The following is a 144,179-nucleotide window of genomic DNA, read 5'->3' as shown; positions in this document are numbered from 1 at the left end:
AAATAAATCATGCTCCGACTTCATCACATAACGTTTCACCATATGTACATGCTACGGGAATCACAAACTTCAACACAAGTATTTCTCAAATTCACAACTACTCAACTAGCATGACTCTAATATCACCATCTCCATATCTCAAAACAATTATCAAGTATCAAACTTCTCATGGTATTCAATGCACTTATATGAAAGTTTTTATTATTCCTAAAAGCAAATTACCACGCTATTCTAAAGGACTCTCAAAATAATATAAGTGAAGCATGAGAGATCAATTATTTCTATAAAATAAAACCACCACCATGCTCTAAAAGATACAAGTGAAGCACTAGAGCAAGAACTATATAGCTCAAAAGATATAAGAGAAGGACATAAAGTATTCTAATAAATTCCGATTCATGTGTGTGAAAGTGCAACTATCCCTAGGTGGTTTTGGTAATTCCTAACAACATATAGTTCATTGAGCTAATGTTATTTCAAGACTAATATTTCAGGAAAGCTCAATGATTGGCATGGTATGGATGAGAAATGGGACCCCTCAAAACACTAAGGACAAAAGGATTGGCTCAAGCACAAAAGTTCAAGACTCTACATTTTATATTTTAGTGATCCAAGGTCACATTGAGTCTATAGGGAAAGCCAATACTATCAAGGAGGGATGAGGTGTTGCTTAATGAGGATCTTGCTCAAAGTGCTTAGTGATATGCTCCAAAGCCCTCAACTACTTTCTCACATCCACATATGACCTAAACCAAAAGTCAAACTCTCCCCCACCGATTCTTTCTATCCGGCGCCACCGAGTTCAGATGTCATAGCCACTGCCACAAACCCTAGGAAAATAGGTCTCACCGATAGGGATCTCGGTCTCACCGAGATGGGGTTGCAATCTCTCTGTTTCCCTTCGTAACTTTTTGGTCCCACCGAGATGAGCGATCGGTCCCACCGAGATTGCAATGGAAACTCGTTGTTTCCCTTTTGTAACATTTCAGTCTCACCAAAATGAGCGAATCGGTCCCACCGAGTTTACCTGACCAACTCTCTAGTTAGCTTATTACCAAAATCGGCCCCACCAAATTTGTGTAATCGGTCTCACCGAGATTACATTATGCCCTAACCCAAACCATATCGGTCCTACCGAGTTGCATGTCGGTCCCACCAAAAACACTAGCGGTCACTATCTTTGCTCAGTCGGTCCGACCGAGTTTAACTATTCAGTCCCACCGATATTGGCAAGTTGTGTGTAATGGTTAGATTTTGTGTGGAGGCTATAAATACCCCTCCCCCTCCTATTCATTCATGGAGAGAGCCATCAGAACGAAACTACACTTCCAACCTATATTTTCTGAGAGAGAACCACCTACACTTGTGTTGAGACCAAGATATCCCATTCCTACCATATGAATCTTGATCTCTAGCCTCCCCAAGTTTCTTTCCACTCAAATCTTCTTTCCACCAAATCCAAATCCTGTGAGAGAGAATTGAGTGTTGGGGAGACTATCATTTGAAGCACAAGAGCAAGGAGTTCATCATCAACACACCATTTGTTACTTCTTGGAGAGTGGTGTCTCCTAGATTGGCTAGGTGTCACTTGGGAGCCTCCGACAAGATTGTGGAGTTGAACCAAGGAGTTTGTAAGGGCAAGGAGATCGCCTACTTCATGAAGATTTACCGCTAGTGAGGCAAGTCCTTCGTGGGCGATGGCCATGGTGGGATAGACAAGGTTGCTTCTTCGTGGACCCTTCGTGGGTGGAGCCCTCCGTGGACTCGCGCAACCGTTACTCTTCATGGGTTGAAGTCTCCATCAACGTGGATGTACGATAGCACCACCTATCGGAACCACGACAAAAACATTCGTGTCTCCAATTGCGTCTGAATCCTCCAAACCCTTCCCTTTACATTCTTGCAAGTTGCATGCTTTACTTTCACTGCTCATATACTCTTTGCATGCTTGCTTGAATTGTGTTAAGATTGCTTGACTTGTCCAAAGTTGCTAAAATCTGCCAAGAACTAAAATTGGGAAAAGGCTAGATTTTTATTTGGTCAAGTAGTCTAATCACCCCCCCTCTAGACATACTTTCGATCCTACAAGTGGTATCAGAGCTTTGGTCTCCATTTGCTTTGATTTCCATACCTTTTGGTGGTCATAGCCTTGGTTTCACAAGCTAGGAGAGTATGGCGTCTAGCAAGGGAAATTACCACCATAGAGGTCCTTACTTTGATGGCACTAATTTTGCTAGTTGGAAGCATAAGATGAAAATGCATATTCTTGGACATAACCCCGCCGTTTGGGCTATTGTGTGCATTGGCTTGCAAGGTGAATTCTTTGATGGGAGAGAACCGAACCGTGAAGCTACCGTGGAAGAGTTGAAGATGCTACAATACAATGCTCAAGCTTGTGATATCCTCTTCAACGGATTGTTCCCCGAAGAATTCAACAAAATCAGCCGTCTTGAGAATGCACAGGAAATTTGGGATACTTTGATTGATATGCACAAAGGTACGGACTCCGTCAAGGAATCCAAGTTGGATGTGCTTCAAAGTCATCTTGACAAGTTCAAAATGAAGGATGGTGAAGGTGTCGCTGAAATGTACTCTAGGCTTGCTCTTATCACAAATGAGATTGCCGGCTTAGGAAGTGAAGAGATGACTAACAAATTCATCATCAAGAAGATCCTAAGAGCCTTGGATGGAAAATATGATACCGTATGCACATTGATCCAAATGATGCCAAATTACAAAGATCTCAAGCCAACGGAAGTCATTGGAAGAATTGTTGCTCATGAGATGTCACTCAAGGATAAGGAGGAGCTCCATAACAAGTCAAGTGGTGCTTACAAAGCCTCATGTGAAGCTCCCACATCATCAAGTGAGAAACAAACCTTCAATGAAGAATTGAGCCTAATGGTGAAGAACTTCAACAAGTTCTACACGAGTAGAAGCAAAGAGATAAGTTCCAAGTTAAGGTCCTACAATGACAAAAGATCTTCTAGTCGAGAGCGAAACTGCTACAATTGTGGAAGACCCGGACACTACTCCAATGAGTGTACGGCCCCCTACAAGAGAAGAGAAGATTCTCCCAAAATAAGAAGTAGAAGAGAAGAATCACCATCGAGGGAGATAATTAAGAAGTAGGGATGATCGTTATGAACGAAGACCCTCTCGGAGAAGCAAGGATTCGGAAAGGAAGGACAAGTCATCAAGGAGCTACACAAAACGAAGACATCAAGATCATGTTGGTGAATGGGTATCCAGCTCCGACTCCGACAATCACTCCGAGTGAAGCTATCACTCCGACTCCGAATATACTCAAGATGAAGGTGTTGCCGGTCTAGCACTTGTGTCAACCAACTCCTACGACATATTTGATTCACCAAATGAAGGAATTGGAAGATGCTTCATCGCCAAAGGTCCAAAGGTATCACACCCCGAGTATGTTGATTTCAATAGTGATGAAGATGACTTGTTAGGTGATGATGATTTACTTGTTGACAACTCTAGTGATGAATACTATGATGAAACATCAATTAATCATGCTAATCAAGATGAAACGAATGACAATGATAAGGAGAATATTGAGTCTCTAACTAAAGAACTAAACACTCTTAAGTTAGCTCATGAAACTATCTTAGGAGATCATCGAGAACCTTTAAGGACTCATGAGAAATTACGTTTTGAGAAGCTCAATCTTGAGCAAGAGCATGAGTTCTTAAAGTCAATCAATGATGATCTTCGCAAGAAAAGTTCTTCTTACATTGCCAAGCGTTTACTCGTATCCACTTACATGCCTCTAGTCAAGTCTAGTAACAAGAACAAGAAGGATTCTTCCTCTAGTAGTAACAATAATCATGCTAAATCCAATATTGTTGCTTCTAGTAGTTCTCTTGATTCCACTAATGATTCTCTTAGCCAAGTTACACTTGAGCAAGAAAATAGCTTATTGAAGGGAATCATAGAGAAAGGTGTTTACAAGAGCCTTGCCGGGAGTAAGCAATTCGAGGAAATTGTAAGCAAGCAAGGAAAGCACCGGAAGAACCAAGGTATTGGTTTTGAATGAAAGTTCAATGCCAATGGAGTTGAGTGGGAAGAAGATCAATACCCCAAGACGAAGTTTGTTCCTCAACAAGAGAAGTATGATCCTACTTCGTTCAAAGGGACACAAGCTCAAGATGATCTTCCACCACAAGACCACAAAGAAAAAGGTACAACTACAACTCCGAGGATTCCCATCAAGATGGTGTGGATCCCGAATAAAAAGAACTAGAGAGTTCTTAAGGGTGACTCCGCCAACATACTTCACTCTTATCATTTTGGCAAGAACGAGTGCAATCAACTTCCACATCTTGCACTAGTTCAAGGAGTCACAAACCCTCTTGTTGGTAAGACAAGGGACAAGGTAACCTAATGCTCTCATAGACATCATCTTGTGTGTTCATCACTCTATGTCTATGGATATCCTTGTTTGTTCCTTGTGGGACTAACCCGTGTAGGTATTGAAAGTGCAACTCACTCCAAAGGATAGCTCCGAATGATCTACATCAACTTAGAGCATCCACATCTTCAACACCTACATGAAGTCATCATCGACAAAACCCAAGGTTAGTTCATCCCTCTTAGGGGGATCTCACATCTAGGGAGAGCTTTACTCTAAGAATTGAGCTAAAGCAACTCTAATGGTGTGAACACAACAACGCTTTATGTAAAAGTGGTAACCCCACTTGTGCTTAAACGATGAGTATGACCTATGATCAAATGTTCTCATTTGACTTCTAAGTCAATATACTCATATATAGATAACCTAGTCATTGTTAATTGCTTGATAGATGCTAGAATTGTTTGTGCATGCTTTGCCACATATTTCATTTGTTATTTTATTGTGTGAGCATGTTGGTTGCATAATTTACTCATTCGAGGACATCCACTTGTTGTTTTGATTGATTGGTTCCTTTTCTATTACCAAGTGGATGGACAAGAATGCCTAAGAACCTTCTCTAGCTATCTATGCTCTTCTCGTCTCAAACTCTATTCATGCTGCATCACAAAGTTTGATCAAGTCAGATTCGAACCACTCTGTGTGAGGAGCACTCAGAGTCCTCGATTCCTCATAGACTTAAACTTCCAAAACTTCTTTGTGCGTTTTGGTGTGACCGATTCATCCATTTTGGTCATACCGAGATCACTAAGTCGATCTAGGTCTTTAATCTCGGTGCAACCGATTTGAACTTTTCGGTCACACCGAGTTGTTCCACTCGGTCACACCGACAGGGTCAGGCTATATATACCCACGGGCCAAAATTAGGAAAACTTTCCAAACCTCTTCGCCCGCGCTCAGCCTGCTCTGCCTCCTTGGGTCTCCGAATCGTCCTCCTCGTCGCCAGCCGCCTCCAGTCGCTGGTCTCCACCGCCGTCAACGGGATCGTCTCTGCTGTTGCCGCCGTAGCAAGTCCATCGCCGAACTAGGGTATGGACTTGATCTTTGTGCTATTCTCACTCCGATTCCCCAGCACATTGTTTTGCCATGTATCTTGCCACGATTGAGATCACTCTATCCAATGAAAACACTCCGTAGTTTAGTTGTGGATTGAAAATTTAGGGTTAGGTTTTCGCCAAAACCATCTCGGACCGACCGAGTTGTTGAAATCGGTTCCACCGATTTGGCTTAGGCCATTGCACATGTGATTCTTGGTCTGACCGAGAATTGCAAATCGGTGTGACCGAGTTCAAGTCTTTGTGAAACCCTAGCAGTCTCGGTGCCACCGAACTGTGACTCGGTCTGACCGAGTTCACTAGTTTAGGTTCCAACAGCTGCTTCGGTATCACCGAGATTTTAAATTGGTAGATCCGAAATGCTTTCCGTGGAAAACTAAAACTAAGTCTTTGATTCATTCTTTTGCAAAAACCTCTGCACTTTGTGATGCTCATCCACTCTACCTCATCTATAATCTATTCACAGGGTATGTTGTCAGTGTTTGCATCATGTCAGGTCAGAGTGACAGTCAAAACAAATCTGAGGAGCAGGTTCACATGAGTGAGGGCACTAGTCCCTCCAGTAGCTCAGATGATGGAAGCAGGAGCACACCCAGCAACTTGCCTAAGGCAGCCACCAGGACCAGAAAGAATAAAACCTCAGATTCTGAGGATGAGGACTATGTGGCTATTGAGTAAGAGGCCACCTCAAAGAGGAAAGTCCTAAAAAAGGAAAATGGCACAGCTGCTGCCACTAAGCCAGGGATGAAGCAAAAGGTTCCTGCCAAGAGAGCTCCCATGTCAAAAGCCAGAACATCCACTCAAGAGACTTTGGGATCTGCACCCAAAGAGCAAGTTGTGGCAGAAAAGAAAAGAAAGGAAAGGGTCAAGAAGACCACTGCCAGAGTGCTTGGAAGATCTTCAATAATTAAAGACTCTGAAGAATAGGAAGAGGAAGAGGATGCAGCACCAGCACCCAAAGCTCAAAAGCTTATGGGAGATGCTATAAGGGCAGGGGCTGTTCCATCTAAGCCTAATACTGCTCCTAAGACTTCTGCTCCAGCTCCAAAGCCAAAACCAAAGAGGAGCACCAGGAACATCCCTACTGAGGAGAAGAACAAGGCCCCAGTGCCTCAAGATGCTGAAGGAGAAGATGATTCTGTTGTGTTAAGGATGTTGAAGCCCAAAATTCCAGATCACAATGATGCTCATCCAGTTGCAGAGAACATGAAAATCAGGAAGGATTTTGGTTTAAGGCTATGGAGAGAGACTGATCCATATGCCACCGGGAGAAGGACTGATGTGGACTACAGGTTCCATACAAAGGAACAACATGACTTCTATGAGACTATCTTACTTGACAAGAAGCCCATAGTGTGTGACATGAGATGGGTTGATTGGAAATTCATTGAGGAAAATGAGGATCACTTCCCTGGTGTATATGACAGTTTCAAGGCGTGTGGAGTCGGTGAGTTTGTGTCTCAAAAGCTCACAAAGTGGAATGATGAGCTCATTATGCAGTTCTACTCCACGGCTCATTTCTACCCAGATGGAAGGATTGTCTGGATGTCTGAAGGTAGTAGGTACTAGTCAACGGTTGCTGAATGGGCAAAATTGATCAATGCTCCTGAGGAGAGTGAAGATGACTTGGATGTCTATGCCAAGAATAAGAAGGTCACAACACCATGGCACATATGTACAAAGAGATCCCAGATGCTGCCCTTGAGACACACAAGTTTGGATCAGTACATTACCTTTTGTCAGGCTTGCCAACAATCAACTGGATCCTTAGGCACACTCTCTTGCCAAAGTTAGGTGATCACAAGATATCAGAGGCCATGCAATTAACTTGCTTCACATATTTGATGTTCCACAGAAGTTCAAGGTCATGATCCTAATTGTGGAAATCATAAAGAGGACAGCTGCAGATCAGAAAAGGAGTTGTGGGTATGCCCAATAGATCCAGGAGCCGATCAACTCCAGGATGGGCACTGGTACATATCTGCTGGACAAGGAGAACCTGCCCATCTACCCAGACTTTGAGGACAACACTGTGGTGATGGATGAAAATGAACCATCTTCTATGCACGCACAAGCCAAAAAGGAGAAGGCCAGGGCTGAAAAGGCTGCAAAGATGCCAACCATGGATGAGGCATCTCAGTATCTTCTGAAGAGCAAGCAAGATCAGCTTGGCTACTTGATTGCCTCCACTCTGAGGATTGAGAAGGGACTGGCCACCCTGAATCAAAACCAGGAGAGCTTGGAGAGGATCATGGAGCAGAAGTTCTATGACTTAGATGTGAAGATCACTGAGATACAGTCTGTTGTTGAGCAACTTCAGGAGGAAGTGCAGGAGAAGAAGGGCAAGACAACCACTGATGCTTTTGCTAGAGTGCCCAGGGGTCAGAGGTCTTCTGCTATGCCTGTCACAGACACCAGAGCAACTTCATCTGCACCAGCTACAGCTTCAGTGCCACCAGCTCCAGCACCTACTCCACCAGCTCCATCTACATCGACTGACGCCTTCGTCCTTGGAGTTCTGTCTACACCACCACCTGAAGACCAAGCCTGAGTGATGATTTAGCACTACGCATTTTTATGAACTTTTTGGTAACTTGTTGCCAAAGGGGGAGAAAATGTATAGATCATAGGCTTCGAGAGAGAGTGTTGCTTTTGTTCTCTCTTGTGTTTCTCCTTGGTGGTTGAACTTTTTTATCTGCTCGTTTGAGATACTTTATGCTTGTGTGTGACTTGGATGATCATGTGTTTGATCATATACTATGTTTATGCTTGTTGGATGACATTATCCTTTTATATTCCATATGATCACTCACTTTGCATGGTGAGGAGTGCATGTATTTTAATTATTATCATTTTGAGCGCTCCACCAAGATGTATGTGACATGGAAGAGTAAACCATGATCCTAACTATTTGTGCATTTGCAGTCCAATAAAGCAAATCTTAAACTATGCACAAATTTAGGGGGACCTCTTGCTTTTCACATACTTCTCAAAGCGACAATGTTTTTCACTCTTATTATCATTTGTCAAAGCTTTGATCTATATGTTGTCATAAATTACCTAAAAGGGGGAGATTGAAAGTGCAACTATCCCTAGGTGGTTTTGGTAATTCCTAACGACATATAGTTCATTAAGCTAATGCTATTTCAAGACTAATATTTTAGGAAAGCTCAATGATTGGCATGGCATGGATGAGAAAAGTGGACCCCTCAAAACACTAAGGACAAAAGGATTGGCTCAAGCTCAAAAGTTCAAGACTCTACATTTTCTATTTTAGTGATCCAAAGTCACATTCAGTCTATAGGAAAAGCCAATACTATCAAGGAGGGATGAGGTGTTGCTTAATGAGGATCTTGCTCAAAGTGCTTAGTGATATGCTCCAAAGCCCTCAACTACTTTCTCACATCCACATATGACCTAAACCAAAAGTCAAACTAGGCCCCACCGATTTTTCCTATCTGGCGCCACCGAGTTCAGATGTCATAGCCACTGCCACAAACCCTAGGAAAATTGGTCTCATCGATAGGGATCTCGGTCTCACTGAGATGGGGTTGCAATCTCTCTGTTTCCCTTCGTAATGTTCCGGTCCCACCGAGATGAGCGATTGGTCCCACTGAGATTGCAATGGAAACTCTCTGTTTCCCTTTTGTAACATTTCGGTCTCACCGAAATGAGTGAATCGGTCCCATCGAGTTTACCTGACCAACTCTCTGGTTAGCTTATTACCAAAATCGGTCCTACCGAGTTTGTGTAATCGGTCTCACGAGATTACATTATGCCCTAACCCTAACCATATCGGTCCTACCGAGTTGCATGTCGGTCCCACCGAAAACACTAATGGTCACTAGATTTGCTGAATCGGTCCGACCAAGTTTAACTATTAGGCCCCACCGAGATTGGCAAGTTGTGTGTAACGGTTAGATTTTCTGTGGAGGCTATAAATACCCCTCCACCTCCTCTTCATTCGTGGAGAGAGCCATCAGAATGAAACTACACTTCCAACCTATATTTTCTAAGAGAGAACCACCTACACTTGTGTTGAGACCAAGATATCCCATTCCTACCATATGAATCTTGATCTCTAGCCTTGCCAAGTTGCTTTCCACTCAAATCTTCTTTCCACCAAATCCAAATCCTGTGAGAGAGAGTTGAGTGTTGGGGAGACTATCATTTGAAGCACAAGTGCAAGGAGTTCATCATCAACACACCATTTGTTACTTATTGGAGTGTGGTGTCTCCTAGATTGGCTAGGTGTCACTTGGGAGCCTCCGACAAGATTGTGGAGTTGAACCAAGGAGTTTGTAAGGGCAAGGAGATCGCCTACTTCATGAAGATCTACCGCTAGTGATGCAAGTCCTTCGTGGGCGATGGCCATGGTGGGATAGACAAGGTTGCTTCTTTGTGGACCCTTCGTGGAATCGCGCAACCGTTACCCTTCGTGGGTTGAAGTCTCCATCAATGTGGATGTACGATAGCACCACCTATCAGAACCACGACAAAAACATCTGTGTCTCCAATTGCGTTTGAATCCTCCAAACCCTTCCCTTTACATTCTTACAAGTTGCATGCTTTACTTTCCACTGCTCATATACTCTTTGCATGCTTTCTTGAATTGTGTTAAGATTGCTTGACTTGTCCAAAGTTGCTAAAATCTGCCAAGAACTAAAATTGGGAAAATGCTAGATTTTTATTTGGTCAAGTAGTGTAATCACCCCCCCCTCTAGACATACTTTCGATCCTACAGTGTGTCTCTCTCAAATGGTGTGTACAGCAAGGATGATTGTGGTAAACTAAAAATCAAAGGCTCAAATCATACAAGACGCTCCAAGCAAAACACATATCATGTGGTGAATAAAAATATAGCTCCAAGTAAAGTTACCGATGAACGAAGACAAAAGAAGGGATGCCTTCTAGGGCCTCCCCAAGCTTAGGCTTTTTGGTGTCCTTGGATTTTACCTTGGGGTGCCCTGGGCATCCCCAAGATTAGGCTCTTGCCACTCCTTGTTCCATAATCCATCAAATCTTTACCCAAAACTTGAAAACTTCACAACACAAAACTTAACAGAAAATCTCGTGAGCTCCGTTAGCGAAAGAAAACAAAACACCACTTCAAGGTACTGTAATGAAGTCATTCTTTATTTATATTGGTGTTAAACATACTGTATACCAACTTTTCTATGGTTTATAAACTCCATTACTAGCCATAGATTCTTCAAAATAAGCAAAAAACACGAAAAACAGAATCTGTCAAAAACAGAACAGTCTGTGGTAATCTGTGTCAAACGCATACTTCTGGAACCAACCAAATTCTAAAATAAATTTATGGCCGTAAGGAATTTATGTATTAATCATCTGTAAAAATAATTAAATAAATAGCTCTCTCCAATAAAAAATGGCAGCAATTCTCGTGAGCGGTAAAGTTTCTGTTTTTTACAGCGAGATTGAAAAGACTTTCCCCAAGTCTTCCCAACGGTTCTACTTGGCACAAACACTAATTAAAAGCATAAACCACATATAAACAGAGGCTAGATGAATTATTTATTAATAAACAGGAACAAAAAGCAAGGAATAAAAATAAAATTGGGTTGCCTCCCAACAAGCGCTATCGTTTAACGCCCCTAGCTAGGCATAAAATCGAGGATAGATCTAGGTATTACCATCTTTGGTATTGGGAAAGAAAAGAGAAAATTTCTTTTCTATAGCATTTATATTTCTATTTTGAGAGAGCACATGGACATTAATGGTGGAAGAAAGATTAAGCACGTTACGGAAATTTGCATCTAAACTAGCCTTCATTTCTTTGATAATTTCATTTTGGTAAAAGCACAAAAGAGAGGTGGAATCCACCTTCTCACTCATGGGGTGCCCAAATATAGTTTTCATCTTTTCATAAGTATCTATGGGACCCCCCTCAAGAAAACCTTCTTCAAAAATAGAATCTAGAACTTGTTTGAACGAAGAGGGTAAACCAATATAAAAGCTTTTCAGGTATATCTCAAATTGATATTGGGGCACATAGCTAGCTCGGATCCTTAATAGCCTATCCCAAGCATCTTTCAAAGGTTCATCAAGTAAATAACGAAAACTTCGGGGATCATCTTCATTAAAATTATTCAAACCCTCATTGATAACCCCGGTAGGTATTTCCATAGCATCATTATTTATGAGCTTAGAGAGGACATAGGGACTATCCAGAGTAAAACCCGGGAGAGGACCCTTAGCGCTTTTTGAATCAGCCATGGCACAAGAAAAATAAGCGGAAAGGCGAATAAAATGGCAAGGGTGAAGTGGGGGAGAGGAAAACGAGAGGAAAATGGCAAATAATGTAATGCGAAGGGTAAGAGTTGTGATGGGTACTTGGTATAACTTGACTTGGCGTAGATCTCCCCGGCAACGGCGCAAGAAATCCTTCTTGCTACCTCTTGAGCATGCGTTGGTTTTTCCTTGAAGAGGAAAGGGGTGATGCAGGAAAGCAGCGTAAGTATTTCCCTCAGTTTTTGAGAACCAAGGTATCAATCCAGTAGGAGACCACGCGCGAGTCACCTCGTACCTACACAAACAAATAAGAACCTCGCGACCAACGCGATAAAGGGGTTGTAAATCCCTTCATGACCACTTGTAAGAGTGAGATCTGATAGAGATAATAATAATAAGATAAATATTTTGGGAGGCCAGTTCTAATGTAAGAGCAAATATCGAGGATTTAGTTTGGGAGGCCAGTTAATAGCCCTCGGTAGTGTTCGACGACAGTTGAGGTCAAGCCGTAAACACTTCGGCCATTGTTATAAATGGCCCGTCATTTAACACAGTCATCGGATCGCTGACCAGTTTACGCTTATTGTGACCGTCAGTTTTTGGCTTTCTCCACTGAGGTGCTTAACCATGTGAGCTGGAAGCACAATCGTAGTGGTTATCCCTTTGCACGCCTAACCGAACAAAGCGGAACGTAGGAAGCAAGTGCAGGAGCCGGGCAACCCAACTATTGACCGTAGACACAATTCAAAACCGATGCATATATAGCAATATCCGAGAATGTTTTTGCCGAATCTCTAAAGGTGTCCGGCATTGCACTGCGAGACTTGTGCTGAAAACACACAAATAGTTTGAAAGTGCCATACGCTTGGTGCCGGGGTTTCTGATCCACGGGCACCTATGGGACCGGCGGACCAGGTCCCTTTTGGTTTGGCGGGGGGCGGAGGTTGCGCAAAGAGCAGATCGAGGCGAAGCAAGCGGGCGGTTGGTCGTGCGAGGAGTAAATCGAGGCGAAGCACGCGGGCGATTTACCCAGGTTCGGGCCGCACGGATGCGTAAAACCCTACTCCTGCTTTGTGGATTGGTATTGATCTCTAGCTCGGGAGCGAGCGTGAGTGCGTGGGATTGCTGGACCTCGCGAGAGCTCTCCAGATGGCCGACCCCCTCTACGTTGCACACGGGCCTCCTTTTATACTCAAGGGGTTACCGACATAGAGCAACGGGGGCCAAGGGCAAAAATGGAAAGGGTGCCGTGGGTAGGCACAGCTAGGTGCAGTAGTAGGCACAGCTAGCTGCTACAGTGTTATCATACCTAACCCTGACGGCAGGGGACAAGGGCATTAAATGCCCGTCTGTGTCGCCTAGACAGCACCGAAAGGGACCGCTAGGGACGCCACCGTCTTGCCACGATGGTTGTCTTGTCAGCGCCTGCGCGCCACCGCACGCCCCTAGCTGCGCAGCCTCCTGCCACGTGCGCTCGGGAGGGGCCCTGGAGCGACACGTGGGTGGATGTGCTGGAGCGCGGGCGTGGAGTGGGGGCTTGCCGCGGCAAGCGCCTTGCCGCGGTCGTCGACTTGTCGCTTCCGGGAGCTTGTCGCTCACCGGGCCTTGTCGGGGCGCGTAGCGCGCCGCGGCAAGTTCCTTGGAATGCCTCGGACGGCCTTTCCGGCAAGCGCCTCTTGCCGGGGCCTTGGAACGCTTCTGATGGCCTTCCCGGCAAGCTCCTCTTGCCGGGGTCTTGCCTCCTTCCCGGCAAGCTCCTCTTGCCGGGGTCTTGTCTTGAGTTCTTTGTTCTTGGATGGTCTTCAGAGGGACCACGGGGAATCTTGGCGGTGACCTGGCAGGCCTTGCCGCGGGACGCTGCGACTGCCCGTGCACAAGTTCGGGGTACAAGGGTACCCCTACTCTAGTACACCGATAGGAGCCCCCGGGCCTGGGCCAGACACGGTGCCGAGCGCTGTTGGGCCAGGCCCAAAACAGTGCACGGGCACGCGCGGCCTAGGTCACGCCGCACATCCCTCCGCTTCCATCGCGCACGCCCGAAACGGCACGCGTCAAACGCGGCGTCGTGGGTGACGCGGGCGGCGCGCGTGGGGCTAAGCCCGCGAGCATGCGTCAAGCCATGATGAAGGGGAACGGCCCACGCCCTCTTCTCCAAACGGAGGTAGGCGTGGGGGCGTGGCGCATTTACTGGACGGGGCCGGTGCGCGGTTTTCGAAGCGCCCGCTCCCCGGGATTGTGGGGTAGGGTGAGGTCGCCCCATCCGTCGCCTCAGTTCTGCATCCCCGCCACGCGGCTCCCATGCACTTGGGATCGCGGACTGTGGAAGCGGGGATCCGGGCCGTTGCGAGCGGAGGTGACGGGTCGGCCCGCCTCCCTGTCCTTCCTGTGCCTTGATTCGTTGAGCGGGGCGGCTGGGCTCCCACTTCGCTCCTTTATAAGGAGCGGGAAGGGAGCACCGAAGCCTGCACGAGCTCATCTCCTCCTTTCTTCAGCTTCTGCTCCCCTTTCTCTCATTCGCCATGGAGAAAGGGAATCCTGGGCCTTCATCGGTGGCGGCGAGGGTCGCCGCCAGGAAGCGCATACTCCCCTCTTCCTCGCTCGTGGTGGAAGGGCCAGCCATAAGGGGAAGAGGGAGGGGGCGAGGTCGTGGACGAGGTCGAGGACGAGGTCGAGGCGCTCGGGGAAGAGGCGGACGGGGCGACGCGCCAGCTTCGCCCCCGCCGGCGGCTCCTCTCCCCGTGGCGGTCCATATAGGGGACGACCCTTGCGAGTTCTTCGTCAAGCTGCACCGGGCGCCTCGTCGTCGCCTCCGGCTTCCTGCTCCGTTCGCGAGCGCGATGGAGTCGGACCCGCCCGAAACTATGAGATTACACATGAGGGGCTGTGGGATCAGCGGCACACGAGTCCGCGTGGTGTTCCCAGCCCCTAGTGTGATGTATCTCGATCGAGGGTGGAAGACGTTCGCCCGTATCCACAGCTTGACGGGGGGACTCACCCTCCATTTTAAGCTGGTGGAGGGCGATCTCCTCTCCGTTAAGGTCTTCGGGTGCTTCGGCACCCGGGCGAAGTGCTGCGTGGACAGCTCCTCCGATAGAGAAGGCTCCTCCTCGAGCGAGAGTGACGAGGAGGAGAGCGGCAGTGATGGTGAGGGTGGCGGGCGGCAGGATGGCGGCTCCGACTAGGTGTCGGGCGCCGTCTTGTGCGGCACCGGCGACCCCACCATCCGTGCTGCCGGCTTCTTGAACTCCCCGGGGGCGTCTCCTTGGGCGGCTGGCATAGGGAGGCCGCGGAAGGGGAAGAGGGCTGGCGACAAGGCCGTCAGGTCGGAGTACGAGGGCGTGGTGCCCTCGACAGCGCGCTGACGTCCTGCCGCCCCTCCTTCGCACCCTTCTCCCGGCGTCGCCATCACCGTCCGGCCCCCGAGATGTTCTCTTGGTGTCTTCTGGCACCTGTAGCTCGCCTTGGCGCCCTTTTCCCCTTTTCGCCTCCTTGATCTACCTCCTGAAGAGAGGGACAGGAAAGGGATTACGGGCACCTTATGTTTTTAATTGTAAGCCCTCGGGTCTTAGTTGTATCTAGAACTTGTAATCCTCTCCTCATGTTTTTCATCCTCTATGGACTGTACCTGTATGGGATGTTTTTTAATGAAAAGGGGATGTTTGCCGGGTTATTTGCCTCGCGGGTTGAACCCACGCCAAGGAACAAATCCTTGGTATCTCTCAGACAGGCATTCCATTCCCCGACAACAGGCCCTGCCGCCTTCCCACGTCGCTCGACCTTCCTCACGTCTTTGACGGAGGCGGGAACGAGGTGGGTGCGGCCTCCTTGTCCCATCCCTTAGCTGTCGCGGCTACGACCAAACTGGGCCCCGGGAACGCGCTCCAGGGCCTAGAGTTGGGGGAGCACGGCAGTTTCCAGGAAGGAACGCGGTTTCACATTCCCCAGTCCATAGGAAGATGCATGAAGAGGGATAAAAGACTTATCTGATATTGCAGCCCCCGGCAACTATGGCTTGCCGGGGGTGGCACCTTGGCATTCGCAGCCCCCGGCGTTCTTGCCGGGGCCCAGGTGCCGGCGCGCCCTTCTTCTCCTTTTCGTCTCCAGGTGGCCTGGCCAGGACGCGCGAGCCCTGCGAACGAAGGAAAAGCAAGGGGACGGACTCTCGACCTCTAAGCTAGGGGTTAGCCGCTGTTAGGGACTATCGACCCTAACCAAGGACGAGACTCAGACTCAATCTAGCATGCATGCTATAGCCCCCGGGGTATGCAGCGCTTCATTTTCTGGTGCTCAGGGTCTGCGCCTGGCTCTGTACAGAGGATTACATGCAACAGCGGCAAGACTCGTATAGAAAGGTGGTTGCCGGGCAGGGCCCGACAACCGCGCCTTACGGGTAAAACTTACGAAGATGCTCGATGTTCCAGGAGTTGCTCACTGGGATGCCATCTTCGGTCTCAAGACGGACAGCACCAGGCCTTGTGAATCGTTTCACCCGGTAAGGGCCTTCCCACTTCGGCGTCAACTTGTTGGAATTCTTGGCCAACTGAACGCGCCGAAGAACAAGGTCGCCTTCCTCGAGACTCCTGGCATTGACTCTGCGGCTGTGGTAGTGGCGCAGAGCTTGCTGGTAGCGAGCAGCTCGCACAGCAGCCTGGAGACGATCTTCCTCAAGGAGCAGCGCGTCATCTTGCCGCAGCCGCTCTTGCTCAAGCTCATCGTAAGCGAGCACTCGAGGTGACCCGTATACGAGTTCCGTGGGGGTAACTGCCTCTGCTCCATAGACTAGAGCAAAGGGTGTCTGTCCGGTGGCTCGATTCGGCGTCGTTCTGATCGACCAAAGAACCACCGGTAGCTCCTCGATCCAGTTTCTTCCGCACTTGTGCAGCTTGTCGAAAGTTCTGGTCTTGAGCCCGCGCAGCACCTCAGCGTTTGCCCTCTCCACTTGACCGTTGCTCCTTGGGTGTGCAACAAAAGCGAAGCAGACTTTGGCGCCGAGATCTTGGATGTACTGCATGAAGGTGTGGCTCGTGAACTGTGTGCCGTTGTCGGTGATTATCCTGTTAGGGATCCCGAAGCGGCAAACAATCGACCTGAAGAACTTGACGGCTGACTGTGCGGTCACCTTCCTCACTGGTTCCACTTCCGGCCACTTTGTGAACTTGTCGATTGCGACGTACAAGTACTCAAAGCCCCCGACAGCTCGGGGGAAGGGGCCGAGGATGTCGAGCCCCCAGACCGAAAAGGGCCAGGATAAAGGGATCGTCTGGAGAGCTTGAGCTGGCTGGTGTATCTGCTTGGAATGGAACTGGCACGCTTCACACTTGGTTACTTGTGCAGTTGCATCCTGGAGGGCTGTTGGCCAGAAGAAGCCTTGCCGGAATGCTTTGCCGACGAGTGCTCTTGCGCCAATGTGGTGACCACATATGCCTCCGTGTATCTCTGCCAACAGCTTCTGTCCGTCTTCCCGGGGAATGCACCTCAATTTCACACCGTTGAGTCTTCTTCTGTACAGCGTCTTGTCGACGAACTGGTACATACTCGACTGCCGGGCTACTCTTTCGGCTTCTTCTTGCTCTTCGGGGAGTTCTCCTATCTGAAGGAAACGGACAATCTGCTGCGCCCATGTTGGAGCCTGTGGCTCGACAACAAGGACTAAAGGCAACTCTGCTGCTACGGGAACGTCCGCTTCTACGGCGAGAAGCTGTGTCTCTGCCGGAGCTTGACGTTCCGCGACAAGCTTGCCGGGAGCTTCAGCTTCGACGGAACAAACCCTAGGGTTTGCCAGAGCATCTGGCTCACCGGCGCTCTTGGCGTTGATCTTGGAGGTTGCTGCGGGAACATCTGCTTCTACGGCGAGAAGCTGTGTCTCTGCCGGAGCGTGACATTCCGCGACAAACTTGCCGGGAGCTTCTGCTTCAACGGAACAAACCCTGGGGTTTGCCGGAGCATCTTGCTCCTCAGCGCCTTCGGTGTTGATCTTGGGGACCTTCTTGGCAGCGGCTTCGGGAAGCTCTGCCGGCAGGTAGTCACCAGGAATCAACTTCCTCTTCTTGCTTTGTCCAGTTGATGGTGTTACGGACGGTTGAGTCAGCTTGAGCACAAAGGTCCCTGGTTCCACAGGTAACTTAAGTGCGGCGCACTTCGACAGGCCATCTGCAATGGTGTTCTGAGGTCTCGGAACGTGCTCCATTTGTAGGCTGTCAAAGCGCTCTTCTAGCTTTCTCACTTCGTCGACGTAAGCTTCCATCAATGGACTCTGATAATTCTTGTTTACTTGGCGGATGACAAGCTGTGAGTCACCCCTGACAATGAGCTTCTTGATCCCAAGGTTTGCCGCGATCCGGAGACCGGCGAGAAATCCCTCATACTCTGCAGTATTGTTTGTTGCTTGCTCCTTGGGAAAGTGCATCTGGACTATGTACTTGAGGTGCTCTCTGGTGGGTGCGATAAGCAGCACACCAGCGCCGGCGCCTTGCAGCGAGAAGGCACCATCAAAGTACATCAGCCACTCTTTGTTAGCTTCTTTGTCGGGGATGCTCCTCTCCAGAATTTCTTCGTCCGGAGTTGGCGTCCATTCCGCTATGAATTCTGCCAATGCTCTACTCTGGATAGTTGAAGTGCTTTCAAACTTGAGACCAAAGCTTGACAGTTCCAGTGCCCACTCAACAATCCTGCCTGTCGCTTCAGGATTCTGCAGTATCCTCTTCAGCGGAAAGCGAGTGACCACTGTGATCTCGTGTGCTTGGAAGTAATCGCGCAGCTTTCTCGAGGCCATGAGAAGGCCGAAAAGCAGTTTCTGCACACCAGAGTACATTGACCTGGCCCCCTGCAAGAGGGAACTAACAAAGTAAACTGGGTGCTGCACCGTTTTCTTCCGTATCTCCTCGTGTATCAGCGCGGGTTCATCTCTGTCGGGACCAGAGCTTGTCGGGGAAGCCCCCTGCTTGTCGCTGGATGCGCTTGCCGCGGTTGCTGGCTTATCATCCGCCTCCCTCTCTGCCACTAACGCAGCACTAACCACTTGATTGGTTGCCGCTATGTATAGCAGCAACTTCTCTTGTGGCTTAGGCACGACAAGTATTGGAGGGGAGGACAGGTATCTCTTCAGGTCTTGCAGCGCAGCCTCCGCGTCCGGAGTCCATTTCATTGGACCTGCCTTTTTCAATAGTTTGAAAAACGGCAAGGCGCGCTCAGCAGACCGAGAGATAAACCTGCTGAGAGCAGCCACGCAACCGGCAAGTTTCTGGACATCTTTGACGCGCTTCGGGGCTTCAATCTGCTCAATGGCCCTGATCTTGTCGGGGCTGGCTTCAATTCCCCGCTGAGACACGAAGAACCCGAGAAGCTTGCCGGAGGGAACTCCGAACACGCACTTCTCTGGGTTGAGCTCGAGGCTGATCTTGCGCAGATTTGCAAAAGTCTTGTCCAAGTCTTGGATCAGGGTTGCTCTGTTTTTGCTCTTGACCACTATATCATCCATGTAGGCTTCCACATTTCTGTGTATTTGTGGCTCAAGAGCGATATGGACTACTCTTGCAAATGTTGAACCGGCATTTTTAATCTGAAAGGCATCCGTACAAAGCAGTACGTGCCACATGGAGTAATAAATGCGGTCTTCTCTTCATCCTCCTCTGCCGTGAAGATCTGATGATACCCGAAGTACGCATCAAGAAACGAAAGCAAATCACATCCAGCTATGGAGTCAACAATCTGGTCAATGCGCGGCAAAGGAAATGGGTCTTTGGGACAAGCTTTGTTAACATCGGTGAAATCGATGCAAAGCCTCCATTTCCCGTTTGCCTTGCGCACGACTACAGGATTGGCCAACCACGTGGGATGGAGCACTCCTCTGACGAGGCCTGCTGCTTCCAGCTTCTTGATTTCCTCCGCAATGAATTCTTGGCGCTCCACCGCCTGCTTCCGGACTTTCTGCTTGACGGGCCGCGCATGAGGACAGACGGCAAGGTGGTGCTCAATCACTTTCCTGGGAACACCGGGGATGTCAGACGGTTGCCATGCAAACACGTCGACGTTCGCCCGCAGGAAAGCAATGAGCGCGCTTTCCTATTTAGGGTCAAGCGTGGCACTGATGGTGAAGGTACCACCAGCGCCATCCTCCTTGGCGGACACCTTCTTCGTCTCTGGCAGAGCCGCCATTGTCTTCTTGTGCTTGCCGGTCAAGCTCGATGGTGCGTCCTCGACGGCAGCGCAGCACTCCGAAGAGGCGCGCTTGCCGGAGTGGGCACCAGAGCTTTTGCCGGACTTGGTCTTCTTGCCGGTGGAGCTCGATGGTGCGTCCTCGACGGCAGCGCAGCACTCCGAAGAGGTGCGCTTGCCGGAGTGGGCACCAGAGCTCTTGCCGGACTTGGTCTTCTTGGTCCCGGGAGCTTCAGCGGCAAGTGGGTCGCGGTCTGCCGTGGCTGCTGCTTCCCGGTAGATCTTGTCGGCACAGATAAGAGCGTCCTTCTTGTCGCCAGGGACAGAAATGACGCTTATCGGGCCTGGCATCTTCAGCACATTATACACGTAGTGAGAGGCCACCATGAACTTGGCGAGTGCTGGACGGCCAAGTATCCCGTTGTAAGGCAACGGGATATCGGCAACGTCGAACGTGACCCTCTCAGTCCTGAAGTTTAACTCGCTGCCAAATGTTACCGGCAGCGTGACCTTCCCCTTCGGCTTACTCCTTCCCGGATTGATTGCTTGGAATGTGCCGGTTTCTTCGAGCTCGCCGTCAGGGATCCGGAGTTTTCGGAGCACAGTGGAGGAGATCAGGTTTAAGCCGGCCCCGCCGTCAACTAGCATCTCGGTGACCTTGAGGTTGCGGATAGTTGGTGAAACCAACATCGGCAGACACCCGACCGCGGTTGTGCGATCAGGGTGGTCCTCAATGTCAAAGATGATAGGCGTGCTGGACCACTTCAGAAGCTTGCGCGATTCGATGGGTGGTTCCGCTGCATTGACCTCCCGCACCCACTGTTTGAGTTGGCGGTGCGAGGTATGCAGGGAAGCACCCCCGTCAACGCACAAGACCTCTGTGGCTTTCTGAAACTCCCGCTCACTGGTCTCAACGTCATCCATGTCTTCATCCTCCCCGTCGCCTTCGTCGTTGTCGCGGCCGCGGGGAGGTCTGTCTCCTTGCCGCTGCTTGGCCTTGCCGCGGCGTCCTTCCTGGCCGGCGCGCTTCTGGCCAGGCTTCTCGGTACCCCCTTGGGCTCTCTCCCTGTCGCGCCGCTCGTACTCAGCCCTCTGTTGCTGGACGAGCTGCTCGACCTTCTTGCAGCTCTGGAGGTCATGGCCCTTGGTGCGGTGAATCTTACAGTATTGCTTGCCGGAGCCATCCCGCTTGTCGGCGGCCGCCACAGCCTGACAGTTGGTGCATGCGGCAACTTCCTTGCCGGAGCTACCAACTGTAGCCTTCGTGGCGTCACCTTCATTGCCGGACTGCTCAACGACCAGCACCTCGTTGTTCTACTTCTTCCTGTTGTTGCGCCGCCGGCTTCTCTTTGCCGGGGCGGCATCCTCACTGTCAGATCCTCCTGTTCTAGTGCTTTCTTCGGGGAATTTCCTCCCCTCCTCAGCGCGTGCACATCTGTCGGCCAGGGCATAAAGCTCGCTGACGTCCCGAATCTTGCACATCGCCAACTCCTCCCGCATCCTGCGGTTACGCACGTTCTGATGGAATGCGCTGATTACCGCGGCGGGGTGGATATTTGGGATGTTGTGGTGTACACGGCTGAACCTCTGGATGTACTGGCGCAGGGGCTCTCTTTCCTTCTGGACGAGCAGATGAAGATCGCTCTCTTGGCCATGAGGTTTGTGGCCGCCTGTGAAGGCGCCAACAAACTGATGGCACAGCTCAGCCCAAGAGGATATGGAGTTGTCCGGCAAGTGCATGAGCCAGGACCTGACGTTGGGCTTGAGTACCAACGGGAAGTAGTTGGCAAGGATCTTGTCGTCCCGCCCCCCAGCAGCCTGTACCGCGATGGTGTAGATGCTGAGGAACTCGGACGGATGCAACTTGCCGTCGTACTTCTCTGGTACGTCGGGCTTGAAGTTCTTCGTACTGGGCCACTGGACTTGCCGCAGCTCACGGGTGGACGCGGGGCAACCTACCGGGTACGGTAAGTTGCCTGGTTCCCCTGGCGCATGCATGTCAACGGAGGGCCCAGCGCGCTGGTCTGACTGACGTCGCGCTTCTCTCCGGCGCTCGATGCGAGTACGAGCGTCTTCCCGCTGCCGTTCTTGAAGAACTTGGCGCTGATCGCGACGAACTCGGGGATCAGATGACGTGGTGGAGTCGCTGTCGAGGTGGACCCGGCGAGTCAGTGATCTCGGCCTTCGGGGTGGGGAGTGCACAGTAGTTGCACCCCCACCAGTCTTGTCACCACCGGTTTGTGCCTGGCTGACTCGCTGCGGCTGCGACGTGGTCGGCTGCCGAGGAGTGTCGCCGTTGGCGAAACCGATGAGACTCTGGATAGTGGCCCTCCAGTCGTCGATCCTGTCCGGCGCTGGAGGGTAGTCTAGGAGCAGCTGAGCTCGTGCCAGAGCTTCGGCTGCGATGGCGGGCGGCGGTAGCGAACGGTGCGAGGAGCGGGATATGCTCGGACTTCTAACTATGTTAGAAGGAGCAGTATCTCGTCCAGGCGACCATGTCTCGCTCGCGCCGGCTTGTTGACGCGCATGGTGGTCCTGGGCGCTCCGGGATCCACCAGCTCGATCCGGGTCCAGCGAGCTCATGGTACCGTGAGTACCATGACGCTGCCGGTCCCGCGCCTCCTGAGATGGGCGCGGTGCATGCACGGACGCCGAGGTCTTGGAGTGCGCCCGGTCGTTGTGGGAGCCGGCTACGCCGCCGGCGGGCAGGGCAGCCTTGCCCTGGGACCTGGCAGCACCAAGAGTTCCCTCGTCGATGCATGCCCTTCCGCCGGCGCCTGCCCCACCATCCGTTTGCTCCGGCGGTGGGTAGCTCGGCGCGAACGGAGCAGCTGCCTCCGAAACCTTCTTCTTCGGTGGCATGTTGATGAAGAAGATGAAGATCTAGCTTGCAAGAACGCCGGATCTGATTCGCACAACGTCGACGCCCCCTACCTAGCGCGCCAGATATGCCGGGGTTTCTGATCCACGGGCACCTATGGGACCGGCGGACCGGGTCCCTTTTGGTTCGGCGGGGGGCGGAGGTTGCGCAAAGAGCAGATCAAGGCGAAGCAAGTGGGCGGTTGGTCGTGCGAGGAGTAAATCGAGGCGAAGCACGCGAGCGATTTACCCAGGTTCGGGCCGCACGGATGCGTAAAACCCTACTCCTGCTTTGTGGATTGGTATTGATCTCTAGCTCGGGAGCGAGCGTGAGTGCGTGGGATAGATGGACCTCGCGAGAGCTCTCTAGATGGCCGACCCCCTCTACGTTGCACACGGGCCTCCTTTTATACTCAAGGGGTTACCGACATAGAGCAACAGGGGCCAAGGGCAAAAATGGAAAGGGTGCCGTGGGTAGGCACAGCTAGGTGCAGTAGTAGGCACAGCTAGCTGCTACAGTGTTATCATACCTAACCCTGACGGCAGGGGACAAGGGCATTAAATGCCCGTCTGTGTCGCCTAGACAGCACCGAAAGGGACCGCTAGGGACGCCACCGTCTTGCCACGATGGTTGTCTTGTCAGCGCCTGCGCACCACCGCACGCCCCTAGCTGCGCAGCCTCCTGCCACGTGCGCTCGGGAGGGGCACCGGAGCGACACGTGGGTGGATGTGCTGGAGCGCGTGCGTGGAGTGGGGGCTTGCCGCGGCAAGCGCCTTGCCGCGGTCGTCGACTTGTCGCTTCCGGGAGCTTGTCGCTCACCAGGCCTTGTCGGGGCGCGTAGCGCGCCGCGGCAAGTTCCTTGGAATGCCTCGGATGGCCTTTCCGGCAAGCGCCTCTTGCCGGGGCCTTGGAACGCTTCTGATGGCCTTCCCGGCAAGCTCCTCTTGCCGGGGTCTTGCCTCCTTCCCGGCAAGCTCCTCTTGCCGGGGTCTTGTCTTGAGTTCTTTGTTCTTGGATGGTCTTCAGAGGGACCACGGGGAACCTTGGCGGTGACCTGGCAGGCCTTGCCGCGGGACGCTGCGACTGCCCGTGCACAAGTTCGGGGTACAAGGGTACCCCTACTCTAGTACACCGACACTTGGAAAACCAAAAAAACGTCAGTAAAAACTTGACGTCTGAACAAGATCAAGTGTTCGGTGCCAATCCGAAAATTGGCCTTAGCAAAAGAAGTGCTTCTGTCGTGCTTTAACATGATACATCCTATCTCAAGACTATAAGCGGGTCAGCCTACGGCTTCAACCTCCTATCCCGAGGGCGGAGTCCTTCTCATTAGGCCAGTTTAGCAAACTAAACTCTAGCGGCTTTGAGAGAGAAATTAGGCTCCCCTGCTAGTGACCACACGCTCGTGTCGAGTAAAGGAGTGATAGATAATAATAATAATAATAATAATAATAATAAAACTTTGCAACGACTAAGAAGAAGAACACTTATCATAAAACGACTCATATAAATTTAAGAGTCCCCAAGTGACTTGGGTAAAAGATTGATTGCATGTATCGAAGTACTTATATTATATCTATGTTCAACCGAACTTTAAACGCTTCTTAACCGACCGTCGGCTTATCCCTCTTCGGTCAAGGACCGAAAAGTGTTATGTACTCCATCTATCGAGAATATAGACGGTGTTTCCAATAACCAGGCAATCGGGCCATAAGGCTGTAACAGAAAAATCGCGCTCAGGGAACTTATGCTATATTACTGCGAAGTGTAAGAAGCATCTTTGAAGAAAATAGTACCCCCACCGATACCTTTCTTCGGTGCTCATTGTTACTATGAGACTTGTGCAATAGATTTTTTGTACTCATGAGTTCCGTTGTGTGCCGACCATCATTGAAAAGTATAAGAGTGCTAGCTTTCGGCTTCACCCAGTCTGAGGTCCGGCTCAGATGACCTGATCGTGACAATTGCAGAGGTGCTCCCTTTACTCTCTAGCCGAACAATCGGGAACGTAGGGGTAAACACAGCAGCGAGGCAACCCAGCTTGCAAATCGCTTAAGTCAATATGGTGCATATTGTGGCGTAATACACGAACAAGGAACGAAGTCATACAAGTATAATCATATGCAAGAGGAGAAGCTTCATGAAGGAAGCTCCCAAATGAATTGGGTATTTGAATTTATGCGTCACAAACAAAGTTTGGACAAGGAAAAATTTTACAAGCAACTTTTTTCCAAAAAAGTATAATGCTTGGTCGAACCGAACACAAGTTAGAAATTAAAGCTTTGAGCATGAAAGCGACTTAGTTGATTAATGTGTTCGGTATTGATGACGCGGTCCAAGCTTGATGCGGGGCAAGGTTCCATCCCCCAAGCTGGTCCCGAGGTGGCAGAGCGGAGAGCTCGACACGCCGAAGTGGTGACATAGCACGGTCAATGCAGACCGGCAGAGTGACGCCGAAGTCCCCAGATCATTTTCTTGTGCACAAAAAATAGTGCAAACCGGAGATAATAGTAATAATGATAATTAAAAAAATCGTTGCATAATAAATAATTTATGCAAAGTGAGTAATAAAAGATATATGGCCTGGCGCCGAAGTCAATGTCAATGCAGGGCGTCGGCATGATGCGGTAAAGGCGTGGCAAAGCCTGAATTCGCAGGTCGGTCTGAGCTCCGGATGCGGCGTTCGCCGGACTATGTACGGAAACTGACCGAATCACCATGCGACTGTCGTCAATGCGGCCACCATTTGATAGACCTGTATACATATGATGGACCAATGAGAGTAATAATTCTTGGGAAAAATGAACCCAAACAAGCAAAAAATACTGGGATTAAAAGCACCTGGTTTATTTGTTGTACAATCCGAAGGAAGGTGATTTCCAAAAATGGGACTCGATCCGCACACCCATTGCCTGATGGGCGATAAAACGACGGCATGGCAATGCTGGCAAAGGTTGGCTCGCCAAGGCAAAGCCCTCGGCCCAGCTAACGTGATGGAGCTGGTCAGCTAGTGACGCTGAAGTGTCCGGAGTAGGTTGATGAAGAGATGGCGAAGCCCCCGGTCCAGCCGAGATGTCGAAGCCTCGATGTCAGCCAATGAGTCGAAGTAGGTCGGCGTGATGAACACCAGCTTGAAGAAGCAATAGTGCGGCCCTGCCGATGCTGGTCATGACGTGGTCGATGCCGGCTTGATGAAGCTACCGTGCGGTGATGCCGGTATGCCTGCTCCGTGTAATCTGTGGGGCGGCGATGTTGGTGATGATTTATCCTTCGCGATGCCGGACTCTTGTTCGGTTTGCTGAGATGATGATCCGAAGAAGTTGAGCTTGGCTCAACAAAGTGACGACGTGTCTAGCGCAGGTCGACAACCGTGGAGCAATATTGCCGGACTGGTTTGACACCAACATGATGTTGAAGATCAAAACAAAATACCCCATACAAAACTTCCTTCAAAAGGAATGTCTGAAATCCCGTTCATAAAAAAGACGAACTCGGGTCGGATTCGTTTTCGCGCAGAAAACAGATCCGAAAAGTGATGCACTAATCGGAAGGTTCCCGGAGTTTGGACGGTCGGATCGATCTGAAATGTTGAGAGGTGGTAGATATAGGAATTCCGCAGCCGATCAATGGTTGGATCTTCCAAAGGACGTCCGAGCTAGAAGCTGGACACCACGCCCTAAACTCATCCAGATTCCCGTCCAGATTTGACAGGGCTCCGGTATATCGTGGATTGCCAGAGATTCCTCCATCGGAACTCAACAAAATTTTCCAGGGTTGTTGTAGACTCAATTCCGCACAATTCCACCAAAGCGATCGTCAAAGCGATACTCGAGGAGGTGGTGGCGGCAGATACGAGTTCACTGTCCAGAAAAACAGCACGGTCGCTTGAGGGTAATGTTGACGTTGAGCCCCCGAGCTCCATGGATGATTCCTCCATGATCTTGATAGAGATCGGAGTTGATGTTTAATGAAGGCCCTCGTCCGAACATGGTGATCTGAACACGGGGCGCAGTTCTTGGTCGAACCAAGGTGACCAATCGAGCTGGTGACGAAGATGCCGAAGTCACAGTTGATCTGCAGGCGAGCCATCGATCCTTTTGTCGATCACACAGCAGAACTCTCAATGAAAGCACCAATGCAGGTGTCAAAACCGGCGGATCTCGGGTAGGGGGTCCCGAACTGTGCGTCTAGGATCGATGGTAACAGGAGGCAGGGGACACGATGTTTTACCCTGGTTTGGGCCCTCTTGATGGAGGTAAAATCCTACGTCCTACTTGATTAATATTGATGATATGGGTAGTACAAGAGTAGACCTACCACGAGATCAGAGAGGCTAAACCCTAGAAGCAAGCCTATGGTATAATTGTATATTATCTACCAACTAGCCTGGCCTCGGTTTATATAATGCACCAGAGGCCTAGGATAACAAGAGTCCTAGCCGAATACGCCGGTGGGGAGGAGTCCTTGTCTTGATCGCCAAGTCTTGTGGAATCTTCCTTGTATGTGGCAACCGTCCGAGCTGGCCCATGAGTATACGGCCATGGGGGTCCTCGGCCCAATCTAACAGATCGGGAGATGACGTGGTGAGTACCCCCTAGTCTAGGACACCGTCAGTGGGTGTGCATCTAACTCGCTTGCTCACGAAGACCTAGGGCATTTTGAGGAAGCCCATCATTGGAATATACAAGCCAAGTTCTATAATGAAAGATTCCCACTAGTATATGAAAGTGACAACATAGGAGACTCTCTATCATGAAGATCATGGTGCTACTTTGAAGCACAAGTGTGGTAAAAGGATAGTAGCATTGCCCCTTCTCCCTTTTTCTCTCATTTTTTATTTTTTTATTTTTTTATTTGGGCCCTCTCTTTTTTTATGGCCTCTTTTCTCTTTTTCTTTATTTGGGATTCTTTGACCTCTTTTATTTATTTACTTTTGTCTGGAGTCTCCCCCCGACTTATGGGGGAATCATAGTCTCCATCATCCTTTCCTCACTGGGACAATGCTCTAATAATGATGATCATCACACTTTTATTTACTTACAACTCAAGAATTACAACTCGATACTTAGAACAAGCTATGACTCTATATGAATGCCTCCGGCGGTGTACCGGGATGTGCAATGATGCATGAGTTACATGTATGAAAGAATTATGAACGGTGGCTTTGCCACAAATACGATGTCAACTACATGATCATGCAAAGCAATATGACAATGATGGAGTGTGTCATAATAAACGGAACGGTGGAAAGTTGCATGGTAATATATCTCGGACTGGCTATGGAAATGCCATAATAGGTAGGTATTGTGGCTGTTTTGAGGAAGGTATGTGGTGGGTTTATGGTACCGGCGAAAGTTGTGCGATACTAGAGAGGATAGCAATGGTGGAAGGGTGAGAGTGCGTATAATCCATGGACTCAACATTAGTCATAAAGAACTCACATACTTATTGCAAAAATCTATTAGTTATCGAAACAAAGTACTACGGGCATGCTCCTAAGGGGATAGATTGGTAGGAAAAGACCATCGCTCGTCCCCGACCGCCACTCATAAGGAAGGCAATCAATAAATAAATCATGCTCCGACTTCATCACATAATGGTTCACCATACGTGCATGCTATGGGAATCACAAGCTTCAACACAAGTATTTCTCAAATTCACAACTACTCAACTAGCATGACTTTGATATTATTACCTCCATATCTCAAAACAATCATCAAGCATCAAACTTCTCTTAGTATTCAAAACACTCATAAGAAAATTTTACTAATCTTGGATACCTAGCATATTGAGATTTTTAGCAAATTACCATGCTATTTAAGAATCTCAAAATAATCTAAGTGAAGCATGAGAGTTCACCTATTTCTTCAAAATAAAACTACCACCATGCTCTAAAAGATATAAGTGAAGCACTAGAGCAAATGACAAACTACTCCGAAAGATATAAGTGAAGATCAATGAGTAGTCGAATAATTATGCAACTATGTGAAGACTCTCTAACATTTAATAATTTCATATCTTGGTATTTTATTCAAACAGCAAGCAAAACTAAATAAAATAACATGACGCTCCAAGCAAAACACATATCATGTGGCGAGTAAAAATATAGCTCCAAGTAAAGTTACCGATGAACGAAGACGAAAGAGGGGATGCCTTCCGGGGCATCCCCAAGCTTAGGCTCTTGGTTGTCCTTGAATATTTCCTTGGGGTGCCTTGGGCATCCCCAAGCTTAGTATCTTGCCACTCCTGTCGGTGTCAAAACCGGCGGATCACAGGTAGGGGGTCCCGAACTGTGCATCTAGGATCGATGGTAACAGGAGGCAAGGGACACGATGTTTTACCCAGGTTCGGGCCCTCTTGATGGAGGTAAAACCCTACGTCCTGCTTGATTAATATTGATGATATGGGTTGTACAAGAGTAGATCTACCACGAGATCAGAGAGGCTAAACCCTAGAAGCTAGCCTATGGTATGATTGTATATTATCTATCGACTAGCCTGGCCTCGGTTTATATAATGCACCAGAGGCCTAGGATAACAAGAGTCCTAGCCGAATACGCCGGTGGGGAGGAGTCCTTGTCTTGATCGCCAAGTCTTGTGGAATCTTCCTTGTATGCGGCAGCTGTCCGAACTGGCCCATGAGTATACGGCCATGGGGGTCCTCGGCCCAATCTAACTGATCGGGAGATGACGTGGTGAGTACCCCCTAGTCCAGGACACCGTCAGTAGCCCCCCTGAACCGGTCTTCAAGTTAGGTACGCTCCTCGATTCTTCCGAACCGTTCTTCATCTTCGGTCGTCGGTCTTGAAGACTGGTTCAACAAATCTTCTCATCTTCGATCTTGAGGATCGCCGAAATGCATTCGACGAGTTTACACGTCGGGTATCCGAGGAGCCCCTTTAAGTTTCCGCCCTTTATCAATGCCTTGTTATTTTTATGCCACACCTCGGGTTTGAAGTTGTTCCCGGGCGGCAGCGTCCTCTTGCGTCCGAGCTCCAACGCCGGACTGCATTCGAGGTATCTTTTGCATCCGAGCACCAACGCCGGACCGCTTCCCAGCTCTAATGCCGGAATGTATCCGAGCTCCAATGCCGGACTATGTATCCGAGCTCCAACGCCGGACTGTATCCGAGCTCCAACGCCGGATTGTATCTGAGGTGTCGTAAATCACCTTGGTTCAAAGAAGTTTGAAGGAGTTTAGCCGAGCTTAATGCCGGAAATGCCCTCTATGGAGCCAGCCGCTAGCGCCCGAGCTTTATGCCGGACTGCTTCCGAGGTGGTGCACCACCCCGAATGTGGGCCGATTTTTGTCAATATTTTTGATTGGTGCAATTTATTCTCTGCCGAGATATATAGTCAGTAACCCTCAAGGTGGGTATCGGTCTAAAACCCGAGATGCACATGAAGGATGACATAAGACCGCTGATCCCAGTAGCCGCTGAGACTCAGGTTGATTTGCAAAATCGCCTTGAGGATCAAGTCCTAGCTCGGCAGAATACTTCGGGACACTAAAAGCGGTGTGCTCAGTCCTCGAGACTCAGGTTGGGTGCGACCGACCAACCTGAGGATCAAAATCTCATCGGAAACTATATTGCACATAAAATTTTCTGCATTGAATAGGCAATGCAGTAGCCCCCCGAGACACTGGTCGGGTGGCAACACCAGATCAGGGGATCGATGTGCCCCTTTAATATTTGTAAATAATAAGCCCGAAGCCCGGTAGCCCTCGAGCCTTAATGCGTGCACGGGTGGCCGAATTAAGGATCGATATCCATAGTGAAATCACAAATTATGTGTAATGACTCTATGTATCCAAGTACTTTACATCATTAATGCTCGGATCCGCATTGTACAAAACTTTGTTGGCCGACCATCAGCTTCCACCTCCTCAGCTAGTAGCCGAGGAGTGTTTGTCCTACTTTATAAAGCCTTTATGAGGGCAAAGATTTATGACAAACATGGCAATCTGGCCATACGGTTTTATAAACAAAGGTACGCAGAGAGATATGTTATATTACTGTTTAACATAAGAAATGTCTTCCAAAGAAAATAGTCCCGCTATCGGTTCCTTTCTTTGGGTTGTCATGCTAAGCATGAACATGAAACCTAAGCTCTAATGTAAGAGCAAAATATCGAGGATTTAGTTTGGGAGGCCAGTTAATAGCCCCCGGTAGTGTTCGACGGTAGTTCAGGTCAAGCCGTAAACACTTCGGCCATTGTTATAAATGGCCCATCATTTAACACAGTCATCGGATCGCTGACCAGTTTACGCTTATTGTGATAGTCAGTTTTCGGCTTTCTCCACTGAGGTGCTTAACCATGTGAGCTGGAAGCACAATCGCAGTGGTTCTCCCTTTGCACGCCTAGCCAAACAAAGCGGAATGTAGGAAGCAAGTGCAGGAGCCGGGCAACCCAACTATTGACCGAAGACACAATTCGAAACCGATGCATATATAGCAATATCCGAGAATATTTTTGCCGAATCTCTAAAGGTGTCCGGCATTGCACTGCGAGACTTGTGCTGAAAACACACAAATAGTTTAAAAGTGCCATACGCTTGGAAAACCAAAAAAACGTCAGTAAAAACTTGACGTCTGAACAAGATAAAGTGTTCGGTGCCAATCCGAAAATTGGCCTTAGCAAAAGAAGTGCTTCTGTCGTGCTTTAACATGATACATCCTATCTCAAGACTATAAGCGGGTCAGCCTACGGCTTCAACCTCCTATCCCGAGGGCGGAGTACTTCTCATTAGGCCAGTTTAGCAAACTAAACTCTAGCGGCTTTGAGAGAGAAATTAGGCTCCCTGGCTAGTGACCACACGCTCGTGTCAAAAAAAGGAGTGATAGATAATAATAATAATAATAATAATAAAAATAATAATAATAAAACTTTGCAACGACTAAGAAGAAGAACACTTATCATAAAACGACTCATATAAATTTAAGAGCCCCCAAGTGACTTGGGTAAAAGAATGATTGCATGTACCAAACTACTTATATCATATCTATGTTCAACCGAACTTTAAACGCGTCTTAACCGACCGTCGGCTTCTCCCTCTTCGGTCAAGGACCGAAAAGTGTTATGTACTCCATCTGTCGAGAATATCGACAGTGCTTCCAATAACCAGGCCATAAGGCTGTAACAGACAAAGCGCGCTCAGGGAACTTATGCTATATTACTGCGAAGTATAAGAAGCATCTTCAAAGAAAATAGTACCCCCACCGATACCTTTCTTCGGTGCTCATTGTTACTATGAGACTTGTGCAATAGATTTTTTGTACTCATGAGTTCCGTTGTGTGCCGACCATCATTGAAAACTATAAGAGCGCTAGCTTTCGGCTTCACCCAGTCTGAGGTCCGGCTCGGATGACCCGATCGTGACAATCGCAGAGGTGCTCCCTTTACTCCCTAGCCGAACAATCGGGAACGTAGGGGTAAACACAGGAGTGAGGCAACCCAGCTTGCCAATCGCTTAAGTCAATATGGTGCATATTGTGGCGTAATACACGAACAAGGAACGAAGCCGTACAAGTATAATCATATGCAAGAGGAAAAGCTTCATGAAGGAAGCCCCCAAATGAATTGGTTATTTGAATTTATGCGTCACAAACAAAGTTTGGACAAGGAAAAATTTTACAAGAAACTTTTTTCCAAAAAAGTATAATGCTTGGTTGACCCGAACACAAGTTAGAAATTAAAGCTTTGAGCATGAAAGTGACTTAGCTGATTAATGTGTTCGGTACTGATGACGCGGTCCGAGCTTGATGCAGGGCAAGGTTCCACCCCCCAAGCCGGTCCCGAGGTGGTAGAGCGGAGAGCTCGACACGCCGAAGTGGTGACATAGAACGGTCAATGCAGACCGGTAGAGTGATGCCGAAGTGCCCAGATCATTTTCTTGTGCACAAAAAATAGTGCAAACCGGAGATAATAGTAATAATAATAATTAAAAAAATCGTTGCATAATAAATAATTTATGCAAAGTGAGTAATAAAAGAAATATGGCCTGGCGCCAAAGTCAATGTCGATGCAGGGCATCGGCGTGATGCGGTAAAGGCGTGGCAAAGCCTGAATTCGCAGGTCGGTCCGAGCTCCGAATGCGGCGTTCACCGGACTATGTACGGAAACTGACCGAACCACCATGCGACTGTCGTCAATGCGGCCACCATTTGATAGACCTGTGTACATATGATGGACAAACCAGAGTAATAATTCCTTGGGAAAAATAAACCCGAACAAGCAAAAAATACTGGGATTAATAGCACCTGGTTTATTTGTTGTACAATCCGAAGGAAGGTGATTCTCAAAATTGGGACTCGATCCGCACACCGATTTCCTGACGGGCGATAAAACGACGACATGGCAATGCTGGCAAAGGTTGGCTCGCCAAGGCAAAGCCCTCGGCCCAGCTAATGTGACGGAGCTGGTCGGCTAGTGACGCCAAAGTGTCCGGAGTAGGTTGATGAAGAGATGGCGAAGGCCCCAGTCCAGCCGAGATGTCGAAGCCTCGATGTCAGCCGATGAGTCGAAGTAGGTCGGCATGATGGACACCAGCTTGAAGAAGCAATAGTGCGGCCCTGCCGATGCAGGTCGTGACGTGGTCGATGCCGTCTTGATGAAGCTACGGTGCGGCGATGCCGGTATCCCCGCTCCGTGTAATCCGTGGGGCGGCGATGTTGGTGATGATTTATCCTTCGCGATGCCGGACTCTTGTTCGGCTTGCCTAGATGATGATTTGAAGAAGTTGAGCTCGGCTCAACAAAGTGACGACGTGTCTAGCGCAGGTCGGCAGCCGTGGAGCAATATTGCCGGACTGGTTTGACAGCAGCATGATGTTGAAGATCATGTTCAAAAGATTTTAAAGTTAGTGGGATGTGTTCGGGAACAAAACACAATACCCCATACAGAACTTCCTTCAAAAGGGATGTCCGAAATCCCGTTCATGAAAAAGACGAACTCGGGTCGGATTCGTTTTCGCGCAGAAAACAGATCCAAAAAAAGATGCACTAATCGGAAGGTTCCCGGAGTTTGGACGGTTGGATCGAGCTGAAATTCTGAGAGGTGGTAGATATAGGAATTCCGCAGCCAATCAATGGTTGGATCTTCCAAAGGACGTCCGAGCTAGAAGCTGGACACCACGCCCTAAACTCATCCAGATTCCCGTCCAGATTTGACAGGGCTCCGGTATATCGTGGATTGCCAGAGATTCCTCCATCAGAACTCGACGAAATTTTCCAGGGTTGTTGTAGACTTAATTCCGCAAAATTCCACCAAAGCGATAGTCAAAGAGATACTCGAGGAGGTGGTGGCGGCAAATACGAGTTCGCTGTCCAGAAAAACAGTACGGTCGCTTGAGGGCAATGTTGACGTTGAGCCCCCGAGCTCCATGGATGATTCCTCCATGATCTTGATAGAGATCGGAGTTGATGTTTGATGAAGGCCCTCGTCCGAACATGGTGATCCGAACATGGGGCGCAGTTCTTGGTCGAACCAAGGTGACCAGTCGAGCTGGTGACGAAGATGCCGAAGTCACAGTTGATCCGCAGGTGAGCCATCGATCCTTTTGTCGAGCACACAGCGGAACTCTCAATGAAAGCACCAATGTAGGTGTCAAAACCGGCGGATCTCGGGTAGGGGGTCCCGAACTGTGCGTCTAGAATCGATGGTAACAGGAGGTAGGGGACACGATGTTTTACCCACGTCCGGGCCCTCTTGATGGAGGTAAAACCCTACGTCCTGCTTGATTAATATTGATGATATGGGTAGTACAAGAGTAGATCTACCATGAGATCAGAGAGGCTAAACCCTAGAAGCAAGCCTATGGTATAATTGTATATTATCTACCAACTAGCCTGGCCTCGGTTTATATAATGCACCAGAGGCCCAGGATAACAAGAGTCCTAGCCGAATACGCAGGTGGGGAGGAGTCCTTGTGTTGATCGCCAAGTCTTGTGGAATCTTCCTTGTGTTGATAGCCGAATACGCAGCTATCCGAACTGGCCCATGAGTATACGGCCATGGGGTTCCTCGACCCAATCTAACAGATCGGGAGATGACGTGGTGAGTACCCCCTAGTCCAGGACACCGTCAACTCCTTATTCCATAGTCCATCGAATTTTTACCCAAAACTTGAAAACTTCACAACACAAAACTTAAAGTAGAAAACCTGTGAGCTCCGTTAGTATAAGAAAATAAATCACCACTTCAAGGTACTGTAATGAACTCATTCTTAATTCATATTGGTATAATATCTACTATATTCCAACTTATCTATGGTTCATACCCTCCGATACTACTCATAGATTCATCAAAATAAGCAAACAACACATCGAAAATAGAATCTGTCAAAAACAGAACAGTCTGTAGTAATCTGTATCAAACGTATACTTCTGGAACTCATAAAATTCTCAAATAAATTTCTGGACCTGAGGAATTTATATATTAATCATCCGCAAAAAGCGCTATCGTTTGACGCCCCTAGCTAGGCATTATGATTTCAATGATGCTCACATAAAGGATAAGAATTGAAACATAAAGAGAGCATCATGAAGAATATGACTAGCACATTTAAGTCTAACATACTTCCTATGCATAGGGATTTTGTGAGCAAACAACTAGTGGGAACAAGAATCAACTTGCATAGGAAGGTAAAACAAGCATAACTTCAAAACTTTAAGCACATAGAGAGGAAACTTAATATTATTGCAATTCCTACAAGCATAAATTCCTCCCTCATAATAATTTTCAGTAGCATCATGAATGAATTCAACAATATAACCAGTACCTAAAGCATTCTTTTCATGATCTACAAGCATAGAAATTTTATTACTCTCCACATAAGCAAAATTCTTCTCATTCGGAATAGTGGGAGTATCATAAGAAACTCGAATACTATAAATTGTTTTCACATTAAAAGAGTAATGTTCAGGAAAGGGGTAATCATAATCATGAAAAGTTTTATAAATATAAACACTACTTTTTATAGCATAAGTATCATCACAATAATCATCATAGGTAGGAGGCATGTTATCATCATTATAAATGTGCATATCAAAACTTGGGAGATTAAAAATATCATCTTCATTAAACGTAGCATCCCCAAGCTTGGGACAAACATTAATTGCAGCAAATATATTCTCAAAAACATCATCTTCATCAAACATAGCATCCCTAAGCTTGGGCCTTTTCATATCATAAGCATAATCACTCTCATAATTAATAGTATGGATAGCACCAATAGTATAGCAATTATCATATTCTTCCAAGCAAGTGTCAAAAAGATTTTCAAGATCATAAGAAGTATCGTTATCTTCCACGATTATATTTTCATGAGGCACGATAGTAACAGGAGAAGCATTATTTCGGGGAGATATATTTTTACCTCTCTTCCTTTTTCTTTTCTTCCTCTTCACCACATCATGTGTGGGTTCAATCCTCTTTTTGGAGCTCCTTATTAATGTGATTGGTTGAACAGGAGGCTCCTCCTCGTTACCTGATTCATCATAAGAAATAATAGGAGGATATTGGGAAGTCTCTTCCCTTTCATTAGTATTCTCTAAATCTTCTATTTGTTTTCTTTTCTTTATGTAGTTGGCAATATAAGGATTTTCAATACAATTCACCGCACAATACATATAAATTTCCTCTAGATCAAATCCAAGAAGTTTATAACGGGCAAATTATGGAAGATAATTAATTATACGTTTCATTTCTTCGTAACCCATAAGCAAACTAAGTTCATTATAATGTGCAAGGGAAATCAACTCATCACAATTTTTGGACACGATTAGATCATGAAACAATTTGCATCGGATGGTTAAATGACCACGTTCATTGCAAAGCTCATAAGTATGGCCTAGAAAATTTAAATTTTTAGCACAATCATCTAGCCTTTCTTGCAACAATTTAGTTTCTAAGTACTTATGCCTCTTGCAATATCTATCTTCCCTATTTGGTGTATACTTGCAAACCCAATGCACTCCACAAAAATTGACATGTTTATAGGAGACATTTTCATCATAACTAGTGCAATCATCATTAGTATCATGGATATTCCAAGAATTCGTACTAACAACATTGCAATCATGGTCATCATTCAAAGATTTAGTGCCAAACATTTTATAAACTTCTTCCTCCATCACTTGAGCACAATTTTACTTTCCATCATACTCACGAAAGATATTAAAAAGATGAAGCGTATGAGACAAACTCAATTCCATATTTTTGTAGTTTTCTTTTATAAACTAAACTGGTGCTAAAACAAAAAACTAAAAGACTCGATTGCAAGATCTAAAGATATACCTTCAAGCACTCACCTCCTCGGCAACGGCGCCAGAAAAGAGCTTGATGTCTACTACACAACCTTCTTCTTGTAGACGTTGTTGGGCCTCCAAGTGCAGAGGTTTGTAGGACAGTGGCAAATTTCCCTCAAGTGGATGACCTAAGGTTTATCAATCTGTAGGAGGCATAGGATGAAGATGGTCTCTCTCAAGCAACCCTGCAACCAAATAACAAAGAGTCTCTCGTGTCCCCAACACACCCAATACAATGGTAAATTGTATAGGTGCACTAGTTCGCCGAAGAGATGGTGATACAAGTGGTATATGGATAGTAGATAATAGTTTTTGTAATCTGAAAAATATAAAAACAGCGAGTTAACTAATGATAAAAGTGAGCGTAAATGGTTATTGCAATACGTTGAAACAAGGCCTAGGGTTCATACTTTCGCTAGTGCAAGTTCCCTCAACAATAATAACATAATTGGATCATATAACTATCCCTCAACATGCAACAAAGAGTCACTCCAAAGTCACTAATAGCGGAGAACAAACGAAGAGATTATGGTAGGGTACGAAACCACCTCAAAGTTATTCTTTCCAATCAATCCGTTGGGCTATTCCTATAAGTGTCACAAGCAGCCCTAGAGTTCGTACTAGAATAACACCTTAAGACACAAATCAACCAAAACCCTAATGTCACCTAGATACTCCAATGTCACCTCAAGTATCCATGGGTATGATTATACAATATGCATCACACAATCTCAGATTCATCTATTCAACCAACACCTAGAAACTCAAAGAGTGCCCCAAAGTTTCTAACGGAGAATCACGATGAAAACGTGTGCTAACCCCTATGCATAGGTTCATGGGCGGAACCCGCAAGTTGATCACTAAAACATACATCAAGTGAATCACGTGGTATCCCATTATCACCACAGATACGCACGGCAAGACATACATCAAGTGTTCTCAAATCTTGAAAGACTCAATCCGATAAAATAACTTCAAAGGGGAAACTCAATCCATTACAAGAGAGTAGAGGGGGAGAAAACATCATAGGATCCAAATATAATACCAAAGCTCGCGATACATCAAGATCGTATCACCTCAAGAACACGAGAGAGAGAGAGACCAAACACATAGCTACTGGTACATACCCTTAGCCCCGAGGGAGAACTACTCCCTCCTCGTCATGGAGAGCACCGGGATGATGAAGATGGCCATCGGAGAGGGATTGCCCCCTTCGGCAGGGTGCCGGAACGGGTCTAGATTGGCTTTCGGTGGCTACGGAGGCTTCTGGCGGCGGAACTCCCGATCTATTGTGCTTCTCGATAGTTTTAGGGTACGTGGGTATATATGGGTGAAAGAGATATGTCAGGGGAGCCACGAGGGGCCCACGAGGGTGGAGGGTCCGCCCAGGGGGGTGGGCGCGCCCCCTACCTCGTGGCCTCCTCGAAGCTTCCCTTACGTGCACTTCAAGTCTTCTGGGGTTCTTTCCTTCCAAAAAAGAGTTCCGTGAAGTTTCAGGTCAATTGGACTCCGTTTGATTTTCCTTTTCTTCGAAACCCTAAAACAAGGTAAAAACAAAAACTGGCACTGGGCTCTGGGTTAATAGGTTAGTCCCAAAAATGATATAAAAGTATATAATAAAGCCCATAAACATCCAAAACAGTAGATAATATAGCATGGAGCAATCAAAAATTATAGATACGTTGGAGACGTATCAAGGTTGTCTTTTCAATTCTTTCCAATCGGTGTTCGTTTCATCCGTCCCCAACTTGCTTTTGTTTTCCCGCCCACCCACCCCTTTTTCTTCAAGGACTCAGATTTCTTAATCAAGTATCCATCTTATTGATGTGAAGTCTCTTCATTCTTTTCCGTCAATGTTCTTATCTGGTGATTCTCAGGAGGATACTAACGGAGTTTCAACTGTATTATTCTTTGTTCTTTTTCTTCTCCGGTAGATTTAATTCAAGCTTTGTCGATCATATCTTTTTCCTCGGTTCAAATGCTTTCTCATGCCGGTGCACCTCTTAATCACTCACTTCTCGCTATTCATTTGTTCTGGAGTGCTGAAGATATCTCAGAAGGTTCACGTTTCCATTCTCGATCCGTTCAAGTTATTTCGAGGTTGTTATCTCATTCAAGCCATTTAATTCAACCGGCGCATTATCTATTTTAAATCGTTCAACGGTGTTTCTCTTGAGTGGGCCCTAACCCACAGGTATTTTCCCAGGATCTTACCTGACTCTTCTAATCTTCCCAGAGTTACTCTCAAATTATTTTCCAAGTTTGACGTGAGAATGAATTATCATCAGTTAAATGCCTTCTCCAAGATCTTTCACATTCTTTTCATCGTTGGTTCAACCTTTCTAATTTTCATTCCGGAGTGCCTCAACAATTCATGGTGTTGCTTCTCGTCATCATTCTCGGATTTTGAAGACCAAAGAAGAGTTTCTCTTCAATCATATATGTTCTCGTGAAGATTCATGGTTCTAGCTTCATGCCATCCTCTCATAATTGTTTTCGATTGTGAGAATTCTTTTCACCCATCCAGAGCAATTCAAGAGTTTTTTCAGTTTGATTCTTTGAAGCCCATCATCTCAGAATTATCCATTCTCAGCATTCATCTCTCTTTCCCCAATCATACCGGTGCATCATTCAAGTTTTCTCTAATCAGCTCACGGTCTCTTCGTTCTGATGTATCCAAATCCCCTCAAGTATCTTCATTAGTTTTCCAATTCTTCCCGGTGAATTGTGACTTTCCTATTTTTATTTTCAATTCTTACGGTGGTTCATTCAAGAATTCTCTTCCATTGTTATTGTATCAATTCATTTTTTTTCAATCCTACCGGTGGTTCGTTGAAGACCTTCTCAAGTTTGCGCTATATCTATCTTAATCCTTTCTACGAGAATAAGTAGTATGCCAAATTCGTTGCTTATCATCAACTTAAATTGGTGAAGGATAAGCATAATGTAATTCTTATTCTTGTTTCATCGAGTAAATTCAATTCCTTATTCCGGAGGTTCATAAAATTCTTGTCTTTCATTTGTTCATCTTTCTTTCCTAGAGTTTCAAGATCTCTCAATTATATCATTTTTAAGCTTCATCTAAATCATTGCAAGTCTTCACCTTGTGTTTTCAACTTCTCTTTCTTTTCGTTATCCTTTTATTACCGGAGTTCTTCATGGAGGCTCTACATGATGGTTCATCAAGGATTTAATTCCTTCTCAAAGTGTTCATCGAGATTCTTTTCAGAGGAGTTCAAGCATTCTTCATCTTGCATTCCGAAGTGCAATTCTTTCATATCTCATATTTTGAGGTGGTGTTATGTCAATATTGATAATTTCCCTTCGTGTTTCATGATTCACAAGTTTTCAAGAGTGAGAAATCTAAATCCATCATTTTCTCTTCGCTCAAGACATCTTTTCAATCCATCAATCTCTTCATTGGAGTTATATTGGGTTATATTTCACCTAAAGTTTTCCTTAAGGGTTGTTGCTATTTATGGTGCTTATAAACAACCCAAATTATTCATTTATCCTCCCGGTGAAATAAGTTTCTTGTGTCCTTGTTCATATCAATCCAATCTATTGTTTCGTTAGTGGCAGAATTTCACCTCAAGATTTTGAGATGTTTTCCATAAGCCCACAACAAGCTTACTCTTTTCGTTGTTGGTTTTCCAACAACTCCGTTCGACCCTTCTCCTAAAGATGCTTTTTCAAAGCTCATTTCATGTAAAAGATGTTGTTTTCTTCTCTGTTCCTTTAATTCCATTCTTTTATATCTTCCGGAGGCATTGTGATGTTGCTCTCTTCGACCAATTATCTTGTTTTCCTCAAGATCATGTTCTTTCCTTTGCTTATCCATTTAACCGGAGTGTCATGACCTCCTTTCAAGTTCTTTGCAACTTATCAAGTTTTCCTTCTCCTTTCAGTCGGATTGTTGCCCAAATTATATAAATCGTATTCCTTATGTATCTTGTTTTAACCGGAGTGGTTTCAATATCTATTTGTCACTCAACTTCTTGGTTCTCATCGTGTCCCATGTTTCTCTTATCTAACGGAGTGTTCGCAATCTTGTTCATCTCCATTGTATTGTTCTTTCAATGGTTTAACCTCTCAAGGTTCTTTGGTTTCACCATCAAAGAAGCAACTTAGTTTTACCTCTTCTCTTCCTCTTCCGTTTTTCTCCGGTGCCATCCTAGATCTCGGGACGAGATCCTCTCGTAGTGGTGGAGTGTTGTGACACCCCGAGGCTGACGCACAAGGTGTCTTCCAGTTATTCGTTGTTGTTGCCTTGTCATTTTCTTGCATGTCGCATCTTGCCATGTCATCATGTGCATTGCATCATCCTGTTTTCAAAACTTGCATCCGTCTCGGTCTCCTAGTTCTTTCCGTTGTCCGTCCTGAGCCCAGACACAGTTGCACACGCTTGCGGCACCTCTGAAATATTATTTTGTAAGTGGCCGGAAAATGTTCTTGGAATGGGATGAAAGTTGGCATGCGGTGTTGTTATGTTCTTAGTAGGCCACCGGCCAAGTTTCATCGCATTCGGAGTCTGTTTGACGCCCCAACGGATAATTATAGCGACAATATAGTCGGTCAAATCATAGGACGTTTTCGGTGTCCGAAAACTGTTGCCGGGCTTCCCTCTCTTTCCTCCCTAGACCGTCAACACAGTCCACTACCTACCGCTAGGCCCAACCTAACCTCTCCCGTCAGCCCGCGGCCCTCCTCGCGTGCGCGTCCGAAAGCTGTCCTGAACCCGACCCGGGCAGTCGTCACGTTGGATTCGGATCATCCCCAAACGTCCCTAAAACATCTTCAGTTTTTCTTTTGGACTCCCCTATCTTTTTATCTCAACCGTACGATTTTATTCGGATGGTCTAAATACCCCTTCCTTTCCCTATATAAAAACCCCTAGTCCTAATCTAGTCTAACCCTAAAATCTAGGACATTTGTCCCTTACCGCGCCGCCGCCGCATCTTCATCGGGATCCATCCCGAGCCAACCCGCGCCTCCTTCCTCCCTCGTTTTCAGCACCATACCATCCCACCTCCTCCTCTCGATCCATCCTCGCGCCAAGCTCCAGATCGAGCAGGAGCCTCGATCTCGAGCTCATGTGCTTGTTCCCCCAGGCGCCTGAGGCCTACGTATTCTCCCCTCGATCCCAAATGGATCGTGAAGCTGTCCGAGTCCCTGAGCAGGAGAGAAGCTCCTTGATCCCCTTGACTCCGACCTCTGCGCCCCACTGCCTCCTCCTCGTCGCCTTGGAGCCCGAGCGCGCCACCACCTGTAGGCCGACCCCATCGCTGCTCCTTCCCTACTCCTCTTCCTTCCTTCTCCTCCAAACCTTACCCCGTTTTCCCATGTCTGTTTTCTCCATGGACAGGGAGCACCATGGCTTCCACTTCAAGCTTCTGCGCCGCCCGGAGTTCCTCGACGCCGGCACGATCCGTCGCCCTGGAGACCCGTGTCCCCGCCGGACCTCCGTCCTCTGCTGCTCCTCTACATCGCGCCGCCGTGCAAGTCCTCTCGTTCCTCGTCGTCCTCGCGCGGATGGCCATCAGCCACCCAAGCAGCTGCAGCTCCCGCCGGAGCCCCGAGTCCACCTCTGCTCTGCGCCAAGACCCTGCCTCCTCTACTTCGAGCTCCATCCGCCATCATGCCCTACATCGCCTGAAGCCGCACCGTGTCTTGCCTCCTCTGTCTACTTCCTCTGCATCGAGCCAGGCCAGGCAACCGTGCCCCGCGTTGTCCCTTTGAATCGACCGCGCCAGGCACGCAGCGAGATTTGGCCCAAGCCGCTTCCCTGCTGCCACATCTCCACTAGACGGGCCTTGGCCCATGTGAGCAGCGCCCAGCCCCTCTCCTGTGCTTGTTGGGCTAGGCAGTTTCAGCCCGTGGACGTGTTTTTTTTTCTGGACGAATTTACTAATTTTCCTTCACATGCATAATTACAGAATATGCCATCATTTTAAAATGCTCACACCTAAATAACCATGGATCGGAATTAATTAAAATTTATATGAAAAATGCATAGAATTTTGTCTATTTTAATAATATCCAACTTTCATGCATGTTTGATATGTTAAACTTGTTGTTTGTTTAAATTTGCTCATATGCCATGCTAAAATGATTTATTTCATAACTAAATAACCGTAACTCCAAATTTAATAAACTTTATATGTAAATGGGGTAGAAAAATGTCTAGTTTAACATGGTGGCATTACTTTGCATGTTTAACAACTCTAAAATTGTATTTAGGGCAGAACAGTACCAAATTCATAATATGCATATGCGGATTTTCCGGACTTGTTGCTTGTTGTCCCGGCCTCATTTAAACTTGCCTAGATAGGTAGTTTTATTATGTTTCACCTCTTGCCATGTTAATAACATTTAATATTGTTGGGTACATAACCGAGAGAGAACTAAATAAGTCATGTGGTGTTTCGTCAATATGCAACTCGTTGCATATTGACCTCCACTTAATTTGTACTATTGTTTGTGCACTTTGCCATGCCATGCCTCATTAAGCCGGACATGCATCATACTTGGTTGTGCATCATACCATGCTTATGTGATGGTCGTTTACTATGTTGTTTGCTTCTTTCTGGGTTGCTTCTCGCATTAGCTTCAGTTTCATTCCAGAGTTGTGAGGATTCGTTCGACTACGTCCGTTTGTCTTCTTGATGGGCTCGTTCTTCTTCCTTGCGGGGTCTCAAGCAAGATGACCATACCCTCGAAATCACTTCTATCTTTGCTTGCTAGTTGTTCGTTCTATCGCTATGTCGCGCTACCTACCACTTGTTATATCATGCCTCCCATATTGTCATGTCAAGCCTCTAACCCACCTTCCTAGAAAACCGTTGTTTGGCTATGTTACCGCTTTGCTCAGCCCCTCTTATAGCGTTGCTAGTTGTAGGTGAAGCTGAAGTTTGTTCCATGTTGGAACAAGGATATGTTCGGATATCACAATATACCTTACTTAATTAATGCATCTATATACTTGGTAAAGGGAGGAAGGCTCGGCCTTATGCCTGATGTTTTGTTCCACTCTTGCCGCCCTAGTTTCCATCATACTGGTGTTATGTTCCTTGATTTTGCGTTCCTTACGCGGTTGGGTGTTATGGGAACCCCTTGACAGTTCGCTTTGAATAAAACTCCTCCAGCATGGCCCAACCTTGGTTTTACATTTGCCTAACAACCTACACCTTTCCCTTGGGAGTAATTAACCCGAGGGTCATCTTTATTTTAACCCCCCCAGGCCAGTGCTTCTCTAAGTGTTGGTCCAAACTGGGCGATGTCCGGCGCCCCCTGGGCAACCAGGGTCTATGCCAACCCGACGTCTTGCCCATCCGGTGTGCCCTGAGAACGAGATATGTCCAGCTCCTATCGGGATTTGTCGGCACATTCGGGCGGCTTTGCTGGTCTTGTTTTACCATTGTTGAAATGTCTTCTAACCGGGATTCCGAGACTGGTTGGGTCTTCCCGGGAGAAGGAATATCCTTCGTTGACCGTGAGAGCTTGTGATGGGCTAAGTTGGGACACCCCTGTAGGGTTTGTGTTGGAAATATGCCCTAGAGGCAATAATAAAATGGTTATTATTATATTTCTTTGTTCATGATAATTATCTATTGTTCATGCTATAATTGTGTTATCCGGAAATCATAATACATGTGTGAATACATAGACCACAACACGTCCCTAGTGAGCCTCTAGTTGACTAGCTCGTTGATCAAAAGATAGTCATGGTTTCCTGACTATGGACATTGGATGTCATTGATAACGGGATCACATCATTAGGAGAATGTTGTGATGGATAAGACCCAATCCTAAGCATAGCTCAAAGATCGTGTAGTTCGTTTGCTATAGATTTTCCGAATGTCAAGTATCATTTCCTTAGACCATGAGATTGTGCAACTCCCGGATACCGTAGGAGTGCTTTGGGTGTGCCAAACGTCACAACGTAACTGGGTGACTATAAAGGTACACTACAGGTATCTCCGAAAGTGTTTGTTGGGTTGGCACGAATCGAGACTGGGATTTGTCACTCCGTATGACGGAGAGGTATCTCTGGGCCCACTCGGTAATGCATCATCATAATGAGCTCAATGTGACCAAGTGGTTGATCACGGGATCATGCATTACAGCATGAGTAAAGTGACTTGCCGGTAACGAGATGGAACGAGGTATTGGGATACCGACGATCGAGTCTCGGGCAAGTAACGTACCGATTGACAAAGGGAATTGTATACGGATTGATTGAATCCTCGACATCATGGTTCATCCGATGAGATCATCGAGGAGCATGTGGGAGCCAACATGGGTATCCAGATCCCACTGTTGGTTATTGACCGGAGAGTCGTCTCGGTCATGTCTGCGTGTCTCCCGAACCCGTAAGGTCTACACACTTAAGGTTCAGTGACGCTAGTAGGGTTGTTGAGATATTAGTATACGGTAACCCGAAAGTTGTTCGGAGTCCCGGATGAGATCCCGGACATCACGAGGAGTTCTGGAATGGTCCGGAGGTGAAGATATATATATATATATATATATATATATATATATATATAGGAAGTCAAGTTTCGTCCATCGAGAAAGTTTCGGGGGTAATCGGTATTGTACCGGGACCACCGGAAGGGTCCCGGGGGTCCACCGGGTGGGGCCACCTATCCCGGAGGGCCCCATGGGCTGAAGTGGGAGGGGAACCAGCCCCATATGGGCTGGTGCGCCCCCCATGGGCCTCCCCTGCGCCTAGGGTTGGAAACCCTAGGGGTGGGGGCGCCCCACTTGGCTTGGGGGGCACTCCACCCCCCTTGGCCGCCGCCCCCCTTGGAGATTCAATCTCCTAGGGCCGGCGCCCCCTAGGGGTCCTATAAATAGTGGGGGGGAGGGAGGGCAGCTGCACCCTAGCCCCTGGCCTCTCCCTCTCCCTCCCGTGACACTCCTCCCTCTCCCTGTGCTTGGCGAAGCCCTGCCGAGATCACCGTTGCTTCCACCACCACGCCGTCGTGCTGCCGGATCAAGTTGGAGGAGACGTCTTCCCAACCTTACGTGTGTTGAACGCGGAGGTGCCGTCCGTTCGGTGCTAGGTCATCGGTGATTTGGATCACGACGAGTACGACTCCATCAACCTCGTTCTCTTGAACGCTTCCGCGCGCGATCTACAAAGGGTATGTTGATGCACTCCACTCTCCCTCATTGCTAGATGACTCCATAGATTGATCTTGGTGATGCGTAGAAAATTTTAAAATTCTGCTACGTTCCCCAAAAATTTGAACTTTTGAAAGCCGTGCCTGCGGTTATGTGGCAGATGGGAATTTGTTAATGTCCAGTTGTAGAGAATTTGACACTTAACTTGATTAAAATGCATCAACCGCGTGTGTAGCCGTGATGGTCTCTTCTCGGCGGAGTCCGGGAAGTGAACACAGTTCTTGTGTTATGCTTGGACGTAAGTAGTTTAAGGATCACTTCTTGATCACTTCTAGTTTCTTGACCGTGTGTTGCTTCTCTTCTCGCTCTCTTTTGCGTAAGTTAGCCACCATACATGCTTAGTGCTTGCTGCAGCTCCACCTCACTACCTTCTCCTACCCATAAGCTTAAATAGTCTTGATCTCGCGGGTGTGAGATTGCTGAGTCCTCGTGACTCACAGATAGTTCCAAACAGTTGCAGGTGCCGATGATCCCAGTGCAGGTGACGCAGCCGAGCTCAAGTGGGATCTCGATGAAGATCTTGGTCATTGTTTTTGTGTCTTGTCCAGTTGTTCAGTAGTGGAGCCCAGTTGGGGCGATCGGGGATCTAGCATTAGGGGTGGTCTTTCTTTATTTTGGTTCCGTAGTCGGACCTTTGATTGTACTTTGGATGATGTATGGATTATTTATGTATTGTGTGAAGTGGCGATTGTAAGCCGACTCTTTATCCCTTTCTTATTCAGTACATGGGATGTGTAAAGAGTACCCCTCTTGCGACATGCCTACCATGCCACTGTGCCTCTAAGTCGTGCCCCGACACGTGGGAGATATAGCCGCATTGTGGGTGTTACATATGAATTTGAAACTGTTGTGGCACATCTTACTAAATTGAATGATATAGCCACCCTATTCAGTCATGAGGAAAAAAATCGTTACTACTATATCCTTAAGTTATTTCCGTTCTCATTAAAGGATGATGCTAAAACATGGTTTAATTCTCTTGCTACTGGTTGTGTGCGTAGCCCTAGGATATGATTTATTACTTCTCTCCTAAATATTTCCCTGGTCATAAGAAACAAGCTGCCTTAAGGGAAATATATAATTTTGTGCAAATTGAAGAAGAGAGTATCCCACAAGCTTGGGGGAGGCTTCTCCAATTACTTAATGCTTTGCCTGATCATCCTCTCAAGAAAAATGGAATACTTGATATCTTTTATAATGGACTAACTGATGCTTCCAGAGACCACCTGGATAGTTGTCCTGGTTGTGTTTTCAGGGAAAGAACTGTTGAGCAAGCTGAATTGCTATTGAATAATATATTGAGTAATGATAATGATTCGACACTTCCTGAACCAACTCCTAAGCCAACTCCAAAGAAAAGGGGTATTCTATTTCTCAGTCCTGAAGATATGTAAGAGGCAAAGAAATCTATGAAAGAAAAGGGTATTAAAGTTGAAGATGTTAAGAATTTACCACCTATTTAAGCAATACATGGTCTTGATAACCCGACAGAGGTAGTAAAGGTAAATTCTCTCTATAGATTTTATGAAGGTGATATTCCTCGTAATAAGTCTGCTAGCCAATTCTTGGATGAGTTTGATAATTTTATTGTTAAACAAGAAAACTTCAATGCTTATGTTGGTAGACATTTGAAACATAATGCTTATATGATTGAACACTTGAGTGATTATATGTCTTGAGTTAAAGGTGACCTTAAACTTATTAGTAAACATGTTTCTATGGTTACCACTCAGGTAGAACAAGTGCTTAAATCTCAAGATGATTTGCTCAATGAATTAAATAATAAGAAAAATGATAATGTTGTTAGAGTTGTGACTAGAGGGGGTAGAATGACTCAGGAACCTTTCTATCCTTAGGTCCAGCGTAAGAGAGTTGAGCAAGATTCTTAGAGAACTAATGTTGATGCACCTAGTCCTTCTAAGAAGAAGAAAAATAAAAATTATAGGACTTTGCATGCTTCTAGTGAACCTGTGGTTGACACACCTGAGAATCCCAATGAAATTTCTATTTCCGATGCTGAAACACAATCTGGTAATGAACATGAACCTAGTGATAATGTTAATGATGATGTTCATATTGATGCTCAACCTAGCAATAACAATGATGTAGAAATTAAACCTACTGTTGATCTTGATAACCCACAATCAAAGAATCAATGTTATGATAAGAGAGACTTCGTTGCTAGGAAGCACTATAAGGAAAGAGAACTATAGGTTCAGAAACCCATGCCTTTTCCTCCTAAACCATCCAAGAAAAAGGATGATGAGGATTTTGAGCGCTTTACTGAAATGATTAGACTTATCTTTTTGTCTATGCGTTTGACTGATATGCTTAAAATGAATCCTTATGCTAAGTATATGAAAGATATTGTTACAAATAAAAGAAAGATACCAGAAGCTGAAATTTCCACCATGCTTTCCAATTATACTTTTAAAGGTGGAATACCTAAGAAACTAGGAGATCTAGGAGTACCAACTATATCATACTCCATTAAAAGAAACTGTGTTAAAACTGCTTTACGTGATCTTGGAGCCAGTGTTAGTGTTATGCCTCTCTCTTTATATCGTAGACTTGATTTGAATAAGTTGACACCTACTGAGATATCTTTGCAAATGGCCGATAAATCAACTACTATACCTGCCGGTATTTGTGAGGATGTGTCTGTTGTGGTTGCGAATGTTACTATTTTAACGGACTTTGTTATTCTTGATATTCCCGAGTACGATAGTATGTCTATTATCCTTGGTAGACCCTTTTTGAATACTGTAGGGGTTGTTATTGATTGCAACAAAGGCAATGTCACTTTTCATGTTAATGGTAATGAGCATACGGTACACTTTCCGAGGAAACAACCTCAAGCCCACAATATCAATTCTATTGGCAAATTTTCAATGATTACTATTGGAGGTTTTGAATTCCCTCTTCCTACTTTCAAGAATAAATATGATATTCTTATTGTTGGGACGTGCATATCCCCGTTGAGGTAACCTAGTGTAATTCGAAAATTCTCCGGTTTCATGCGATTTGGAAAGAGTTTGTTAACAAGACATGATCAACCTTGTTAGTGGATTCCTTTTGATGAGCACGAGATGGATGAAGTTAAAAGGCACAACTCTCTGTACCCTCCTTTTACTTTCTGTTATTTAGATTAAATAAAGCAAAAATAGTATTTTCTGTCTCTTTTCTGAATTATGCTTGTAATAAAAATACCCCAAAAATAAAAGTTCTCCAAATGTCCTGAAAATGAAATATGATTTTTTTTGTAGAATATTTAAGAATATCTTGCACTGAGAACACACCAGGGGGACCCACCATCTGGCCATGAGGGCACATGGCGCACCCACCCCCCTGGGGCGCGCCCCCTGCCTCGTGGACCCCCTCCACTTATTCCAGCACCCACTCACTATGTCTTCCTTCAGAAAAATCCTCCCAAAGCTCAAACCCGTGTTCTAGCTCATCTTGCTGCCATTTTCAATCTCCTTGCTCAAAACTCCATTCACAAAACTATTTGGGGATATAGTTCTTCGGTATATGACTCCTCCAATGGTCCAATTAGATTTTGTTCTAGTGCTTTATTTATTGCAAATTTTTACTGCTGAGGTGACCCTGTTCTTGAGCTTGCATGTCAAATTTATATGGTCCAAAGTAGTTTTAATGCATGATATAGTCCCTAGGAACTTGTGTGAGTAGTTGCTATCAATCTTGTTGAGTTTGGTTCACTAAAAATTTCAGAAATTTTTCAGAGAAAGAAAATGGTGAAGAGATTGTTGAGGGGCTCTTCAAGCCAAAGCTGGAAGGATAAGCAGAATGAGGAGAATAAAAAGCCCAAATACAATCTTCCCCGCACTGCGGAGGCCTCACTGACTTCCTCCACGACCAGCGCGAACAGCACTCTGTTTATCAGTGGGATCCTGAGGAGATAGCCAACCAGTGGTACCCTGAGGGCCCTCGTCAGTACACCGGAGAGAGTAGCTTCGATCTGTGTGCATAGACCAACTTAGGCCAAAAGCCTAAGCTTGGGGGAGTACGTATTTCTCACCGACATTACATTCATGTTCACACACTCATTCTAGTTGTCGGTGCTCATACTTTTTCATTGTACTATCCATGCTAGGTTATTTTCTTTTCTAAGCCTTTTTCTTGTGTGTTTGAATAACCTTAAGAAAAACCCAAAAAAATAGTTGTAGCTTTTAGCTAGTTTACTTTCCATGCCTATAGTGGTAGTAACTAAAAGAAACCCCAAAAGATTTCTCGCTCTTCTTTTGCTTGTTGGGAGCTTTCCCGTGTAAATAGTTTTATTTCTTTTCTTATTCTTTGGGGGTCGAGAGGAGAAGACCATGATGAAAATGTTGAGTGTCATATGTACTTCGGCGGTGGATTTGCGCGTCAGGGCGCGGGGGCTGGAGCCGTGCTCATCTCACCCACCCAGGACAAGCTCTACTACGTCGTGCATCTCTGCTTCCAGCATGCTGAGAAGATCTCCAACAAAATCGCGGAGTACAAGGGCCTAATCGTCGGCCTTAAAGCTGCGGCGGCCCTGGGGGTTAAGCGCCTCACCATCCGGGGTGACTCCCAGCTCCCCGTCAACTTCTCCAACAAGGCGTACAAGCCAAAGGACGAGCACATGGAGGCATATCTCAAGGAGGTACGCAAAATTGAGAAACAATTCTTGGGCTCGGAACTGCATCATGTACCCCGCGACACGAACAAGGAGGCGGACGACATCGCCAAGAGGGCATATCGATGAGATCCTCAAGAGTCGGGCGTCTTTGAGGAGCGGCTCTTCAAGCCATCGGCGGCTCCCCCCGTAGAGGGACCAGCATCGCCTCAGGAGGCTCTCCCCCGGTGCCCCCTTCGAGTGCCCCAGCCTGCTGCCCAACCTCGGGAGCCCGCATGCTTCTTGCGCTCGGGCCTTAGGAGGGGTGCTGGTCCAAGGAGCTCAAGGCATACCTGCTCCGGGGCACCCTGCCGGAGAAGGAGGAGGACGCGGAACATGTGGCCCACCAGGCCACCGCGTAGTACATCCACGACGGTGAGCTCTATCGGAAGCGCCCGAACGACATTTCTCTATGATGCATTTCCAGGGAGCAGGGATGCGAGCTGTTGGCCGACATACATGGCGGGGACTGCGGGCACCACTCCTCGTAGCGCACCCTCGTGGGCAAAGAAAACTGTAGCGGATTCTACTGGTCCATAGCGCTCAATGATGCCACCGAATTGGTAAGATCTTGTGAGGCTTGTCAATTCCATGCTAGTCACATCCACCAGCCCGCTCAGGGCCTCCAAACCATCCCGCTCTCATGGCCGTTCGCAGTCTAGGGGCTGGACATCTTGGGCCAATTTCCTCGAGCGCCCGGGGGCTACCGCTACCTCTACGTCGCCATTGACAAGTTCACCAAGTGGGCGGAGGTGGAGGCCGTCTGCACCATCCCAGATGGCTCGCCCGTCAAGTTTGTTAAGGGCCTCATGAGCCATTTCGGGGTTCCCAACTGCATCATCACCGACAATGGCTCTCAGTTCATGAGCAACCTTTTAAAAACATATTGTGCTAACCTTGGAATGCAGATATGCTACGCTTTTGTGGCACACCCACAGAGAAATGGCTAGGCTGAGTGCGCCAGTGTGGAGGTCCTGAGGGGCCTCAAGGCGAGGACCTTCAAGAAGAAGCTCGAGGCCGGCGGCAGGGACTGGGTCGATGAGCTCCAGTCTGTGTTGTGGTCCATCCGCACCACCGCGACCAAGCCCACGGGCGAGACTCCATTCTTCCTCGTCTACGGAGCTGAGGCGGTCCTCCCTCACGATGTCAGGTGATAACCCACAAGTATAGGGGATCGCAACAGTTTTCGAGGGTAGAGTATTCAACCCAAATTTAGTGATTCGACACAAGGGGAGCGAAAGAATATTCTCAAGTATTACCAGCTGAGTTGTCAATTCAAACACACCTGAAATACTTAATATCTGCAGCAAAGTATTATGGAAGTAACGGTAACGGTGGCAAAAGTAACAGTAGCAGTTTGTAGCAATCATAACAATGACAATGAAAAAGTAACTTAGAAAAGATCAATATGAAATGATCTCGTAGGCAATGGATCAATCATGGATAATTATGTCGGATGGCATTCATCATGCAATAGTTATAACATAGGGTGACACAGAACTAGCTCCAATTCATCAATATAATGTAGGCATGTATTCCAAGTATAGTCATACGTGCTTATGGAAAAGAACTTGCATGACATCTTTTGTCCTACCCTCCAGTGACAGTGGGGTCCTATTGGAAACTAAGGGATATTAAAGCCTCCTTTTAATAGAGTACCGGACCAAAGCATTAGCACTTAGTGAATACGTGAACTCCTCAAACTACAGTCATAACCCGGAAGTGTCCCGACTATTGTCACTCCGTGGTTGCCGGATCATAACACGTAGTAGGTATAACTTGCAAGATAGGATCAAGAACACAAATATATTCAGGAAAACCTAATAGGTTCAGATCTGAAATCATGGCACTCGGTCCCTAGTGACAAGCATTCAGCATAGCAAACTCATAGCAACATCAATCTGAGAACATAGTGGATACTAGGGATCAAACCCTACCAAAACTAACTCGATTACATGGTAAAACTCATCCAACCCATCACCATCCAGGGAAGCCTATGATGGGATTACTCACGCACAGTGGTGAGCATCATGAAATTGGTGATGGAGGATGATTGATGATGATGATGGCGACGGATTCCCCTCTTCGGAGCCCAAAACGGACTCCAGATCTGCCTTCCCAAGGAAGAACGGGGCTTGGCGGCGGCTCCGTATCATAAAACGTGATGAATCCTTCTCTTTGATTTTTTTCTCCCCGAACCTGAATATATGGAGTTGGAGTTGAGGTCGGTGGAGGTCCAGGGGGCCCACAAGGACGGAGGGCGCGCCCCAGGGGGGTGTGCGCCCCCCACCCTTGTGGCCAGGGTGTGGGCCCCTCTCGGTTGATTCTTTCGGCAATATTTTTTATTAATTCCAAAAATCATCTCCGTGAAGTTTCAGGTAATTTCGAGAACTTTTGTTTCTGCACAAAAATAACACCATGGCAATTCTGCTAAAAACAACGTCAGTCCGGGTTAGTTCCATTCAAGTCATGCAAGTTAGAGTCCAAAACAAGGGCAAAAGAGTTTGGAAAAGTAGATACGATGGAGACGTATCAACTCCCCCAAGCTTAACCCATTGCTTGTCCTTAAGCAATTCAGTTGGCAAACTGAAAGTGATAAAGAAAAACTTTTACAAACTCGGTTTGATCTTGCTGTTGAAAATATGTAAAGCCAGCATTCAAGTTTTCAGCAAAGATTATGAACTAACCAAATTTACAATAACATTTAGGTCTCACATTTACTCACATCAATGACATAGTCTGAAGGAAATATGCCCTAGAGGCAATAATAGAGTTGTTTTCTTATATTTCCTTATATCATGATAAATGTTTATTTTTCATGCTAGAATTGTATTAACCGGAAACTTAGTACATGTGTGAATACAAATACAAACAAAGTGTCCCTAGCTAGTATGCCTCTACTTGACTAGCTCGTTAATCAAAGATGGTTATGTTTCCGGACCATAGACATGTGTTGTCATTTGATCAACGGGATCACATCATTAGAGATTGATGTGATGGACAAGACCCATTCATTAGCTTAGCATAATGATCATTTAGTTTTATTGCTATTGCTTCTTCATGACTTATACATATTCCTTTGACTATGAGATTATGCAACTCCCGAATACCGGAGGAACACTTTGTGTGCTATCAAACATCACGACGTAACTGGGTGATTATAAACATGCTCTACAGGTGTCTCCGATGGTGTTTGTTGAGTTGGCATAGATCGAGATTAGGATTTGTCACTCCGTGTATCGGAGAGGTATCTCTGGGCCCTCTCGATAATGCACATCACTATAAGCCTTGCAGGCAATGTGACTAATGAGTTAGTTGTGGGATGATGCATTACGGAACGAGTAAAGAGACTTGCCGGTAACAAGATTGAACTAGGTATGATAATACCGACGATCGAATCTCGGGCAAGTAACATGCCGATGACAAAGGGAATAACGTATGTTGTTATGAGGTTTGACCGATAAAGATATTTGTAGAATATGTAGGAGCCAATATGAGCATCTAGGTTCTGCTATTGGTTATTGACCGGAGATGTGTCTCAGTCATGTCTACATAGTTCTCGAACCCGTAGGGTCCGCACGCTTAATGTGCCATGACAATTTGTATTATGAGTTATGTGTTTTGGTGACCGAAGTTTGTTCGGGGTCCCGGATGAGATGACGGACATGACAAGGAGTCTTTAAATGGTCGAGAGGTAAAGATTCATATATTGGAAGGTTATATACGGACACCAGAATGGTTCCGAAGAAGATCGGGGAATTTTTGGAGTATCAGGAGGATACGGAACCCCCCGGGAAAGTTAATGGGCCTATGGGCCATAGTGGAGGAGAGGAGGCAGTCCACGGGAGGTGGCGCGCGCCCCCTTGCCCCAATCCGAATTGGACAAGGGGAGGGGGTGCGGCCCCCCTCTTTCCTTCTCCCTCTCCCTCCTCTCCCCTCCCCCTTCTCCGTTAGATCGAAGGAGGGGGGCCGAATCCTACTAGGAACAGAGTCCTAGTAGGACTCCCCCCTCATGGTGCGCCCCCCCTTGGGCCGGCCTCCTCCTCCCCTCCTTTATATATGTGGGCAGGGGGCACCCCAAAGACACAACAGTTGTTTCTTAGCCGTGTGCAGTGCCATCCTCCATAGTTTACCACCTCGGTCATATTGTCGTAGTGCTTAGGCGAAGCCCTGCGCGGATCACATCACCAACACCGTCGCCACGCCGTTGTGCTGACGCAACTCTCCATTGACCCTCTAATGGATCAAGAGCTCGAGAGACGCCATCGTGCTGAACGTGTGCTGAACACGGAGGTGTCGTACGTTCGGTACTTGGATCGGTTGGATTGTGAAGACGTTCGAGTACATCAACCACGTTACTAGACGCTTCCGCTTTCGGTCTATGGGGGTACATGGACACACGCTCCCCTCTCGTTGCTATGCATCTCCTAGATAGATCTTGCGTGATCGTAGGAAAATATTTGAATTACTACGTTCCCCAACAGTGGCATTCGAGTCAGGTCTATGCGTAGATGATATATGCATGAGTAGAACACAAAGAGTAGTGGGCGATAATAGGCATACTGCTTACAACCAACGTCTTACTTTGATTTGGTGGTCTTGTTCGATGAAGCGGCCCGGACCGACATTACATGACCGCGTTCATGAGACTGGTTCTATCGACGTGCTTCGCACATAGGTGGCTAGCAGGTGTCTGTTTCTCCAACTTTAGTTGAATCGAGTTTGACTACGTCCGGTCCTTGTTGATGGTTAAAATAGCACACTTGACAAAAAAATTGTTGTGGTTTTGATGTGTAGGTAAGAACGGTTCTTGCTAGAAGCCCTGTAACATCCCAATTCTCAGAATGTTTAAGAGAAAGTTTTCCAAAAATCAGGGCGAGAAAATTTCATTTGTTTTATTTGGTAACAAAGCTTAAATTGGACTTTTATAATTTGAAGGATTTAACTTGATCTAATGCGAACTTAAATTTAACTTGAGTTTTGTTCTTCTCTTTTAGCTGGGTTTTGTTTTTCTCCCTTCAGCATATTAAATTATGCGCATTTGTATTTTGTAACTTCTCTTGAATTTGTTAGCTTCTATTCCTTTTATAGATTTTCCTAAGAAGGAAAATATATTTAATTTCTTTTCCCAAAATATGGGCAATATTCGATGCCCAATCTACCTTCTCTATTTTAGCTTGTGTTTCTTATTCCTCTCACCCGAATGGACCCAGCCCATCTCTTTTCTTTCTTTCTCCATCTCTCTTGGACCGTAGCCCAACAACCCCCTCTCTCTATTTTTCCCCTCTTCTCTCCTTCCTCATGGGTCTGGCCGATCTGGCCCATCTCACCCAGCAGAGCGACCTCTCTTCTCCTCCCTCTCTGTACGCTCACAATCATACAGAAAGGAAACGTCAACAGCCATGATTCCTCCTCTCCTTTTATTTCCCATAAACCCATCGGTTTCCAAAACTGAAAGGCCTTATCGTGCGCCTCCACCTCTTCTTCCACCTCGATCACTTCATCTCCTTCTTTCACCCACGCTTACACGCGCACCCAATACAGAGAAGAGAAAACCTACAGCCACTATGCACCCCTCCTCTAACTTCCTTAGTACTTCACGGTTTCCAAATCCGTGAGTACATGGACGAGCGCCCCGATCTCCTCTCTCATTCCTCTCAGCCCTCCTGCCTTCTCCCATCTTTGTTTTGCCAAGAACCCTCCTCAAACTGCTGCTGCTCCATGGACACGAGAGCTTGTTCCCGGCGACTCACCACACCTCCATCCAAATCCTTGCGCTCGAAGATCCTGCTCCATGTCGTGATTCCATTCAGAGAAGAAGGAACGCGTTCCGTCGACCACACGCGAAGAATTTCACATGTCCGTCTACACTGTTCGTCCAGTTCATCGCACTGTTCCGTCAAACTTGGTGAGCTTCTATCAAATTCCTTTTGCACGCGTACTTGTCATCACCTAGTGTATCCCTTAGACATCATGATTCAACCTATCTATGTCGTTGACCGCGTGTGTCCAAAACCGAATTCGATTTGATGGCATCGGCTTGTCTTTTTTATTTTCTGTCCATCGAATGATCTTGTGGTAAACATATGAAATGTATCTTGTGGCTGTAGAAACTCAGTGGGGGAGTTAGATTGTTGGTTCTATCTTGTGAACGGTAGAATAGATATAATCATACTCGTTTTTTTGTATTCAACGGTCTTTCGAGTATGGTTAATGTGTTCTTGATATTCTTATGAGTGTATGCTAGATATCTCTTAATCTGTGCGTCATGTGATTTATTAGATTTATTTTACTCTTGTTAAAATTGTTTTGGCTCGATAATTTGTGTGACCACATATAATTATTTTTATGCATGTGTATTGTTTTTTTAGGAATCATTCTCATCTTTAGTGTTTTGTGTAGATTTTGTTTGAGTTACTAAATATAGTTTTATGTGTTGTCTCGTATTGGTATTGTTTTATGCGTTATGGTGTCCTTTCTTATGCATGCGTACAATATTTGGTGAACATTCGCCATGTTTATAATTTTGTAAGATTATTCTAAGCTTTTCTTTGTTTATTGAATCATGAAATACTTCATATCTTGACAATTTAATTTTGTTTAGCATGTTGATATCTTAGATATGGTTTACATATTCATTTTCGTCCATGTCGCATGTTCGTTTTATTGGTTTGAAATCATGGCATGCATCTGATAGTTATTAGGCATCATTTGTAGGTGTTTTGCATAGTTTTATTTATGCTAGATGTCAAATAAAATGCCTTGATGTTTGGAAATGAGTGCATTATAGTTTGTTACGTAGAATATAATTCCCAAGTTGTTCCTCTTCTTTCTAGATGTTTGTTATCCATGATTTCATGGTTGGATGCTTTATGTCATTCATATTTGTATTGCTATATAGAATCATTCTGATGGAATAACTAGTTTATTTCATATTGATAATTATCATGTGTGTTTATTTATATTAGTTTATTACCATGTCGTGTTAACAATTGCTTATAGCAGAATGCATGTTTGGTTGTATGCGTACCATGTACTATATCATTTCTAGTTTGTATTGTATGACTACACATTTGGTTAGCCTTGATTTACATTATAGTAGTTTGTTGATCTTGTACATTCTTTTATTGAGCAACTTCTTTCTTTATCAATACTATGCCATGTTGTTGGGATTGTATAAATGGATTGCATGACATGTGTGTAACAACCCGTGTGCTCTATGATGCCCAGGTTGTCCAGTTATGTATTAGCAAGTCTAGGTTGTACTAGGTAGAAATACATGTCTTCATGTTATTGTTAGTATAGCACATCGTTTGATGTGATTGATGCCATGACCTAGATGTGTACTTGCTTAGTATGTTTTTCCCTTTTGCTTATAAGTCACAACTAACATGATAGTGTTGTGTGCTAATGCCATTCTTGATAGTCATGTTAGTTGATATTAACTAGGTTATCTCATAGTTATGAGTTGTACTCTCTTGGTGGCATATTTTGGGATCTCGTGTGATGATCACCCATGCTTAGCATCATATCGGGTTTATCTTACTATTGCATTTGTTGTGTGCATGTCCTTTGTCATATCTATTATATCTAGTTGTTGCATTGTTGTATGTCTAGCCATCGTCATGCAAGTGATCTTTCAAGTCTTATGAAGTTCTAAGTGTTATAGTTGCCTACTTTAGTTCTTCCTTGTAGATGTTTAACTTCTTACATCTTGGCCTTAAGAGTGTTTTAATACTTGTTGATATGACTCTTATGCTTAGGACGAGTCATATGTCATGTCGGTAGAGTTATGCTTTGATGACACACTTAGTGTGTGTATCGTGCTTTATTATTGCAAGCATGTGGTGTTAATATTGTAGTCGGTGGTCATTAGTATTAGTTGTTCTTTATTATTAAGACCATCTCCCAGTTTAGTATCTTGCCAGGGTCACTTATATGTTTGATGCGTGTGTTATTCGTCAAGACATATTTATAACTTATCATTCACATACCTTGTGTAATATGTGTCCTGTTGTTTAATTGTGTGGCCATAGTATTGGTTTGATATAATGAAGTTGATCTCATTTTAGTTTAGTTTAGCATTAGGATAGAATCTATATCCAAGTCAATTCGTGTGTTGTATGTTGTTTCATTCCTTAAGTACTATGGTTTGTAATGTTGGTTTTTTGTCTTATGGAACACTTGCTTTCGAATTATTATGTAGTTCATGCATATGTTTTTACTACTATTGACCATTATAGATATTTATATTCCATCTAAATATTTATTTGTGGTTCTCTTTCACCTTTATCATGCAATGTTGTGATTGTGTAGTTAAATACATAAGGCGCTTCCTTTTCATGTGTGTTGATGCCATTGTGTTTGTTATATAGTAGTTTCCTATATAGTTTGTTAAGATGTGTAGTGGGCACTACTAGTGTTTAATCACATAATTCATATTAGAACGTTAGTCTTGATCGCCAAGTCTTCCTTAGCTGTGTCAACCTAAACCATGTCAATTTATTGAGTCATGTACTTACCTTCCAATCATGCTATCTCCTTTTGGAATCTCCATCTGATCAATATCTTGCTATCCATCCACTCTTAATTTGTTTTGGATGTTATTTGGATTTTCTATTGCTTTGGTATTTATTGTTTGTCTTTTGCTATCGTTACAACGAGTAGGGAGTGACGACGATGTTGGACATAGACAGAAATAGGTTACCGAAGAAGGACTCAACAACGAAGGCATGCCTCCTTCTTTGATCATACTTATCCTATGTTTACAAAATTGCATTGTGTTTTATGGTTACTATGTCCATGCTATTTAATTCTTGTAGCTAGTGTCTCGATTGACACATTACCTTGATCCTCTTGTCGCCTATTCATTTGACACCTGAGTAGAATTATAGTATTCTGATAGAGTAGAAATGCTTAGCCATGCTTATCACCCTATAGGTGCCCTGTTGAATAACCTCTAAGTCATTGACATTTGAAACTTGACGCTGAGCTAGGCCAGCTGGCCCTTGTTGACCTTCTCTATCCTCTTCTACTCTGGGTGAAACTTACTATCTGAATACTGGCGAGGGCGACAGCTGAATCAAGGATTGAAGGAGCGATTGGCCGCCCTTCACGAGTTGAAGGGGAAATCAGTCGTTCGTGTCGCTTCAGGCCTAATAAGTCTTGGATTTGAAGATTGTGATAACAGTACAACCACATGCTATATGGGCACCCACTTGATCAAGTAAGCAAGTCAGCCTTAGGTGTCGATGTCGCCGTAGCACAGATGGGATAGCTGCCTTGCGAGGAGTATCCTCAGCACAGATGGGGGGACCGGTTTAAGGACGTACTCTCAGTTCCGTGCGCCAGACCTGATGGGCATGTCACATCTTTGGGGGGATCTAGTCCAAAGACCTCGTCACAATCTCCCTGCCGGTATACCAAACTGGTGGCATCAAGACGAGATTGTGTCGTGTGGGTAAAGTCTACAACCTCTGCAGAGTGTAAAACTATTCGAATAGCCGTGTCCACGGTCATGGACAACACATGAATCTTCTTGACATACAGGACCTGTCTTGCTTATTCCCTCTTTGCCCCTATTCTTGGAACCTATGAAGAGTGTGAGTTGATCGAGGATCCTCACTTTGATGAAAGATATTCTGGAGATAAAACATGTTTTCATCAAAAGGTGCTTTTATTCAACTGCTATATTTTTGAAACAAAATTAGCTTTTATGCAAATGAGCCATACAGCCTTCCGTTGAAGCCACATGTAGCTATTAGGTCCTTCCCCGAGGGAGGTATGTTGAGTACATAATATACTCATGGCAATAATTTTGTTGACAACAGAGTTCCATGAAGATGAAGGTGATGACTACGACTACTATGACGATTCGTAGGAGTGAGGTCACGTGGACTACATCGACTTCCTGTGACTGAGATGGAGTCGCTACGCATTTTTACATTCCGCTATTATCTCTATGTAATAAATGTCATTAGACAGTTTCCCTATGTATGCCTTGTGGCAAGATTTATTAAACTTGTAATACATTTGTGCATTGTGGAATGATACCATTTTGCTGTGTTGTCAACAATGATCCTGGGGTTGACAAATATACATAGGAGGGTCTGGAAGTTAATTCCGGGTTCTCATAAGCCCGTAGCAGCCACGTAAAACTTGCAACAACAAAGTAGAGGACGTCTAACTTGTTTTTGCAGGGCATGTTGTGATGTGATATGGTCAAGATGTGATGAGATATAAATTGTTGTATGTGATGATCATGTTTTGTAAAAGTTATCGGCAACTGGAAGGAGCCTTATGGATGTCGCTTTATTATATGAAATGCAATCACCATGTAATTGCTTTACTTTATCACTAAGTGGTAGCGATAGTCGTAGAATCAATAGTTGGCGAGACGACAACGACGCTATGATGGACATCAAGGTGTCAAGCCGGTGACGATGGAGATCATGACGATGCTTTGGAGATGGAGATCAAAGGCACAAGATGATGATGGCCATATCATGTCACATATTTTGATTGCATGTGATGTTTATCTTTTATGCATCTTATTTTGCTTAGTACAGTGGTAGCATTATAAGATGATCCCTCACTAAATTTCAAGGTATAAGTGTCATCCCTGAGTATGCACCATCGCTACAGTTCGTCGTGCCGAGACACCACGTGATGATCGGGTGTGATAAGCTCTACATTCACATACAACGGGTGCAAGCCAGTTTTGCACGTGCAGAATACTCGGGTTAAACTTGACGAGCCTAGCATATGCAGATATGGCCTCGGAACACTGAGACCGAAAGGTCGAACGTGAATCATATAGTAGATATGATCAACATAGTGATGTTCACCATTGAAAACTACTCCATCTCATGTGATGATCGGACATGGTTTAGTTGATATGGGTCACGTGATCATATCTAAGTTGGAGTTCTTTAGTAATACGATTAATTGAAATTTAATTTATCATGAACTTAGTACCTGATAGTTTTTTGCATATCTATCACTACTGCAGGATACTGCTAACGCGACACTACGATCAGAGACCCTTTGCCGAAACTGTGTGCCATGCTATAATTGCAAACGTTGGTGTTAAAAACCATGAAAAGAGGTGCAAAACATTTGCGATGGAGGATGCATCAAACACAGTTCAGATTTTATTTGCGTGTGCGATGCATGACACACGGTTAATCCATTCAAACTGTCTGCGATGAGGCAGAACAACAGAAACTGGCAACCATAACAATGTGTGTGCGATGCAGGACACACAGTTAATCTGTTCGAACTGTTTGCGATGAGGTAGAACAACAAAAACGGGCAACCATACCAATGTGTGTGTGATATACGACATACGATTAACTCGGATGAACTGTTTTCAATTAGGGAACACAACAGAAACGGTTCAACTTAACAAGATGTGTGTGATATGCGGCATACAGTTCACATGGATGAACTGTTTGCGATGAGCGAAAAGAACACAAAGGAGTCGTCTAAACAAGATGTGTGTGATACGTGGCAAACAGCCGACTCGGATGAACTGTTTGCGATGTGAAACTACAACAAATATGGTCAATGCAGTTACTTCGTGTGCGATTCTGTGTGTACAAAAAACTTTGAAAAATGCAAACTAGTTGCTTGCGGTGGCAGAGTATCGCACACGATGCGTCTGCGAGTACTCGTGTGCGATGATTAGTATGTTACACATACGTTTCCTTATGTTAACATGTGTGTGAATTTGCAATATGGACAGTTAATCTACAAATGCCTTTTGGTCATCGGGCACACGCTTAAACTCAATGAACTGTGTATGATACTAATACTTTCCATGAAAATTTATGAACTTGGGTAACATCATTTGAGTAACATATATATAGTGGTTACACTATTCGACAAAAGGAGGATCTTCGTAACACGGTTTTGACAACCATATGGTCCATATCTACATACTTAACATAGTAACAACTATCACATTTTAAGAGGCTAAGGGCCAACAACCATATGGTCCATATCTACATACTTAACATATATAGTAATAGCTAGCACATATTAAGAGGATGAGAGCCAACAACCACAACTATCCACTGGAAGCAGCTTGATCCCGGCGACTCGACATCTCGTCAATGAAAAGGAAGAGCCATCCTGTGCCTTGGTAGATCATGAGTAGAACAGTGTCTCCATTTTTCCAATATGGATGCATTGCCACGAGAAGTGAGAACTTGTTAATTTGAATGGTTCCATTTCTGCAGGAAATGCAGTACCTTGCAATCACTTTGGCGTTATTAGTAGGCACAAGTGTAATTCGACCACGCCGGGAAATCGATCCAGGAACTGCTACAGGGGGGCATTTCTGTTGACATGTAGAATAAAAACAATTGTAACATATCGTTGAAGATATATATAGTTTATGAGCATCAACATTAAAATATGACTTTTTACGAGCGTTTTGTGCACACAATTGGTCTTGTTCAGTGTGTGTATCATAGGTCTAATTAATCCCATCCAAAATCCAGCGTTCATACGTTGTGATATCTCTGTCAGATTATCAACAAAGTTTATGACATGCTTCAAGTCCTTCTAGTGAAATTTGGTACGCTTAGTAACATACAGATCGTTCACTATGCATCCAACATATCCTGCTTAAAAGGTGGAAAGGTATTACTTATTCAGAACATGGCAGAAGAATATTTAGTGTCCATAAATTGGTAAATAGAATTTGTTACTGTGTAGGAATGGAGTCAGAATATGATATCACAATTGGTTCCTTAAATAGTGATCAATTGGTTGCTTAAATAGTAATATGACAGCAAGGAGAAAGTTGAAAGGACACTAACCTTGATCAGACTTTGATTGGCTGATGATGTTGGGGAAGTAAACATCCATGTTAATTAGACCAGGTTGTGGTGCACGCACTACAATTTTATTGCCAACTTTTGGTTCATAACACTTAGACATTTTTCTCCAAAGGTCCGCATTAAAATTGGAGTGACCATCTTTATCATTTTTTATGCTAACCATCATTGTAAATCCATGTTGTGTTGTCAATATGACATCCTGGGAGTCATTAGCAAAGTAAAGCCCAAGATTTCCTTCTACTCATGTTCTTACAAAGCAAGGGATGTACTGCTTGAAATGAAAAATTAATATCGTAAATTAGATATATTGAAATAACAGAGCAAGATGCAAATATGGGAGTAACTGATAGAACAGATCCATATATATATATAGAGAGAGAGAGAGATGAAAGCAAAGTACAAAAATATAGAATTAAAATAGATAATGTAACAAAGATTGATGCAAATATATAGATAATGTAGCAACGAACGGTATATGTTCACAAATTTAGGCCATGCCGATCGTGGTAGGTTGAGATTGAACATACCGAGCGCTTCCTGAAGTTATCCGGAATGGTGAGATAGAACTTCATTTCCGACTGGCCACGACCACAGTTGCCCGATTTGTGCTCGCACTATGGACACATGAATGAACACCCATGAATCAGCTAGAACAAAAATGATTCTGATAACCCACAAGTATAGGGGATCGCAACAGTTTTCGAGGGTAGAGTATTCAACCCAAATTTATTGATTCGACACAAGGGGAGCCAAAGAATATTCTCAAGTATTAGTAGTTGAGTTGTCAATTCAACCACACCTAGAAACTTAATATCTGCATCAAAGTTGTTTAGTAGCAAAGTAATATGATAGTAGTGGTAACGATGGCAAAAGTAATATTTTTGGTTTTATAGTGATTGTAACAGTAGCAACGGAAAAGTAAATAAGCGAAGAACAATATAGGAAAAGCTCGTAGGCATTGGATCGGTGATGGAGAATTATGTCGGATGTGATCGATCATGCAACAGTTATAACATAGGGTGACACAAAACTAGCTTCAGTTCATCAATGTAATGTAGGCATGTATTCCGAATATAGTCATGGGTACTTATTGAAAAGAACTTGCATGACATCTTTTGTCCTACCCTCCCGTGGCAGCGGGGTCCTATTGGAAACTAAGGGATATTAAGGCCTCCTTTTAATAGAGTACCGGACAAAAGCATTAACACATAGTGAATACATGAACTCGTCAAACGGCGGTCATCACCGGTAATGGTCCCAATTATTGTCACTTCAGAGTTAATGCATCATAACACATAATAGGTGACTATAGACTTGCAAGATAGGTGATACGTCTCCAACGTATCTATAATTTTTGATTGCTCCATGCTATATTATCTACTGTTTTGGACTATATTGGGCTTTATGTTCCACTTTTATATTATTTTTGGGACTAACCTATTAACCGGAGGCCCAGCCCGGAATTGCTGTTTTTTTTGCCTATTTCAGTGTTTCGAAGAAACGGAATATCAAACGAAGTCCAAACGGAATAAAACCTTTGGGAACGTGATTTTCTCACCGAACGTGATCCAGGAGACTTGGACCCTGCTCCAAGGAACAAAAGAGGCGGTCACAAGGGTGGGCCCCCCTTAGGGCGCGCCCCCTGCCTTGTGGGCCCCTCGGAGCTCCACTGACGTACTCCTTCTTCCTATATATACACACGTACCCCCAAACGATCAGAACAGGAGCCAAAAACCTAATTCCACCGTCGCAACTTTCTGTATCCACGAGATCCCATCTTGGGGCCTGTTCCGGAGCTTCGCCGAAGAGGGCCGTCATCACGGAGGGCTTCTACATCATCATAGCCTCTTCGATGAAGTGTGAGTAGTTTACCTCAGACCTTCCGGTCCATAGTTAGTAGCTAGATGGCTTCTTCTCGCTCTTTGAATCTCAATACAAAGTTCTCCCCCTATCTTGTGGAGATCTATTCGATGTAATCTTCTTTTTGCGGTGTGTTTGTTGAGACCGATGAATTGTGGGTTTATGATCAAGTCTATCAATGAATAATATTTGGATCTTCTCTGAATTCTTTTATGTATGATTGGTTATCTTTGCAATTCTCTTTGAATTATCCATTTGGTTTGGCCAACTAGATTGGTAGTTCTTGCCATGGGAAAAGTGCTTAGCTTTGCGTTCGATCTTGCGGTGTCCTTTCCTAGTGACAGAAGGGGCAGCAAGGCACGTATTGCATCGTTGCAATCGAGGATAACAAGATGGGGTTTATTTCATATTACATGAATTTATCTCTCTACATCATGTCATCTTGCTTAAGGTGTTACTCTGTTTTTAACTTAATACTCTAGATGCATGCTGGATAGCGGTCGATGAGTGGAGTAATAGTAGTAGATGCAGAATCGTTTCGGTCTACTTGTCACGGACGTAATGCCTATATACATGATCATGCCTAGATATTCTCATAACTATGCTCAATTCTGTCAATTGCTCAACAGTAATTTGTTCACCCACCGTAGAATACTTATGCTCTTGAGAGAAGCCACTAGTGAAACCTATGGCCCCCGGGTCTATTCTCATCATATCAATCTCCATCACTTTAATCTTGCTTTGCTTTTTACTTTGCTTTACCTTTTGTACTTTGCATCTTTTACCAAAAATACCAAAAATATTATATCTATCAGATCTCACTCTCGAAAGTGACCGTGAAGGGATTGACAACCCCTAATCGTGTTGGTTGCGAGTAGCTATCGTTTTGTGCAGGTACGAGGGACTTGAGCGTGGCCTCCTACTGGATTGATACCTTGGTTCTCAAAAACTGAGGAAAAGACTTACGCTACTCTGCTGCATCATCCCTTCCTCTTCGGGGAAAACCAACGCAAGCTCAAGACGTAGCAAGAAGGATTTCTGGCGCCGTTGCCGGGGAGTCTACGCAAAAAGTCAACATACCAAGTACCCATCGCAATCCCTATCTCTCGCATTACATTATTTGCCATTTGCCTCTCGTTTTCCTGTCCCCCACTTCACCCTTGCCGTTTTATTCGCCCTCTCTCTCTATCCTCCCTCTCTATTTGCCTCTTTTTGCCCGCTTGCCCTCTTGTTTGCGTGTGTGCTAGTTTGCTTGTTTGTCACGATGGCTCAACCGAGATTTGGTGATCTCCACCTCAAAAGGTTAGAGGAGATCGAAACCAAATTTAGGAAGTTTATGGTTTTGCAATTTTAGCATAACAATTTCTTTAGAAACGAGCTTAAGGAACAAAAAAGTTTTATGAGTTATATGAATAAAGAGCTAGATGATATGTCTAAATAATTTGATGGTATAAGATCCCAAATTGCTCATCTAGAAAAGATGACTGCTGAAATTTCGGATATGCAAGCCACCTTAGTTAATAAGATGGCTGCTAAACCGGATTCCTATGAAAATCAAGATGAAGATCTAAAAGTTATTGATGTGTCTCCTATTAAATCTTTGTTTTGCAATATGAATCTTGATGAAACTGAATATGATCTTCCTTTACCTAGAAGGCATTCTAAAAAATCGGAGTATTTAGATCTTAATGATGAAATTGATGAAAGTGGGATTGAAAGAAATAAAAATCTAGATGTTGCTAAACCCACTATATTGGATTTCAAGGAATTTAATTACGAAAGTTGCTCTTTAATTGATTTTATTTCCTTGTTGCAATCCATGCTAAATTCTCCACATGCTTATAGTCAAAATAAAGCCTTCACCGAACATATTGTTGATGCCTTGATGCAATCTTATGAAGAAAAACTTGAGTTGAAAGTTTCTATCCCTAGAAAACTCTATGATGAGTGGAAACCAACTATTAAAATTAAAATTAAAGATCATGAGTTTTATGCTTTGTGTGATTTGGGTGCTAGTGTCTCTACTATTCCCAAGACTTTGTGTGATTTACTAGATTTCCACGATTTTGATGATTGCTCTATAAACTTGCATCTTGCGGATTCCACTATTAAGAAACCTATGGGAAGGATTAATGATGTTCTTATTCTTGCAAATAGGAATTATGTGCCCGTAAATTTCATTGTTCTTGATATAGATTGCAATCCTTCTTGCCCTATAATTCTTGGTAGACCTTTCCTTAGAACGGTTGGTGCGATTATTGATATGAAGGAAGGGAACATTAGATTTCAATTTCCATTAAAAAAGGGCATGGAACACTTTCCAAGAAAGAAAATAAAATTACCATATGAAACTATCATGAGAGCCACTTGTGGATTGCCTACCAAAGATGGCAATACCTAGATCTATCCTCGCTTTTATGTCTAGCTAGGGGCGTTAAACGATAGCGCTTGTTGGGAGGCAACCCAATTTTATTTTTATTAATTGCTTTTTGCTCCTGCATAGTAATAAATAAATTATTTAGCCTCTGTTTTGGTTGTGTTTTTTGTGTTTAATTAGTGTTTGTGCCAAGTAGAACCGTTGGGAAGACTTGGGGAAAGTCTTGTTGAACTTGCTGTAAAAAACAGAAACTTTAGCGCTCACGAGAACTGCTGTCATTTTTATTTCAAGAGTGTTATTTAGTTAATTCTTTTTGAAGATGATTAAAAGATAAATTCCTCACGTCCAGAAACTTATTTTAGAATTTTTGTGGCTCCATATCTTGCGCTAGCTACAGATTACTACAGACTGTTCTGTTTTTGACAGATTCTGTTTTTCGTGTGTTGTTTGCTTATTTTGATGAATCTATGGCTAGTAAAATAGTTTATAATCCATAGAGAAGTTGGAATACAGTAGGTTTAACACCAATATAAATAAAGAATGAGTTCATTACAGTACCTTGAAGTGGTATTTTGTTTTCTTTCGCTAACGGAGCTCACGAGTTTTCTATTTTGAGTTTTGTGTTGTGAAGTTTTCATGTTTTGGGTGAATTCTTTTGATGGATCATGGAACAAGGAGTGGCAAGAGCCTAAGCTTGGGGATGCCCATGGCACCCCCAAGATAATCCAAGGACACCAATAAGTCAAAGCTTGGGGATGCCCCGGAAGGCATCTGTAACGCCCGGATAATTTGGCTACAGTAAAACTCTCCTAATGATGCCATGACATCTACGATTACTGTTACTAATCTCGGGATAATTTGAAACCGCGTCAAATTCAAATTTAAAATAAAGGCAAACAATAAAAGTTTTCAAATATTAAAACCAAATGCTCGGGTGGATTCAAATAAATCATGAGTAATTATGATGGAGAAACCACACTTATATAAAATCTTTAAATACTCTAAAATGAATAAAACAGTAGTCAAAACAATTATTGAATGCATTTTATAATTAATAAAATGTTAAACTATTCTATTTAGGTGTTAGACTTTTTATTGCAATGGGTTTAGTGGTAGTACTAAGTTAGGGATCATTCTTGTATTTTAACTAACTAAAATAAAATGAGGAACAAGATAAAACAGAAAAGATATAAGATAAATAAAAAGAAAAAAACAAAATACAGAAAACTAATAAAAAGAAAGAGCCCCCCCCCTCCCGGGCCAAACAGCCCAGCTGGCCGACCAGGCCGCCCATCGGGCCGGCCCACGCGGCCCCTTCACCCCGTGGCCTATAGGCCACCCCACCCCACCCCGACCGAAACCCTAACGCCCCACTCGCCCCCCCACTCGCTCCCACTCCCCCTCTCCCGATCCAATCTGGATCGGGATCGATCCCCGCAGCTCGGCCCCGGCGCCGGCAAACTCCCATCACCGCCCTGTACTCCTCGCCCCTCCTCTTCGTCGCCTAACCGCCTCCCCAGCGCCACGGTGCCGCCCCGTCGTCCTCGTCTCCTCGTCGCCAACGCCGTCGACGCACGCCGCCGCCTCGGCCTCGTCTCCTCCCCGTCGACGCCGTCCCCGTCCCCCTCCACCACGGTCCTCCCCGACCTCCATCGAGCATGCTGCCCATTCCCTACGCACCCCGGTGAGGACCCCGGTCCTCCTGCACCCCGTCCCCTCTCGCCGGTGCTTGGCCCCGCCTCCTTGGCCGCACCTCGCGGGCGCTCGCACCGCGCGCCCCCCCTTTCCCCGTACGCCCCGCGCCGGAGCTCCGGACGGGCTCGCGTCTGCCGCGCCCGTCGCCGTGAGCCCCACCTCTCGCCCACGGCCTCTACTCCGCCGCTCGCTGCACGCTGTTCCGCGCCGCTCGCCCGCCCTTGGCGCCGTGCCTTGCGCCGCCTGCACCGCGCCTCGTGCCCCCCCTGCTGCAGCCCTGCCGCGCGCTCATGCGCGCCCGCCCACACGGGGCCGTGCTCACCGCCGCTCGCTCACCGGCCGGCCCGTGCTGGCCTCGCCCACGCCGGCCTGGCGACCTGCCAGGTCCGCCGCCCACGCCCGCATGCCCCTGGGCATGCGCCCGAACGGGGCGCGCCCGTTAACCATCGCCCGCGCCCTGTATGGCCTCTGTGCCACAGACAAACGGGGCCCACCCCCTGTGAACGAAAACAAAATAATAATATTAATAATAATACTAATTAAATTAATTTAAAAAAAGAAATTAATAAATAATAGTTAAATTTGATTAAAATGATAATTAATTAATTAATTAAAGAATTAATTAAATTAATTAATCCTGATTAGATTAATCTAATTACTAGTTAACTTAATTAACCCCTGATTAGCCTAATCAGTCAATGACCAGTGGGACCCACACGTCAGCGACCCAGTCAACACCTCTGTTGACTGTTGATGTCATGCTGACGTCATGATGACGTCAGCAAGCACTGTTCTGGATAATGTTGTATTAAAATAATTAAATAAATCCTGAAAATGATTTAAATCTTTTAAAATTAATAGAAAATAAACCTCAGCTCAGATGGAAAAACTTTGTACATGAAAGTTGCTCAGAACGACGAGACGAATTCGGACATGCAACCCGTTCGCCCGCCACGCGTCCCTAGCATAGTGAACCTGCAACTTTCCCCCTCTGTTTCATCTGTGCGAAAACGCGAAACACCGGGGATACTTTCCCGGATGTTTCCCCCCTTCACCGGTATCACCTCATACCGCGATAGGGCACCCCTAGCACCGCTACTTGTCATGTAATGCATCGCTATGCATCTGTTTGCTTAAATATTTATTGTTTCTTCCCCCTCTTCTCTCGCTAGACACCGAGACCGACGCCGCTGCTACCCAGTACGACTACGGAGTTGGCGATCCCTCTCTCTTGCCAGAGCAACCAGGCAAGCCCCCCCTTTGATCACCAGATATCGCCTACTCTTCTCTATACTGCTTGCATTAGAGTAGTGTAGCATGTTACTTCTTCCCGTTAATCCTATACTGATGCATAGCCTGTCCCTGCTACTACCGTTATTACCCTTACCTGCAATCCTAATGCTTAGTATAGGACGCCAGTTTATCATCTGTGGCCCTACATTCTTGTCCGTCTGCCATGCTATATTATCGGGCCGTGATCACTCGGGAGGTGATCACGGGTATATACTATATTCTTTATACAGGATACATGTGGTGACTAAAGACGGGTCGGCTTGAGGAGCACCCGCGAGTGGATCTTTGAGGCGGAGCAACAGGGCAGGTTCCGACCACCTAGGAGAGAGGTGGGCCTGGCCCTGGTCGGCGTTTGCGGATACTTAACACGCTTAACGAGATCTGGGTATTTGATCTGAGTCCGGCCATTTGGTCTATATGCACTAACCATCTACGCGGGAGTAGTTATGGGTATCCCGGCGTCGTGGTATCAGCCGAAGCCTTCGTGACGTCAGCGACTGAGTGGCGCGCGCCAGATTGGACTGGAACGCCACTAGGCTAGGTCTGCTTTCGGCCGCGTACGCAACGTGCAGGTGTGCTAAGGGCGATGGGCCCAGACCCCTGTGCGCATAGGTTTAGACCGGCGTGCTGACCTCTCTGTTGTGCCTAGGTGGGGCTGCGACGTGTTGATCTTCCGAGGCCGGGCATGACCCAGGAAAGTGTGTCCGGCCAAATGGGATCGAGCGTGTTGGGGAATGTGGTGCACCCCTGCAGGGAAGTTAATCTATTCGAATAGCCGTGATCTTCGGTAACAGGACGACTTGGAGTTGTATCTTGACCTTATGACAACTAGAACCGGATACTTAATAAAACACACCCTTCCAAGTGCCAGATACAACCGGTGGTCGCTCTCTCACAGGGCGACGAGGGGAGGATCATCGGTTAGGATTATGCTATGCGATGCTACTTGGAGGTCTTCAGTCTACTCTCTTCTACATGCTGCAAGACGGAGGCTGCCAGAAGCGTAGTCTTCGAAAGGATTAGCTATCCCCCCTCTTATTCTGGCTTTCTGCAGTTCAGTCCACCGATATGGCCCTTTACACATTTACCCATGCATATGTAGTGTAGCTCCTTGCTTGCGAGTACTTTGGATGAGTACTCACGGTTGCTTTCTCCTTCTTTCCCTCTATCCCTTCTACCTGGTTGTCACAACCAGATGTTGGAGCCCAGGGGCCAGACGCCACCGTCGACGACGACCCCTACTACACCGGAGGTGCCTACTACTACGTGATGCCCGCTGACGACGACCAGGAGTAGTTAGGAGGATCCCAGGCAGGAGGCCTGCGCCTCTTTCGATCTGTATCCCCAGTTTGTGCTAGCCTTCTTAAGGCAATCTTGTTTAACTTATGTCTGTACTCAGATATTGTTGCTTCCGCTGACTCGTCTATGATCGAGCTCTTGTTTTCGAGCCCTCGAGGCCCCTGGCTTGTAATATGATGCTTGTATGACTTATTTTATTTGTAGAGTTGTGTTGTGATATCTTCCTGTGAGTCCCTGATCTTGATCGTACACGTTTGCGTGTATGATTAGTGTACGATCAAATCGGGGGCGTCACAGCATCCCCTCTTTCGTCCACTTCCATCGGTAATTTACTTGGAGCTATATTTTTATTCACCAACATGATATGTGTTTTGCTTGGAGCGTCTTGTATTATTTGTGTCTTTGTGTCTTAGTATGCCACAATCATCCTTGTTGTACACACATTTTGAGAGAGCCATACATGAATTAAAATTTGATAGAGTACTCTATGTGCTTCACTTATATCTTTTGAGCTAAGTAGTTTTGTTCTATGTGCTTCACTTATATCTTTTGAGCTATGTAGTTTTGCTCTATGTGCTTCACTTATATCTTTTGAGCGTTATAATTTTGCTCTATGTGCTTCACTTAGATCTTTTAGAGCATGGTGGTGGATTTGTTTTAAAGAAACTATTGATCTCTCATACTTCACTTAAATTATTTTAAGAGTCTCTTAAAAGCATGGTAATTTGCTTAATAATAATATGTTTGGTATTCAAGATTTGTGAAACTTTCTTTTGAGTGTGTTGAATACTAAGAAAAGATTGAAGCATGATAATTGTTTTGAGATATGGAGGTGATAATATAAAAGTCATGCTAGTTGAGTAGTTGTGAATTTAAAGAATACTTGTGTTAAAGTTTGTGAGTCCTGTAGCATGCACGTATGGTGAACCGTTATGTGATGAAGTCAGAGCATGATTTATTTATTGATTGTCTTCCTTATGAGTGGCGGTCGGGGACGAGTGATGGTCTTTTCCTACCAATCTATCCCCCTAGGAGCATGCGTGTAATACTTTGCTTTGATAACTTCTAGATTTTTGCAATAAGTATATGAGTTCTTTATGACTAATGTTGAGTCCATGGATCATATGCACTCTCACCCTTCCACCTTTGCTAGCCTCTCTAATACCGTGCACCTTTCGCCGGTATCATACACCTACCATATACCTTCCTCAAAACAGCCACCATACCTACCTATTATGGCATTTCCATAGCCATTCCGAGATATATTGCCATGCAACTTTCCACCATCTAGTTCATCATGACACACTCCATCATTGTCATATTGCATATCCCGGTACACCGCCGGAGGCATTCATATAGAGTCATATTTTGTTCTAAGTATTGAGTTGTAAGAAAAATAAAAGTGTGATGATCATCATTATTAGAGCATTGTCCCAGTGAGGAAAGAATGATGGAGACTGTGATTCCCCCACAAGTCGGGATGAGACTCCGGACGAAAAAAATAATAAAAAAGGAGGCCAAAGAAGCCCAAATAAAAAGAGGCCATAAAAAAAGAGAAAAAGGCCCAAATAAAAAAAGAAAAAAATGATGAGAGAAAAAGAGATAAGGGGCAATGTTACTATCCTTTTACCACACTTGTGCTTCAATGTAGCACCATGATCTTCATAGTAGAGAGTCTCTCATGTTATCACTTTCATATACTAGTGGGAATTTTACAATATAGAACTTGGCTTGTATATTCCAATGATGGGCTTCCTCAAATTGCCCTAGGTCTTCATGAGCAAGCACGTTGGATGCACACCCACTTAGTTTCTTTTTGAGCTTACATATACTTATAGCTCTAGTGCATCCGTTGCATGGCAATCCCTACTCACTCACATTGATATCTATTGATGGGCATCTCCATAGCCCGTTGATACACCTAGTTGATGTGAGACTATCTTCTCCTTGTTGTCTTCTCCACAACCACCATTATATTCCACCTATAGTGCTATATCCATGGCTCACGCTCATGTATTGCGTGAAGATTGAAAAAGTTTTGAAAAAGTTAGAGTATGAAACAATTGCTTGGCTTGTCATCGGGGTTGTGCATGATTTAAATATTTTGTGTGGTGAAGATAGAGCATAGCCAGACTATATGATTTTGTAGGGATAACTTTCTTTGGCCATGTTATTTTGAGAAGACATAATTGCTTTGTTAGTATGCTTGAAGTATTATTATTTTTATGTCAATATAAACTTTTGTCCTGAATCTTCCGAATCTGAATATTCATATCACAATTAAGAAGATTTGCATTGAAATTATGCCAAGTAGCACTCCGCATCAAAAATTCTCTTTTTATCATTTACCTACTCAAGGACGAGCAGGAATTAAGCTTGGGGATGCCTGATACGTCTCCAACGTATCAATAATTTTTTATTTCTCCATGCTATATTATCTACTGTTGTGGACTATATTGGGCTTTATTTTTCACTTTTATATTATTTTTGGGACTAACCTATTAACCGGAGGCCCAGCCTAGAATTGCTGTTTTTTTGCCTATTTCAGTGTTTCGAAGAAACGGAATATCAAACGGAGTCCAAACGGAATAAAACCTTTGGGAACGTGATTTTCTCACCGAATGTGATCCAGGAGACTTGGACCCTGCTCCAAGGAACAAAAGAGGCGGTCACGAGGGTGGGGCCCCCCCTAGGGCGCGCCCCCTGCCTTGTGGGCCCCTCGGAGCTCCACCGACGTACTCCTTCGTCCTATATATATACACGTACACCCAAATGATCAGAACAGGAGCCAAAAACCTAATTCCACCGCCGAAACTTTCTGTATCCACGAGATCCCATCTTGGGGCATGTTCCGGAGCTCCGCCGGAAGAGGGCCGTCATCACGGAGGGCTTCTACATCATCATAGTCTCTCCGATGAAGTGTGAGTAGTTTACCTCAGACCTTCGGGTCCATAGTTAGTAGCTAGATGGCTTCTTCTCTCTCTTTGAATCTCAATACAAAGTTCTCCCCCTCTCTTGTGGAGATCTATTCGATGTAATCTTCTTTTTGCGGTGTGTTTGTTGAGACCGATGAATTGTGGGTTTATGATCAAGTCTATCTATGAATAATATTTGGATCTTCTCTGAATTCTTTTATGTATGATTGGTTATCTTTGCAAGTCTCTTCGAATTATCCATTTGGTTTGGCCAACTAGATTGGTAGTTCTTGCCATGGGAGAAGTGCTTAGCTTTGGGTTCGATCTTGCGGTGTCCTTTCCCAGTGACAGAAGGGGCAGCAAGGCAAGTATTGCATCATTGCCATCGAGGATAACAAGATGGGGTTTACTTCATATTGCATGAATTTATCTCTCTACATCATGTCATCTTGGTTAAGGCATTACTCTGTTTTTAACTTAATACTCTAGATGCATGCTGGATAGCGGTCGATGAGTGGAGTAATAGTAGTAGATGCAGAATCGTTTCGGACTTCTTGTCATGGACGTGATGCCTATATACATGATCATGCCTAGATATTCTCATAACTATGCTCAATTCTGTCAATTGCTCAACAGTAATTTGTTCCCCCACCGTAGAATACTTATGCTCTTGAGAGAAGCCACTAGTGAAACCTATGGCCCCCGGGTCTATTCTCATCATATCAATCTCCATCACTTTAATCTTGCTTTGCTTTTTACTTTGCTTTTAATTTTTACTTTGCATCTTTATACCAAAAATACCAAAAATATTATATCTATCAGATCTCACTCTCGTAAGTGACCGTGAAGGGATTGACAACCCCTAATCGCGTTGGTTGCGAGTAGCTATCGTTTTGTGCAGGTACGAGGGACTTGAGCGTGGCCTGCTACTGGATTGATACCTTGGTTCTCAAAAACTGAGGGAAATACTTACGCTACTCTGCCGCATCATCCTTTCCTCTTCGGCGAAAACCAACGCAAGCTCAAGACGTAGCAATAGGATCAAGAACTCACATATATTCGTGAAAACATAATACGTTCATATCTGAAATCATGGCACTCGGGCCTTATTGACAAGCATTAAGCATAGCAAAGTCATAGCAACATCAATCTCATAACATAGTGGATAATAGGGATCAAACCCTAACAAAACTAACTCGATTACATGATAAATCTCATCCAACCCATCACCGTCCAGCAAGCCTACGATGAAAGTACTCAGCATGGCGGTGAGCATCATGAAATTGGTGATGGAGGAAGGTTGATGATGACGATGGCGATGGATTCCCCTCTCCGGAGCCCCGAACGGACCCCAGATCAGCCCTCCCGAGAGAGATTAGGGCTTGGCGGCGGCTCCATATCATAAAACGTGATGAATCCTTCTCTCTGATTTTTTTCTCCCCGAAAGTGAATATATGAAGTTGGAGTTGAGGTCGGTGGAGCGTCAGGGGACCATGAGGCAGGGGCGCGCCCCACCCTCGTGGACAGGGTGTGGGCCCCCTGACATGGATTCTTCTTCCAGTATTTTTTATATATTCCAAAAATAATCTCCATTGATTTTCAGGTCATTCTGAGAACTTTTATTTCTGCACAAAAATAACACCATGGCAATTCTGCTGAAAACAGCGTTAGTCCGGGTTAGTTCCATTCAAATCATGCAAGTTAGAGTCCAAAACAAGGGCAAAAGTGTTTGAAAAAGTAGATACGACAGAGACGTATCAACTCCCCCAAGCTTAAACCTTTGCTTGTCCTCAAGCAATTCAGTTGACAAACTGAAAGTGATAATGAAAAACTTTTACAAACTCTGTTTGCTCTTGTTGTTGTAAATATGTAAAGCCAACATTCAAGTTTTCAGCAAAGATTATGAACTAACCATATTCACAATAACATTTAGGTCTCATTGACGATGTCTTGGACTAGGGGGTACTCACCACGTCATCTCCCGATCTGTTAGATTGGGCCGAGGACCCCCATGGCTGTATACTCATGGGCCAGTTTGGACAGCTGCCACATACAAGGAAGATTCCACAAGACTTGGCGATCAAGACAAGGACTCCTCCCCACCGCCGTATTCGGCTAGGACTCTTGTTATCCTAGGCCTCTGGTGCATTATATAAACCGAGGCCAGGCTAGTCGATAGATCATATACATCATACAATCATACCATAGGCTAGCTTCGAGGGTTTAGCCTCTCTGATCTCATGGTAGATCTACTCTTGTACTACCCATAGCATCAATATTAATCAAGTAGGACGTAGGTTTTTACCTCCATCAAGAGGGCCCGAACCTGGGTAAAACTTCGTGTCCCTTGCCTCCTGTTACCATCTGGCCTAGACGCACAGTTCGGGACCCCCTACCCGAGATCCGACGGTTTTGACACCGACACTCATGTTTACTCATATCAAGGGCATAATCAACTAGCGAGCAATAATAATAAATCTCAAATGACAACACTTTCTCAAAACAATCATGATATGATATAACAAGACGGTATCTCGCTAGCCCTTTCTGAGACCACAAAACATAAATGCAGAGCACCTTTAAAGATCAAGGACTCACTAGACATTGTAATTCATGGTAAAAGAGATCTAGTCAAGTCATACTCGATGTAAACTAACAGTAATGGATGCAAATGACAGCAGTGCTCTCCAACTGGTGCTTTTTAATAAGAGGATGATGACTCAACATAAAAGTAAATGGATAAGCCCTTCGCAGAGGGAAGCAAGGATTTTTAGAGGTGCCAGCGCTCGGTTTTGAAATAGAGATGAATAATATTTTGAGCGGTATACTTCCATTGTCAACATTACAACCGAGAGATCTCGATATCTTCCATGCTACACACATTATAGGCGGTTCCCAAGCAGAATGGTAAAGTTTATACCCCCCCACCACCAACAAGCATCAATCCATGGCTTGCCCGAAACAACGGGTGCCTCCAACTAACAGCAATCCTCGGGGAGTTTTGTTTGCAATTATTTTGATTTGATTTGAGCATGGGACTGGGCATCCCGGTGACCAGCCATTTTCTCGTGAGTGAGGAGCGGAGTCCACTCCTCTTGAGAATAACCCGCCTAGCATGGAGGATACAGACATCCCTAGTTGATACATGAGCTATTCGAGCATACAAAACAGAATGTTTATTTGAAGGTTTAGAGCTTGGCACATACAAATTTACTTGGAATGGTAGGTAGATACCGTATATAGGTAGGTATGGTGGAATCATATGGAATAACTTTGGGGTTTATGGAATTGGATGCACAAGCAATATTCCCGCTTAGTACAAGTGAAGGCTAGAAAAAGACTGGGAAGCGACCAGCTAGAGAGCGACAACAGTCATGAACATGCATTAAAATTAATCAACACTGAATGCAAGAATGAGTAGGATATAATTCACCATGAACATAAATATCGTAGAGGCTATGTTGATTTTATTTCAACTACATGCGTGAACATGTGCCAAGTCAAGCCACTCGAATCGTTCAAAGGAGGATACCACCCTATCATACCGCATCACAACCATTTTAATAGCATGTTGGCACGCAAGGTAAATCATTATAAACTCCTAGCTAATTAAGCATGGCATAAGCAACTACAATCTCTAGTTGTCATTGTAAACATGTTTCTTTCATAGTAGGCTGAATCAGGAACGATGAACTAATCATATTTACAAAAAACAAGAGCGGTCGAGTTCATACCATCTTTTCTCATCTCAATCAGTCCATCATATAATCATCATTATTGCCTTTCACTTGCACGACTGAATAGTGTGAATAATAATAATAGTGCACGTGCATTGGACTAAGCTGGAATCTGCAAGCATTCAATTCAAGAGAGAAGGTAATATGGGCTCTTTGTTAGATCAACAATAATGCATATAATAGCCACTCAACATTTTCATTATGGTATTCTCCTCTCGGCCCCCCAAAGGAAAGAAATAAAACAAAACTATTTACACGGGAAAGCTCCCAACAAGCAAAAGAAGAACGAGAAATCTTTTTGGGTTTTCTCTTAATTACTACCACTACAGGCATGGAAAGTAAACTAACTAAAAGCTACAACTGATTTTTTTGTTTTTTCTTAATGTTTCTCAAACACACAAGAAGAAAGCGAGAAAATGGAAATGAACTAGCATGGATGATACAATGAAAAAGTATGAGCACCGATAACTGGCATGAGTGTGTGAACATGAATGTAATGTCGGTGAGAGATACGTACTCCCCCAAGCTTAGGCTTTTGGCCTAAGTTGGTCTATGCCCATGGATCGAAGTTGTAGCTGGGGTTGTATTGCGATGCAACGGCAATTGCCTGATGAGCTGCAGCTTGGAGGTGACCTGCCTCCGCCCTCCTCCCTGGTTATAACATATCTCCCTTTTGCCTGAAAGTCAAAGAAAGTAGGAGCAGGGAGAGCGACGTGATAGGTGCGTCGCCTGTCAAAGATTAGTCGGTACTGGAGGGACTGATTGTTCCTCTCAATGAACTGATGACGAACCATAGCATTATAATCTAAATAAGCAGGAGGCAACTCAATATCATATCCACGAATGGGTATCTCAAGAAAATCAGCTAAACGGGTTGCATAAATTCCACCAAAGAAATCTCCATTAATTTTGTTATTATGCATCCTACGTGCAACAATGGCCCCTAAGTTATATTGTCTATCTCCTAATACAACACTCTTGAGAACACTAAGATCTGGAACACACATGTGGCATGCCTCATCCTTACCATTTATGCATCTACCTATAAAGAGAGAAAAATAATGTATAGCAGGAAAATGAATGCTCCCTATGGTAGCTTGTGTGATTTCCCTAGATTCCCCCATAGTGATACTAGCAATAAAATCCCTATATTCAGATTTACGAGGTTCACTAACATTACCCCACTGTGGGAGTTTACAAGCAGTATTAAAATCTTCTAAGTCCATGGTATAAGATTTATCATAAAGATCAAACAGGATAGTTTGAGAATTGCATGATGATGTAAATTCAAACCTTCTCTTAAATGAATCAGTGAGGTAGTAGTACTGACGGCACTTATGTGCCTCGAAGCTCTCAAGATCAGCATTACGCACATATGCGTCAAATTCCTCCTTGATTCCTATTCGAACCATGAAGTCCTCTGACGGCCATTCACAAGGCCGCACTTGAGCCTCCCTCGGTAGTTCATTGTTCGGCTCGCGTATTGCAGGCCTGGGTCCTTGTTTCCTTGAGGAACCACCTTGGTACATTTTCCTAAACATATTTCTTCCTCTGAAAAATTTCTGAAATTTTTAGTAACTTAAAATAAAAGTGAACCAAACTTAACAAAATTGATAGCAACTACTCCTACAAGTGCCTACAGGCTAAATCATGCATTAAAACTACTTTTGACCACATAAATTTGACATGCAAGCTCAAGAACAGGGTCATCTAATTAGCAAAAAATTTGCACTAGAACAAACACTAATTGGACCATTGGACGAGTCACATACCAAAAAAACAATCCCCCAAAGCAGTTTTGTGAGAGGAGCTTTGAACAAGGAGATCGAAAATGGCAGCAAGATGAGCAAGAACTCGGGTTTGAGCTGGCTAGTGATTGGAGCAAGACGAAGTGTGTGGGTGTAAGGATAAGTGGAGGGGACCCATGTGGGGTCCATGAGGCAGGGGGCGCGCCCAGGGGGTAGGCACGCCCTCCACCCTCGTGGGCACATGGCTGCTCCCCCTGCTGTTATCTCAGTGCCAGATATTCTCAAATATTCTAGAAAAATCATATTTACATTTCACGGCATTTGGAGAACTTTTATTTTTGAGGTATTTTTTTATTGCATAGATAATTCAGAAAACAAACAGAAAATAATATTTTTTGCTTTATTTAATATAAATAACAGAAAGTAAAAGGAGGGTACAGAGAGTTGTGCTTTCTAAATTCATCCATCTCATGCTCATCAAAAGGAATCCACTAACAAGGTTGATCAGGTCTTGTTAACAAATTCATTTCGAATAACATGAAACCGAAGAATTTTTGAATAACACTAGGTTACCTCAACAGGGATATGCACATCCCCAACAATAAGAATATCATATTTCTTCTTGGCAGTAGGAAGAGGAAATTCAAAACCTCCAATAGTAATTGTTGAAATTTTTCCAATAGAATTGATACTGTGGACTTGAGGTTGTTTCCTCGGAAAGTGTACCGTATGCTCATTACCATTAACATGAAAAGTGACATTGCCTTTGTTGCAATCAATAACAGCCCCTGTGGTATTCAAAAAGGGTCTTCCAAGAATAATAGACATACTATCGTCCTCGGGAATATCAAGAATAACAAAGTCCATTAAAATAGTAACGTTTGCAACCACAATAGGAACATCCTCACAAATACCGACACGTATAGCAGTTGACTTATCAGCCATTTGCAAAGATATTTCAGTAGGTATCAACTTATTCAAATCAAGTTTGCGATATAAAGAGAGAGGCATAACACTAACACCGGCTCCAAGATCACATAAAGCAGTTTTAACATAGTTTCTTTTAATAGAGCATGGTATAGTTGGTACTCCTGGATCTCCTAGTTTCTTTGGTATTCCACCCTTGAAAGTGTAATTAGCAAGCATGGTGGAAATTTCAGCTTCCGGTATCTTTCTTTTATTAGTAACAATATCCTTCATGTATTTAGCATAAGGGTTCATTTTAAGCATATCAGTCAAACGCATACGCAAAAAGATAGGTCTAATCATTTTTGCAAAGCGCTCAAAATCCTCATCATCCTTTTTCTTGGATGGTTTAGGAGGAAAAGGCATGGGTTTCTAAACCCATGGTTCTCTTTCTTTACTGTGCTTCCTAGCAACATAGTCTCTCTTATCATAACGTTGATTCTTTGATTGTGGGTTATCAAGATCAACAGCAGGTTCAATCTCTACATCATTATCATTGCTAGGTTGAGCATCAACATGAACATCATCATTAACATTATCACTAGGTTCATGTTCATTACCATATTGTGTTTCAGCATCAGAAATAGAAATATCATTGGGATTCTCAGGTGTGTCAACAACAGGTTCACTAGAAGCACGCAAAGTCCTATCATTTTTCTTTTTCTTCCTCTTAGAAGGACTAGGTGCATCAATATTAGTTCTCTAAGAATCTTGCTCAATTCGCTTAGGATGGCCCTCAGGATACAAGGGTTCCTGAGTCATTTTACCCCCTCTAGTCATAACTCTAACATCATTATCATTTTTCTTTTTATTTAATTCATTGAGCAAATCATTCTGAGCTTTAAGCACTTGTTATACTTGAGTGGTAACCATAGAAGCATGTTTACTAATAAGTTTAAGTTCACCTTTAACACTAGCCATATAATCACTCAAGTGTTCAAGCATATCAGCATTACGTTTCAATTGTCTACCAACATAAGCATTGAAGTTCTCTTGTTTAACAATAAAATTATCAAACTCATCAAAGCATTGGCTAGCAGACTTATTACGAGGAATATCACCTTCATCAAATCTATAGAGAGAATTTACCTTTACTACCTTTGTCGGGTTATCAAGACCATGTATTTCTTCAACAGGTGGCAAATTAAGACCATGTATTTCTTCAATAGGTGGTAAATTCTTAACGTCTTCAGCTTTAATACCTTTTTCTTTCATAGATTTCTTTGCCTCTTGCATATCTTCAGGACTGAGAAATAGAATACCCCTTTTCTTCGGAGTTGACTTAGGAGTTTGTTCATGAAGTGTCTAATTATTTTCATTAGTCAACATATTATTCAATAGCAATTCAGCTTGATCAACAGTTCTTTCCCTGAAAACACAACGAACACAACTAACCAGGTGGTCTCTCGAAGTATCGGTTAGTCCATTATAAAATATATCAAGTATTTCATTTTCCTTAAGAGGATGATCAGGCAAAGCATTAAGTAATCGGAGAAGCCTCCCCCAAGGTTGTGGGAGACTCTCTTCTTCAATTTCCACAAAATTATATATTTCCCTTAAGGCAGCTTGTTTCTTATGAGCGGGGAAATATTTAGCAGAGAAGTAATAAATCATATCCTGGGGACTACGCACACAGCCAGGATCAAGAGAATTAAACCATGTTTTAGCATCACCCTTTAATGAGAACGGAAATAACTTAAGGATATAATAGTAGCGAGTTTTCTCATCATTAGTGAATAGGGTGGCTATATCATTTAATTTAGTAAGATGTGCCACAACAGTTTCAGATTCATAGTCATAGAAAGGATCAGATTCAACCAAAGTAATTATCGCAGGATCGACAGAGAAATCATAATCCTTATCAGTAATAAAGATAGGTGAAGTAGCAAAAGCAGGGTCATATTTCATTCCAGCATTCAAAGACTTTTCTTTAAGCTTAGCTAATAATTTCTTAAGATCAGATCTATCATTGCAAGCTAAGAAGTCTCTAGAAGTTTCGTCATCCATAACATAACCCTCAGGCACGCAAGCAATTCATATCTAGGGGAGAATCTTCATCATCACTTTCATCAATATTATCAGTTTCAATAATTTCATTCTCTCTAGCCCTAGCAAGTTGTTCATCAATAAATTCACCTAGTGGCACAGTATATCAAGAATAGAAGTAGTTTCATCATAAATATCATGCAAAGCAGAAGTGGCATCATCAATAACATGCGACCTATCAGAATCAATAGCATGTGTAGGTGTCGCAAGTTTACTCAAAACAGAAGGTGAATCAAGTGCAGAGCTAGATGGCAGTTCCTTACCTCCCCTCGTAGTTGAGGGAAAAATCTTGGTTCTTTGATCTTTCAAGTTCTTCATAGTGATAAGCAGATACAAATCCCAAGTGACTCAAAGAATAGATCTATGCTCCCCGGCAACGGCGCCAGAAAATAGTCTTGATAACCACAAGTATAGGGGATCACAATAGTTTTCGAGGGTAGAGTATTCAACCCAAATTTATTGATTCGACACAAGGGGAGCCAAAGAATATTCTCAAGTATTAGGGTGACACAGAACTAGCTTCAGTTCATCAATGTAATGTAGGCATGTATTCCGAATATAATCATGGGTGCTTATTGAAAAGAACTTGCATGACATCTTTTGTCCTACCCTCCCGTGGCAGCGGGGTCCTATTGGAAACTAAGGGACATTAAGGCCTCCTTTTAATAGAGTACCGGACCAAAGCATTAACACATAGTGAATACATGAACTCCTCAAACTACGGTCATCACCGGTAATGGTCCCGATTATTGTCACCTCGGGATTAACGGATCATAACACATAATAGGTGACTATAGACTTGCAAGATAGGATCAAGAACTCACATATATTCATGAAAACATAATAGGTTCATATCTCAAATCATGGCACTCGGGCCCTAGTGACAAGCATTAAGCATAGCAAAGTCATAGCAACGTCAATCTCACAACATAGTGGATACTAGGGATCAAACCCTAACAAAACTAACTCGATTACATGATAAATCTCATCCAACCCATCACCGTCCAGCAAGCCTACGATGAAATTACTAACGCACAGCGGTGAGCATCATGAAATTGGTGATGGAGGAAGGTTGATGATGACGATGGTGATGGATTCTCCTCTTTGGAGCCCCGAACGGACTCCAGATCAGCCATCCCGAGAGAGTTTAGGGCTTGGCGGCGGCTCCGTATCGTAAAACGCGATGAATCCTTCTCTCTGATTTTTTTTCTCCCCAAAAGTGAATATATTGAGTTGTAGTTGAGGTCGGTGGAGCGTCAGGGGGCCCACGAGGCAGGGGCGCGCCCGGGGGGTAGGCGAGCCCCCACCCTCATGGACAGGGTGTGGGCCCCCTGACATGGATTCTTCTTCCAGTATTTTTTATATATTCCAAAAATAATCTCCGTTGATTTTCAGGTCATTCCGAGAACTTTTATTTCTACACAAAAATAACACCATGGCAATTCTGCTGAAAACAGTGTCAGTCCGGGTTAGTTCCATTCAAATCATGCAAGTTAGAGTCCAAAACAAGGGCAAAAGTGTTTCTAAAAGTAGATACGACAGAGACGTATCAGATTCCATAGCGATTTCCTCCGGTTGATTAATAGCGACAGATGGACTGCGATAAGAGATGAGTGAATATTTCGCTAATTAAGTTGATTACCTTCTCCATGAGAAAAATCCCCGGCCCAATCCCGCAGAAAAAGCCAAGTCGACCAGAGTCTAGAATGTCGGTGCAGATAGGCGACGAAAAGCGGTGGAGGCGAAATTCGGTGCCGTTTGGAGCGCGACCTACGCCCGCCGCCAACAGTCACCGAGCTTAGGGTGCCTAGTTGCGAAGGATTCCGCGGCGAGTGAGTGGGGACGAAGTGGGCGAGGGTTTTCTTTTCCTTTTGCATGTGTGAGTGAACACACATGGTTCGCAGAGGCGACAGAGATGACTCGTGTGCGATAGTAAATCATCGAGATTGAATGGGAATCCAATTTCCATTGTCCTTCATCCATGAGTTTTTTTCTATGATGAACATAAGCCCTGCTAATCACCCTGTTCAATTTTGACACTTTCCCGGGTTCATTTACAATATTTAGGGGATTATGTGCATTTTGTTGGCATTAATGCACGTAATCCAAATTCAAACAATCGGTGCATGCAAGGGTGCACAAGAACGGTCTGGAAAACCATGCTCGTGCTATTTAGTACATTCTCATGCCTTTTACAAGGAATGGGTAGATATTTCAAGGAAATGTGTGGCAATAGGCAACCATAAACATGTTGTTTACTAGGTTAACAACTATACAAAAAAATGAAATACATGCTTGGAAAACACATGATGCCTGGTGTGGTGCCATGGTATGACCTCACCGTGCCCTGGTAAAAATGTCATCATGCATGTCTTTCATAAAACGAACCATCACCGAGGAAGTTTCATGGTTACGAGGGGGAAATCACCAAGATTGAAGGGAGATCCAAATTTCCTTTGTCCTTTGTCCACGAGTTTTTTTCTATGATGAACATACAACCTATAAATCACTGTGTTCAAATTTGGCACTTTTCTAGGTTCATTTGACATATTTACGGGATTATGTGCATTTCCTAGGAATTAATGAACATAATTCAAGTTCAACCAATCGATGCATGAAAGGGTCCACAAGAATGGCCTCGAAAACCATGCTCGTGCCATTTAGTAAATTCTCATGCCTTTTACAAGGAATAATGGATAGATATTTCGTTGAAATGTGTGGCAATAGTCAACTACAAATGTTTGTTGTTGGGTTTTAAACTATAGAAAAAAATGAAATAAATGCTTAAAAAACATGACGCCTGGCATGGTGGCATGGTATGACCTCACCATGCCCTGGTAAAAATTTGAGAAGGTTTGGCTTATGTCGTCATGCACTCCCTTCATAAATCGAACCATCACCGAGGAAGTTCCATGCTTTCGAGAGGGAAAATCCCCAAGATTGAAGGGGAATCCAAATTTCCGTCCTAGTTTGTCATTCAGTTTTTTTCCAACGATCAACATACCTCCTCAAATGCAACGTGTTCAAATTTGACATTTTCCCGGGCTCATTTACCATATTTAGGGGATTATGTGCATTTTCTAGGCATTAATGGACATAATTCAAATTCGAACAATCAGTCGCATGAAAAGGTGCACAAGAACTATCTGGAAAACCATGCTCGTGTTATTTAGTACATTCTCATGCCTTTTACAAGGAATGGACAGATATTTCAAGAAAATGTGTGGCAATAGTCAATGATAAACACGTCATTTACTCGGTTAACAACTATAGAAAAAATGAAACACATGGATGGAAAACATGATGCCTGACGTGGTGCCATGGTATGGCCTCACCATGCCCTGGTAAAAATTGGAGAATGTTTTCCTTATGTCGTGATCGCCTTTCATAAATCGAACCATCACCGAGGAAGTTTCATGGTTTCAAGGGGGAAATCACCAAGATTGAAGGGGGTCCAAATTTCCTTCATCCTTTGTCCATGAGTTTTTTTCTATGATGAACATACAACATGCAAATCACCATGTTCAAATTTGGCACTTTTCCGGGTTCATTTGTCACATTTAGGGGATTATGTGCATTTCCTAGGAATTAATGCGCATAATTCAAGTTCAAACAATTGATGCATGAAAGGGTCCATGAGAACGGCCTAGAAAACCATGATTGTGCCATTTAGTAAATTTTCATGCCTTTTACAAGGAATAATTTATAGATATTTCGTTGAAATTTGTGGCAATAGTCAACCACAAATGTTTGTTTGTTGAGTTTTCAACTATAGAAAAAATGAAATAAATGCTTAAAAACATGACGCCCAGCATGGTGGCATGGAATGACCTCACCATGCCCTGGTAAAAATTTGAGAAGGTTTGGCTTATGTCGTCATGCACGCCCTTCATAAATCGAACCATCACTGAGGAAGTTCCATGCTTTCGAGAGGGAAAATCCCCAAGAATGAAGGGGAATCCAAATTTTCGTCCTAGTTTGTAATTTAGTTTTTTACAATGATCAACATACCGCCTCAAATGCAACGTGTTCAAATTTGACATTTTCCCGGGATCATTTATCATATTTAGGGGATTATGTGCATTTTCTAGGCATTAATGGACATAATTCAAATTCGAACAATCAGTGCATGAAAAGGTGCACCAGAACGGTCTGGAAAACCATGCTCGTGTTATTCAGTACATTCTCATGCCTTTTACAATGAATGGACAGATATTTCAAGGAAATGTGTGGCAGTAGTCAACCATAAACGCGTCATTTACTCGGTTAACAACTATACAAAAAATGAAACACATGGATGGAAAACATGACGCCTGGTCTCGGTGTCAAAACCGGCGGATCTCGGGTAGGGGGTCGCGAACTGTGCGTCTAGGCCGGATGGTAATAGGAGGCAAGGAACACGATGTTTTACCCAGGTTCGGGCCCTCTTGATGGAGGTAAAACCCTACGTCCTTCTTGATTAATATTGATGATATGGGTAGTACAAGAGTAGATCTACCACGAGATCAAAGAGGCTAAACCCTAAAAGCTAGCCTATGGTATGATTGTTGTATGATGAAGTTGTCCTACGGACTAAAACCCTCCGGTTTATATAGATACCAGAGAGGGTTAGGGTTACACAAAGTCGGTTACAATGGTAGGAGATCTTGAATATCCGCATCGCCAAGCTTGCCTTCCACGCCAAGGAAAGTCCCATCCAGACACGGGACGAAGTCTTCAATCTTGTATCTTCATAGTCCTGGAGTCCGGCTGAAGGTATAGTCTGGCTACCCGAACACCCCCTAATCCAGGACTCCCTCAGTATCCCCTGAACCAGGCTTCAATGATGACAAGTCCGGCGCATAGATTGTCTTCGGCATTGCAAGGCGGGTTCCTCCTCCAGATTCTTCATAAAAGTTTGTAAACACCAAGAGTAGTGTCCGTCTCTACAAAGTAAGTTTCCACGTATTGCCACAGAGAGAATAATATTAACACAAATCTAATCTCTGACGTATTCCGCAGCATGACCGCACACTACGGCCAAGCCTTTATTCGAATCATTTTCACTTTTCCACCTCAGCGTGTTTTGCGAGGCGGTTCCCTTGGCACGTCTTGTCAAAGCAGACATCGTGTCCCCCATTTACGGGATTCTCATCAATACGGACGTGGGTAACCCAACCGCGCCATTTATCACGGCGCTTGGGAGGCAAGCGAGTTTTACTAGGCTGGTGGGGACGCATAGTCGCATCCGCTCATATAAGGGGATAAGGATCCACCTTTTTACCTACGCCTTCTTCCTCCTTTGCCTATCCATCTTCTGCGCACCCGAGCTCCAGCGCCCAAGCCCACACTTCCTACCTCAACCTTCTCCAACAATGTCCGGAGCGGGAGGCAAGTGGATGGTCTCCTCCGTCACGGAGGGCCATGTCAAAAGGCTAAGGAATGCCGAATACCTGTCCAAAGACATCGCGCACCGGCTTCCTGAGGAGGGGCAGCTTCTCCCCACCCCAAGGCCCCATGAGAGGGTAGTATTTCTTCCCCACTTCCTCCGCGGACTAGGTTTTCCTCTCCACCCATTTGTCCGCGGGCTCATGTTCTACTATGGCCTAGATTTCCACGATCTGGCCCCGAACTTCATCCTCAATATCTCGGCGTTTATCGTCGTGTGCGAGGCTTTACTCTGCATCCGCCCCCATTTCGGCCTCTGGCTCAAGACCTTCAACGTCAAGCCAAAGGTGGTGCGCGGCAACCAGGCGGAGTGCGGAGGTGCCATGGCGGGCAAAATAGCCAACGTCCTATGGCTCGAGGGCTCCTTTGTGGAGACCTTGAAGGGGTGGCAGTCAGGGTGGTTTTACATCACCGAGCCACGCGATCTGAAGTGGATCGCTGCCCCTGAATTCCGATCCGGACCCCCTACGCGGCTCACGTCCTGGAAGGAGACGGGCTTGTCGTGGGGCGACGAAGAAGAGGTAACCGAACTGCAAAAATGCATCCAGTCCCTGGTGAACAAGCAGCTCAAGCTTGTCAACGTAGTCCAGGTCATGCTCGTCCGCCGGATCCTTCCGTGTCAAGAACGGGACTTCAATTTGTGGGAGTTCAACCCGGCGCAGCACCGAACTCTGAGCAGGCTCTTCGACACGACGTACGAAGATGTCTGGAAGGGGCTAACCAAAGGCGCCGAGGCTCCCACATCCGCCTACAAAGACTGCGGATTCAGCTCGCAGCGTCCTGCTGGCGAGGTAAAATATTTTCATCTTTTACATGATGTTAAGTTTTCTTCATAGTTTGACTCTATGCGGGATCTAAACTCCCTCATCTTTGACAAGATTGGCAGGCGAAGTCCGGACTGATTAACTGTCCGGCTCCCTTGCCCGAAGACCTAGCCCCTGCTCTCCTAGTGAAGCTGCTGGTTCCGGCACCTTATGTGGTGCTGGAGAAGAAGGCCAAGAAGAACAAGGCCACGGGGACTCGAAAGAGTTCCCGGCATATGGTGGTGTTGGACTCGTCGTCCGATGAGTCCGAGACGCACTCCTCCCGTGAAGACAAGGAGGAGGAAGAAGAGACCTCTCCCCCTCCAGCGGGGGGAGGAAAGAAGAGGAAGGCCGCCCTAGTAGGGGAGGCCGAAGGGTCCAAGAAGAGGAAAACCCCTCCGCCGGACTACGCCCCCGACGCCAATGAGGACGAAGAGGAGTGGCCGGACAGGGCCAAGCGTCCGGCGAAATCGTAACTGTTAGGATACCAGAGTAACTCATGATATTCCTTTTGTTGCGCAACTTTCCCTAATGTCGAATATAATCATGCAGCCCGCCCAAGGACGGGCTCGACGAGTCGTCGAGCGGCTCCCTGGATCCATGGGACGTGAATTCAGTTCCACCCGCTGCCTCCCCCTGTGCTGCGGGTGATGCCAAAGTGGCGTCGTGACAAGCTCCGGGGCAAGAGGAGGTGGTCCAGGAGGAGCCACGATGCGACCTCCCGGACTCCAGGAGTAAAGGGGACAAGACGCCCCAGGGCTCCAAGTCCGGCTTTAAGCCAGACACCGCGCCGGAATCATCAACAGTTCCAGACCGCGGCAGGCGAACCCCTGCCAAGAGGAGCAAGCCTATTGAGCCGGTGTCCTCCGTCCAACCGGAGGCGCCGGACAATCCGCTGGAGGTGCTTAAGGGCGCCTCCATCGACGAGGAGCACCGTACCATCATGAGTACGGTGGTCCAGAAGGTTCAGTCCGCCAAAAGCGGACTTACTGAAGCTTGTGCTAGCCTTCTAACAGGCTTCGAGGTAAGTAGAAATATGTAAAAATATTACCGCATAGACAGTAGCCCCTGATGCTTTGTTTGGCGTTCGGGAAGAAAAGCCGAATAGAGGATCTATTAAATATTGCAGGAGTCTAACTAAAAAGGAGTCAATATACGTTTGCAGGCTTCGCTGCTGGCCACCGCCGCACTGACTGCGGAGCTGTCTGCCCTGAAGCAGGGCCTCGAGCAGACCGAGCAAGTGCTCGGCCTTGCCAAACGGCAGCTCGAGGAGAAAGAAGGTAAGAGATACCTTATAGAAAAAATGCCTATACGAAGACGCAATTGCAAAAACTGACAGGAGTATACTACTTATTGTAGGGGCCACAACTTAGGTGGCGACCCTCAAGCAGGCGTTGTCTGAGGCCAAGAAGAGAGCGGCCACGGAGCGCACCGAGCGGGAGAAATTTGAGGCACAGGTCGGCGAGGTGCAGCAAGAGCTTCAGGCTCTCATGATAAAACATGAGAGTTTGGAGCTCGACTCGAAGACGCGAGCGTCCGAGCTTGCTGCGGCCCTTAAAACTGCCAAATCTACCAAGGCCGAAGCCCAGAAGGCCCTCCAGGAATTGGATGCGGTGAAAAAGATAGCGGCGGGTAAGGCATTCTCTATGCAAAGCAGACATATAAAAGTAAACTACTTGTTACTTACCCGAATCCGGAGCTCTCCAGGGGCATTCGTAGATCTTCCCCGCAGCGTATCCGATGCCGCCACATTCTACCGAGCCGAGGATGGCAGCTCGACCGAGAAGGTGTTCTGGTCTCAATACGCTGAGGCCGGACACCCTGTGCCCTTGAGCTACCAGCTAAAGCAGCTGGTCGAGCTCCACAAGGTGGCCGAACAGGCCCTGAAGGGCTTCATAGTTCGGCTGTGGCCTGGAGAGGCCCTGCCTGGGAGCTACTTCGGACTGGTGCAGCGGCTGGTGGAGGCTTGTCCAAGGCTCGAGGTCATCAAGCGCTCCGTCTGCATCGAAGGTGCCCATAGGGCCCTTGCCCGTGCAAAGGTGCACTGGGGTAAGCTGGACGTTGAGAAGCTTGTGAGGGACGGGCCGCCGCCGGGGAAGGAGCATCGCAATGCCGAGAACTATTACAAGGATGTTTTGGCCGGTGCCCGCCTTATGGCGGATGAATGCACCAAGGATGTAATTTTTGAATGAACTCGCTCATGTTATCCTGTGCGCTGAAAACTTGTTCATATGCGCTAAGCAATGCTTGAATTTAAAATATTACTTTTTGTGCGGCCGTTTATCAAAAAATTGAGAGATGGCCAGTTGTCGGCTTCTGCCCCCATGCCACTAGTGCTGGGGTGTTCGGGATAAACCTGAGCGCTCTTTTTCCCATGATTGGGTCCGTCGAGGGAGGCGCTCAGCACAACGAACAAGGCAATCGGACTATAATGCTTGAACACTCTCACTTAGCCATAGAACTCTATAATTTTAAATTTCGGTGAAGCCCCTAGTATTCGGAAGACCGAGTTCGGGGCGCTATCCACGCCTTGGCCGGACAAAGCCGGTTCCTCGCTCGAAGCGTCATAAGTCTTTAAGGACTCGAAAAACCTCTCGAACAGCGACCGGTCTCTCGCCTCATCATGACAGTCAGTTTTAGCTTTCTCTACTGAGGTGCTCAGCCGAGCTCAACTGGGGCACAATCGCAGTAGTTCTCCTAGTGCTACCTTAGCCGATATAGCGGAACGTAAGGCACCAAAACATAGGAGCCGGGCAAACCCAACTATTGACCCAAATCATGATTCGGAGCCGATGCATATAGTGCTATAAGTTCGGGGTGCCGCACTTGTGAAAGTGTATGGACTTCTCACGCCATATTGATGGGTACTGAAGCCCCTGGCGTACTTTTGCCGCACCATGGTGTACGGATGCGACATGTTATTGATAAACATATATATAAAAAGAGGATAATGCAAAAAATAGACAAAAAGCTATGCATTGTTTATAGAAAGGCTTCTGTGAAAGCGGAACGATACAAATAGTGCGATAAGAAAAAGAAATTGGACTATTTAGCATGTCCTGGCCATGGGCAGGCCGCGGAATTGTATTAAAAAACAGGTATACTGCTCGCGATAGAGACCACCTGGGAGTTCCATAATGCGGCGTGGCTTGTCTGCTTTCCTGGATCTTGCATCATTTGTGCGACAGTTGAATTGCCGAACGGGTCATCCGAAGTATGGAGTCCTGAGAGTAAGAGAAAAAAAGAAAAAAAGGGAATCCGGTAGCCCCTGGTGCGGTTTACGCCGTATTTCGGGCGTGCCGTGATAGTGCCCCTTCCCCTGTGCCCATGGTATTTCAAGAGCGTAGTTATGTACGTGAAGCACTGGTTTCGCTATATCGCGAGGGCTAGGGTTGGGGCCGCATTGCTACGCTAGCTCAGAACGTGCCAGGCGGTCTTGTTGTAGGGTACTCCGGGCGCGCTTGACAGTGTCCGGCTTTTTGAAGGCCGAACTGGAGAACTGCCTAGAGAGGCTGCTTTGTACTTCTGCTGCGAGCGCTGCCGTGTGCTCCTCCGTTCAGAGGGAGCGTTCGGTGTTCCCATTGACCGTGATTAATCCTCTAGGGCCTGGCATCTTGAGCTTGAGGTATGCATAGTGCGGTACCGTGTTGAATTTTGCGAATGCGGTTCGCCCAAGCAGTGCGTGATAGCCACTACAGAATGGGACTATGTCGAAGATTAACTCCTCGCTTCAGAAGTTATCCGGAGATCCGAAGACCACTTCTAGTGTGACTGAGCCTGTACAGTTGGCTTCTACACCTGGTATGACGCCTTTAAAGGTCGTTTTGGTGGGCTTGATCCTCGAGGGATCTATGCCCGTTTTTCGCACTGTATCCTGGTAAAGCAGGTTCAGGATGCTGCCGCCGTCCATGAGGACTCTTGTGAGATGAAATCCGTCAATGATTGGGTCTAGAACCAATGTGGTGAAGCCGCCGTGACGGATGCTAGTGGGGTGGTCCCTTCGATCAAAGGTGATCAGGCAGGAGGACCATGGGTTGAACTTTGGGGCGACTGGCTCCATCGCATATACGTCCCGTAACGCACGCTTCCGCTCCCTCTTGGGGATGTGGGTTGCGTATATCATGTTCACCGTCCGCACTTGCGGGGGAAATCCCTTCTGTCCACCGTTGTTCGGCGGCCTGGGCTCCTCCTCGTTGTCGCTATACAGCCCCTTGTCTTTGTTTTCGGCTCTTAACTTGCCTACCTACTTGAACACCCAACAATCCCTGTTGGCGTGATTGGCTGGCTTTTCGGGGGTGCCATGTATCTGGCACAAGCGGTCGAGTATTCGGTCCAAACTGGACGGGCCCTGAGTATTTCTTTTGAATGGCTTTTTCCGTTGACCGGATTTGTAGCCTCGGAATCCGGCATTAACTGTCGTATCCTCATTGCTGTCGCTGTTAACGCGGCGCTTTTGTTTGTTCCGAGGCGACCTGTCGCTTTTGTCCTTGGTATTCGAATTACTAGGGTTCTTGGTTAAATTTTTGCTGCAAGCTAGCCAGCTGTCTTCTCCCGCGCAAAAGCGGGTCATGAGTGTCGTGAGGGCTGCCATAGATTTTGGCTTTTCCTGTCCCAGGTGCCGGGCAAGCCACTCGTCATGGATATTATGCTTGAAGGCCGCTAAGGCCTCTGCGTCCGGACAGCCGACTATCTGGTTTTTCTTTGTTAGGAACCGTGTCCAGAATTGCCTGGCCGATTCCTCTGGCTGCTGAATTATGTGGCTTAGGTCATTGGCGTCCGGTGGTCGCACATAAGTGCCCTGGAAGTTGTCAAGGAATGCGGCTTCCAGGTCCTCCCAAGAACTGATTGTGTCTGCTGGCAAGCTGTTAAGCTAATGTCGGGCCGGTCCCTTAAGTTTGAGTTGGAGGTATTTGATGGCGTGTAGATCATCACCGCGGGCCATGTGGATATGAAAGAGATAATCCTCGATCCATACCGCAGGATCTGTTGTGCCATCGTACGATTCGATGTTTATGGGTTTGAAGCCCTCAGGGATTTTATGATCCATTACTTCATCTGTGAAGCATAGTGGGTGTGCGGCGCCTCTGCATTGGGCTATATCACGACGCAGCTCGAAGGAGCTTTGTCTGTTGAGTTCGGCCCGGCCGGATTTATTGCATCCAAAGTGACGATCACCGTTACGTGCCATGGGGCACCTGCGTGATCCGTAGATCGATCTTGTTTGCCTTGCCTTGTCCTCCAGTATGTCGCGCAGGTCGGGCACATTTTCCCGTGCCTTAGTATGCTTGATGCAGCGTCGGGGCATGGCTTGAGTGGAGGGCCAAGAGGCCTCTCTATCTCGGCCACGAGGTGGCCGGTCGACCATGTCATGCGCTGGTGATGTAGGTGCTTCCTCCTCTAGTCGGGGTAGCAGCCTGTGCTTTGGGTAACTCTTGGAGGGGCGTTCGAGTTCATACTCTTCGGCCGCAAGGACTTCAGTCCATCTGTCAGCTAGCAAATCCTGATCAGCTCTAAGCTGTTGCTGCTTTTTCTTGAGGCTGCTTGCCGTGGCCATAAGCCTGCGTTTAAAACGCTCTTGTTCGGTGAGATCCTCTGGCACAACGAACTCGTCGTCGTCGAGGCTTGCCTCGTCTTCGGAGGGAGGCGTATAATTATCGTCCTCAACCTCTTGGTCCGCCGCTCTCTCGTGAGGGCTGACTTCTCTATCCTCCTGTGCTGAATCTTGCTGGAGGGGGTGTTCTTCGGCGCTATCTGGAGTAGTATTATCTCCCGTGCCAGAATCACCGTTTTTGCTTTGGCGGGATTTAGAGCGGCGCCGCTGACACCGGCGCTTGGGCTGTTTCTTAGAGGTATCGTTCCCCACTGTTCCATCGCCATCTCCATCCTTTGGAATGTCCACCATATATATGTCATATGACGAGGTGGCCTTCCAGCGCCCTACAGGTGCTGGTTCTTGTTCGTCTCCTGCATCGTCGTCCATGCCGTCGATGTCTTCAGAGTCGAAGTCAAGCATGTCGGTTAAGTCGTCGACAGTGGCTACGAAGTGGGTGGTGGGTGGGTTTTGAATTTTTTCATCGTCCGTATCCCAACCTTGCTGACCGTAGTCCAGCAAGGGCTCTCCTGATAAAGAGAGAGACTTTAGAGATTTCAGAATGTCGCCGAAGGGCGAGTGCTGAAAGATGTCCGCGGCGGTGAACTCCATTATCGGTGCCCAATCGGATTCGATCGGCAGGGGCGCGGGGGGCTTGGAGTTCGGAGAGGAATCCGGCTCCTCGGAGTCACGGGCCATGCGGAGTGCGGGGCTGGAGTTCGGCTCGATCGCCTCTGAGATCGCAGCCCCTGAGGCAGCGTCCAACCGCTGATCCTCGATCGGCGTAGTAGGCTCCGAATCAATGGTCGGAACCAATGCGTGTGCGGCCTCCAAGGTGCTGTTCGGCAGCAGAGCTATATCATGCCCATCGAGACAGTGCGGCGCGCTTGGCTGTGGCTCGAATCCGTCGAAGATCAAGTCCCCGCGGATGTCAGCCGTGTAGTTTAGGCTTCCAAACCTAACCTGATGGCCAGGGGCGTAGCTTTCGATCTGCTCAAGGTGGCCAAGCGAATTGGCCCGCAGTGCGAAGCCGCCGAAGACGAAGATCTGTCCGGGGAGAAAAGTCTCACCGTGGACTGCATCGTTGTTGATGATCGAAGGAGCCATCGGGCCTAAAGGCAACGACACAGAGGAACTCTTAATGAAAGCACCAATGTCGGTGGCAAAACTGGCGGATCTCGGGTAGGGGGTCCTGAACTGTGCGTCTAGGCCGGATGGTAACAGGAGGCAAGGAACACGATGTTTTACCCAGGTTCGGGCCCTCTTGATGGAGGTAAAACCCTACGTCCTGGTTGATTAATATTGATGATATGGGTAGTACAAGAGTAGATCTACCACGAGATCAAGGAGGCTAAACCCTAAAAGCTAGCCTATGGTATGATTGTTGTATGATGAAGTTGTCCTACGGACTAAAACTCTCTGGTTTATATAGACACCGGAGAGGGTTAGGGTTACACAAAGTCGGTTACAATGGTAGGAGATCTTGAATATCCGCATCGCCAAGCTTGCCTTCCACGCCAAGGAAAGTCCCATCCGGACACGGGACGAAGTCTTCAATCTTGTATCTTCATAGTCCTGGAGTCCGGCTGAAGGTATAGTCCGGCTACCCGAACACCCCCTAATCCAGGACTCCCTCACCTGGCGTGGTGCCATGGTATGGCCTCACCATGCCCTGGTAAAAATTGGAGAATGTTTTCCTTATGTCGTGATGCGCGCCTTTCATAAATAAAACCATCACCGAGGAAGTTTCATGGTTTTAAGGGGGAAATCACCAAGATTGAAGGGGGGGTCCAAATTTCCTTTATCCATTATCCTTTGTCCACGAGTTTTTTCTATGATGAACATACAGCCTGCAAATCACCATGCTCAAATTTGGCACTTTTCCGGGTTCATTTGCCATATTTAGGGGATTATGTGCATTTCCTAGGCATTAATGCGCATAATTCAAGTTCAAACAATCGATGCATGAAAGGGACCACAAGAACGGCCTAGAAAACCATGCTCGTGCCATTTAGTAAATTCTCATGCCTTTTGCAAGGAATGGACAGATTTTTCGATGAAATGTGTGGCAATAGTCGACCACAAATGTTTGTTTGTTGGGTTTTCAACTATAGAAAAAATGAAATAAATACTTAAAAATGACGCCTGGCATGGTGCCATGGTATGACCTCACCATGCCTTGGTAAAAAATTGAGAAGGTTCTGCTTATGTCGTCATGCACGCCCTTCATAAATCGAACCATCACCGAGGAAGTTCCATGCTTTCGAGAGGGAAATCCTCAAGATTGAAAGGGAATCCAATTCTTTTTGTTCTTTGCCCTGGAGTTTTTTCTACGACGAACATACATCCTGCAAATCACCGTGTTCAAATTTGGCATATTTTGGGCTCATTTACCATATTTAGGGGATTATGTGCATTTTCTAGGCATTTGGCGCATATAAATCCATTCCAGCTACAGGTGCACGGGTGTGGTGTGAGGGACGCGGATTGCCGTTCGATCGTGGCACATTCAATGGTGCACACGCGCGATCCGCGTGGCTGGGGTTCCGGCCAATCATAACGCAACACACAATAGGCTTAGCGCACACTATTTCCAGAAGTGAGATGAACCGTGTGCGATAATGAACGAGCAAAATTGTAAGGGAAGCCAAATTTCTATTGTCATTTGTCGTTGAGATCTTGAATACCACCGCACTGTAGGGCTGCGCGGCCCCTCCGTCCCAAAGCTCTCTCCAGGCATCGTCCATGGCACCGCGGCGCATAGTAACTGGTAAGGAAGCGATGACATCCTGCCGCGCCGTGTTCCTCGCCTCCCGCGACCGCACACATGGTAAGGAAGCGATGGCATCTCGTCGCGCCGAGTTCATCGCCGCTAGCGGCCAGCAGTTACATGGGCAGACTTTGATGCTGCCATGGATGAATGGGTGGTGGATCTAGAGGCGGCCAAAGCCGCGCAGAAGGAGTGGAAAAGGCAGAAAGCAGTCAAGAAATGAGAGTCCCTCCACCGCAAGAAAAAAGAGGTAGCACTCCGTGGTGAGGAGAGCTTGGCGGAGATCGAAGCACGGTGGCTGCCGCCTACAAGGCCGGGAAGGAGAACGCCGGCGTCTGGCCAGCATGCCCTGATGGCAGCATGTGAGAAGTAGTTTAAGTTTGTAGTATTAGAGCAAATTACCAGTAGTACTTTAATTTGTAGTATTAATGTACAATGCCGTTAAGAACATCCTTTGAGGGCTTTGAGCACTGATTATCATGTGTGCTCGTGTGCTTTTTTGTGTTAATCATTAGAAGATCACAAAACACACGGTTTCTATGCCGTACCCGTCTGCGTTTTTTGCATTAATGACCCATAAGTCAGTTACCTGTGCGATATTTCCTAATAAAACAGGCGTACCATTGACCGAAAAAACTCAAGTACATGTGTACATTTTTTTGGAGACGGGATCTGCCAACTTTCTTTTTTCTTGCACACGAGTATTTTATCCGCTTCGTCTGCATTGTGTGTTTCCCCCGCCCAAGTTTCAAGTTTCACACCGAAATTTTCATTAGGCGCGCAATTTCGGAATTTATTCCTCCAGCCACGTCCCCTTCCCCTCAGTATCCCCCTCCCTCGCCCCTCCCCCTACCGGCATCTCAAACAGCCACCACTGCAATCACAGCTTCAACCACATCTATGTTCTACTCGCATCCAGTCAGGTAACCCACCGATCTCTATCACGTCGCGGGTCTGATTGCTTAAATGGCGCCTGTGAAACATCCTCATGCCTCCAAATGCCCCCGCCAGGAGCTGATGGCGGTCCATGGTGCGATGGTCGTTGTGCGTGTTAACCCGGAGGAACACCTCGCCTCCGTCGCCACCGACATGGTGCCTCTGGCCCAGATGAAGTCCCCCAGCGACTACCCCCCAGGACTTAACAGGTAAGATCTGACCAGCTAAATCTTACCAATACCACTTGCAACGGCTATGATTTGTACAGTTGATGTATTAAGCATGTTTGTGCCTTGTTTATTTCAGTACTGCACACTGTGTGATGTTCAAATATTACCGTGTCCAGCTTAATTTCACCAATACCAACAATGAACTTACAATACATGACTCGGGATATCACTAGAGATGCTGCCCATTTGCTATTTTTAGTGGATGCTAACCCTGTTGTACTTAACATGCCTGTCCATGTACTTACGCGGGGTCATAACGGCCGATGCTTTTGTTTGCCGTCGAGGTGAGCTGCATCCCATGTCTTACAGTATTTCACATAATTTGTGCAATTGCAGTTTAAGTTCTATCATTTACTGGTTGCCTGTAGGTACACATGTTAGTGGCACTGGTCCACGCTTCGACCCGGAGGAACAACTCGCCTCCGCCGTCGCTGACTTTGGGCGAGCTCTGGCCAAGATGAAGTACCCCAGCAACTACCTCTCGGGACTTACCAAGTATGTACTCACCAGTTCAATCTTACCAATACTAGTTGCAATTAATGGCTATGTTCTGTACTGTCGATGTATTAAGCATGTTCTAGTAAACATGCCTAACACGTTTTTGCTACTTTCCCTACCTTTTTATAGACATATGGGCCATTCTCTGCTCTGGCAGCACCTGCCTTGTGATGTTTAACTATGCCAATTGCATTTTTATCAGTACCGGTTTCAATGTCTATTAAGCCTGCTGCAATTAATAGTTGAATCCATTTTAAAACAGTTGTATTTCAATGGCTACAAACTTACAAAACATGACTTAGGATGCTGTCAAGCCTGTTGCAATTAACAGTTGTATCCATTTTTTAATCTGTCCATTTGCTACCATGCTACTCTCCGTAATGAATATATACTAGAGATGCTGCCATTTACTATTTTTGGTGGATGCTAACCCTATTTTACTTAACATGCTTGTCCATGTACTTACGCAGGGTCATAACGGCCGATGTTGTTGTTTGCCATCAAGGTTAGTTGCATCCCATGTCTTACAGTATTTCACATCATTTGTGCAATTGCAATTTAACTTCTACCATTTACTGGTTTCCTGTAGGTACACATGTCAGTGGCACTAATCCACACTTCGACCCGGAGGAAGAGCTCGCCTCCGCCATCGCTGACTTTGGGCGGGCTCTGGGCCAAGATGAAGTGCCCCAGCAACTACCTCTCAGGACTTACCAAGTATGTACCCACTAGTTCAATCTTACCAATACCAGTTGCAATTAATGGCTACGTTTTGTACTGTCGATGTATTAATCATGTTGTAGTAAACATGCCTAACACGTTTGAGCTATTTTCCCTACCTTTTTATAGACAACTGGGCCATTATCTGCTCTGGCAGCACCTGCCCTGTTATGTTTAACTCTGCCAATTGCATTTTTATCAGTACCGGTTTCAATGGCCATTAAGCCTGTTGCAACTAACATTTGTATCCATTTTTAAAGAGTTGTATTTCAATGGCTGATACGTCTCCAACGTATCTATAATTTTTGATTGCTCCATGCTATATTATCTACTGTTTTGGACTATATTGGGCTTTATTTTCCACTTTTATATTATTTTGGGGACTAACCTATTAACCGGAGGCCTAGCCCAGAATTGCTGTTTTTTTGCCTGTTTTAGGGTTTCGAAGAAAAGGAATATCAAATGGAGTCCCAACGGAATGAAACCTTCGGGAACGTGATTTTCTCATCAGATAAGACCCAGGAGACTTGGACCCTCCGTCAAGAAAGCCATGAGGCGCTCACGAGGGTGGAGGGCGCCCCCCCCCCCCAGGGCGCGCCCCCCTGCCTCGTGGGCCCCTCGAAGCTCCACCGACGTACTTCTTCCTCCTATATATGTCTACGTACCCCCAAACGATCAGAACAGGAGCCAAAAAGCTAATTCTACTGCCGCAACTTTCTGTATCCACGAGATCCCATCTTGGGGCATGTTCCGGAGCTCCGCCGGAGGAGGCATCGATCACGGAGGGCTTCTACATCATCATCCAAGACCCTCCTATGAAGTGTGAGTAGTTTACCTCAGACCTTCGGGTCCATAGTTAGTAGCTAGATGGCTTCTTCTCTTTCTTTGAATCTCAATACAATGTTCTCCCCCTATCTTGTGGAGATCTATTCGATGTAATCTTCTTTTTGCGGTGTGTTTGTTGAGACCGATGAATTGTGGGTTTATGATCCAGTCTATCTATGAATAATATTTGAATCTTCTCTGAATTCTTTTATGTATGATTGGTTATCTTTGCAAGTCTCTTCGAATTATCAGTTTGGTTTGGCCTACTAGATTGGTTGTTCTTGCCATGGGAGAAGTCCTTAGCTTTGGGTTCGATCTTGTGGTGTCCTTTCCCAGTGACAGAAGGGGTAGCAAGGCACATATTGTATCGTTGCCATCGAGGATAACAAGATGGGGTTTTTATCATATTGCATGAAACTATCCCTCTACATCACGTCATCTTGCTTAAGGCGTTACTCTGTTTTTAAATTAATACTATAGATGCATGCTGGATAGCGGTCGATGAGTGGAGTAATAGTAGTAGATGTAGAATCGTTTTGGTCTACTTGTCTCGGATGTGATGCCTATATACATGATCATACCTAGATATTCTCATAAATATGCTCAATTCTATCAATTGCTCAACAGTAATTTGTTCACCCACCATAGAATACTTATGCTCTTGAGAGAAGACACTAGTGAATCCTATGGCCCCCGAGTCCCTTTATCATCATATTAATCTCCATCACTTTATTATTGCTTTGCTTTTACTTTGCTTTTACTTTTTACTTTGCATCCCTATACCAAAAATACAAAAAATATTATTTATCATCTCTATCAGATCTCACTTTCGTAAGTGACCGTGAAGGGATTGACAACCCCTAAGCACGTTGCTTGTGTTGAGCTATTGTTTTTGTGTAGGTACGAGGGACTCGAGCGTAGCCTCTGTAACACCCACGATGCGGCTATATCTCCCACGTGTCGGAGCACAACTTAGAGGCATAACCGCATTGTAGGCATGTCGCAAGAGGGGTAATCTTTACACATCCCATGTACTAAATAAGAAAGACATACAGAGTTGGCTTACAATTGCCACTTCACACAATACATGAATAAAGCATTACATCATCCATATACAATCAAGGTCCGACTACGGAACCAAAATAAAAGAAGACCACCCCTAATGCTACAGATCCCCGATCGCCCCAACTGGGCTCCACTACTGATCAACTGGAACGAAAACAACACAATGAACAAGATCTGCATCGAGCTCCTTGTAACATCCCAAATTTTCAATTTGGAATGTTATACACTAAATCATCATGCATAACATATTTTTCTTGCATTTTGGTTGATCCTAGAAATTTCACGCAACTCAAGGACCTTCGGAGAGAGTTGGAGATTTCGTTATTTTCATATTTGAGAGTTTTCTCGAATTTGAAAAGAGGATCATTTGATTTATTTATTTCATCTTCAATTATTTTTCCAATATCAAAAAAAATGAGAGAGGGAATAATATGACTTTCCCAAAGCTAGGAAAAATGAAGATTTAATAAATAGATCAATTTTTGTTTGCCGGAGTTGTTTGTTTTCTTTGGATAGGGAAAAATGCGCATTTTCGAAAATTGCATTTTAGGACCGGAGTAAAGTTCATTTTGTTCGGCTCATTTTTAGGAGTCGGGGAAAATTTACTTTAGGAATTTTGGAGTTCGTTTAGATTTTCTTTCTTTTGTTTTTCTGCGCGCGAAACCGTTTAAAAAAAAACTCCCGCCGGGCCAAAGGCCCAGCGAGCCGCCGCTGCGCCCCAGCCTCCCTGCGCGCGTGCGCCAGCGCCAGGCGCCAGGCGCCCTTAGCCGCCGCCTCGCCTCTTAGCCGAGTCCCTCTAGGACTCTAGGCTAGCCCCCTTTCCTTGTTTTGTTTTCCCTCTTTTGCTTGCCCCCTACCCCATGTAAATCCCCCCCTCACCTATATAAATACCCCTCTACCCCCCCCCCTCTCCTCACATCAAAACCCCAAGCCCCTCTCCTCCCAAGCCGCAGCAAGCAGCAGCGCGCAGCCCCAGCCGCCGCCTTAGCCACTTCCTTAGCCACCGCCGCCGCCCTTAGCCCCCGCCGCCGCCCCTAGCCGTCGCCGCCGCCCTTAGCCGCCGCCGCCGGAGCCCCTCGCCGGAGCCTCGTCGAGGTAGCCGCGCCTCTCTTTTCTTCCCCGGTCCGGTTTTTCCTAAAATAACCGTTCCGTTTTCTCTCCGATTCTTTTCTTTTTCTTCCGGTTTTGTTTCGGTTTTCTTCCGAAACCCTAGATCGGTTTTCCGTTTCTTTTTCGGTTTCTTTTCCGAAAACCCTAGATCGGTTTTCGTTCTTCTTTCGGACCGTTCGTCTCAACGAACGTGATCACCGATTTTGTTCCCGGTTAACGAACGTCCGTTCGTTTAACCGTTCGTCTCTTTCTTTTCGTCGGTTTTATTCCGCGATCGTGATCTCAGATCCGATCTTCGTTCTAGTCTTTCTTCTCGCTCGTTTATCGGAATCAGGTGATTCAAGCGCCTGGAGTTTCGTTTCGAAACCGCCGTTCCGTCTAATCAACTTGAACAAGTTTTTGCCCCGGTAAAATTTGACCTAGTTTCAACTTGCTAGAACCGAGTTGTTTTCTTCCGCCGTTTGTTTTCCGTTTCTTTGTTCGGTTCGTTCTTTCTTTGTAACCAGAGTTCTTAAGTTGAGCTTCCTAGTTCGTTCTCTTGTTCGAGTTTTACCTGTGCATTAGATGAGTACTTATTGTATGCTTGTTGTTTGTCTGCGATAGATCACCCGGATTGCGCCGCTTGTTACTTCGAAACCCTAGGTCTCGCGGATCATCAGCAAGGCAAGTAACACTTTGATCATACCTTTTCTACAACCCATGTTTTATTGCATTAGATCGATCCTCTCACATTGCATGATTAGGATCTAATTAAATTGTGGGATGGGAAGTAGATGAGGTAGTACCTATTACCTGTATTATTATGAAACCTTTGGGAGTTACTTCTAAGTTTGCTTATTATGCCATGCTATGCTAGTAGACGTGGATTGGGTGAGTGATATCCATGACAGATGTGAGTATTGTTAATTAATGGTTTATCTAAGGTGGCAACTTAAACACACATCTGGGTGGATTGAGGCACCTGATGTCTATCAGGACTTGCCTGTTTTATTTTGGACCGCCACCCAGGCTAAAAGGGATCATAAGATCTTTCATGCTAGAAACTTCCGTGTGCAGCCACAAGCCATTATGGGCTCTGGCATAGTTGACTAAGTTGTGCGAACTCTTACAGTGGTAGACTAGCAGATGTAGGGGATGTAGGTGTACCGGTCTACCCGATCGTAAGGTGCTAGCGCTTCTGAAAGACTATGTCTTGGTCATCCGTCTTCTCAAACACCCTGTAGTGCGAGAAACCAAACGGAGGCGATCGAGTCTTATGGGGAAAAGTGCGCAAACCTCTACAGAGTGTACAAACTAATCATGATTAGCCGTGTCCCCGGTTATGGACAACTTGAGTATCTAGTACTTGAATATCATGTGAATCTCAACATGTTACTCTAATTAATATTGTTGGGTTTTAATTGTTCACTTAATTGGGATCGGAATGCTGTCAACCATTATCGATGTTTCACAACCACCATGATAGTTAAATAAATTTATTCCTTTGCAGTAGGGAAAAACTGGCTTTACGCAAAACTATAACCATAGAGCTTTCCACCAGCCATATATGCATATAGTATAGCTGTTTCATTCCATTACTCTCTATGTGTTACATTGCCAGCATATTCCATGTGCTGGCCCGTTTTCGGGCTGCAACTTTCATGTTGCAGACTTTTCAGACGATGAGTAAGGTGCTTTTAGGTCGTGGTTCTATACTCAATGATGTTGTTGGAGTTGATGGACCCATTTATCTTCCGAGTCTTCCGCTGTTATCTTTATTAGATGGCCTTAAGCCATTTTTATTGTAATAAGTTCTCTTTGAGACAACGATGTAATAAGTGTGTGATTGCCACTCTGCTATAAATCCTTCTATGTACTGTGTGGTGTCAGCATTACTGACCCAGGGATGACACCCGAGCACAGTAGACTTGATCCATTCGGGTCGGGTCGCCACACTCCTCCTTGAGCTCGATCGCGTCACCTGCACGGTATCATCGGCACCTGCAACTGGTTTTGGAAGTATCTGTGAGTCACGGGGACTCACCAATCTCACACCCTCGCGATCAAGACTATTTAAGCTTATAGGTAGGGCAAAAGGTATGAAGGGGAGCTGCAGCAAGCACTAGCATATATGGTGGCTAACATACGCAAATGAGAGCGAGAAGAGAAGGCAAAGCACGAATGATAAACTATGATCAAGAAGTGATCCTAGAACAACCTACGTTCAAGCATAACTCCAACACCATGTTCACTTCCCGGACTCCGCCGAGAAGAGACCATCACGGCTACACACGCGGTTGATGCATTTTAATTAAGTTAAGTTTCAGGTTTTCTACAACTGGACATTAACAAATTCCCATCTGCCCATAACCGCGGGCACGGCTTTCGAAACTTCAAATCCCTTCAGGCGTGTCCTAACTTAGCCCATCACAAGCTCTCACGGTCAACGAAGGATATTCCTTCTCCCAGGAAGACCCGATCAGAATCGGAATCCCGGTTACAAGACATTTCGACAATGGTAAAACAAGACCAGCAAAGCCACCCGAATGTGCCGACAAATCCCGATAGGAGCTGCACATATCTCGTTCTCAGGGCACACCGGATTGTCCAAACTTCCGGTAGGCCAGCCCAGAGTTGCCCCTGGTGGCCACCGGCGGCTGACAAGTTGGACCAACACTCAGAGAAGCACTGGCCCGGGGGTTTAAATAAAGATGACCCTTGAGTCTGCAGAACCCAAGGGAAAGAAAAGGCTAGGTGGCGAATGGTAAAATCAATGTTGGGCCTTGCTGGAGGAGTTTTATTCAAGGCGAACTGTCAAGGGGTTCCCATTATAACCCAACCATGCAAGGAACACAAAATCAAGGAACATAACACCGGTATGACGGAAACTAGGGCGGCAAGAGTGGAACAAAACACCAGGCATAAGGCCGAGCCTTCCACCCTTTACCAAGTATATAGATGCATTAATTAAATAAGAGGTATTGTGATATCCCAACAAAATATCCATGTTCCAACACGCAACAAACTCCAATATTCACCTGCAACTAACAACGCTATAAGAGGGGCGGAGCAAAGCGGTAACATAGCCAAACAACGGTTTGCTAGGACAAGGTGGGTTAGAGGCTTGGCTTAGCAATACGGGAGGCATGATAAGCAAGTGGTAGGTATCGCAGCATAGGCATAGCAAAAGAGCGAGCATCTAGCAAGAAAAGATAGAAGTGATTTCGAGGGTATGGTCATCTTGCCTGAGAACCCGCAAGGAAGAAGAATGAGTCCATGAAGAAGACAAAAGGACGAAGTCGAATGAATCCTCACAAACGTGACGTTATCGGAACCAACCCGAAGAAGCAACACCGGAAAGAAGCAAACAACATAGTAAACAACCACCACATAAACATGGCATGATGCACAACCAAGTATGATGCATGCCCGGTTTAATGAAGCAAGGCATGGCAAAGTGCACAAACAAAACTACAAATTAAGTGGAGCTCAATATGCAACGAGTTGCATATTGATAGAACACCACATGTCTTATTTAGTTCCCTCTCGTTTATGTACTCAACAATATTAAATGTTGTTAAACATGGCAAGAGGGTGAAGCATAAGAAAACTACACAATCTAAGCAATTTAAATGGGGCCGGAAACATCAAACAACAATTCCGGTAAGTCCCCATATGCATTAGCAATTTAAAGCAAACAACAATTTTAAACATTCTTGAAGTTGTTATCATGATGCGGATGACATGCAAGTTTTATGCAATATATATGAATAAGTTGATAAGAGCATATTAAGAAGCATTTTTCATCGTGGCGAAAACGAAAGGGGTACCATGGCAACGTATCCGAAAATGATGCCATGGCAACATATCGGTTCCGGTAGCTCACAGAGATACCGGTGCAAAAGGTAGTGTGACGGGAGCGTGTCGTGCAAGATGATGGGGTGATCCCGGTTGCCAGGTTCCCATGGGTGGACGGCATGGCAACGAGGAGGAACATGCAAGCGACAATTTTAGACACAGTGCAAAAGAGGGGTCCATCTCATTCAACACGCATGCATTCGATCCATGCATGGGCGGTCGTCTCGATGGTTATACCTTTCGAAGCGTGCATTATCGGAACGGATCAAGTTCGTAGAGGGAAGTAGGCGTTCCCGTGACGGCGGTAGTGGAAGTAGTCGTCCTCGCTTCGTAGATGTTCACACTCCGTAGGTGTTCGGGGTCAACACAAGAAACTTGACGTCCACGGGTCTTTGAGGGTCGACGGTACATGTTTTGTAGACGTTCGGGCGGCGGTAGTGGTACACGTTTGTTATAGAGAGGTACTTGATGGTCTCGGTCTTGGCGTTGGTATATGTACATGGCAACCGTAGTGGTACTATGCATCGGTCGTCGAGGATCTTGCTGAAATCCACAGAGCGGGTGTGATTGTTCGGGTGTCGGTCTTGCCGATGGGGTACTTGGTGACATCCATGGGATCAGTAGTTGTACATGATCTTCGTGTTGTAGTTTGACTTGGTGATTCCAACGCGTTCATCGGTAGTAGAACTTGGCGGTATCGACGGTCGTCGTGGTACTTGACGTAATCCACGCAAACGGTGCTTGTCCAAGCATCGATCTTGACGAAGATGTACTTGACGAGTTACCCGAACGCGTAAGTCCTCGGACTTGGGCTCCGGAGATGGTGTCGTGGTGGTCCTGCAGCAACAGCCTTCGCAAGGGCGTTGGGGGAGGAGATGGTCGCGACAGAGGACGAAACCAAGGAGCAGCAGTGCGAGGAAGGCCATGGCGGGCGTCGGACTTGGGCTCCGGTGAAGGGAAAAAGGGAGGCGGCGACCCGCTGCTGGTGTCGCTTCGGCGAGCCCGGGACTCCGGCGAGGCCAGGTCGAGGGAGGAAAAACAGAGGCAGGTCCTCGGTGGCGCGATAGTGAAGGGCGGGGCGCTGGGACGACGATGATGCCATGGCCACGAAGCAAGAGGGCAGAAGAGTGGCGGGAGCGGGAGGAGGCGCTGAGGCGCTCAAGGTGGCTCTGTCTCGGCGAGGCTGGCAAGGCTGAGGCGGCGGGGTGCAGAGGAGGAGAGGCGACAACGAGAGACTGGAACAGGGGCGATGGAAGAGAGGGGGGCGCGCATGCTGGGGACTTCCTCTCGCTGGCGATGTGGTGCAGGGGGTGTGAAGCGGCGGGAGGAGGAACGAGGAGGAGGGGATCGAGACGAGCGAGGGAGATCGAGGAGAGGGAGATGGGATCGGGCAGAGGGCATCGGGCGCGTGCGCTCGCTGTCTACGGTGGCGCTGGAGGGATCGAGTAGGGAAGCGAGAGGGGGGGTTTGGTCGGGCCAGGGTTGGAGGGTTTAGGTGGGCCGGCGCTGGATGGGCCTTAGAAGGTTGCATGACTGCTGGGCTGCGCGTGGCTGGGCTTGCTCTCTATTGCTAAGCTGCTGCTGCCCTTTTTCTCAATTCCTTCAGACAGGAAATAGATACAGAAAAAAACAGAGAGCATGGAGAAGGTAGAAGCAAGTATGAGAATTAAAATGAGCTCCTGGAGATATGCACTATTTGAATAAATTGCTTTGGCCATTTTTAGAGGTAGAAAAATAAACCAAGTTTGAATTAACTTCAAACTTGAGTCATTTTTGAACCGAACCAAATCAAACCCAAATGAGTTGCAAATTGACCGGGAGGGTGTAGGCATGGTTTATGATTAATAGGGAAATAAAGAACATTTTTATGTGACAGAAAAATGTCACTAGCAACGAATGGGTCAAATCGAAGGAAAGAAGCTAGTGATTGTGTTTCGACTACAATAGAGGGATTAGGTGGCAAGAGAGAAAAATGCAAGTATGTTTTGGTTGATTCCAAAAGAATGGAATATTACTTATAGCTCCCTAATAATATTGGGAGGATATATGTTATAAAGAGAACTCACCGTGTGAATTCCCTCGATTTAAATGGATCAAAGATCCATGCCATTTATTTAGTTGAGTTAAAAAATGACATGATGACATGATGCAATGCACATGATGCAATGATGAATGCAAAGAACCAAACAAATCACATGACGAAACCCGGAAACCCTAGAAGGCATCTGAAGCTCCGGTCTTGGGGCGTCACAACACTCCACCACTACGAGAGGATCTCGTCCCGAGATCTAAGATGGCACCAGAGGGAAACGGAAGAGGAAGAGAAGAGGTAAGGCTAAGTTGCTTCTTTGACAAATGAGTGGAACCAAAGAACCTTGAGAGGTTCAACAAATTGAAAGAAAGAATACAAAGGAGATGAACGAAGTTGAAAACACTCTGTTAGAAAAGAGGAACAAGGAAGAACAAATTCGCATAGCACTCCGATTGAAAAGAGATGCAAGACTTGATAGGATGAAAAGGACTTGAGCAAAGGGGGGCACAACACTCCGGTTAAATGGGTAAGCATGAAAAGAACACCATCCGAGATGATGAGAGAAAAGAGCAACATCACAGCGCCTCCGGAAGAGAGAATAGAAGATGGATCATTGAAATAAAAGAATGGAGAAGAAAATGCCAACTTCTGTCACAAAAGAGCTTGAAAAGGCATCCTTAGGAGAAGGGTCGAACGGAGTTGTTGGATTAACAACAACGAAAAGAATAAGCTTGTTATGGACTTATAGAAGACATCTCAAAATTATGAGGTGACAACTTGCCACTCACGAAAAAAAATTGATTGGGAGCTAGAAAAAGATAGAAATCTTCTTCCACCGAGGTGATAAGGATAAAACTTGGATCATAGATAATCACCACAAAGAGCAACATTTCCAATGGAAGGCTTTAGGTGAAATATGACTCAAGATAACTCCAATGAAGAGATTGATGGATTGCAAAGGATCTCATGAACGAAATGACAAAGATGGGTTTAACATATGTCATTCCGGACAACTAGTGAATCATGAAACACGAAGGGAAATTGTCAAGAGTGACAAAACACCATCTCAAAAGATAAATTTGAAAGAATTGCACTCCGGATTGCAAGATGAAGAAAACTTGAGCTCCTCTGAAAATAATCTTGATGAGTACTTCGAGAAGGAATTAAATCCTTGGTGAACCATCATGTAGAGCCTTCGTGAGAACTCCGGTAATAAAGAATGATCAAATGAAAGGAAAGAGAAGTTGAAAACACAAGGTGAATCCTTGCAATGATTAGATGGATCTTCGCGATGATATAGTTGAGAGAGCTTGGAACTCCGGAACAGAAAAGATGAATCAAGTGAAACCGTGAATTTTGATGAACCTCCGGGATAAGAATTACTCACTTGGATGAAACAAGAATAAGAATTACATTATGCGTGTCCTTCACCAATTTATATTGATGACAAGCAATGGATTTGGCATACTACTTATTCTCGATGAAAAAGATTAAGATAGATATAGGGAAAACTAGAGAAAAGACTTCAACGAACCACCGGTAGGATTTGGGAAGAACAATGAATGAATCTGAATGATAACGAAGGAGAAGAAATCTTGAACGAATCACCATAAGAATTGGAAATGAACAAAGTAAAGGGATGAATCACTGGTAAGAATTAGATAGTTGAGAGAATTTAGATGCAAGTGAACGAAGAGATTCCGAGCTGATTAGAGAATACTTGAATGATGCACCGGAAGAATTCAAGACCGAGAGCTGAAAGCTGGAATGGAAACTTCTGAGATGATGGCCTCCGGATAATCAAACTGAAAAATACTCCTGAATTACTCCGGATGGGTGAAAAGAATTTTCACAATCGAAAAGAATTATGAGAGGATGGCAACAAGCTAGCACCATGAATCTTGAAGAGAATGGAGTAAGATGTGGAGGAAAAATTCTTCTTCGGTCTTCAAATGTTGAAAAAGACGATGAGAAACACCACCATGAATTGTTGATGCACTCCGGAATGAAAATTGGAAAGGTTGAACCAATGATGAAAAGAATTTGAAAGATCATGGAGAAAGGCATTAGACTGATGATAATTTATACTTACGTCAAACTTAAAAAAAATTGAGAAAAGCTTCAAGAAATTAGAAGAGTCAGTTAAGATCCTGGGAAAAGACCTGTGGGTTAGGGCCCACTCAAAGATACACCATTGAAAAATTTAAAAGATAGATTGCACCGGTTGAGTTAAATGACTTGAATGAGATAACATTCTCAAAAGATCTTGAATGAATGAGAATAAACACTAGCATCTTCTAGGATATCTTCAGCACTCCGGAACAAATGAATAGCGAGAGGTGAATGATTAAGAATTGCACCGGCATGAGAAAGCATTGAAACGAGGAAAGGATATGATCAACAAAGCTTGACTTGAAACCACCAGAGATGAAAACAATGAAGAATGACGAACTTGAAGCTCCATTAGAATCTTCAAGAGAATCACCGGATAAGAACATTGACGGAAAAGGAATGGAGAGGCTTCCCATCAATAAAAGGATACTTGAATAAGAAACCTGAGTCCTTGAAGAAAAAGGGTGGGAGGGTGGGAAAACAAAGACAACTTGGAGACGGATGAAACAAACACCGTTGACGAAAAATTTGAGTTGATCTTGTGGATGTTGAAAATGATCGGATCCACTTGAATAGAGACACACCGGTTCAGAAGAAATTGAGATGGCAAACTCGACGATCAAGAAGGATTGGTATTCACGTAAAAATATGAGAACCCCGCTTAGAAAAGGTATGGAATCAACACTTGACATTGAAGCAACTCATATACCACAACTCAAAACAAAAACAAAGGATTGGCTTGCAGAATAAGCCTGAACAAACATATGATAGAGATTTCGTCCGAAGTTTTTGTGGTAGGGCCCACACGGGCTTGATCGTACAGCACCATCATGTACAAGGCAGTGCACATGACATATGAAGCGTCCCCGAGTCAGCATAGCCAAGGACTCTTTAAGACACAACGAGACCACTGTAAAACCAACCGTGGATAGGCGGACCACTAGACGTCGAACCCCAATTTCATATCATACATCTGACGGAAAGATATCCTAAGAGCTACTTGAATTCCCACTTATAAACTCCTAAAACTTTCCGGTTATGCAATCAGGTGTTGGGGATACAGGGGAAGCATAATATCTCACCCAAAACTAGCAAATCCTACATCCAGCTGTATCCATCCTTCAACACATAACCAAGAAACCTCCGGAAATCATTTACCTCAACCTTCGAAAAGCATCCGTTATAGAGTTATGGCAATACTCGCGAACTCCCGCCCCAGTACTGGGTGCCGTCGAGGTTATCTCACCAACAACTGCATAAAAGAGATTTTCGATGTCGGCGAAACTCGGGTATTCCAAAACTGCAACGATAAAATTGTGACGACGACACCTTGGAGCTCAACTCCCCGGGACACTGCCACAACCCCTAATTGTCAGGAGGCACCAAGAACAATGTTGTCGTCACAAAACCATCGGAACGATTCCAAGATACCCGCGTGATCCTAAATTTTTTTAGTGAAATTTGAGAAGAAAAGAGTCAAAACTCTACGTCAGGATGCCTCACCAGAGCGACGAAGGGACTGAGGAGTAAAAAGAATCCTACTCTCCGATATATATATATAATCCTATAAGACTCAAAACATTTTTCTAGACTCAACAATGCCAGCGATTCGATCAAGCAGGGGGCTCCTAAGTCGGGGAATGCTCTGATTACCAACTTGTAACACCCACGATGCGGCTATATCTCCCACGTGTCGGAGCACGACTTAGAGGCATAACCGCATTGTAGGCATGTTGCAAGAGGGGTAATCTTTACACATCCCATGTACTGAATAAGAAAGAGATATAGAGTTGGCTTACAATCGCCACTTCACACAATACATGAATAAAGCATTACATCATCCAGATACAATCAAGGTCCAACTACGGAACCAAAATAAAAGAAGACCACCCCTAATGATACAGATCCCCGATCACCCCAACTGGGCTCCACTACTGATCAACTGAAACGAAAATAACACAATGAACAAGATCTTCATCGAGCTCCTCCTTGAGCTTGGTCGCGTCACCTGCACGGTATCATCGGCACCTGCAACTGGTTTTGGAAGTATCTGTTAGTCACGGGGACTCAGCAATCTCACACCCTCGCGATCAAGACTATTTAAGCTTATAGGTAGGGCAAAAGGTATGAGGTGGAGCTGCAGCAAGCACTAGCATATATGGTGGCTAACATACGCAAATGAGATCGAGAAGAGAAGGCAAAGCACGAACGATAAACTATGATCAAGAAGTGATCCTAGAACAACCTACGTTCACGCATAACTCCAACACCGTGTTCACTTACCGGACTCCGCCAAGAAGAGACCATCACGGCTACACACGTGGTTGATGCATTTTAATTAAGTTAAGTTTCAGGTTTTCTACAACCGGACATTAACAAATTCCCATCTGCCCATAAGCGCGGGCACGGCTTTCGAAAGTTCAAATCCCTGCAAGGGTGTCCCAGCTTAGCCCATCACAAGCTCTCACAGTCAACGAAGGATATTCCTTCTCCCAGGAAGACCCAATCAGACTCAGAATCCCGGTTACAAGACATTTCGACAATGCTAAAACAAGACCAGCAAAGCCACCCGAACGTGCTGAAGGAAATATGCCCTAGAGGCAATAATAAAGTTATTATTTATTTCATTATATCATGATAAATGTTTATTATTCATTCTATAAATGTATTAACCGAAAACATAATACATGTGTGAATACATAGACAAACAGAGTGTCACTAGTATGCCTCTACTTGACTAGCTCATTGATCAAAGATGGTTATGTTTCCTAACCATAGACATGAGTTGTCATTTGATTAACGGGATCACATCATTAGGAGAATGATGTGATTGACTTGACCCATTCCGTTAGCATAGCACTTGATCGTTTAGTTTGTTGCTATTGCTTTCTTCATGACTTATACATGTTCCTATGACTATGAGATTATGCAACTCCCGTTTACCGGAGAAACACTTTGTGTGCTACCAAACATCACAATGTAACTAGGTGATTATAAAGGTGCTCTACAGGTGTCTCCGAAGGTACTTGTTGCGTTGGCGTATTTCGAGATTAGGATTTGTCACTCCGATTGTCGGAGAGGTATCTCTGGGCCCTCTCGGTAATGCACATCACCTAAGCCTTGCAAGCATTGCAACTAAATGAGTTAGTTGCGGGATGATGTATTACGGAACGAGTAAAGAGACTTGCTGGTAATGAGTTTGAACTAGGTATTGAGATACCGACGATCGAATCTCAGGCAAGTAACATACCGATGACAAAGGGAACAATATATGTTATGCGGTCTGACCGATAAAGATCTTTGTAGAATATGTAGGAGCCAATATGAGCATCCAGGTTCCACTATTGGTTATTGACCGGAGACGTGTCTCGGTCATGTCTACATAGTACTCGAACCCGTAGGGTCCGCACGCATAACGCTACGATGACAGTTATATTATGAGTTTATATGTTTTAATGTACCGAAGGAGTTCGGAGTCCTGGATGAGATCGGGGACATGACGAGGAGTCTCGAAATGGTCGAGACGTAAAGATCGATATATTGGATGACTATATTCGGACATCGGAAAGGTTCCGAGTGATTCGGGTATTTTTGGGGGTACCTGGGAGTTACGGGAATACGAGGAAGAAGTAATGGGCCTCATGGGCCAAGTGGTGGAAGAGAGGAGGCAGGGCGCGCGGCCCCCCTAGCCCAAACCGAATTGGACTAGGGGGCGGCCCCCCTTTGCTCCTTTTCCTCCCTCTCCTTCCTTCTCCTTCTCCTCCTTCCTTTCCTCCTCCTAGTAGGAGTAGGAAAGGGGAGTCCTACTCCTACTAGGAGGAGGACTCCTCCTCCTGGCGCGCCCATAGAGGGCCGGCCGGCCTCCCCCCTTGCTTCTTTATATACAGGGGCAGGGGGCACCTCTAGACACACAAGTTGATCAGTTGATCTCTCCCAGCCGTGTGCGGTGCCCCCCTCCACCATATTCCACCTCGGTCATATCGTAGCGGTGCTTAGGCGAAGCCCTGCGTCGGTAGCAACATCGTCACCGTCACCACACCGTCATGCTGACGGAACTCTCCCTCAAAGCTCGGCTGGATCGGAGTTCGAGGGACGTCATCGAGTTGGACGTGTGCAGAACTCGGAGGTGCCGTGTGTTTGGTACTTGATCGGTTGGATCGTGAAGACGTACGACTACATCAACCGCGTTGTGCTAACGCTTCCGCTTTTGGTCTACGAGGGTACGTGGACAACACTCTCCCCTCTCGTTGCTATGCATCACCATGATCTTGCATGTGCGTAGGAAATTTTTTGAAATTACTGCGTTCCCCGACAGTGGCATCCGAGCCAGGTTTTATGCATTGATGTTATATGCACGAGTAGAACACAAGTGAGTTGTGGGTGATATAAGTCATACTGCTTACCAGCATGTCACACTTTGGTTCGGCGGTATTGTTGGATGAAGCGGCCCGGAATGACATTACGCGTACGCTTACGTGAGACTCGTTCTACCGACGTGCTTTGCACACAGGTGGCTGGCGGGTGTCAGTTTCTCCAACTTTAGTTGAACCGAGTGTGGCTACGCCCGGTCCTTGCGAAGGTTAAAACAGCACCAACTTGACAAACTATCGTTGTGGTTTTGATGCGTAGGTAAGAACGGTTCTTTCTAAGCCCGTAGCAGCCACGTAAAACTTGCAACAACAAAGTAGAGGACGTCTAACTTGTTTTTGCAGGGCATGTTGTGATGTGATATGGTCAAGACGTGTGTAGATATAAGTTGTTGTATAAGATGATCATGTTTTGTTGAAGTTATCGGCAACTGGCAGAAGCCTTATGGTTGTCTCTTTATTGCATAAGATGCAAGCGCCAAATAATTGCTTTACTTTATCGCTATGCGATAGCAATAGTTGCAAGAGCAATAGTTGGCGAGACGACCATGTGACGACACATTGATATAGATCAAGATGATGGAGATCATGGTGTCATGCCGGTGACGATGGAAATCATGACGATGTTTTGGAGATGGAGATCAAAGGCACAAGATGATGATGGCCATATCATGTCACATATTTTGATTGCATGTGATGTTTATCTTTTATGCATCTTATCTTGCTTTAATTGACGGTAGAATTATAAGATGATCTCTCACTAAATTTCAAGATAAAAGTGTTCTCCCTGAGTATGCACCGTTGCCAAAGTTCGTCGTGCCCAGACACCACGTGATGATCGGGTGTGATAAGCTCTACGTCCATCTACAACGGGTACAAGCCAGTTTTGCGCATGCAGAATACTCAGGTTAAACTTGACGAGCCTAGCATATGCAGATATGGCCTCGGAACACTGAGACCGAAAGGTCGAGCGTGAATCATATAGTAGATATGATCAACATATTGATGTTCACCATTGCAAACTACTCCATTTCACGTGATGATCGGTTATGGTTTAGTTGATTTGGATCACGTGATCACTTAGAAGATTAGAGGGATGTCTTTCTAAGTTGGAGTTCTTAAGTAATATGATTAATTGAACTTAAATTTATCATGAACTTAGTCCTGGTAGTATTAGCATATCTATGTTGTAGATCAATGGCTCGCGTTGTTACTTCCCTATGTTTTATATGTGTTCCTAGAGAAAACTAAGTTGAAAGATGTTAGTAGCAATGATGCGGATTGGATCCGTGATCTAAGGTTTATCCTCATTGTTGCACAGAAGAATTATGTCCTTAATGCACCGCTAGGTGACAGACCTATTGCAGGAGCAGATGCAGACGTCATGAACGTTTGGCTAGCTCAATATGATGACTACTTGATAGTTTAGTGCACCATGCTTAACAGCTTAGAATCGGGACTTCAAAGACGTTTTGAACGTCATGGATCATATGGATGTTCTAGGAGTTGAAGTTAATATTTCAAGCAAATACCCGAGTTGAGAGATATGAAGTCTCCAACAAGTTCTATAGCTAAAAGATGGAGGAGAATAGCTCAAGCAGTGAGCATGTGCTCAGATTGTTTGGGTACTACAATCGCTTGAATCAAGTGGGAGTTAATCTTCCAGATAAAATAGTGATTGACAGAATTCTCTAGTCACCATCACCAAGTTAGTAGAACTTCGTGATGAACTATAATATGCAAGGGATAACAGAAACGATTCCCAAGCTCTTCGTGATGCTGAAATCGACGAAGGTAGAAATCAAGAAAAGCATCAAGTGTTGATGGTAAACAAAACCACTAGTTTCAAGTAAAGGGACAAAGGGCAGAAAGGGGAACTTCAAGAGGAACGGAAAGCAAGTTGTTGCCCAAGTGAAAAACCCATGTCTGGACCTAAGCCTAAAACTAAGTGCTTCTACTGCAAAGGGATTGGTCACTCGAAGTGGAACTACCCCAAGTAATTGGCGGATAAGAAGGATGGCAAAGTGAACATAGGTATATTTGATATACATGTTATTGATGTGTACTTTACTAGTGTTTATAGTAACCCCTCAGTATTTGATACTAGTTTAGTTGCTAAGAGTAGTACCTTGAAACAGGAGTTGCAGAATGAACAGAGACTAGTTAAGGGTGAAGTGACGATGTGTGTTGGAAGTGGTTCCAAGATTGATATGATCATCATCGCACACTCCCTATACTTTCGGGATTAATGTTGAACTTAATAAGTGTTATTTGGTGTTTGCGTTGAGCATGAATATGATTTGATCATGTTTATTGCAATACGGTTATTCATTTAAGTAAGAGAATAAATTGTTGTTCTGTTTACATATATGGTTACACACCCAATGAAAATGGTTCGTTGGATCTCGATCGTAGTGATACACATATTCATAATATTGAAACCAAAAGATGCAAAGTTAATAATGATAGTGCAACTTATTTGTGGCACTGCCGTTTAGGTCATATTGGTGTAAAGCGCATGAAGAAACTCCATGCTGATGGACTTTTGGAATCACTTGATTATGAATCAGTTGATGCTTGCGAACCATGCCTCATGGGCAAGATGACTAAGACTCCGTTCTCCGGAACAATGCAGCAAGCAATAGATTTGTTGGAAATCATGCATACTGATGTATATGGTCCGATGAATATTGAAGCTCGTGGCAGGTATCATTATTTTCTGATCTTCACAGATGATTTGAGCAGATATGAGTATATCTACTTGATGAAACACAAGTCTAAAATATTTGAAAAGTTCAAACAATTTCAGAGTAAAGTGGAGAATCATCGTAACAAAAATAAAAGTTTCTATGATATGATTGCAGAAGTAAAATATTTGAGTTACGAGTTTGGCCTTCAGTTAAAACAATGTGAAATAGTTTCACTACTCACGCCACCTGGAACACCATAGTGTAATGGTGTGTCTGAACGTCGTAATCGTACTTTACTTGATATGGTGCGATCTATGATGTCTCTTACAGATTTACCGCTATCGTTTTGGGGTTATGCATTAGAGACAGCTACATTCATGTTAAAAAGGGAACCATCTAAATCCGTTGAGGCGACACCGTATGAACTGTGGTTTGGCAAGAAACCAAAGTTGTCATTTCTTAAAGTTTGAGGTTGCAATGCTTATGTGAAAAAGTTTCAACTTGATAAGCTAAAACCCAAATCGGAGAAGTGCGTCTTCATAGGATACCCAAAAGAAAATGTTGGGTACACCTTCTATCACAGATCCAAAGGCAAGTTATTCATTGCTGAGAATGGATCCTTTCTAGAGAAGGAGTTTCTCTCGAAAGAAGTGAGTGGGAGGAAAGTAGAACTTGATGAGGTAACTGTACCTGCTCCCTTATTGGAAAGTAGTTCATCACAGAAATCTGTTTCTGTGACTACTACACCAATTAGTGAGGAAGCTAATGATGATGATCATGTAACTTCAGATCAAGTTACTCCCGAACCCCGTAGGTAAACCAGAGTGAGATCCGCACCAGAGTGGTACGGTATGAAGGAAATATGCCATAGAGGCAATAATAAAGTTATTATTTATTTCCTTATATCATGATAAATGCTTATTATTCATGCTAGAATTGTATTAACCGGAAACATAATACATGTGTGAATACATAGACAAACAAAGTGTCACTAGTATGCCTCTACTTGACTAGCTCGTTAATCAAAGATGGTTATGTTTCCTAACCATGAACAATGAGTTGTTATTTGATTAACGGGATCACATCATTAAGTGAATGATCTGATTGACATGACCCAATCCATTAGCTTAGCACCCGATCGTTTAGTATGTTGATGTTGCTTTCTTCATGACTTATACATGTTCCTATAACTATGAGATTATGCAACTCCCGTTTACCGGAGGAACACTTTGGGTGCTACCAAACGTCACAACGTAACTGGGTGATTATAAAGGAGTACTACAGGTGTCTCCAAAGGTACATGTTGGTTTGGCGTATTTCGAGATTAGGTTTTGTCACTCCGATTGTCGGAGAGGTATCTCTGGGCCCTCTCGGTAATGCACATCACTTAAGCCTTGCAAGCATTGCGACTAATGAGTTAGTTGCGGGATGATGTATTACAGAACGAGTAAAGAGACTTGCCAACAACGAGATTGAACTAGGTATTGGACTACCGACGATCGAATCTCGGGCAAGTAACATACCGATGACAAAGGGAACGACGTATGTTGTTATGCGGTCTGACCGATAAAGATCTTCGTAGAATATGTAGTAGCCAATATGGGCATCCAGGTCCCCCTCTAGTGCTTTATATACGGAGGCAGGAGCACCCCAGAGACACACAAGTTGATCCACGTGATCTTTTCCTTAGCCGTGTGCGGCGCCCCAGCCACCATAGTCCTCGATAATACTGTAGCGGAGTTTAGGCGAAGCCCTGCTGCTGTAGTGCATCAAGATCGTCACCACGCTGTCGTGCTGACGGAACTCTTCCCCGACACTTTGCTGGATCGGAGTCCGGGGATCGTCATCGAGCTGAACGTGTGCTAGAACTCGGAGGTGCCGTAGTTTCGGTGCTTGATCGGTCGGATCGTGAAGACGTACGACTACATCAACCAAACGCTTCCGTTGTCGATCTACTAGGTATGTAGATCATACTCCCCCTCTCATTGCTATGCATCACCATGATCTTGCGTGTGCATAGGAAATTTTTTGAAATTACTACGAAACCCAACAGTGTTATCAGAGCCTAGGTTTTATATGTTGATGTTATATGCACGAGTAGAACACAAGTGAGTTGTGGGCGATATAAGTCATACTGCCTACCAGCATGTCATACTTTGGTTCGGCGGTATTGTTGGATGAAGCGGCCCAGACCGACATTACGCGTACGCTTACGCGAGACCGGTTCTCCCGACGTGCTTTGCACAGAGGTGGCTTGTGGGTGACAGTTTCTCCAACTTTAGTTGAACCGAGTGTGGCTACGCCCGGTCCTTGCGAAGGTTAAAACGGAGTCAAATTGAGAAACTATCGTTGTGGTTTTGATGTGTAGGTAAGATTGGTTCTTGCTTAAGCCCATAGCAGCCACGTAAAACTTGCAACAACAAAGTAGAGGACGTATAACTTGTTTTTGCAGGGCATGCTGTGATGTGATATGGTCAAGACATGATGCTGAATTTTATTGTATGAGATGATCATGTTTTGTAACCGAGTTATCGGCAACTGGCAGGAGCCATATGGTTGTCGCTTTATTGTATGCAATGCAATCGCGATGTAATGCTTTACTTTATCACTAAACGGTAGCGATAGTCGTAGAAGCACAAACTTGGCGAGACAACAACGACGCTACGATGGTGATCACGACGATGCTTCGGAGATGGAGATCACAAGCACAAGATGATGATGGCCATATCATATCACTTATATTGATTGCATGTGATGTTTATCATTTTATCCATCTTATCTTGCTTTGATTGACGGTAGCATTATAAGATGATCTCTCACTAAATTATCAAGAAGTGTTCTCCCTGAGTTTGCACCGTTGCCAAAGTTCGTCGTGCCCAGACACCACATGATGATCGGCTGTGATAAGCTCTACATCCATCTACAACGGGTGCAAGCCAGTTTTGCACACGCAGAATACTCGGGTTATACTTGACGAGCCTAGCATATGCAGATATGGCCTCGGAACACGGAGACCGAAAGGTCGAGCGTGAATCATATAGTAGATATGATCAACATAACGATGTTCACCATTGAAAACTACTCCATATCACGTGATGATCGGTTATGGTTTAGTTGATTTGGATCACGTGATCACTTAGAGGATTAGAGGGAAGTCTGTCTAAGTGGGAGTTCTTTAAGTAATTTGACTAATTGAACTTAAATTTATCATGAACTTAGTACCTGATAGTATCTTGCTTATGTATGTTTGATTGTAGATAGATGGCCCGTGCTGTTGTTCCGTTGAATTTTAATGCGTTCCTTGAGAAAGCAAAGTTGAAAGATGATGGTAGCAATTACACGGACTGGGTCCGTAACTTGAGGATTATCCTCATTGCTGCACAGAAGAATTACGTCCTAGAAGCACCGCTGGGTGCCAGGCCTGCTGCTGGAGCAACACCAGATGTTATGAACGTCTGGCAGAGCAAAGCTGATAGTTCAGTGTGCCATGCTTTACGGCTTAGAATCGGGACTTCAACGACGTTTTGAACGTCATGGAGCATATGAGATGTTCCATGAGTTGAAGTTAATATTTCAAGCAAATGCCCGAATTAAGAGATATGAAGTCTCCAATAAGTTCTATAGCTGCAAGATGGAGGAGAACAGTTCTGTCAGTGAGCATATACTCAAAATGTCTGGGTATAATAATCACTTGATTCAATTGGGAGTTAATCTTCCAGATGATTGCGTCATTGACAGAATTCTCCAATCACTGCCACCAAGCTACAAGAGCTTCGTGATGAACTATAATATGCAAGGGATGAATAAGACTATTCCCGAGCTCTTCGCAATGCTGAAAGCCGCGGAGGTAGAAATCAAGAAGGAGCATCAAGTGTTGATGGTCAACAAGACCACTAGTTTCAAGAAAAAGGGCAAAGGGAAGAAGAAGGGGAACTTCAAAAAGAACGGCAAGCAAGTTGCTACTCAAGAGAAGAAACCCAAGTCTGGACCTAAGCCTGAAACTGAGTGCTTCTACTGCAAGCAGACTGGTCACTGGAAGCGGAACTGCCCCAAGTATTTGGCGGATAAGAAGGATGGCAAGGTGAACAAAGGTATATGTGATATACATGTTATTGATGTGTACCTTACTAGAGCTCGCAGTAGCACCTGGGTATTTGATACTGGTTCTGTTGCTAATATTTGCAACTCGAAACAGGGGCTACGGATTAAGCGAACACTGGCAAAGGACGAGGTGACGATGCGCGTGGGAAACGGTTCCGAAGTCGATGTGATCACGGTCGGCACGCTACCTCTACATCTACCTTCGGAATTAGTATTAGACCTAAATAATTGTTATTTGGTGCCAGCGTTGAGCATGAACATTATATCTGGATCTTGTTTGATGCGAGACGGTTATTCATTTAAATCAGAGAATAATGGTTGTTCTATTTATATGAGTAATATCTTTTATGGTCATGCACCTTTGAAGAGTGGTCTATTTTTGATGAATCTCGATAGTAGTAACACACATATTCATAATGTTGAAGCCAAAAGGTGCAGAGTTGATAATGATAGTGCAACTTATTTGTGGTACTGCCGTTTAGGTCATATCGGTATAAAGCGCATGAAGAAACTCCATACTGATGGACTTTTGGAAACACTTGATTATGAATCACTTGGTACTTGCGAACCGTGCCTCTTGGGCAAGATGACTAAAACACCATTCTGCGGTACTATGGAGAGAGCAACAGATTTGTTGGAAATCATACATACAGATGTATGTGGTCCGATGAATATTGAGGCTCGTGGCGGATATCGTTATTTTCTCACCTTCATGGATGACTTAAGCAGATATGGGTATATCTACTTAATGAAACACAAGTCTGAAACATTTGAAAAGTTCAAAGAATTTCAGAGTGAAGTTGAAAATCATCGTAACAAGAAAATAAAGTTTCTATGATCTGATCGTGGAGGAGAATATTTGAGTTACGAGTTTGGTGTACATTTGAAACAATGCGGAATAGTTTCGCAACTCACGCCACCCGGAACACCACAGCGTAATGGTGTGTCCGAACGTCGTAATCATACTTTACTGGATAAGGTGCGATCTATGATGTCTCTTACTGATTTACCGCTATCGTTTTGGGGTTATGCTTTAGAGACGGCCGCATTCACGTTAAATAGGGCACCATCAAAATACGTTGAGACGACGCCTTATGAACTATGGTTTGGCAAGAAACCAAAGTTGTCGTTTCTTAAATTTTGGGGCTGCGATGCTTATGTGAAAAAACTTCAACCTGATAAGCTCGAACCCAAATCGGAGAAATGTTTCTTCATAGGATACCCAAAGGAGACTGTTGGGTACACCTTCTATCACAGATCCGAAGGCAAGACATTCGTTGCTAAGAATGGATCCTTTCTAGAGAAGGAGTTTCTCTCGAAAGAAGTGAGTGGGAGGAAAGTAGAACTTGACGAGGTAACTGTACCTGCTCCCTTATTGGAAAGTAGTACATCACAGAAACCTGTTTCTGCGACACCTACACCGATTAGTGAGGAAGCTAATGATAATGATCATGAAACTTCAGAACAAGATACTAGTGAACCTCGTAGATCAACCAGAGTAAGATCCGCACCAGAGTGGTACGGTAATCCTGTTCTGGAAGTCATGCTACTAGATCATGATGAACCTACGAGCTATGAAGAAGCGATGGTGAGCCCAGATTCCGCAAAATGGCTTGAAGCCATGAAATCTGAGATGGGATCCATGTATGAGAACAAAGTCTGGACTTTGGTTGATTTGCCCGATGATCGGCAAGCAATTGAGAATAAATGGATCTTCAAGAAGAAGACTGACGCCGACGGTAATATTACTGTCTACAAAGCTCGACTTGTCGCAAAAGGTTTTCGGCAAGTTCAAGGGATTGACTACGATGAGACCTTCTCACCCGTAGCGATGCTTAAGTTTGTTCGAATCATGTTAGCAATTGCTGCATTTTATGATTATGAAATTTGGCAGATGGATGTGAAAACTGCATTCCTGAATGGATTTCTGGAAGAAGAGTTGTATATGATGCAACCAGAGGGTTTTGTCGATCCAAAGGGAGCTAACAAAGTGTGCAAGCTCCAGCGATCCATTTATGGACTGGTGCAAGCCTCTCGGAGTTGGAATAAACGTTTTGATAGTGTGATCAAAGCATTTGGTTTTATACAGACTTTTGGAGAAGCCTGTATTTATAAGAAAGTGAGTGGGAGCTCTGTAGCATTTCTGATATTATATGTGGATGAAATATTACTAATTGGAAATGATGTAGAATTTCTGGATAACATAAAGGGATACTTGAATAAAAGTTTTTCAATGAAAGACCTCGGTGAAGCTGCTTACATATTAGGCATTAAGATCTATAGAGATAGATCAAGACGCTTAATTGGACTTTCACAAACCACATACCTTGACAAAGTTTTGAAAAATTTCAAAATGGATCAAGCAAAGAAAGGATTATTGCCTGTGTTACAAGGTGTGAAGTTGAGTAAGACTCAATGCCCGACCACTGCAGAAGATAGAGAGAATATGAAAGATGTTCCCTATGCATCAGCCATAGGATCTATCATGTATGCAATGCTGTGTACCAGACCTGATGTGTGCCTTGCTATAAGTCTAGCAGGGAGGTACCAAAGTAATCCAGGAGTGGATCACTGGACAGTGGTCAAGAACATCCTGAAATACCTGAAAAGGACTAAGGATATGTTTCTCGTATATGGAGGTGACAAAGAGCTCATCGTAAACGGTTACGTTGATGCAAGCTTTGACACTGATCCGGACGATTCAAAATCGCAAACCGGATACGTGTTTACATTAAACGGTGGAGCTGTCAGTTGGTGCAGTTATAAACAAAGCGTTGTGGCGGGATCTACATGTGAAGCGGAGTACATAGCTGCTTCGGAAGCAGCAAACGAAGGAGTCTGGATGAAGGAGTTCATATCCGATCTAGGTGTCATACCTAGTGCATCGGGTCCAATGAAAATCTTTTGTGACAATACTGGTGCAATTGCCTTGGCAAAGGAATCCAGATTTCACAAGAGAACCAAGCACATCAAGAGACGCTTCAATTCTATCCGGGATCTAGTCCAGGTGGGAGACATAGAGATTTGCAAGATACATACGGATCTGAATGTTGCAGACCCGTTGACTAAGCCTCTTCCACGAGCAAAACATGATCAGCACCAAGGCTCCATGGGTGTTAGAATCATTACTGTGTAATCTAGATTATTGACTCTAGTGCAAGTGGGAGACTGAAGGAAATATGCCCTAGAGGCAATAATAAAGTTATTATTTATTTCCTTATATCATGATAAATGTTTATTATTCATGCTAGAATTGTATTAACCGGAAACATAATACATGTGTGAATACATAGACAAACAAAGTGTCACTAGTATGCCTCTACTTGACTAGCTCGTTAATCAAAGATGGTTATGTTTCCTAACCATGAACAATGAGTTGTTATTTGATTAACGGGATCACATCATTAAGTGAATGATCTGATTGACATGACCCATTCCATTAGCTTAGCACCCGATCGTTTAGTATGTTGCTGTTGCTTTCTTCATGACTTATACATGTTCCTATAACTATGAGATTATGCAACTCCCGTTTATCGGAGGAACACTTTGGGTGCTACCAAACGTCACAACGTAACTGGGTGATTATAAAGGAGTACTACAGATGTCTCCAAAGGTACACGTTGGGTTTGCGTATTTCGAGATTAGGTTTTGTCACTCCGATTGTCGGAGAGGTATCTCTGGGCCCCCTCGGTAATGCACATCACTTAAGCCTTGCAAGCATTGCGACTAATGAGTTAGTTGCGGGATGATGTATTACAGAACGAGTAAAGAGACTTGCCAACAACGAGATTGAACTAGGTATTGGACTACCGACGATCGAATCTCGGGCAAGTAACATACCGATGACAAAGGGAACGACGTATGTTGTTATGCGGTCTGACCGATAAAGATCTTCGTAGAATATGTAGGAGCCAATATGGGCATCCAGGTCCCGCTATTGGTTATTGACCGGAGACGTGTCTCGGTCATGTCTACATTGTTCTCGAACCCGTAGGGTCCGCACGCTTAAGGTTACGATGACAGTTATATTATGAGTTTATGCATTTTGATGTACCGAAGGTTGTTCGGAGTCCCGGATGTGATAACGGACATGATGAGGAGTCTCGAAATGGTCGAGACATAAAGATTGATATATTGGAAGCCTATGTTTGGATATCAGAAGTGTTCCGGGTGAAATCGGGATTTTACCGGAGTACCGGAAGGTTACTGGAACCCCCCGAGGAGCTAGATGGGCCTTAGTGGAAAATAGAAGAGGCAGCCCATAGTGGGCCGCACGCCCCTCCCCTCCCTTGGTACGAATAGGACAAGGAGAGGGGGCCGGCCCCCCTCTCTCTTCCCCCCCCCCCCCCCGCGAATCCTATTCCAACTAGGATTGGGGGGGATCCTACTCCCAGAGGGAGTAGGACTCTCCTGGCGCGCCCTCCTTGGCCGGCCAGCCTCCCCCCTCTAGTCCTTTATATACGGAGGCAGGAGCACCCCAGAGACACACAAGTTGATCCACGTGATCTTTTCCTTAGCCGTGTGCGGCGCCCCAGCCACCATAGTCCTCGATAATACTGTAGCGGAGTTTAGGCGAAGCCCTGCTGCTGTAGTGCATCAAGATCGTCACCACGCTGTCGTGCTGACGGAACTCTTCCCCGACACTTTGCTGGATCGGAGTCCGGGGATCGTCATTGAGCTGAACGTGTGCTAGAACTCGGAGGTGCCGTAGTTTCGGTGCTTGATCGGTCGGATCGTGAAGACGTACGACTACATCAACCAAACGCTTCCGTTGTTGATCTACTAGGTATGTAGATCATACTCCCCCTCTCGTTGCTATGCATCACCATGATCTTGCGTGTGCGTAGGAAATTTTTTGAAATTACTACGAAACCCAACACGGTAATCATGTTCTGGAGGTCATGTTACTTGACCATGACGAACCTACAAACTATGAGGAAGCGATGATGAGCCCAGATTCCGCGAAATGGCTCGAGGCCATGAAATCTGAGATGAGATCCATGTATAAGAACAAAGTATGGACTTTGATTGACTTGCCCAAAGATCGGCGAGCCATTGAGATTAAATGGATCTTCAAGAGGAAGACGGACGTTGATAGTAGTGTTACTATCTACAAAGCTAGAATTGTCGCAAAAGGTTTTCTACAAGTTCAAGATGTTGACTACGATGAGAGTTTCTCACTCGTATCTATGCTTAAGTCTGTCCGAATAATGTTAGCAATTGCCGCATTTTATGAAATCTGGCAAATGGATAAACAAAACTGCATTCCTTAATGGATTTATTAAAGAAGAGTTGTATATGATGCAACCAGAAGGTTTTGTCAATCCTAAAGGTACTAACAAAATATGCAAGCTCCAGCAATCCATCTATGGACTGGTGCAAGCATCTCGGAGTTGGAATATGCGCTTTGATAAGTTGATCAAAGCATATAGTTTTATACAAACTTGCGGTGAAGCTTGTATTTACAAGAAAGTGAGTGGGAGCACTACAACATTTCTGATAAGTATATGTGAATGACATATTGTTGATCGGAGATAATGTAGAATTATTCTGCAAAGCATAAAGGAATGTTTGAAAGGAGTTTTTCAAAGAAATACCTCGGTGAAGCTGCTTACATATTGAGCATCAAGATCTATAGACATAGATCAAGACGCTTGATAAGTTTTTCAATGAGTACATACCTTGACAAAATTTTGAAGTAGTTCAAAATGGAACAGTCAAAGAAAGAGTTCTTTCCTGTGTTACAAGGTGTGAAACTGAGTAAGACTCAAAACCCGACCACGGCAGAAGATAGAGAGAGAATGAAAGTCATTCCCTATGCCTTAGCCATAGGTTCTATAAAGTATGTCATGCTGTGTACCAGACCTATTGTATACCCTGCCCTGAGTTTGGCAAAGGGAGTACAATAGTGATCTAGGAGTAGATCACTGGACTTTGGTCAAAATTATCCTTAGTGGAATAAGGATATGTTTCTCGATTATGGAGGTGACAAAAGGTTCGTCGTAAAGGGTTACGTCGATGCAAGTTTTGACACTGATCCAGATGACTCTAAGTCTCAATCTGGATACATATTGAAAGTGGGAGCAATTAGATAGAGTAGCTCCGTGTAGAGCATTGTTGACATAGAAATTTGCAAAATACGTACGGATCTGAATGTGGCAGACTCGTTGACTAAACTTCTCTCACAAGCAAAACATGATCACACCTTAGTACTCTTTGGGTGTTAATCACATAGCGATGTGAACTAGTTATTGACTCTAGTAAACCCTTTGGGTGTTGGTCACATGTCGATGTGAACTATGGGTGTTAATCACATGGTGATGTGAACTATTGGTATTAAATCACATGGCGATGTGAACTAGATTATTGACTCTAGTGCAAGTGGGAGACTGAAGGAAATATGCCCTAGAGGCAATAATAAAGTTATTATTTATTTCCTTATATCATGATAAATGTTTATTATTCATGCTAGAATTGTATTAACCGGAAACATAATACATGTGTGAATACATAGACAAACAGAGTGTCACTAGTATGCCTCTACTTGACTAGCTCGTTGATCAAAGATGGTTATGTTTCCTAACCATAGACATGAGTTGTCATTTGATTAACGGGATCACATCATTAGGAGAATGATGTGATTGACTTGACCCATTCCATTAGCATAGCACTTGATCGTTTAGTTTGTTTCTATTGCTTTCTTCATGACTTATACATGTTCCTATGATTATGAGATTATGCAACTCCCGTTTACCGGAGGAACACTTTGTGTGCTACCAAACGTCACAACGTAACTGGGTGATTATAAAGGTGCTCTACAGGTGTCTCCGAAGGTACTTGTTGGGTTGGCGTATTTCAAGATTAGGATTTGTCACTCCGATTGTCGGAAAGGTATCTCTGGGCCCTCTCGGTAATGCACATCACCTAAGCCTTGCAAGCATTGCAACTAAATGAGTTAGTTGCGCGATGATGTGTTACGGAACGAGTAAAGAGACTTGTCGGTAACGAGATTGAACTAGGTATTGAGATACCGACGATCGAATCTCGGGCAAGTAACATACCGATGACAAAGGGAACAACGTATGTTGTTATGCGGTCTAACCGATAAAGATCTTCGTAGAATATGTAGGAGCCAATATGAGCATCCAGCTTCCGCTATTGGTTATTGACCGGAGACGTGTCTCGGTCCTGTCTACATAGTTCTCGAACCCGTAGGGTCCGCACGCTTAACGCTACGATTTATATTATGAGTTTATATGTTTTGATGTACCGAAGGAGTTCGAAGTCCCGGATGAGATCGGGGACATGACGAGGAGTCTCGAAATGGTCAAGACATAAAGATCGATATATTGGACGACTATATTCGGACATCGGAAAGGTTTCGAGTGATTCGGGTATTTTCGGGGGTACCGAGGAGTTACGGGAATACGAGGAAGAAGTAATGGGCCTCATGGGCCAAGTGGTGGAAGAGAGGAGGCAGGGTGTGCGGCCCCCCTAGCCCAAACCGAATTGGACTAGGGGGCCAGCCCCCCTTTCCTCCTTTTCCTCCCGCTCCTTCCTTCTCCTTCTCCTCCTTCCTTTCCTCCTCCTAGTAGGAGTAGGAAAGGGGAGTCCTACTCCTACTAGGAGGAGGACTCCTCCTCCTGGCGTGCCCATAGAGAGCCAGCCGGCCTCCCCCTTGCTACTTTATATATAGGGGCAGGGGGCACCTCTAGACACACAAGTTGATCAGCTGATCTCTCCCAGCCGTGTGCGGTGCCCCCCTCCACCATATTCCACCTCGGTCATATCGTAGCGGTGCTTAGGCGAAGCCCTGCGTCGGTAGCAACATCGTCACCGTCGCCACGCCGTCATGCTGACGAAACTCTCCCTCAAAGCTCGGCTGGATCGGAGTTCGAGGGACGTCATCGAGTTGGACGTGTGCAGAACTCGGAGGTGTCGTGTGTTTGGTACTTGATCGGTCGGATCGTGAAGACGTACGACTACATCAACCGCGTTGTGCTAACGCTTCCGCTTTCGGTCTACGAGGGTACGTGGACAACACTCTCCCCTCTCGTTGCTATGCATCACCATGATCTTGCATGTGCGTAGGAAATTTTTTGAAATTACTGCATTCCCCGACAGTGGCATCCGAGCTAGGTTTTATGCGTTGATGTTATATGCACGAGTAGAACACAAGTGAGTTGTGGGTGATATAATTCATACTGCTTACCAGCATGTCACACTTTGGTTCGGCGGTATTGTTGGATGAAGCGGCCCGGAATGACATTACACGTACGCTTACGTGAGACTCGTTCTACCGACGTGCTTTGCACACAGGTGGCTGGCGGGTGTCGGTTTCTCCAACTTTAGTTGAACTGAGTGTGGCTACGCCCGGTCCTTGCGAAGGTTAAAACAGCACCAACTTGACAAACTATCGTTGTGGTTTTGATGCGTAGGTAAGAAAGGTTCTTGCTAAGCCCGTAGCAGCCACGTAAAACTTGCAACAACAAAGTAGAGGACGTCTAACTTGTTTTTGCAGGGCATGTTGTGATGTGATATGGTCAAGACGTGTGTAGATATAAGTTGTTGTATAAGATGATCATGTTTTGTTGAAGTTATCGGCAACTGGCAGAAGCCTTATGGTTGTCTCTTTATTGCATAAGATGCAAGCGCCAAATAATTGCTTTACTTTATCGCTATGCGATAGCAATAGTTGCAAGAGCAATAGTTGGCGAGACGACCATGTGACGACACATTGATATAGATCAAGATGATGGAGATCATGGTGTCATGCCGGTGATGATGGAAATCATGACGATGTTTTGGAGATGGAGATCAAAGGCACAAGATGATGATGGCCATATCATGTCACATATTTTGATTGCATGTGATGTTTATCTTTTATGCATCTTATCTTGCTTTAATTGATGGTAGCATTATAAGATGATCTCTCACTAAATTTCAAGATAAAAGTGTTCTCCCTGAGTATGCACCGTTGCCAAAGTTCGTCGTGCCCAGACACCACGTGATGAACGGGTGTGATAAGCTCTACGTCCATCTACAACGGGTGCAAGCCAGTTTTGCGCATGCAGAATACTCAGGTTAAACTTGACGAGCCTAGCATATGCAGATATGGCCTCGGAACACTGAGACCGAAAGGTCGAGCGTGAATCATATAGTAGATATGATCAACATATTGATGTTCACCATTGCAAACTACTCCATTTCACGTGATGATCGGTTATGGTTTAGTTGATTTGGATCACGTGATCACTTAGAAGATTAGAGGGATGTCTTTCTAAGTGGGAGTTCTTAAGTAATATGATTAATTGAACTTAAATTTATCATGAACTTAGTCCTGGTAGTATTAGCATATCTATGTTGTAGATCAATATGCACAAACAAAACTACAAATTAAGTGGAGCTCAATATGCAACGAGTTGCATATTGACAGAACACCACATGTCTTATTTAGTTCCCTCTCGTTTATGTACTCAACAATATTAAATGTTGTTAAACATGGCAAGAGGGTGAAGCATAAGAAAAATACACAATCTAAGCAATTTAAATGGGGCCGGAAACATCAAACAACAATTCCGGTAAATTCCCATATGCATTAGCAATTTAAAGCAAACAACAATTTTAAACATTCTTGAAGTTGTTATCATGATGCGGATGACATGCAAGTTTTATGCAATATATATGAATAAGTTGATAAGAGCATATTAAGAAGCATTTGTCATCGTGGCGGAAACGAAAGGGGTACCATGGCAACGTATCCAAAAATGATGCCATGGCAACATATCGGTTTCGGTAGCTCACGGAGATACCGGTGCAAAAGGTAGTGTGATGGGAGCATGTCGTGCAAGATGATGGGGTGATCCCGGTTGACAGGTTCCCACGGGTGGACGGCATGGCAACAAGGAGGAACATGCAAGCGACAATTTCAGACACGGTGCAAAAGTGGGGTCCATCTCATTCAACACGCATGCATTCAATCCATGGGCGGTCGTCTTGATGGTTATACCTTTCGAAGCGTGCATTATTGGAACGGATCAAGTTCGTAGAGGGAAATAGGCGTTCCCGTGATGGCGGTGGTGGAAGTAGTCGTTCTCGCTTCATAGATGTTCACACTCCGTAGGTGTTCGGGGTCAACACAAGGAACTTGACGTCCATGGGTCTTCGAGGGTTGACGGTACATGTTCTGTAGACGTTCGGGCGGTGGTAGTGGTACACGCTTGTTATAAAGAGGTACTTGATGGTCTCGGTCTTGGCGTCGGTATATGTACATGGCAACCGTAGTGGTACTATGCGTCGGTCGTCGAGGGTCTTGCTGAAATCCACAGAGCCGGTGTGATTGTTCGGGCGTCGGTCTTGCCGATGGGGTACTTGGTGACATCCATGGGATCAGTAGTTGTACATGATCTTCATGTTGTAGTTTGACTTGGCGATTCCAAAGCGTTCATCGGTAGTAGAACTTGGCGGTCTCGACGGTCGTCGTGGTACTTGACGTAATCCACGCAAACGGTGCTTGTCCAAGCATCGATCTTGACGAAGATGTACTTGACGAGTTACCCGAACGCGTAAGTCCTCGGACTTGGGCTCCGGAGATGGTGTCGTGGTGGTCCTGCAGCAACAGCCTCCACAAGGGCGTTGGGGGAGGAGATGGTCGCGACAGAGGACGAAACCAAGGAGCAGCAGTGCGAGGAGGGCCTTGGCGGGCGTCGGACTTGGGCTCCGGTGAAGGGAATAAGGGAGGCGGCGACCCGCTGCTGGTGGCGCTCCGGCGAGGCCAGGTCGAGGGAGGTAAAACAGAGGCGGGTCCTCGGTGGCGCGATGGTGAAGGGCGGAGCGCTGGGACGACGACGATGCCATGGCCACGAAGCAGGAGGGCGGAAGAGTGGCGGGAGCGGGAGGAGGCGCTGAGGTGCTCAAGGTGGCTCTGTCTCGGCAAGGCTGGCAAGGCCGAGGCGGCGGGGCGCAGAGGAGGAGAGGCGACAACGAGAGACTGGAGCGGGGGCGATGGAAGAGAGGGGGCGCGCGTGCTGGGGACTTCCTCTCGCTGGCGATGTGGTGCAGGGGGTGTGAGGTGGATGGAGGAGGAACGAGGAGGAGGGGATCGAGATGAGCGAGGGATATGGCTGTGGCCCCGGGAATTGAGAGGGAGATCGAGGAGAGGGAGATGGGATCGGGCAGAGAGCATCGGGCGCGTGCGCTCGCTGTCTCCATCGGCGCTGGAGGGATCGAGCGGGGAAGCGAGAGGGGGGTTTGGTCGGGCTAGGGTTGGAGGGTTTAGCTGGGCCGGCGCTGGATGGGCCTTAGAAGGCTGTGTGACTGCTGGGCTGCGCGCGGCTGGGCCTGCTCTCTACTGCTGAGCTGCTGCTGCCCTTTTTCTCAATTCCTTCACACAGGAAATAGATACAGAAAAAACAGAGAGCATGGAGAAGGTAGAAGCAAGGATGAGAATTAAAATGAGCTCCTGGAGATATGCACTATTTGAATAAATTGTTTTGGCCATTTTTAGAGGTAGAAAAATAAACCAAGTTTGAATTAACTTCAAACTTGAGTCATTTTTGAACCGAACCAAATCAAACCCAAATGATTTGCAAATTGACCAGGAGGGTGTAGGCATGGTTTATGATTAATAGGGAAAGAAAGAACATTTTTATGTGACAGAAAAATGTCACTAGCAATGAATGGGTCAAATCGAAGGAAAGAAGCTAGTGATTGTGTTTCGACTAGAAAAGAGGGATTAGGTGGCAAGAGAGAAAAATGCAAGTATGTTTTGGTTGATTCCAAAAGAATGGAATATTACATATAGCTCCCTAATAATAATGGGAGGATATATGTTATAAAGAGAACTCACCATGTGAATTCCCTCAATTTAAGTGGATCAAAGATCCATGCCATTTATTTAGTTGAGTTAAAAAAATGACATGATGGCATGATGACATGATGCAATGCACATGATGCAATGATGAATGCAAAGAACCAAACAAATCACACGACGAAACCCGGAAACCCTGGAAGGCATCTGAAGCTCCGGTCTTGGGGCGTCACAGCCTCCTACTGGATTGATACCTTGGTTCTCAAAAACTGAGGGAAATACTTACACTACTTTGCTGCATCATCCCTTCCTCTTCGAGGAAATCCAACGCAGTGCTCAAGAGGTAGCAAGAAGAATTTCTGGCGCCGTTGCCGGGGAGTCTGCGCAAAAGTCAACATACCAAGTACCCATCACAATCCCTATCTCCCGCATTACATTATTTGCCATTTGCCTCTCGTTTTCCTCTCCCCCATTTCACCCTTGCCATTTTATTCGCCCTCTCTCTCTCTCTATTTGCCTCTTTTGCCCGTTTGCTTTTTGTTTGCTTGTGTGTTAGTTTGCTTGTTTGTCGTGATGGCTCAAGATAATACTAAATTGTGTGACTTCACCAATACCAACAATAATGATTTCCTTATCACTCCGATTGCTCCTCTTACCAATGCTGAATCTTGTGAAATTAATATTGCTTTGTTGAATCTTGTCATGAAAGATCCGTTCTCCGGCCTTCCTAGTGAAGATGCCGCTACCCATCTAAATAGCTTCGTTGATTTGTGTGACATGCAAAATAAGAAAGATGTGGATAATGATATTGTTAAATTGAAGCTATTTCCTTTTTCGCTTAGAGATCGTGCTAAAGCTTGGTTTTCATCTTTGCCTAAAAATAGTATTGATTCATGGAACAAGTGCAAAGATGCTTTTATCTCTAAGTATTTTCCTCCTGCTAAGATCATCTCTCTTAGAAACGATATTATGAATTTGAAGCAACTTGATCATGAACATGTTGCACAAGCTTGGGAGAGAATGAAATTAATGATACATAATTGCCCTACTCATGGTTTGAATTTGTGGATGATTATACAAAAAAATTATGCCGGATTGAATTTTGCTTCTAGAAATCTTTTAGATTCGGCCGCGGGAGGCACTTTTATGGAGATCACTTTAGGAGAAGCTACTAAAATCCTAGATAATATTATGGTTAATTATTCTCAATGGCACACCGATAGATCTACTAATAAGAAAGTGCATGCAATAGAAGAAATTAATGTTTTGAGTGGAAAGATGGATGAACTTATGAAATTATTTGCTAATAAAAGTGTTTCTTCTGATCCTAATGATACGCCCTTGTCTACTTTGATTGAGAATAATAATCTATGGATGTGAATTTTGTTGGTAGGAACAATTTTGGTAACAACGCGTATAGAGGAAATTTCAATCCTACGCCTTATCCTAGTAATCCCTCTAATAATTATGGTAATTCCTACAACAATTCTTATGGAAATTATAAAAAGATGCCCTCTGATTTTTAATCTAATAATAAAGAATTTATTTCTTTGCAAAAGAATTTTAATGCTATGATTGAAGAAAAATTGCTTAAGATTGATGATTTCGCTTGGAACGTTGATAGAATTGCTCTTGATGTTGATTCTTTGAAACTTAGATCTATTCCACCTAAGCATGATATCAATGAGTCTCTCAAAGCCGTGAGAATTTCCATTGACGAGTGCAAAGAAAGAATCGCTAGGATGCGTGCTAAGAAAGATGCCTTTATAAAAGCGTGTTCTTCTAGTTCCTATGAAAATAATGATGAAGATCTAAAAGTTATTGATGTGTCCCCTATTAAATCTTTGTTTTGCAATATGAATCTTGATAATGATGGGACTGAATACGATCCACCTTTACTTAGAAGGCATTCTAAGAATTCGGAATTTGTTGATCTTGATGCTAAATTTGATTAAAGTGGTATTGAAGAAATTAAAACCCTAGATGTAGCTAAACCCACTATATTGGATTTCAAGGAATTTAATTATGAAAATTGCTCTTTAATTGATTGTATTTCCTTGTTGTAATCCGTGATAAAATCTCCTCACGCTTATAGTCAAAATAAAGCGTTTACTAAACATATCATTGATGCCTTGATGCAATCTTATGAAGAAAAAATTGAATTGGAAGTTTCTATCCCTAGAAAACTTTATGATGAGTGGGAACCTACTATTAAAATTAAAAATTATGAGTTTTATGCTTTGTGTGATTTGGGTGCTAGTGTCTCTACTATTCCCAAAACTTTGTGTGATTTGCTAGATTTCCGTGATTTTGATGATTGCTCTCTAAACTTGCATCTTGCGGATTCCACTATTAAGAAACCAATGCGAAGAATTAATGATGTTATTATTGTTGCAAATAGTAATTATGTGCCCGTAGATTTTATCGTTCTTGATATAGATTTCAATCCTTCTTGCCCTATTATTCTCGGTAGACCTTTCCTTAGAACGGTTGGTGCAATTATTGATATGAAGGAAGGGAATATTAGATTTCAATTTCCATTAAAAAAGGGCATGGAACACTTCCCTAGAAATAAAATAAAATTACCATATGAATCTATCATGATAGCCACTTCTGGATTGCCTACCAAAGATGGCAATACCTAGATCTATTCTTGCTTGTTATGCCTAGCTAGGGGCGTTAAACGATAGCGCTTGTTGGGAGGCAACCCAATTTTATTTTTATTCCTTGCTTTTTTCTCATGTTTAGTAATAAATAAATTATTTAGCCTCTGTTTTGGTTGTGTTTTTTGTGTTTAATTAGTGTTTGTGCCAAGTAGAACCGTTGGGAAGACTTGGGGAAAGTCTTGTTGAACTTGCTATAAAAAACAGAAACTTTAGCGCTCATGAGAACTGCTGTCATTTTTATTTGTAAAGTGATATTTAGTTAATTATTTCTGCAGATGATTAATACATAAATTCCTCACGTCCAGTAATTTATTTTAGAATTTTTGGGGTTCCAGATCTTGCGCTAGCTACAGATTACTACAGACTGTTCTGTTTTTGACAGATTCTGTTTTTCGTGTGTTGTTTGCTTATTTTGATGAATCTATGGCTAGTAAAATAGTTTATAATCCATATAGAAGTTGGAATACATTAGGTATAACACCAATATAAATAAAGAATGAGTTCATTACAGTACCTTGAAGTGGTCTTTTGTTTTCTTTCGCTAACGGAGCTCGCGAGTTTTCTACTTTAAGTTTTGTGTTGTGAAGTTTTCAAGTTTTGGGTAAAAATTTGATGGATTATGGAACAAGGAGTGGCAAGAGACTAAACTTGGGGATGCCCATGGCACCCCCAAGATAATCTAAGGACACCTAAAATCCAAAGCTTGGGGATGCCCCGGAAGGCATCCCCTCTTTTTCGTCTACTTCTATCGGTAACTTTACTTGGAGCTATATTTTTATTCACCAGATGATATGTGTTTTGCTTGGAGCGTCTTTTATGATTTGAGTCTTTGCTTGTTAGTTTACCACAATCATCCTTGCTGTACACACCTTTTTAGAGAGCTATACATGATTTGGAATTTGATAGAATACTCTATGTGCTTCACTTATATCTTTTGAGATTTATAATTTTGCTCTAGTGCTTCACTTATATCTTTTAGAGAACGATGGTGGATTTGTTTTATAGAAACAATTGATCTCTCATGCTTCACTTAGATTATTTTGAGATTCTTAATAGCATGGTAATTTTCTTAAAATCCTAATATGCTTGGTATGCAAGATTAATAATAAAACTTTCGTATGAGTGTGTTGAATACTAAGAAAAGTTTGATGCTTGATGATTGTTTTGAGATATGGAGGTAATAATATCAAAGTCATGCTAGTTGTGTAGTTGTGAAATTGAGAAATACTTGTGTTGAAGTTTGCAAGTCCCGTAGCATGCACGTATGGTAAACTTTATCCAACAAATTTGAAGCATGAGGTGTTCTTTGATTGCTTGCCTTATGAGTGGCGGTCGGGGCGAGCATGGTCTTTTCCTACCAATCTATCCCCCTAGGAGCATGCGCGTAGTGCTTCATTTTGATGACTTGTAGATTTTTGCAATAAGTATGTGAGTTCTTTATGACTAATGTTGAGTCCATGGATTATACGCACTCTAACCCTTCCATCCTTGCTAGTCTCTTCGGTACCGTGCATTGCCCTTTCTCACATTGAGAGTTGGCGCAAACTTCGCCGGTGCATCCAAACCCCGTGATATGATACGCTCTTTCACACATAAACCTCCTTATATCTTCCTCAAAATAGCCACGATACCTACGTATTATGGCATTTCCATAGCCATTCCGAGATATATTGCCATGCAACTTTCCATCATTTCGTTCATCATGACACATTCATCATTGTCATATTGCTTAGCATGATCATGTAGTTGACATAGTATTTGTGGCAAAGCCACCGTTCATAATTTTTTCATACATGTCACTCTTGGTTCATTGCATATCCCGGTACACCGCCAGGGGCATTCATATAGAGTCATCTTTGTTCTAGTATCGAGTTGTAATCATTGAGTTGTAAATAAATAGAAGTGTGATGATCATCATTATTAGAGCATTGTCCCAAGTGAGGAATCTTCAAAAAAGGCCATAAAAAAGAGAAGGCCCAAAAAAAGAAAGGCCATAAAAAAGAGAAAAGGCCCAAAAAAATGAGAGAAAAAGAGAGAAGGGACAATGTTACTATCCTTTTACCACACTTGTGCTTCAAAGTAGCACCATGACCTTCATAGTAGAGAGTCTCTCATGTTATCACTTTCATATACTAGTGGGAATTTTTCATTATAGAACTTGGCTTGTATATTCCAACAATGGGCCTCCTCAAGTGCCCTAGGTCTTCGTGAGCAAGCAAGTTGGATGCACACCCACTAGTTTCTTTTGTTGAGCTTTCATACATTTATAGCTCTAGTGCATCCGTTGCATGGCAATCCCTACTCCTTGCATTAACATCAATTGGTAGGCATCTCCATAGCCCATTGATTAGCCTCATTGATGTGAGACTTTCTCCTTTTTTGTCTTCTCCACATAACCCCCCTCATTATATTCTATTCCACCCATAGTGCTATGTCCATGGCTCGCGCTCATATATTGCATGAAAGTTTATAGGTTTGAGATTACTAAAGTATGAAACAATTGCTTGGCTTGTCATCGGGATTGTGCATGATGAGAGCATTCTTGTGTGACGAAAATGAAACATGACTAAACTATATGATTTTGTAGGGATGAACTTTCTTTGGCCATGTTATTTTGAGAAGACATAATTGCTTAGTTAGTATGCTTGAAGTATTATCATTTTTATGTCAATATGAACTTTTGTCTTGAATCTTTCGGATCTGAATATTCATACCACAATTAAGAAGAATTACATTAAAATTATGCCAAGCAGCACACCGCATCAAAAATTCTGTATTTATCATTTACCTACTCGAGGACGAGCAGGAATTAAGCATGGGGATGCTTGATATGTCTCCAACGTATCTATAATTTTTGATTGCTCCATGCTATATTATCTACTGTTTTGGAATATGTTGGGCTTTATTTTCCACTTTTATATTATTTTTGGGACTAACCTATTAACCGGAGGCCCAGCCCAGAATTGATGTTTTTTGCCTATTTTAGGGTTTCGAAGAAAAGGAATATCAAATGGAGTCCAAACGGAATGAAACCTTCGGGAACGTGTTTTCTCATCAGATAAGACCCAGGAGACTTGGACCCTCCGTCAAGAAAGCCACGAGGCAGTCACGAGGGTGGAGGGCCCCCCCCAGGGCGCGCCCCCTGCCTCGTGGGCTCCTCGAAGCTCCACCGACGTACTTCTTCCTCCTATATATATCCACGTACCCCCAAATGATCAGAACGGGAGCCAAAAACCTAATTCACCGCCGCAACTTTCTGTATCCATGAGATCCCATCTTGGGGCCTGTTCCGGAGCTCCGCCGGAGGAGGCATCGATCACCGAGGGATTCTACATCATCATCCAAGCCCCTCCTATGAGGTGTGAGTAGTTTACTTCAGACCTACGGGTCCATAGTTAGTAGCTAGATGGCTTCTTCTCTCTTTTTGGATCTCAATACAATGTTCTCCCCCTCTCTTGTGGAGATCTATTCGATGTAATCTTCTTTTTGCGGTGTGTTTGTTGAGACCGATGAATTGTGGGTTTATGATCTAGTCTATCTATGAATAATATTTGAATCTTCTATGAATTCTTTTATGTATGATTGGTTATCTTTGCAAGTCTCTTTGAATTATCAGTTTGGTTTGGCCTATTAGATTGGTTGTTCTTGCCATGGGAGAAGTGCTTAGCTTTGGGTTCGATCTTGCGGTGTCCTTTCCTAGTGACAGAAGGGGCAACAAGGCATGTATTGTATCGTTGCCATCGAGGATAACAAGATGGGGTTTTTATCATATTGCATGAAACTATCCCTCTACATCATGTCATCTTGCTTAAGGCGTTACTCTGTTTTTAACTTAATACTCTAGATGCATGCTGGATAGCGGTCGATGAGTGGAGTAATAGTAGTAGATGCAGAATCGTTTCGGTCTACTTGTCTCGAACGTGATGCCTATATACATGATAATACCTAGATATTCTCATAACTATGCTCAATTCTGTCAATTGCTCAACAGTAATTTGTTCACCCACCGTAGAATACTTATGCTCTTGAGAGAAGCCACTAGTGAAACCTATGGCCCCCGGGTCTCTTTATCATCATATTAATCTCCATCACTTTATTATGGCTTTGCTTTTACTTTGCTTTTACTTTTTACTTTGCATCCCTATACCAAAAATACAAAAAATATTATTTATCATCTCTATCAGATCTCACTTTTGTAAGTGACCGTGAAGGGATTGACAACCCCTAAGCGTGTTGGTTGCGTTGAGCTATTGTTTTCGTGTAGGTACAAGGGACTCGAGCGTAGCCTCCTAATGGATTGATACCTTGGTTCTCAAAAACTGAGGGAAATACTTACGCTACTTTGCTGCATCATCCCTTCCTCTTCGGGGAAATCCAACGCAGTGCTCAAGAGGTAGCAATGGCTACAAACTTACAAAACATGAATTAGGGCGTTGTCAAGCCTGTTGCAATTAACAGTTGTATCCATTTTTTAATCCGTCCCTTTGCTACCGTGCTACTCTTTAGAAATGAAGATATCACTACAGATGCCGCCGTTTTATTACCATTTGCTATTTTTGGTGGATGTTAACCCTGTTGTAGTTAACATTTGCTTTACATGTTCTTGGCTACAATGGGTGATGCTGTTGTTTTCCGTCAAGGTTAGTTGCATCCCATGTCTTATACACCATCTATTCCTAAATAAAAGTATTTTCAGAGATTCCAATATAGACTACATAAGGAGCAAAATGAGTGAATCTAGATTCTAATCTAAACTATATCTATAATTTCATATACATTCGTATCTAGTTCATATTGAAATCTCAAAAAAAATACTTATATTAGGAACATAGGTAGTTGTATTTTACATCATTTGTGCAATCTCAGTTTAGCTTCTGACATTTATTGGTTGCTTGTAGGTACATATATGAGCGGTACTGATCCACACTTCGATCCCTTTTGCGTATGGGGCAATGAGATATTCAGCAATAAGCGTCAAGTGAGAAAACTAAGAAAGATTGTTAGGCGAAAGAAACGGGTGATTGGAATTAATCTCTTTATTTACACTTTGTCGAAGACAACAGTGAACTTTAGGATGGTAAGTAATGTGTTGCCTTTTCCCCCTACCCACAACAAGTTACTCTATTGGACCTCAGTATCTGATATTTTTCTCTTTTCAGTGGTTTCCGAAGCTATTTACTGATGATTACCTTGCAAACATATCCTTGGTCCTTTTCAGGTATTTCAGGATGTTCTTGACCATTGTCTAGTGATCCACTCCTGGATTACTTTGGTACCTCCCTGCTAAACTAATAGCAAGGCACACATCAGGTCTGGTACACAGCATTACATACATGATAGAACCTATGGCTGAGGCATAGGGAATGACTTTAATTTTCTCTCTATCTTCTGTAGTGGTCGGGCATTGAGTCTGACTCAACTTCACACCTTGTAACACAGGCAAGAACCCTTTCTTTGACTGGTCCATTTTGAACTTCTTCAAAACTTTATCAAGGTATGTGCTTTGTGAAAGTCCAATTAAGCATCTTGATCTATCTCTATAGATCTTGATGCCTAATATATAAGCAGCTTCACCGAGGTCCTTCATTGAAAAATTCTTATTCAAGTATCCTTTTATGCTATCCAGAAATTCTATATTATTTCCAATCAACAATATGTCATCCACATATAATATTAGAAATGCTACAGAGCTCCCACTCACTTTCTAGTAAATACAGGCTTCTCCAAAAGTCTATATAAAACCATATGCTTTGATCACACTATCAAAGCGTATATTCCAACTCCGAGAGGCTTGCGTCAGTTCATAAATGGATCGCTAGAGCTTGCACACTTTGTTAACAACTTTCGGATCGACAAGACCTTCTGGTTGCATCATATACAACTCTTATTTAAGATATCCATTAAGGAATGCAGTTTTGACATCCATTTGCCAACTCCTCGTATCGCTAACATGATTCAGACAGACTTAAGCATCGCTACGGATGAGAAAGTCTCATCGTAGTCAACTCCTTGAACTTGTCGAAAACCTTTCGCAACAAGTTGAGCTTTGTAGATAGTAACATTACCGTCAGCGTCAGTCTTGTTCTTGAAGATCCATTTATTTTCTATGGCTTGTCGATCATCGGGCAAGTCAACCAAAGTCCATACTTTGTTCTCATACATGGATCCCATCTTAGATTTCATGGCCTCAAGCCATTTTGCGGAATCTGGGCTCATCATCACTTCGTCATAGTTCGTAGGTTCGTCATGGTCAAGTAACATGACTTCTAGAATAGGATTACCATACCACTCTGGTGCGGATCTTACTCCGGTTGACCTACGAGGTTCAGTAGTAACTTGATCCAAAGTTTCATGATCATCATCATTAGTTTCCTCGCTAATTGGTGTAGGAACCAGTGGAACTAATTTCTGTGATGAACTACTTTCCAATTCGGGAGAAGGTACAATTACCTCATCAAGTTCTACTTTCCTCCCACTCACTTCTTTCGAGAGAAACTCCTTCTCTGGAAAGGATCCATTCATAGCAATGAATATCTTGCCTTCGGATCTGTGATAGAATGTGTACCCAACTGTCTCCTTTGGGTATCCTATGAAGACACATTTCTCCGATTTGTGTTCGAGCTTATCAGGTTGAAGCTTTTTCACATAAGCATCGCAGCCCCAAACTTTAAGAAACGACAACTTGAGTTTATTTCCAAACCACAGTTCATATGGTGTCATCTCAATGGATTTAGATGGTGCCCTATTTAACGTGAATGCAGCCGTCTCTAAAGCATAACCCAAAAACAATAGCGGTAAATCAGTAAGAAACATCATAGATTACACCATATCTAATAAAGTGCGGTTACGACGTTCGGACACAACATTACGCTGTGGTGTTCCAGGTGGCATGAGTTGCAA

Source organism: Triticum urartu, chromosome 1A (assembly GCF_056163025.1).
Source record: "Triticum urartu cultivar PI428250 chromosome 1A, HENAU_Tu73, whole genome shotgun sequence".
NCBI classification, from domain to species: Eukaryota; Viridiplantae; Streptophyta; class Magnoliopsida; order Poales; family Poaceae; genus Triticum; species Triticum urartu.
This window is presented reverse-complemented; position numbering follows the sequence as displayed.